We start from the raw sequence: 117889 nt of genomic DNA, 5'->3' as shown, positions 1-117889 counted from the left end.
GAGAAAGGGGATAGAAAAAAGTGACAGAGGATAAATAAGGAGATTTTTCTGCACTGCATTTTGTTTGTTTAGACTCTTTTTTAATGTGTGCAAACTGAGCAGATATTCACACGTTTCTGTGCGACTGGGAAATTCACAGTTACACCCTGCCCTCTACTTATCATTTACACCTGCTGTTTCTTTCTTCCTCTTCCTGTTTTTTAATTTCTCCCCTGTACCTCTCTCTCCTCACCCCCTCTGTCTGCTCCCCCCTCCCCATCTACCTTTTTATCTCCTGCTTTTCCATCTGTCCATATTGCTTTCCATCTTCAATCCCTTACAATTCCTACCTCGATCACATTCACTTTCCATCACCCCCCATTCCTCATTCCCACATCGCTTTCCCTCTGTTTTTCCTTCCCCGCCTTGCTCCCCATACATCTTCACACCCCCGCCGCCACCTCCCACCCTTTCTCCCTCTGTAGTCACTGCAGCGTGTCTAATGGTTCAGCTTCCTCTCAGCAGATACACCGAGCGGAGGCCGGGCAAACAGCAGCCCCGGATAACGCCTCCCAGCCGCTGGCCTTATCAAGACTGACAGCTAGCTCAACCTAAAGCTATCACACACATGTTCACACACATGTTCACACACACACACACACACACATGTTCACACACACACACACACACACACACACACACACACACACACACACACACACACACACACACACACACAGCAAAGATACAGGCCTGCACATGTACAGAGAAAAAAAATGCACACTCAAACACTGAAATGCATGACAGGAAATGTGGATGCACACAAACACGTATAGCTCTAAATTAGGCCTCAAAAGAACACAGTGGGTGTTATACTAGTTATACACATTCAGTAGCAGGCGCACACACACACACACACACACACACACACACACACACACACACACACACACACACACACACACACACACACACACACACACAGGAATGTGGATGTATGCACTCACATAGCTACTTACATATTAAAGGACCCCCATCACCCCAGCAACAATCTGTTCTGTCTGCTGCCGTCTGGCAGACGGTACCGCAGCATCCGGACCAAGACCACCAGACTCAGAGACAGTTTTATACCACAGGCTATAAGACTACTGAACTCCTGAGCTGTGTGAATGTCTACTCACATCTGTTTATAGTACACACATACATATATATATATATTATACACATCTGCCATACATATCTGTTTATAGTACACATATCTATATATTATACATATCTGCCATATACATCTGTTATACATAATATATGCATCTGTCCATACCTCCTCATTCAACAGTGTAAAGTATTTGAATACTCTCAATGTATTCCACATATGTATATATTTCACATCCTCAAATCTGTTTTGTTGATATTGTAAATATTCTTCTCTCTTTTTCACTATTTTATTTATCTTTTGCACCATGTATGTTGAGTTGTTGGAGGAGCACGCGACATAAGATTTTCATTGCCAACATATACGCTGTATCTGCTGTGCATATGACAAATAAAACCTTGAAACCTTGAAACCTTACAATATAGCTCTAAATGTAGCTTGAAAGAAACACACAGTGGCCATTATACTGTTTGTAAATGTGCAAAGGCAGACACACACATGCACACCCACACACACACACACAAACACGCACACACACAAACACACACAGCAAATTGGATTTATGGATACTGACAGTGAGCTGTAGAACAATGTGGATGCCACAACAGAGGAGAGTGCAGATACCAGCCATGTAATCTACTATAGGAGGAGACAGGTGGCACAGGCAGGAAGAGTCTAATCCACGTGTAGAAGAGAAGAGTGAGAGGAGGTGGAGGAGGTATATCCTTGTTCAAATGTATCTTTGTGGTAGTTATATAAATGTCACCTCCCTCAATAGAGAAAAGGAACAAGCGCAAATAACTGCTACCATGTACGCACATGCATCTATACTAAAATTTAGCACATCAATTTAATTGTAATAATTCAAATCACTAAAGTTGGCTCTTACATCCTCACAACTCTTTATTATTTATGTATGCCGATGAAGATAATAAAAAGTATTGCACAGCCGGCCTCTTGTTAATAGGATGTACACTACAATGCCTGCTAACCCTGATTAAAACAAAGAGAAGAAAAATGTGTGATCAATGTAAAGTTTTACCAAACTTAATTTAATCAATCAAGCAAAAATCAATCATAAAACATGCAGTACTTCTCAGCCAATTTATTCTTGTACACACACACAAACGAAAATACATTTTAATAGTCAGACAGTCACACACAAGCAAGCCTACACACATGCAAAAAGTAAATTCCACTAGTTGTTTGGCCTCACTATCACACACAAACGTGCCTGTTTTTATATTCACGGATACTGACACACATACTATAAACAGGAAGCTCTCAATATGGGGGCCAAAAATACATCACAAGCCTTTCATCGCCTTCCTCTTTGGGTGCACACTGTTCGTAAGCTTGGTGGGGGTGGGGCATGCTGCAGATAATGGGCCAATTGTAAGCAATAGAGCTTTTGCCAGCCAATCAGCATGGCTCAGCACTGGACAGCAGCCAATGGCAATATGTTCAGCACGGCTGGGGGGAGTATGTGCTCATTCACACAGGAAAAGACATCTGGTCATGTTATGGTTCTGGTGTTCCGGGGTTGTATAGACTGTACTATTGAATATAATAAAATATACTTTATTTAAAACACAGTTTCTATAAGTAACATACATTAAGATTTCATGTTGAAAATGTTCAGTAGAAATAAGATCTAGATCTAGTTTCTTGGCCCTATTCTGTTCTTATCAATACTCAATCACAAAATCAACTCCCCTCCCAAGCATCCATCTCAGCAACCCCTAACTAATCAATAATGTGCACATAAGAAAAAAGATAAGAAAACCAACCAGGAGAAAATCTCCATGTATGTGCTTTGCATTCCTAAAATGTTGACTACAAAAGGGGGGGTCACCCTTTCTCATTGTTTTTATTTTCATCATTAGTGGAATAAAAAAACATTATACCTGTCATTGATTTTACAATTTTCAGGTAGCTGTTTGAACTATCACCCAGCTTTACCCCAAATGGACAAATTATTCAGGTTTTATTAAAAGTTGCCTAATGATTTATCCCTGCTTTTTTCTGACATCTACAATATATACAGAGATGCAAAAAGAATGTACATAAATATACACAAGTTCTTACTTAACACTAAGTAAAATATATAAAGGTAAGTAGTAAAAGTATAAAAGCTTTTTGTGGTAGTGATAGTTTTTTGTCTTCTACAGCACCACATTGACTGTATGCAAATAACATACTGTCTCTCGTGAATCTATACCTTCTGTTTGAAGCCACTTCAGATAAGAAACTCATCCGAAAAATCTGCGACAAACCTGTTTTACCTGTCTTTACCCTCTGTCTCCCCTCACAATCTATGTGTTCTCTATCTGCAATAAAGGCAAAAATGGCCAACAAATTCATCTTTAAAAAAAACTCCTCCCACACCCTCACGCAGAGTCAATGTTGACACCGTCTCAGCAGATGGCGGTAGTGAGCACCAAGGCCATTCTGAGCCGATAGAAAAAAAACACAAACAACCACAAGAAAAACCACAAAACCAAGATGGCGGTGCAAGAGACAGCATCTCAACTGTCCATGGCTCTCAAAGTCCAAGAATATCCCACCCTCAAGGTAAACAAAAACTAAAACCGTCATAAATTAATAACCTTATTGATCTACTGTGTCCAAAACACAGGATGTGTTAGACGCTGTTTGAAAAATGGGGATTAGTAGTTCCCTTTGATAGCGACCAGGCGAATTTGACAGGGAGGCTAACGTTAGCTGGACTAGCTTAGCTTAGGTAGCAGCGTCCACTAACTACCTGTGTTTAAATAGCGTCAGCAGAAATCAAGCAGTTGGATGAATAACAAAAGCTGGTGGCTAGTTAGCAGGCTGTCTGTTGCCTTAATGACTTCTTATTATTCAACTAAAGTGTGTCGAGGGCCTCGGGAGTTATTAGCCTGACTGTGAGCCTGTTGTTTTTGACAAAATGGTCCTTTGACGTGTGACTTATGACATGTCAGTTGACGACTCTTATATGTTTTCTAACAACAGTTGCTAGCCGTTTGTCAGTTGTGTGTGTGTGTGGGCGAATTTATAGGCCGAGCTAACCTGGCTACTTAATTCAGTTAAAGGATTATATTAACATTATGATAACATGTTAAAACTTGTTTGCTCATCCATTCAGCAACCAGGCATGGCGTTAAAACAACAAATACCTTGAAAGTGTGTTTGGCCTGCTAGCTAGTTTGGTGTGGGGAGGAACCCAGCAGAAACCACATTCCTTTTTGCTAAAGATGAGTAGCCTACCAGATAACGTAACGTTGAGCATGCAAAAAGTAGATGGCTGGAGGAATGGTCGGTTGAATTCACCGTGGGAAGAGCCCTTAAACGCTGCGCTGTCAGGCAGGGAATCAGCCCTGAGAGTTAGCGCAGTGTCATCAGATTGCTGCTGCTGCCTCTATGCACTTCAAAATGGCCAGCCAGAGAAATCACAGCCCGCCGCACACACGCACTGTTCCTCCATTTCCACAACACGTTGCTGCGACACAACTGCTAAAAGACGAGCTGGGAGAAGCTGCTCCTGTGTCCAGCCGCGTCGTCGTTTAAAAGCACGTTTGTGAGTAGCAATGTATTAACAGCGTTTGTGAAGTAACATGTGGCATGATGGTGCCATGATGAATATAACGTGTTGTATAAGTCGTGTCTGTTCAGGAAAGCATGGCTGTGGCGATATGTCTGCCTGTGCTTGGATGCTGCAGTAAAGGGATGATGGGCTCCATTTTAAGACAGGACTGATGCTTTTAATTGCTATCTAATGGGAGTGTACATATGTGTTGAGCTATATTTAGCAGATAATATCACAATGTTGCCTGATAGACATTTAGGAATCAGCTAATCTGAATTACTAATAAAAGAGACCTTGTGTTGGGTATTATGTCATTGTGGATGGTTTTTGATATTTTCACTCAGATTGGTGTAATCAACAACAAATGAAATGGTCCCTCCTAATAAATGTATTGGACAGCCATTGGACCAGGGCTTTGTTATCCTGAATGGTGTGACAATACAGGCCCAATTTTACATTGAGATGACATTGTAATTCTGCTTTGTTTTAAAATAATCAATGTGAGTCAAAATCATTTACACACGCTCAAATTGCCTTAGCCATTAGGTTAAGCCATTTAATGATTGTAGATATTTTCAATTGTGACACATTTTGCCTTATAGACATTTGGGAAGCTGCTCATCTGGATTGGCAATGAAATGTAACCATGTGTTGGATATGATGTCCTTGTTAATGGTTTTGGATATTTTCAGCGAGATTGGTGTATGGTAAAGCAAAGAAAGTGGTAACCTTAGTACACATATTTACCCGTTTAGTGCTTAATTGACCAGCCTTTGGACCAGTGCTTTGTTATCTTGAATGGTGTGACAATACTAGGCCTTTGTTACAGTGAGATGACGTTGTAGTTCTGCATTGGTTAAACATTATTGTGTCTGTATTCAAGGTTAGTCATAATCATTTTTGACATGCTCAAATTGCCTAAGCCATTTAATGATTGTAGATATTCTTAATTATCATAATGTGCACAGCTTGGAGTGGGCTTGTACATGTCTCGCAACAAATTGTGACAGACAGCCAGTCACACACACAGGGTCATAATAGCTGTCTTTGTTAATGTGTTAATGACTGATTTATATGCAGTCTGTCAAGTAATTCAAGGATGTGAAAGATTAAGGACATATAAAAGGCCTAGTGGCCATCCCGGTTTGAAAAAAAAGGAAGATTTGTATGTCTTCAAAAACTAAAGGCCAAACTAACTCTTTTTACTGTATGTTGTAATAACAATTAAATTGATATACTGTTTATAGATGAATGATCCAGGTTTGAATGACTGTTTGGCTTATCCGGTATATTTAATACCTTGCGAATCACATTCTGTGCCAAGCTGTTCTACACTTCCTTTCCTCGTAGAGTCACACGTTAATTACATAGCTATTATTGTACAGAATGTAACAAAAGCAGTTGTTATAATCTCTGCCTTTGGTTCCCCATATAGAGTATCTGCCCTCAGAACATTTAGTCCCTGACCCTCCTCATCATTTGTTGATCTATGGCGAATTGTGTTCCTAAAAATCCATTTTTGCCAGACAAATGCCTACCTGATCAGAATACATTCGCTGTTTCTTTCAACAGGGCACTCAGGAATATGTACTGGGACTTACACAACTACTCTGTGGTAACATCTTAATTATAGGGTTATTTTCTGGGCATTCATTTGGCAAAATTACAGCTGTTATGTTGTTAAAAAAATTCCAACATGGCAGCAAAAGGTCTTAATTGTACCATGTTTTGTGGCATGCTTGCATAGTTTTCCTCTTCAGTGTTGATGACCTGTGAAATGAACTTGGCTCTAACTTGAAAGAAGAAGAAAATCCTCGTAATGCATCACAGCGCTCCTCTTAATTTGTTGCAGTATCTCAGAAAAGAAACACTATGGTCAAATCATTCTGGTGCAGGGGTATCTTAGAAGCCCCTCTTGTACTACAGTAAACAAAGTCATGTTTGCTTTATCATACATCAAGGTATTTTTATTAAATACAGAGTGTGTACAGAATACTTTCTCTGAGACTCACTGGAGCCTGTTTTGTTTGATTAAATATCATAATCAAACATCACCCAGCTTTATTTTTTTCCTAAAAGGAAATGTACAAGTTTTGTTTGAACTGAACTGAATATTACAGAATTCATGTGGGGATGGAATTCTCATAATTGCTAAAAAAGTTAGAGAAAGTTGGGCATGATTTACTGTGGTTTTAGTCAGAAATAATACAGTGCTGTTAGAAAAATAGTTATGGATGTGAAATGTAAATGTTGCTCCGATCGAATGTTCAGCAGTATCAAGGGACGACAGGAAAGATATTTCACAGAGCATCATGCAGCCCACTGCTGGTGACATTTAAAAAAAAAAGTATCTGCCAAACTGTATTAGTATCTCTTGGGTGAAGTGTTGTGGTTTACCCTTTCCTAGTTTGAATGTGAAAGTTGTCCAGTTTTTTTTAGTCCCTAAAAGAAAGGATGTCTATCACATATTTTAATGGAATATCCTTACAACTCAGTATCGGTAAGATTTATTGAAGCTCAGCTATTTAAACGGCCGTCTAGCTTTTTTTGCTAGAACTCATTTTCATACACGAGTTCACTTTATGATGCTTTGTAAAACTGTTCTTGGTTCCATGGTTGCTCTTTGGTGAATTTCCAAAGGTAAATAGCCTGTGTCGTTGTTGTTGCAGGTGCCGTACGAGACGCTGAACAAACGTTTCAGGGCGGCTCAGAAAAACATCGACCGGGAGACGAGTCACGTGACGATGGTGGTTGCCGAGCTGGAGAAGACGCTGAGCAGCTTCCCGGTAGTCGACTCTGTGGTGTCACTGCTGGATGGTGTAGTGGAGAAACTCAGCGCCCTGAAGAGGAAGGTGAGGGATCCAGATGTGTACACACACACACACTTTCACTCAGCAATGTAATCCCTACAGACTTTGAAGAAGAAAGCCAACATATTTAGCTACACAGTCCAAAACCTCAACTGTATGAACCATTACCCACGATCCCCTGTTGCATTTATTTAATTCTGGTCTGCTTAATGCCTTCCTATGTTGGTATGTTTTGTACTGGCGTTGTACTATAAAACCTCTGGAGTGCCAACTATACAAAGTACACAGTGCTTAATCACAGTTGTTTTTTGGCTCTCTATGTCTCTTGCCTGATTGTTTTGTTGGTCTCATTTTTCCCATAATGGTGTTACCTGCTATTATTTCAGATTTAGACCGTTGTTCTTTACAAAAAAAAGTAATGGCACAGATGAGCAGATGCAATAGAAAGTTGTCTTAAAGCAGCAAATTCAGTGATGTTTGGTAACGGTTTATAACAATCAGGTCTTTGTTTCTACCCCGTTGGGTCAACACTTCAAAGCTTTGGAGGTCGTTTTCTAGCCTCGGTTTGGATGGAGATATAACAGGACACCGCCTCCCTTCAGCTAGAGCCAGCTGTTAAAGCCACATTGCTCAACCCCGTTGACAAAAGCACCTTATTGTGGCCACAGTTTCTTTATGTGTATTGTGTTGGTCAGCAGTGGAATGCTGCCTGGGTGGTTCATCTATCAAGCCTTTCTAAAACGACAGAAAGCGAGTGATAAAAACAAACTGCTGCAGTTATTTTTAACTTTGTTCCACTAGGCTGTCCAGTAGCTACAGTACCCATGCTGGTGTACTTGGACCTTGGGAGTCTTTTCCCTCCCAAATATGTGGGATCAAACTAAGTTCAAAGCCTAAAGAGAACCCTTAACAAGAGAATAGAAAGACATATATTTTATTCAAATGGAAGTGTGCCCTTAAAATGGTACTCATAGGGATGCAATCATGTACTGAAAATATAATCACTGATTACTTGACACTGTGTCCTAATATATATCTACCATGCAGCGATGTGAAGGCACAATGTCCCTTTCCATTTATGTGTATGATACCAAACTTGACCTCATCACACAAGATTTTATCTCTAGAACAGGAAGCAGCTGTTCTCAACAATTCCTCCAGAAGAAAAAATGAAATGATGCTACTTATTTTAGGAAATCCAACAATCTAAAGCAGCTTTACACAATGAAGGGAAGGAAAATAGCATGCGTATTGAGAGGCCAATAGTTCAAATTTGTGTTTTAGTTTTTTTTCCTGATGCATATTCAGCTTTTTGTAAATATCCTGCTTCTTTTGTGCTTTTGTGTGTCCTGTAGGCTGCTGAGTCCATCCAGGCGGAAGATGAGAGTGCCAAGCTGTGTAAGCGTCGCATTGAGCACCTGAAGGAGCACAGCAGTGACCAGCCGGCCTCCGTCAACCTGTGGAAGAAGAAACGCATGGACCGGATGATGGTGGAGCATCTGCTGCGCTGCGGCTACTACAACACAGCTGTTAAACTGGCCAGACAGAGCGGGATAGAGGTACCTGTCTGTGTGTGAAGCATATGCTTAGTCTCAAGGTCATTCAGAAGACTCAGGAGTTCTTTGAGTTCAAATTCTGCTTTTGAGAGTATTGGGATAAAATGATAACACAAATTTGACCCTGTTAAACTATCAGTTTATACTAATACACATATATTGTGTCATTTTCTAGTGGGACTTGTCTCGTTCTATATGTTGAGTGTTATTTAGGGATGCCCGGATAGGTCCCCTTCTGATCGTTATCAGCGGATATTCATTCAAATTAGACTCGTAAAAGATGTACATTAATGCTCTCTATATCTGCTGATTTAATACATCATACAGAAACAATTCTGTGTTGAAATTGAAAAGATGATAGGTTTTTAAAGTTAGCTGATAGTGCAGCCGGAGGGCAGTACAGTCCTTCTTAAAAAACAGAGCTAATGTTTAAGGATGTTGCATTGAATTGCATCACGATGTGTAGAAAGCTCTATTATCTATAAAAGGGTATGTTGAAATATCATCTTGTAAAATACATTTATTTGCAATAAACTTGAATTAATACAGTTATTTAAAGGAGATCCTGTCAAACCAATATACAATAGAAATTAAAAAGGAAACAATGTCCTTCTGCGTAGTCCTAAGCTGCTTATAATGCAACCAATACTACTAATGCCAACATTTTGGTTCTTAATCAAAGCAAAATGCAATAATTTATTTCTCAAACATTTGATCTGTGTTTTTTCACGCACCACTATATATAGGTGATTAAAAAACAATTAAAGATTCAACACTAAGAATCATAATGACTGTTGGGCCGTCGTATAGCTCACCTGGTAGAGCTGGCGGCCCATGTATTGGGACCCAGGTTTGAATCTGGCCTGGAAGCATTAACCCTTGGCATCCCCTTTCAACACTAAAGGCTACTCTGGCCCAAAACATTTTGGAACGATTGTATACACTGACCTCTGGATGGTTGTGAAAAAGGTTAGTCAGAATAGCCTTTAATACCAGCAGCTACAACAAAAACACAACGTATCAGCAGATATATCTCCTCATGCATCGGTACCAGTGGCTAAAAGCTCCATCAGGGCATCTCTAGTTAATTCTTTGTTTATGAATCAGTTGTTTGTGTATAACTATTAACACATCCACTCTGCTGTATTTTCAGGATCTGGTCAACATTGAGATGTTCCTCACGGCGAAGGAGGTGGAGGAGTCTCTGGAGAGGCAGGAGACGGCCACCTGCCTAGCCTGGTGCCATGACAACAAGTCCCGGCTCCGCAAGATGAAGGTTAGCTCATTTACAGGAGTCAACTTTACCCAACAAATCCAACTTAGGCCTGACAAATCCTTTAAACCCACGCGCATGACCAACAGTTAGCTGTTGGAGTGTCAACCTTGAACTGCATACTGAGCTGAGGGCGGAATATATATGTGGTTAGTCCAAGTTTGGGATGCTGACGCTAGGGAACTTGACGTGACAGCATTTATGAAATCCGGTCTGGTATTTCCAATTCACTGCCAGGACAGGAAAGTTTAGTTCCAGCAGGTAACCTCTACCAGGAAAAAAAATAGGATCTGTTTCTTTTAAGTTCCCTAAACCCATATTGGTGATTTAAATATTGAAAGGCATCTTGAGATTTGAGTATAAGATTGTTCAGTTTCCTGCCTGCTTTCAAAGTTTATCAATGGCAAAGTGGTTTTAAACTCACCGCCATGTTTGCTCTGTTTCTTTGGCAGAGCTGTCTGGAGTTCAGTCTGAGAATCCAGGAGTTTATCGAGCTCATCAGACAAAACAAACGCATGGATGCAGTCAGGTAATACACACACACACACACACACACACACACACAATGTTTTAACTTGAAAACTAACTCTACATTGTTTTAATGCCACTTAAACACACATATCACCCACTGATCTTCTTCGTGTGTGTCTCTTTGTATCTCAGACATGCAAGGAAGCATTTCAGCCAGGCGGAGGGAGGGCAATTGGATGAGGTCCGGCAGGTGATGGGCATGCTGGCCTTCCCATCTGATACACATATCTCCCCATACAAGGTAAAGCCTTTACTCATTTTAATATGTAAATGTATGACATGTTTCTTGGTTAAACTCATTCCAGACCCAAGATTGTATTGTATTGTATGTTCAACATTATAGTTTACTCATTTAAGATTCACTCGTGGGACTTTTATGTTCTTCTCCAAAGATGCAACGGATAGCTAACCACACCATGTATCAAAAGGGGCCTTCGTCTAAATTGTTAAAGAGGGATAACGGGTTGTTTTGTCAGTGCTTTCATTTTTTATTATCACACTGCAGCCTCTATTCTTGACGAGCACAAAGAGCGTACTCCCTTAATAGCGAATTCATACAAACCAGCTTAAACTAAGGATTTCTCTATGTGCTTTTTACCTTGGTTGGCCACCTACCCTAACATTTCGCAACTTCTCGTTAACTTCGCTGCTGACTCAGGAGGACAGAAGACGACGTGAATTTCTCAAACAGACTGATGTCTGTTCTTCATTCCTTTGAATCAGGAATATGTTTATTTAAATGTTATGTTTTTCTTAGGTATGAATGACTTTATATAATGGCCAGTGCTGCTCTAGAATCAACACTTAGTTCTATTTGAAATCAATTGTAATCATGCTTCTAATTTCATCTTTTTACAATATGTTTTTAAAAGTTCATTATATTTTTAGGGAGAAAAAAAACACAAGCACATAATCTAATAAGGTGGCTCAATAAAAGTAGTAGTAAAACAATCCTGACCAGAGAAGTGGTATGGCTCCAGACAGGCCACTAGAGGGCCTCTGTTCCCTATAATCAAAGCTCCCTCTCTGTCCTCTGCACACATGTTCGTAGAGTTGCAGATTTTCAGCTATGGCATCCTCTCTCATTTACTCAATACCAAACTTATGGTCAGTTATCAATTTGTCTTATGACTTCTCTTTACATTACCTTAAGCGTAAGAAATAAACACATTGGACAAGACCTATTTAAATAATCAAGCTCAGAAGGACAATGCTGCCCCAACGGTTTTAAAGGGGATTTAACTGTAACGAGATTTAGAAAATGCATTTATATTACAATTAGAATGTCTTTAAGTGAAAGCTCTTGCTTCACGGTAAGCTCAGTACAAGTTATTCACATTGTTTAAACAGGTTTTCCAAATCTTCTTACATATTATATTATGTTCAAAACATTTTCGTCTGCATAGCTTTCATCATGATGTTAGATAACATTAAATACACGGTTTCCAGAGGAGTTTAAAATAGGACACCACCCTGATGTTGTTTATCTGGCGGAATTGTGAACCTTTTTTAAGTGCAACACACAGCAGCAGTGTTAGTTAGGGGATTAGAACATCCCGGCTACACTAAGCTGTTTACTTTGCTACTTTTTCTGGTGTTTGATGCTGTTTCCATCGCCCCACTGAAAGCAATTTAGTTACGCAAACGTCATGTTGGAGTTGTGTGATAACTGTCTGCACATAGCTGTATGTGCCTCCTCAGAATAACAAAGCACTGCATCTGAACTCTGCTTTATACAAAACAACTACACCAACTGATAAAGAAACACACAACAAATTTAATTTTTTTTAAAACTCTCCATAAAGAACCAAGAGAAAATATAAAACTCTAACAAAGTAAAGAAGAAATATGGATATAAATTAAAGAATAAAAGTGACAGTGGAGTATAAGATTGTAATCATATTTGATTTAATACCAGGAAGTAAGGAGAAGTCTACGGCATTGATCTAAAAGAACAGAGAGTTTCGGCTGACTTGCAGATTTCCAGGAGTTTGTTTCCGTTATATAATGCATCCATTTGTTAACCCTCTCTGGTGTCTGTCTTGTTTTTCCCCCATCAGGATCTTTTGGATCCTGCCCGCTGGAAAATGCTGATCCAGCAGTTCAGATATGACAACTACAGACTGCACCAGCTGGGAAACAACTCTGTCTTCACCATCACTCTACAGGCCGGTCTGTCCGCCATCAAGACACCGTATCCTGCCATATTTTACGCCAAATAATACGCTCATTATTCCCTTTTTGATTTCATTTTCTAGGACCAACATTCATTCATCTTTTTTTAGTTTTGACAACCATTCAGGTTATAAATGAAGATTCAATGTTATCAATTTAGGTCTTGAACACACATGATGTCTCCCTTTTTCTCTTTGCCTCTACTGTCTATTCAAAGTGAAATTCTAGACACTTTCTACATTCTTTTTGATTATTCTTTCCTCCGAGCCTGTCTGCTGTGAGACCCATGGTAACATTGTGTATTCAGGAATGATTTCACTTATTTCCCTTAATCCATGCGCGTTCCAGTCAGTGCTACAAGGAGGACGGTACCTCTAAGAACCCAGACTGCCCGGTGTGCAGTAAATCCCTTAACAAGCTGGCCCAGCCGCTTCCCATGGCCCACTGTGCCAACTCCAGGCTAGTGTGTAAGATCTCTGGGGAGGTCATGAACGAAAACAACCCTCCGATGATGCTGCCTAATGGATATGTCTATGGCTACAATGTGAGTACATTGTATTAGTAACTACATCTTAAAGTACAGGGATCATGAGATAAAGCTAGTTCTGCCAATTGTAAAGCACATCAATTCCCCCCCAAATAAAAATACCTTGTTTGCCTCTTTCCTGTAATGCTATTCATCAATCTAAATAGTTTTGGGATGAGTAACAGAAATCTGAACTTGAGATGTCTGCCTTCTCTCCATAACAGAACAATATGGCACTCTGCTTGTGGTGCTCAAAAAAAAAAAAAACATTCTTTCCTGAAGTCATGACCTGGTTTCTCAAGCTTATCCACATACCTTGTTGTGCGAAGTTTCATTTAGAACTATTTTCTTTCTATCTAACTACACCCACCAAAATAAGTGCATTTTTTGCCATAAAGTTCCATTATATGAAAGAGCGGAAAGGCTCCAACACATTGATGGCACTACAAGGCACTATAAATTCTGGGTGACTCTTTTAAATGAAAAACTGGGAGCAAAAACCGTAATGAATGTTTGTTGTTCCTTCTCATATATTATCTGTGTGCTTCTTATCTTTTTCAGTCCCTTTTGTCCATCCGCCAAGATGACAAAGTGGTGTGTCCCAGAACCAAAGAAGTCTTCAACTTCTCTCAGGCGGAGAAGGTCTACATCATGTGATCGCTCAGATGAACCCGTCTGAGGATTAACATGATCGCTTATGTCGTTCATCACCTGGCGTACTCAGAGAGCCACCTGTGGAGCTGTGATCCAGTGACCCCCCCCACCCTCCCAGACACATCCGGCATTTCTCACTACTATACTACCCCCCCCCTAAAACATGATCATCTTCAGTGTCTTTCTTCCTCTTAGTTTATCACACAGAAACTGGGATCCTCTCCTTTCAGACTCTGAGAAAGACGTTGATTGATCCGATTCATTGAAGCACATGGACTATCAACATCGTCATCTTCGAAAAGGCCCTCGCTGTGACATTTACAGAAAGGGACTGAGAGGATGAACTCCTAGTTAGATGTTTGATTTTATTACAACAAATATAAACACTTGTTGAGGTTACTTTCACTTCCCACTAGTAGTGATCTTTTGTTACTAAAATAACATGTGACAGGACTGCGGCAGCCCGCCACATTATCCAGATAAACTCATGACTTTTGGGCAGAACAAACATGTCTGCCTCCTGTTCATGTGGTAGCATCTCGTTCTGTGATGCATGCTGTTGACATCCTTTGTCTTCTAGCCATGTTTTTTGGTGGGTTGTTGGGGGGGATATATGCTAAATGCCTCCTCCACTTTTTTTGCATTTCATCCCCCTCGGTTGTGTGACCTGGAGCCTGATTCGGGCTGCAGTATGCACCTTTTCAAATGTAAATATTAGATAGGAATTGATCATCCTCATGTGTAAATTGAGAGGTTTTGCGGACAAGTTACAACAACGAAGATGAACTTTCTACAAAGATTGCTGTGTGAACTGAACAAGTCTTTTTTTGGTGGTGTTTACCTCAAATTGGTTGTTCAGTAAAACTTCTGACTTCTGAGGAAGCTTTCATTATTCAACAAACTTGTAAACATTGATTATGGTGTATTTACTATCATAAGGAAGTTTACGAAATACTCAAACAAGACAACCATCTTTGATGTTTTTTAAATTGAACAAATTGTCTTCCTCTTTAGTGTGTGAGGTTTGCCATTTTTAGTCATTTTCAACAGATGTCACTTATTTCTTCAGCTAACGGAAAGAGTGCATTTCTGTGATTTCACATTTATTTTGTTTAAAGATAAAACCCTAGATTTGTTTAGTAAAGTCCACATTGCCCTAATAGTTGTAATTTCAGAACTATTTTTCCAACAATGAACAAAATAATAAAGAGATGGGACTGCTGATATTTGTTTTTCTATGACTTTTAAAACCCTAATGTAGATGATGGATGGAAATGTGATCGGACCTAGATGTACACAAATTTGGACTCAAGTGACAACTAACGCACAAATAACCTGCAAATTGTGAAGAATTTACCTGTAAACACACTAAGCAATCCAAAAATGCAGTTTTATGTTGTTCAGTCTTTCGGTCAACCATTTCTTCCGTTTTTTCTTTTGTTCAACAAACCAAAAGTTGCCTCATTTGTGTCCATAAATGATTTGGAAGTGTATCTGTAAACGACACAGACTGTCCTGTGTGTTTGTGTTGGTAGAATAGATAAAGGGATTGTTTCATGAGCAACATGCCTCATAAAGATTTCAGTGAACTGTTTTCAGTCTTTCATTATTTGCATGTCTCCTTTGCTCGGTCAGCTCTTAGAGCAGCATTACCATAAGCCCAGGTTGGGTGTGACGAGATTAACGATTAAATGCATTTTTTGTTGACATGGAAATGAAACCAAGTGTTGTGTCTTTCACCTGAAACTACATCTGCATGATATGAAGAGGTCAGCGGTCTGTGTGGGTGTGTTTTGGTCTAGCAGTGAAACCACTCTTACAGATGGTAATTAACTGTAGGGTCGAATCCTTTCTCTGCAACATACATTTCATATAAACACAAACAAGATAAAAGAACTCGGCAACTGTGACAAGATTTGGCAGAACGATTACTCCTTTACATGTTAAAACTAAACCTTGACTTTGGGAGACTAAGAATTATCTTTTTGTCTACCCCATTGCCATGTTTTTTGGGGAGGGGGCAAGCGATTATCAATGATCTTTTCCGTTATTGAACAATCTGAATTAAACAATTGATTGTAAAGTTTAGGAATTTGTGAAAAATGCTCATTTGTGCATAGCTCATTGTTACATCTTAAAACTTTATTTTCCAACCTTCTCAAACCATAACATTTTTGAATTAAAGTGGCCTAAAACAGCTGCTAATCTGATAAACTAGAATCAGTTAATCCAGTGGCTGAACGATTGATTTTCTACTGAACTAGTTTTTTAACTGATCTCCTTTGCTATGATTTGTGATTTAAAATAGACCTGACTGCAAACACCCAAGGATATGGTATCGTGTTTAACTGGCAGATGTTGCTTTTGACTAATTGCTAAAAACCTACTTACATTCAAAGCAAGCCCACTAGTTAGCCTGTTTGGTTTTGACTTTTCACACTAACCAAGCGAATTACTAAAAATTAAGACGTACAAGCATAAAGGTACTGGCTCATATTTTAAACTGTATTCACACAAGATACCACTTTGCATAACATTTTTGGTTACGAATGTGGTTTTGGTTTGAACCTATGTGATAGTATTAAGCCTTAAACGGTTTTAAAAAATGCCATCACCTCATTCTGATGCATTTCACTTACTCGGCTGGGGGAGGGGTTCATGTGTTAGACAAATCAGAAGATATTATGCAACAATAAATACACGAATGTCGCAAAACTAACGGGTATATTTGTATTGTTTGAGGATATAAATAATAAAATTATAAAGTTTAATGATTCAATTTTGAAAACGTGAAGCCGAAAGCGTGCTGCAACGACTGCGCGTGTCATAACGCTCAAACGTAGTGTTTTTTTAACGGCTGTAGTATTTCATAAATATATATTTTCATACTTTTCTATTTCACTTTGCTTTTGTATGGTGGCTTAGACATTTTAGTCTATGTATTTTTTAAATTTATTTTGAACCTAACAGATGCGGTCTTTGTTCCCCACAAAGAAAGAATCGTGAACCGGAAGAGGTGTTGCATGCTGACGTCATACAGCGTCCTGTATAAATTCAGCTGCGTTCTTCCCCCACCACCATCTTGAGATCAGTGTATCGTTACTGAGCAAGCCACGAATCTTAAAATGAATGACCAGCTTTGCAAACTTTTTGTCGGAGGTCTCAACGTGGACACCGACGACGATGGCCTTCGCAAACACTTCGAACAGTACGGTTCTCTCACCGACTGTGTGGTGGTGGTGAACAAGCAGCTGCAGCGGTCCCGTTGTTTCGGCTTTGTGACCTACTCCACACCGGAGGAGGCCGATGCAGCAATGGCGGCCAGGCCTCACACAGTGGATGGCAGTGGCGTGGAGGTGAAGAGGGCCGTGGCGAGAGAAGACGCTAACAAACCAGAGGCCCTCGCCAAGGTGAAGAAAATATTCGTCGGTGGGTTGAAAGACGACATCGAGGAGGAACACCTCACCGAACATTTCTCCCAGTACGGTGAAATCGAGAAGGCCGAAGTCATCTCGGAGAAGGATACCGGGAAGAAGAGGGGCTTCGGCTTTGTTTACTTCAACGACCACGACGCCGCAGACAAAGCTGTGGTGGTGAAATTTCACACCATCAATGGACACAAAGTGGAAGTGAAGAAAGCCCTGACCAAGCAGGAGATGCAGGCGTCCGGCAGGAGCGGGATGCCGCAGAGGGGCAGAGGCCGAGGCATGAGGGGAAATCAAAATGGCTACGGCAGCAGGGACTACAGCGGAAACTACAACTACGGTAATGGCGGAGGCTATGGCGGCGGCGGAGGCTATGGAGGCGGATATGGTGGCGGGCCATATGGGGGTGGTTATGGAGACCAGGGAAGCGGCTACGGAGGTGGAAACGGCTACAACGAATTCGGCAGCGGGTATGGTCAGCATTCTTCTGGTTACGGCCCCATGAAAGGACCACCCTTCGGCGGGCAGAGGAGCGCTGCTCCCTACACCAGAGGAGGTGGCGGAGGAGGTGGTGGATACCCACGAGGGGGCTACGGAGGCGGCGCATACTAATCCAACCACCCCATCGATTCAATTACCTCCAGGATTTGGACACCAAAATGAAATTCGTGAAATGCCGTGAATCCAACAATGGCAGAGATACGGACACAGAGACCCCCTAATCACCAGACCTCCCAACCCCCAACAGGTAGGAAGGTCACTTCCCAGAAAACCTGATAATAACGAGCAGCTGTTGCCGTTCAACTAGGACATGTTAATGAAGAATAAAACAGTGATCCCTTTTTTTATTATGTACCCACGCTAATGCGTGTAGTTGTCGTTTAGAGTTGAATATTATTTTTTATTTGCGATTACTCGTTGTTTTGCAGAATTCGATGTAGGACTGTTTTTCCTGATTATCCTTACATTTGCATTTTAAGCAATTCGACTTTTTTTCTGGAGTAAACTTAGTGTGATTTTTCAATGTACGGGGGGATGAGAAAGCATGTTTTGTGGTTCTGGATTTCATAGTTTTGTCATACTGAAAATAACATCCAACTTGTATGGTTTACTTTGGTCATTCAGCTAAAAGGCGGGAACGTGACACTGCAGGATCCAGTTTTTGTTTCGTCCCACTATATTGTACTCAAAAAACTCTCCTCACGCATAGTAGTAGTTTCAGTCTAAATATTGTTCATTTCATTTACTTGTAGCAATATCTAATGTATATTGTATACTTTCATGTCTGGAGAACAAAACCTACTGTTAAAACACTTTGGTATGCTTATGTATGTTCATTTTAAATAAAACGTTATACCACTTAGCTTAGTTTACTTTACTTATTATTTAACCAGGCTTCCTCAAGTTTATTCACAGGTTGTTAAAGGAACATCATCTTGATCCTTTAGTTACATGGCATCTACTGTAACAGTTTATTCCCTTACTCTCAGGTGGGTAAAATGGTTAAAGAATATGTAGTCTACCCACAGCCAATGCATGTAGGCTCTGTAGGGTTTGACCTTTTTTCTACATTAAATTATGTGTTTTTTACTTAGACCTTGCTAATGACTCTTATTTTTTTACATTACACATTTGACTACATATCGATATGTGGACATGAGGGCTCTGATATTTAATAACTATTCCTACTTCCTATTAGGTGTTCTTACTCGTATTCCAGTATGCTATCCCAGCAATAATAGCCGTAGCAGTTTGTTTGTAGGCTACATCAGGACCCTGTTGATTACCTGGGGTCGATTGTGATAGGAGTCTGAAATATCTCTTTAGGATATCCACATCCAGCAAACTAGGTATGTAAATCAACCTGTCTTCACTCTGTGTTGGTCAACCATGTATGGAATATCAACTATAAGATGGCTCACAAGTGTGCCATTATTAAACAACTTAAGTTACACTTTATTCACAACTCAATGCGGCTTCATATAGCTAATCTTGTATTGGGGGGAAACAAAAAGGGGGGGTACTTAATTTGGTCTTAAATTATCTTTAAGTGGGTGGAAGGGGACCCAAATTTTGTTCCACCATTAAATAAATATTGGAACGAGTAAATTGGTGTCTCTTCCAGAAGACTTTACAAAGCCCAGTATCTCACTCTATTTCTCTCCCATCTTCTCCAGGTTGCTACGGTAACCTGGGCATGAGGCGTCACCCTGAAAAACACTTGGGGTGTGTGTCTCCACGCCGACGGGCAACCGGAGAGCGCTTGTGCCTTTTCCCCCTCAGGTGATGTCAGTTTTCACAAAGGATTCCTCAATGTGGTCTAAATGCATTAGAGTCTGACCCTGGGTTTTTATTCTGAAAGGTTTTATCAACTCTTTGTTCAGAAACATTTGATACCACAGTGCCCCGGTGCAGTGTAAGCGTTATTTCCCAACAAGCAAATGCTTTTTTATCTCAGATTTTAATCTCTTTTATAGGATGTGAAGATTTTAACATGTGCTGCAATAAATAAGTTTCAAAAAAGTTTTTATCTGCTCCATTTATCTTTTCTCTAATCCTTACGACTTCAGATTTATTTTAGGAATGCTTACACAAGAGCTAATGCTCACATGGAAGAGACCATTTGCACTTGGGTACTGTGGATTTCAAAAATAAAACTTGATTGATTTATAGCGTGTGTTGTGTTTTCAATAAGTTAAACAGTTTCTGGTATTATTTTTTATATACCTCTGTGGTAAACTTTAAGTACCACTCTGCCAAAAGTCCAATACAACAAACTACGAAACATAAAATGAGCTGCAGAAAAGCCACGTGCTTAAACTGCACCACATGTCTTGCGTAATCAGGAAGTAGAGGCCATGATGCAAGATACCCATATCTTGGAACTTCAAGTTTGGGCTGTTATTGGACAACTATCATAAACTGGCCCATAGCTCAAACTCATAAGGGTTCAAATTTGTCAATAATTTCATACTTTTGCCCTTTCTGACGGTCTTGTGGCTGAAATGGTATATACCGGAAGAAATAATGAATGATTGCTTATCTGTCTTGTAAAGTTCTCTCTAGAGGATGGTGGATTTTCCTTAATTACACTTCAGCATTTGAAGACAACTCATGTGTTATGGTTGGTAATGTCTGAGTTTGAAATTGTTAAATCTAAAGCATGCTGGTAAGGCATATGTGAAGTGCCCCTTGCAGATGAAGAAAGAAATGGTCGTCAGTCTTAACCATAATCTCTTGAACAAACAATACATCTGACAGAAAGTCTTTGATTTACCTCCAACAGCTGAAGTCGGAACATTAAACTGGCAGTTTAAAACTTAGCTGGATGAAAGAAATTGAACAGACCAAACCTCAACATAAGAGGTAATTACAGAAGTAATTCCTCAGTCAACATTGGAGGAAGGGGCAATCCTTTAATGAAGTCTTGTCTGATGTACTGTGGCGATTCAGGAAGTTCAGTGTGACATAACTTGTTGGTTTAAATGCGTGATTAATCCTATGTTATAGTGGGAATGTACATTTGACTTTTGTTCTTTTATAGGATAATGGTGGTTGAGGATTTCTGATCATCCCATAGGAGAGGAATCATCTGTTATGTCAGCGGTGCTTTTTATGAATCTACAATAAATTATATATTTTTATACACCATGCGACTTGTTATCTTACTTATTTACACCCAGGATAGTTTGGTTGCATGTCCCTGCCTGATACCTGTCAATAAGGGTCCAACTCAGGTTGTGAACTGATCATCCATTTGATTCTGTGCAGCAGATGAGGCGGTGATGCCAACAATCTGGTTGGTGGATTTATACATTTCTGGGTGTCACCTCCGTGTTAGGGCTGTGCAAGAATTTGGCCCTGTGGTGAATCATGATATAGGGGGTTACTTTTTTTAAATCAAATTATAGGTTTAACTTATAGTAATCAATCAGAACAATGGGATCTGCATGTTCCCAGTCCGATAAATCAGATTTCATATAAGACAAATTTCTTTTGCAGCCATGTGCAGACACCTTGGGTAAAGTTCTAAATGAGGAGCTATGTCACATGCAACTTTATAGACTACACTAGAATGGAAGTGTGAAAAACATTTTTAAAAAGACAAACTATAATAATAATAATTCTGTGAAAAATATTTCTTTTATCACTGAAAAGGACCAAGCATGCATTCACCATGAAGTTTGATAGGAACCTTTGATTTGTAAATGTTTGCTTTGGAAAACATCCACATGCTAAACTCGTCACAACTCAACAGGCTGCTTTCACAAATCTGATTCATGTAAGTCTCATTTTACACTTCTTGTACCTGAGAAAATATTTGATATCTTACATAGTACTGGAACATTGATGGACCCTCTAAATCCAGGGAGATGCGTAACTCAGAATTTAGATTCAGTGGCCAACTTCTTCTTCTTCTTCAGGACGACAGCCTTCCCCACTTCGGCACATAGCTCACCATGGTCATGTTGCCACTGAAACCAAATTCTGAGCTATGCATCTCCTCGGTTTGGAGGGTCATGTAATGTTCACATATTATTTACACTTATCTTTCACAAGATATCAAATATTCTCTTAGGTAAAAGAAATGTAAAGTAAGACTTACATTAATCAGATGTGCAAAAGCAGCCTGTTGAGGTGAGGCATGTGAATGCTGTCCACAGTAAACATTTACAAATCAAAGGTTCCTCTCAAATTCCGTAGTGAGTTCATGCTTGGTCCAAATCACTGCTTAAATAATTATTTTTCACAAAACTATTATTTTAGTATGTCTTTTATTTTTAATCACACTTGGCAATAACATAGGAAAATAAAATGGGTCATTTTGGAGCCATGTTGTGCCTTAGAATAATTGTTGTAGTGATACAAAAATGATTTTTATTCAAACAGTAAGAAAGGAAAAATGAAGATAAGAATGTGTGATGATCAACATCAAGTTAATTGAGGAAAACCTGGAATTCCGAATGATTAAAGTAATATATTGCAAAGATATTCACAATTAAAACTAATCCGGGTCACTTTCCACCCATTTTGTGTCTCAAAGGGCTAACAAACAACCTTTCCAAAGCCTATAAGAAGTCAGTCTACACAGAGAACCTTGTAAGTTTGGATAGTTCAAGCTGGGAGTCATACATCAAAGATAAGCAGCTGAGTATAGCTCTAATCAGAGGTGGGAAGTAACTAAGTATATTTACTCAAGTACTGTACTTATTTAGAAATACTTGTACTTTACTAGAGGATATCCATTTTAAGCTAAAGATTTGGATTAATGATGTGAAATATAACCAACACTTAAATAAGGCTTTAGACACCTGGAGTAACATTAAAAAACTACCGTGCAGCATACAAAGTAATTATAGCTGCACCTTCACCACCTTTAATAACACTTAAATGCATCAATAATTATAAAACACACTTATCATATATTCTGAAATGGGCCAATCTGCACAACGAGTACTTCTACTTTTGTTACTTAAAAGTATATTTTGATGCCACTACTTTTGTACTTTTACTTGAGTAACATTTTTAATGCAGGACTTTTACTTGTAACATAGTATTCCTACACTATGGTACTTCTATTTTTACTCAAGTACAAGATCTGAGTACTTCTGTGAAACAAATAAGATAAAAGCATCAGATGCGTTTGTAAATGTTGGAAGTTCTGTTTCAAAAACTGCAGGGAGAGCTTTTATGGCTAGTGCTGAAAACAGGCTTGTTGCAGCATGTTTTAAAGTCCTTTAAATTCTTTTAAATTACTTTGAAGATACAGTTTGACTTTTTCCAGCAGCCTGGGGGGAGGGGTTTGAGTAGTATCACTTACTGGGCAATACTGACTTCAGCTATCCTAAACTACACCAAGGCACAAAAAAACAACAACCAACTTTTATGTGTAATTTTGATCAGTGTGTCGCTGATTCCCTTCATTATGTGTGCTGTTGGTTTTGGACTTGTGGAACCAGTTCTCCCTGTGATAAATAATAAGTGGCAAGAGGAAGTAATGTTAGGGCACTGTGACACCCTTCCCTCCGTGCTCTTTCCAAAGTGTGTTCCTTTTTTCCCGTAAGGTTAAGGTTTGACTGTTCCTTATTAAGGTACAGAGAATGTTGTATTAAGCTGTACAAACTGTAAACCCCCTAATGGAAAGTGTGTGATATTACACTATGTACATTAGATACGCTTGGCTTCCTAAAACTAATTTAACTGTAAGTCAAAGAAAATTACAGCATTTCACTGCTTGAAAGTACATTTCAGAGATGTCAAGCATTGATCAGTGAATTATAATTGAACCCATATATACTAGAAATTTTGTTTGGATACTCTTCAAATACATTTAATTATTAATGACTTTGTGAAATTCTTATTATTTCTTATTTGTTAGATGGTAATTCAAAGAACATAGGGGCTTTACTATGCTAAAACGCACGATCGTTATATCAATGCTATGTAAGGTGTTTTCTATAGTACCAATAACTTATAAGTGAGAGTAAATAATCGGGACATATATTTATTATTGTGCTTTGCAAATGTAGAGAATGAATTACCAGAAAGATTAGATTTATTAATGTGCTTTGCAACTGTAGTGAATGAATTACCAGAAAGGTTGAAATCCCCGCTTCCTTTTCTTCCCAGCTATTCAAACCTAAGACTTCCCACACCACCTGAAGGCAGCAGTGACGCGCTTGGCCATACCAGCCAATGAGAGCGGTGATTTGTTCAAGATGACCAATCAGCGACTGATACGTCTTACGGAGGCGAGTGAGTCGAACGGCCCGCCCCGACGTTGCTTCATTGAAGAAGAAGAGGGACGGTCTTTCACCACACCATCCTCACAAGAGATTCAGTCATGGCGGCTAAACTTACCAAGCTTTTTGTCGGGGGACTGAATCTGCAGACAACGGAGGATGGAGTCCGCACCTATTTCGAGCAGTTTGGCACTTTGAGTGACTGCGTTGTCGTGATGAACCCGCAGCTCGGCCGGTCCCGCTGCTTCGGCTTCATCACATACTCGACACCGGAGGAGGCCGACGCCGCAATGGCGGCTAAGCCACATGTCGTCGAAGGCCATGATGTGGAATTGAAAAGAGCCATAGCCCGAGAGGACGCGAACAACCCGGATATTCTCGCCAACGTTAAGAAAATTTTCGTCGGTGGTGTGAAAGACCACATCGAGGCAGACCACCTAACTGAGTACTTCTCGCAGTTCGGCGTGGTAGAGAAGGCCGAAATCATCTCCGACAAGCAGACCGGCAGGAAGCGGGGATTCGGCTTTGTCTACTTCGAGGACACAGACTCCGCCACCAAAGCAGTGCTGACCAAGTTCCACACCATCAGTGGAAACAAGGTGGAGGTGAAGAAAGCGCTCACCAAGCAGGAGATGTCCACCGGGAGCCGTGGTAGAAGCCGAGGCCGGGGGATGCAGCCCTATGGCGGCGGAAGAGGAGGAGGTGGAGGCTACGGAGGCGGCGGCTACGGCAGCAGTTACGGGGGTGGCTACGGTGGCGGCGGAGGCGGCTATGGTGGGGGTTACAACGGAGGTGGCGGAGGAGGATACGGAGGTTATGGTGGGGGATACGAGGAAGGTGGATACGACCAGCAGATGGGGGGTGGGTACAGCAATGGTGACTTTGGGGATGGCTATGGACAGCAGCACTCCAGTTATGGTGCAGTGAAGGGGGGCAACTATTCCTACAGGAGCGGGGCACCATACAACAGAGGAGGCGGAGGCTACGGTCGGGGTGGTGGTGGTGGTGGTGGAGGAGGAGGAGGTGGTGGTGGATACGCCGGCTATTAAAGCCCCCCACTCAAGTTTTGTGGTCATGGGGAAATTCAGATTACAACGAACTTGAATTTACATGCACACACACAAACACATTACAAATCCCGGGTGAGGGGGGTCTTGTTGAGATCATTTAAGGGAGCAGTGCCCATCACCCCCCACAGGAATGAATGACACTGTCCTCTGGTTCCCCCCACCCGGACCCCATCTGTCCCTCTTATTCCACACATAATGGACTTGAATTGTACTTTTGTTATGTTTTGGGGGAAAGACTTGCTTTGAACCATTTGTAAAGCCGTAATCAATGTCAGTCACTGCTTCTCAACTCAGAATTGAGTTTGTATGTCTTGCAAACCAGCCACACGTGTCTGTTATTTTTGCATCATGAACTCAGGGTTTTAAGTGATGTTGGTGGCAGTGTCAGGCAGCATGGGGACTCCATTGCTTGGGTTTCTTGATCTTAAACAGTCGTGACTACGTATTTTCGGGAGAAAATTTCACAGACTTTTTTTGTTATATGTATAAATTACTTTTTCCACCCGTCCCATTACAGGCTTTTGTTTAGATTAAAACTGTTTTGAAATCCATGTGTTCAGTTCACTCCTATGTTTGATTCTGCTTTTTATTAAAGTTTTTAATGTTTTGAAACTCACCTACTCTTGCAGTCTTAATTGTTTGGGATAAACTTTATAACTCGGCCTTTGTGGGAGCACTCAATGCTTAACTTAAATAAAATATGCTTTTGTAAAGTTATGAATTCACAAGGTGTCCACCGGGGGGCGTACTGCCTGTAAAGTCATGCATTTTCAAATCATCGGCCATTTTATACCGGCACGGATTCAAGAGAAGAGCACTTTGTGCGTCACCCAAAACACTACTTTAACTGATATGTTCCACTGGCAGATTTGTACTGCAACTTTAAAAAAAAAAAAAAAAACGTAGACCATGGAAAACCCTTGGTCCTGTGAAATGTCCTTTCAAATAAACATTTTTTTGTAAATATTGTCCTTCTCTTAACTCTTCTATCCTACTTTTTAAAATGTAATCCATTAGATTAGTAATGATCTTTTGCTTTCTAACTGCAACTCATGAAGTGAGTTTGGAGCTAAGTAAGGTTGACCTCTGTGCCTGTTCCTGCTATCCAACACAATTTTTCTATTTGAGTCCTGTTGAACAATAACTGGAACAAATGTGTGGTGCATAAAAACTGAATGCTGCTTTTCGATGTTTGATTTTGAGTACCGCTGACAGTAAGCACTCCTGTTACAGACGACCTGAGAGATCTGGTAATTCACTATGACGCACAAAGCTTTTTTAACCAACTTTTTTACATTTATTTTTATTCGATACTTAGGCACCAATATACTAATTGTGATCCAATGGTCAGTTCTAACTTAAGATGACAATTCTAGTCAAATTAATACCAACCACATTTTTTAAAATCCATCCAAAATAATCTGTAAATATTGTCTGGAATAAAACCTGAGGATTGATCTCATGCATGACATCTTCATGTGAGAAATATGGTTTTTTTTAACTAAATATAAAGCCTCTCTTCAAGACATGGCCATTAAATTACATAATAATGGAATCTGAAATTGATATGCATAACACTTGAAAATGTCCCAAACTAATTACCATATAGTCATTGAATGAATGCAATGTACATTTGTCTTTTCAGGGCTCCTTTGGATCTCAAGCTTATTGTTGTCCAGCTGGTAATTCAGCCTTGTCAGTGATAGTCACAACATCTACCATTTAAATAAACAGACATAACAGCTAAGGGCAAGGACAGATAAAGCTAAACAGGGAACAGACAGGTCTGTTAGGTGCGCATGTGAAAAGTAGGTTGACCAACAGCATAACTAAAATGTTATATAAAAGTAAATTGTTTCTGCAGTTTGTGAACAATAAAAATATATTTGTTTAAATGGATATGTTGGATATGTTGATATGTTTTGTGTGTCAAATAACAGTATCATTGTATGTTCCTTTAAAGGTCCTTCTTTGGGATTGGACTGTTGGTAGGACTAAATGAGGTTTAAATAAATAATGTTGAGGACTAGGATTCAGGGCTGACATTTTTTTCTATTTTCACACATTTTTTGACCAGATTGATTACTTTAGAAACTAAGAAGCTAAATAATTGATAAATAAAATATTAATTGTCTTTTTTATGTAATATAGCCAGAAAAGGAGGAGAGAAAGGGGACTGCTTGCAGAAAAGGGCTTTTTGCTGAGAACAAATCTGAAGACATTTTCAAAATTGGCCTGAATGTTAGTTGCTGTATTCCCATACTATATTTAGTTTTAGACTGATTTTTCTACATGATTTAATCATGTTTTGGGGGGAAATAAAATAAAACTGGATATGCCAAAAGTCTAAATAAAGTGTATCACAGAAAATAAAAGGAGCATAATCAAGTATTCAGTATCCATTATCTCATTATAGGTTAAATATCAAAGCTGTGCACAAATATTTTTTGGTAGACAATTAAAAGAACCTCAACAATTAAGAGTCTCAAAAATCCTGACTTTGACTTTGAATGATAGTGTAATTATTTATGTGAACAAGCTTTGATGTTAGATAATTGCCCAAAGTATGTCCCTACCCAGAGGTGGGAGAAGTATTCAGTTCTTTTACTCAAGTAAAATAACTTAAGTACACAAGTATTAGCATCAGATTATACTTAAATTACCAAAAGTAAAAGTACTTATTATGCAAATGGTGCGGTGGTGGCAAAGTCCATAGGGGCTTGGCCTGGGAACTGGAAGGTCACCAGTTCAAGTCCCCGAAAGACCAAGTGCCACCGTGGTGTCCCTGAGCAAGACACTGGTTACCTACACTGCTCCCCGGGCGCCGTACATAATGGCAGCCCACTGCTCCTAACACTAGGATGGGTCAAATGCAGAGACCGCATTTCGTTGTCCTAGTACTTGTACTCTGTGCAATGACAATAAAGTTGCATCTTTCATCTTTCATCTTTCTTTCAAATAAGCCAATTTCAGAATAATATATTATATGTTTGATTATAATTATTGATGCATTGAAATGCTTATGACAGCTGGTAAAGGTTCAACAAGTTTTATGTACTTGTTTACTGCAGCTTCCTCCAGGTGTAACTGAAGTCTTATTCAAGTGTTGCCTATATTTCACATAATGTATCCAAATCTGCAAATTGGAGTACAATGACACGATTTAAATCGGATTTGTAGAGAAATTACAAAATTACTCAAGTAAATTGTAAGTCCTTCAAAATTGTACTTAAGTACAGTACTTGAGTATGTACTTGAATTACTTAATACCAATGTCCCTACCAGATGTCAAGATTTAAGACTCTTTGGAATAAAAGTGTCATTTCCCCTTATCATACTAGTCTGTGCAAATATGGCTCATACGGCATGTCCATGTGTTCACAGTGTGCAGTGAATCATCTCGGTTATACAAAATCTTTGTACAGCGGCTCACTCAGCGCTCATGCCCGCTGCTGCTGCTTCTGACTCCGGGAGGATGGACGGTGTGTCGCTGCCGGGGTGAGTTGGCTCAGCGTTAGGGATTATTCTGTAAGGCTGTGATTCACGCTGCTTCTACATCTGTTGGATAACATTTTACCCCGCATGATCCTCCGGACATAAATCCCACAGACAGTCCAACTGCTTTCTGCTAGCAACTTAGGGTGGCCGGAGAGCTTGATGCTGCGCCGGACGAGTATTTGTCCTCCTTCTTGACGAAGGAGGACAAATACTCGCCGGACGCCGGACAGGGCATTGAAAAGCCGGACTGTCCGCCCTAAAGCCGGACGTCTGGCCACCTTACCTGGTCACCCTATAGCAACTCCAACTCAAGCTAGCCTTGTTGACTAGTTAGCTTCACTTAGCTAGCACCATTGGCTGCCCAGATGGTGCAGTTGAGTTGCTAACCAACCTGCTGGTAACATGTAGATAAACTGTCATCTAGAACACACTTATGGACCGAGTGTACACTGTGTCCCAAAATGGCATATTACTACGATGTATAGTAACGATTAATGGCAGGTAACGGTATCAACAGCTTAGCAGTGTAGTTAAATGCAAGGCTAAGAGCTAGCCAGCCTTCCAACTTGACGCTCAAGGAAACTCAAAACAAACATCAATTTCCATCTAACTTTAAAAAAAATATATTTGGATACAAAGTGACAGTACAGTCAGAGTCATCATTGTACAATGATTGTTACTGAGTTGTAGTCTTGTGAATTAACACAATACCCAATGTCTATATGTTTCTGTTGTATATTTCTCTATGCTCTGGATGAATTCAGTATTTTCTTTATATTGTGTATCATTTGGATACTGTAGTGATCCATGGCTTCTCTTCTTCTACAAACAATCTATCTATCTATCTATCTATCTATCTATCTATCTATCTATCTATCTATCTATCTATCTATCTATCTATCTATCTATCTATCTATCTATCTATCATGTAGCTTGTTAGTGCTGCATCATTACTCTTCAAAGTGACTTGTGTGTGGACAAACCACTTTGTGAGAACCCAGTAATGTACATTCGTCTTTTTCCCTATCAACAAGGTGACTCATTAAACCAGGCAAAGGTCCCTTTTTATCATCATCTCATAACCCGAGAGATGAAACATAACCTGTGGTTTGCGATTTATCTCTGCTCATTCTGATACTGCCTCTCATGTCTCGGCAGTCTGGTGGCCGCGCCGGCCTCGCCACGTACAAACTGCAACACGGATTCAGAGGAGGACACGATGAATGGAGGGATGCACACCTTCAACCAGACGCACATGAGGAAGGCTTTCCAGCTCATGAACGAGCTGAGGAGGCAAGTTTCGGACAGTGTTGTCTGTTTATTATAGAAAGAATGAAGCCACCAAAAACATGTCACTTGTCTAACATGTGCCTTTTGCATGTTACGAAAAGTACATACCACTCTTGCCTGATTGTGATTAAAAACTGAAATGCATAAATTCTCCAGGAGTTACTAATTACAACCTGGGAAATGAACACCTCATTTGGCACATTTGCTGGCAGACGTCCTGTCAATACTTGGCTTGCCACTGCCAACAATTTATCCTCTTTCTCACTCTCTGTTTCTCTTTTATACTGCAGTAAAAAGATGCTGTGTGACGTCCAGCTGGTGGCGGGGAGCGTTGAAGTGCCAGCTCACAGGGTGGTCCTGTCGTCCTGTAGCCCCTACTTCTGTGCCATGTTTACAGGTACGCACACACAAACACACTGTTGTTTGATGGCATCATATCTGATTTGTGTCTTCTGGCATTTGCTAACCTCTGTCTGTTTTATAGGTGACATGAGTGAGAGCAAAGCCCATCAGGTAGAGATCAGAGAGGTGGACGGACAGACCCTGAGGAAGCTGGTCGACTACATCTACACCGCTGAAATAGAGGTCACAGAGGACAACGTCCAGGTGACAGAGCCTGCGAGTTTTAATAGAGTGGTGCAGGGAGGTTCATTTTTGTAGGCCAATCCCGAAGTTAGCATCTTCCTGGTTGCCTCCACAAAAAGCCAATAGAATTCACCATTGCAATATTGCAGGAAAAAAGGATTTCAGCGGGATACTTTCCAAATATTTTTTACCACTTTTTAGGATTTTTCCGGTGTAAATGCAATGGTCGGGAGTATAAACAAACATCACAGTTGAATACTTTCAGAACAACAACACTAAGGTAAAGGCAGACTTGTGTTCGCCATGATAACGAATAATAATCTACTCTAGCCCCCGCCGTTTATACTACGCAAAGAAACTTCACAAATGTGGTATTCATTGTCTTATTTCACGTTGTAGAACAAAATGGTAAGCACGGCTGTTGTCCTTTCCTTAGTCATTAAGCTTGAACACAGGACATTTTATTAGAGTTCAGGGAAACAGGTTAGAGTAAGACTTTCAACAGCTGCAAGAGAGAGTTTATGAAGAGGGGTTAGCAAGTAGGAAGGGGAGAGAGTTCAAAAAGTATTTGGTATATACTTCTTCTGTTACGCTGGCTTTTAGATTGTGTGCATCTCTGGTTTTTCTTTTAAAGGTTTGGTTTCGAATATCAGCAGCAGCCAGAAGATTGGAGGGAAATAGAAATCTCATCTCATTGAATATCATCCAATGATTTGTGTGATCAGCATTTCCTCTCCTCTGTTGGTGGGATTAATTTCGAAGAAGCAAATGTGTTTTTGCCTGGGTTCCAGCATTTCTAAACACTAGCTCAATTCATTTTCATCACATTTTCTTTGTATCTTTGCTCAGTTATAAAGCATTTCGCACAGTTACAAAGCTTCCTTGGTTTGGAGGAGGAACCTTGTGTTCTAGCTGCTGTCTGACCTTTTTCTGTGTGCGGTCCTTTGTTTAAACACCAACGTCGGAGCATAACAATATAACACGCTGGTATAACTGCCAAAAATAAGGATTTTCAGGAATATCAAAGAGATTTACATGGATTCTTTGCGCTGTGGAAACAGTTTTTAAACCCTGCTTTGCTCCGACTTTGATTCAGAACACATTTTTAACGTTTTGGTCTAATGTCTTGTTGTGGTAATTGTGAACTATTATAAAAAAAAGACTACAACAAAGGAATACAATCATTTTAAAGTGATCAGAGTTTTTGCTTATCATAACAGAAATCCCTCCTTTAAGAACGGATCGCTTTAACTGTTAGGGATTTTTTTGTGAAATTTCAGACTGGCCAAAATGAACCAGCCTGAGGATTGGTGTTTAAACCAAGAGAAGTGAGAGCTGGTTATGGTTGTGAGTTTTGCTGTGAAGCTCTGGTTTGAGGCCTTGTTTGTGTCGGTGGTCGCTGCAGGGCTATATGAATGCGGCAGGATCGAAACTTCCTCTGATTATTAGCACAGGAAGTGTGCATGGAGAGAGGCAGGAAATCCTCCCACTGTTAGCAGCATGCCTGCCTGATTGGCTCACTTGTGAACATGTTTGTGTTTTGACTACTGGCTCAAATTTGGTCTTTCTTTCTAAAACAATCTGTGTGTGGTTTTATTCTGCCCTCAGTCCTGTGTGGGCAGTGACAGCAGAGCTTCAGTGCCTGATGTTTCCCTTTAGCAGACATGATGCTTCAGGGCAGCTTCAGACAACAGGAGACAGCAACAATACACACTTTGAGGATTAGTGAGTGAGGTGCAGACTCAGGCCCTCTGTCACTGACCTAGTTAAGACTGTGTGTCAGGGTTGAGCTGTGGGTGTTTGTCTGGGAGCATTGTGATTTTAATACTGCACTGATTGCTTTGCTAACTGACAGATTAGGGCTGTTGTAAATGAACCAAGCTGCATGGAACAGATCAAAGCCAAATCAGGCGCTCTGTTTAGGTTGCAAACATACTTTTGATATGTTCTTCCACAGACAACCTGTATATGTATATTAATATTCTGCTTGTTTCTAGACACATTACCCAGGTGATATTCACAGGAGTTATTGGCTGGCTTGTTAAAGTATTGATTACGTTGCACTAAAAATAGTCTTACAAACTATCACATTTAAATACTCGGCAGTCATTTCAAGTCACTTCCGTCCAGTAGAGTTTTAAATTGACCATCTCTGTGTGTCCTGATGGCAGGTTCTGCTGCCGGCAGCCAGCCTGCTGCAGCTGATGGACGTGCGTCAGGTGTGTTGTGAGTTCCTGCAGTCTCAGCTCCACCCCACCAACTGCCTGGGCATCAGAGCCTTCGCTGACCTGCACACATGCACGCAGCTCCTCGACCAGGCCCACGCATACGCCGGTAAGCTTCACACATCAAATCCCTGAGTCATCTTTCCCACTGTGTGTGTATGTATGCGTAGTGTGGTACAACATCCTCTTTGGAAGGAGTGTGTTATGTTCTAAGTGAAACTGTTAAATGCTGCAAATCTCACCAGGCCAATAACAAATCTGAGCTTCAAACACTGCTGGGTTTTGTATTTGAATGTTAGAAAGCTTATCGGATTAAATATTTGATTGTGTAGGGTGTGTAACCCTGCATGTTTGTGTCTCTCAGAGCAGCATTTCACTGAGGTGGTGCAGGGAGAGGAGTTCCTGGGCCTTTCTCTGCAGCAGGTGTGCAGCCTCATCTCCTGCGACAAACTCACCGTGTCCACAGAGGAGAAGGTCAGTGTTATGGCTGAAGTGCAAAAATGTAACCATTACATTACTATTTAGGACGCAAAACCACAATCTGTGTCTGTATTATAAGACGCTGTCCGCATCATCATGACACACATAGACTTCATTTTGACGGAGGAACAGCAGACGGACATGTCGTCCTCTGCAACACGTCAGCTGCTAAGGTGAGCTCATCTGACGGAACCCTGAGGACGACATGTCCGTCTGCTGTAAGTCCGTCACCAGGAGGAGTCTCATCCTGCTGTCAGCAGAGAGAGAGAGAGGGGTTTACACTGACATGCTGCTCTGTGTCAAACTGTCTGAAACAGTTCCCGCTGACTTATCTGTTTCATTTTAGATTCCTGGCCGGATCAATATAACAGTATAGACGTGAAGTCCTCCCCGTCGTTTCTGCTATCATGTGTATAGGAATGTGATAGATTAACTTCCTGTTTGTGTTGACCCAATTCTTTGGCACATTTTGAGGCTGTGAAGCCTCTAAGAACAAGAAAACCCCTTGGAAGCTTTTACAATGCTAGCACTTATAGTCACACCAAGTACATGAAGTACACATCTGCAATTAATATCAACCCTTTCCCAAATCAATTACCTTAAAGAAAAGTCTAAATGTTCCCTTTAAAGAAATAAGCAGTCAATTTATTTTTAAATATCTGTTTTTGAGCTCCAAAGCTTTGAAAAGCATTTGTAAATGAGCATTTTTTTTTGCAGGACCAAATAACTGAAAAATATTTAAAGACCTAGGGGGATAAACTTTAAGAACGGATCGCTTTAACTGTTTGGGATTTTTTTGTGAAATTTCAGACTGGCCAAAATGAACCAGCCTGAGGATTGGTGTTTAAACCAAGAGAAGTGAGAGATGGTTATGGTTGTGAGGATAACATTTTACCCCGCATGATCCTCCGGACATAAATCCCACAGACAGTCCAACTGCTTTCTGCTAGCAACTTAGGGTGGCCGGACAGCTTGATGCTGCGCCGGACGCGTATTTGTCCTCCTTCTTGACGAAGGAGGACAAATACTCGCCGGACGCCGGACAGGGCATTGAAAAGCCGGACTGTCCGGCCTAAAGCCGGACGTCTGGCCACCCTACCTGGTCACCCTATAGCAACTCCAACTCAAGCTAGCCTTGTTGACTAGTTAGCTTCACTCAGCTAGCACCATTGGCTGCCCAGATGGTGCAGTTGAGTTGCTAACCAACCTGCTGGTAACATGTAGATAAACTGTCATCTAGAACACACTTATGGACAGAGTGTACACTGTGTCCCAAAATGCCATATTACTACGATTTATAGTAACGATTAATGGCAGGTAACGGTATCAACAGCTTAGCAGTGTAGTTAAATGCAAAGCTAAGAGCTAGCCAGCCTCATAACTCATCTTCAGTATTCTTGAAATGCATTTTATTTCAATAATTTGATTACTGTTGAACACTGGAACAACTTTTTACACGACTACATTTGCCAAAATACCCTTAGGGTTTCTTGGGTGTTCAGTATCAAATGAGCCAAACACAAATATTCACGGTACTGCTCCTTTTTAATAACCTTAAGTCATTATATGAACAATGATGTGTTTTCTTATTTGGAAATATCAGTTTTGGACGGTGTCATTTTACTTTTATGAAACGTATTGTAGACACAATGTTGGTAGAGAGAGTTTAGTCTTCTAGTTTGAGCCCTGAATCAGAAGGTGTCGGCAGTAGATGAGTAACGGCCCTCTTCCTCAACTACCATCGTTATCTTCCCTTTGTGGTCAACAGGAGGGTCACTCAGTCCCTCGTTCCCCAGGAGATGCTCCACTGAATGTGTGTTAATGAATGAATTTAGAGCAGAGGATTTTGGATAGAAACACATTTAGAACAAAGGCCTGCCACCTCTGCTCTCGGTTGCTCCCAGCATGACGCCAGCATATCAATCGATATGGGTATTTCACAATGAAAGAAAGCAGCTTGAACGACCCAATTGATACAATCAGTGAGTTAAGTGAGTCTGAATGTCTGGAACCGGGCCTTTACAAACATTTTCAATCATGCAATCAGTATGGCGCCTGCATCGCTTACAATAAACCTTGAAAAATAAAATAAACACATTTCAAGGTGAGTTATTTTAATTTGCTTTTTATGAAAGAGCATCCCAGTATGAAATATGTGCGGTGTACAGAGAAAACCACACGGTTAAAGAAAAGCAAACAGGACTTTAGCTTTAGAAATCTGAATCAGTCTCAACAATTCCCCTTCCATCTTAATTTGGTTTCTCTCTCTACTGTCTCCCTCTCCTCCCTCTCTATCCTGCAGGTATTTGAAGCGATGATATCTTGGATAAAGAACGATAAGCCAGCTCGTCTGGAGTACATGCCCAAGCTGATGGAGCACGTCAGACTTCCACTGCTGTCCAGGGATTACCTGGTCCAGGTAAAATGAATTTTCTGCTCTCCTTCCTCGCTTTGTTCTACACTTTTCCTTTGCCCCCTTCGATGCCCTTTTCTGTAATGAATGTGTCGTGGATCCAAGACTTTAAAACTCACAACATTAATCAATAGAAACTCACTAAGACACGGACACAGAGAAATGGATGAGGTTAAATATTATATTGTTACGTAACAAGCATAATACTGTGAAAACACCACGTTGCTCCAGCAGTCAATCGCGTGGGGTCTCCCACATTACAGAGGATTCATGTCGTTTATATAGGAAGCTTCCTTCCTTCAACGCACACACAAATTCAAATCCTCCAGCTTCAGCCTGCTCAGTGAACATATGAATAGACGCGTAGACGTCTGTCTTTTGACCTTGGGAGGCGACAGGTCAATCTTACTGTCCTTTAAGGCCCTACACGTCAAAGATGCTTGAGGAATTGCTGAACAGATGCTGAACATATTTAGACACTTGCTTGGAGAAACTTTGGGAATAACATTAGACTTCTCAATTAATCTCAATCTCAATTACTTCTCAATTATATATATGTCAAAATATACTACACAGTATTCATGTGTTAAAAAGTCCACTTTTCAAATAAATTCAGTCAGTAAAAGTTGAAAACGTGTTCAAACCAATCTTATTTGAGTAAAAGTGCGATCAGTTATTACAAGTGTTTATCAAGCTTGAAATATACCCTCCATATTTCCCCCTATCATAAGCAATCTGACGATTCTGTTTTAAGGAATGATCCAACTAAGTAAATGAAACCCTATGAAAAGCTGTGATGCAGGCAGTTTTTTAAAATATATATTCAACTATCAAGCATCATTTACATACGTTTGATGGATTTTGCTCACTTATAACTTAACTTATGATCAAATACACCTCACTTCTACTGAGTGGCCCAGCCCTTTGTATGTTTTTTCTGTATATCGCCCTCAGGGAAATTGTTTTGGACATTCGTCCTGAAAGGTGCTTCCTGTTTCAGATCGTGGAGGAGGAGGCTTTGATAAAGAACAACAACACCTGTAAAGACTTCCTCATCGAAGCCATGAAGTATCACCTGCTGCCAGCCGACCAGCGGCACCTCATCAAGACAGACCGGACCCGACCCCGAACCCCCATCAGCATCCCAAAAGTACACACACACACACACACACACACACACACACACACACACACACACACACACACACACACACACACACACACACACACACACACACACTCTCTCCTGTATAAAAATGGTTCATACACTCCCTGACTGTGTGTGTGTGTGTGTGTGTGTCTGTGTGTGTGCAGGTGATGATCGTTGTAGGCGGTCAGGCTCCAAAGGCGATCCGCAGCGTGGAATGTTACGACTTCCAGGACGACCGGTGGTACCAGGTAGCCGACCTGCCGTCAAGACGCTGCAGGGCAGGTCAGTGTGTGTGTGTGTGTGTGTGTGTGTGTGTCTTTAGAGTAGTCCTCCAGTTCTCAATCATAAACGGGGTAAACAGGAACATTTTGCAGTCAAATTCAAAAAGTGTCAAGTTGAGGTTTAGTTTAATCAACGTTTCTCAGCCTATAAGGAATTGATTTATATACACAACATTATCCCTTCATCCTGTGTCTGTGTCCAGGTGTGGTGTCCATGGGGGGCCGTGTGTTTGCAGTGGGGGGGTTCAACAGCTCTCTGCGGGAGCGGACGGTGGATGCATACGACGCAGCGAGGGACCAGTGGAGCGCGGTGGCCAGCATGCAGGAGAGACGCAGCACGCTGGGAGCCGCCGTGCTCGGAGACCTACTGTACGCTGTGGGAGGCTTTAACGGCAGCATAGGTACATGCACACACATACACGCACATACAGGCTAAAAGGCTGAGCAATAACAACTAAAGTAGTCATTAGTAGTAAGTATACACTTTTATTTTCTGTACACTTTTTTTGTGGGGTCTGATTTTGAGAGGAAGTGGACAAATTCAGTTCAGAAATGTCTGAAAAAATGACAAGTGAAGGTAAAGAAATGATAGTGATTAAATGACCGTGTCACGTTTTTCTTCATCTTGTTAGGCATCATATTCTGTTTGAACAGATTGTAATTGCTTGCCGTAGCACCGCCTACCATCGTGTGAATAGTAAACCTGGGAGATTTTATCTGTTCTCACGTCTACCAGCTTGAGGCAAAATATTTCACCTACAAAATGATACACACACACACACACACACACACACACACACACACACACACACACACACACACACACACACACACACACACACACACACACACACACACACACACACACACACACACACACACACACACATATCTTTATGTCTCTGTTGTTTTCTCTCCTTCAGGTCTGTCCACAGTAGAAGCCCTGAACTATAAAACCAACGAGTGGTTGTATGTTGCCTCCATGAACACCAGACGCAGCAGTGTGGGTGTGGGAGTGGTCGACGGTAAGACAGTGTGTGTGTGTGTGTGTGTGTGTGTGTGTGTGTGTGTGTGTGTGTGTGTGTGTGTGTGTGTGTGTGTGTGTGTGTGTGTGTGTGTGTGTGTGTGTGTGTGTGTGTGTGTGTGTGTGTGTGTGTGTGTGTGTGTGTGTGTGTGTGTGTGTGTAAACATTTCAATGAAAAGCCCAAATTCTGATGTCACGTGTGTGTGTGTGTGTGTGTGTGTGTGTGTAGGTAAGTTGTATGCAGTGGGAGGTTATGATGGAGCGTCCCGTCAGTGTCTCAGCACAGTGGAGGAGTACGACCCTGTCGCTGATCAGTGGTGCTACGTGGCTGACATGAGTACACGGCGCAGTGGAGCAGGTACACACACACACACACACACACACACACATATACACACACTATTATATTCTATGCATATTTAATACACACAGGGAGCTGCATTATAAAATAGCTATAACATCAACAGGTGGTTCTACAAAAGAGATGCACACACTGGAAATGAATCATTTCAAATCAGAGTTGTGCATTGCTGCAACTGAAAATCAAGATTTGGCAGAAATGGGAAGTCATTAAAAAAGTGGTTAAACTGGTGACGGAAAAGTGAGTTTTTCTTGTCATTCTATTTTTTTATGGGACCACTGTTGTGTTTAATTTATAAAAGATTATATTGTAAAAAAATAAACAGTAGCCTTAAGTGTCCGAGGACTAAATATAGTATGAATACAAAAGAGAAACTACAAGGAGCAAAACACACCTCTTCAGACGGGCTTTAATGTGAATAATGCTGTGTTGTTGTAATATTTCAGTCAACTGTTTATATTTTATTTAATTTCATTTGCTATTTTATACCACTGTAAAGTCTCTTATTATTATTATTATTATTATTATTATTATTATAATAAGTAATCATTATCTCTCTCAACTCGTAACATGTTGAATGTCAAATATATGCACAAATATGTATTGGAAAAAATACATAGAAGAGATTTATTGAACAAAATCTTTCAAACATCTTGACTTTGACCATTGGTAACATTTAGATTTTGCAATGCAAACAAATGCTTTTGTTGAAATGAGTACCTGCTCGAGGTGTGTCCTAACATCCTGTAGTGAATCTGTGGTCCTCCAGTAACAGGATCACGGTCTGTCTGTAGAGAAACAGCTCCCCCCGGTGGTCTGCAACTGTCACCATTTATTACCACCCGGACAACGCCGAGAAACCAGCCACCCTCTTGCTTGTAAAATAAATACACATTAAAATCTAAACTTGGTCATTGTTTGTTTGTGCAGGTGTGGGCGTGCTGAGCGGTCAGCTGTACGCAGCTGGAGGACACGACGGCCCTCTGGTGAGGAAGAGCGTGGAGGTGTACGACCCGCAGACCAACAGCTGGAGACTAGTCTGTGACATGAACATGTGTCGACGAAACGCAGGTACAGGTAACACACACACACACACACACACACACACACACACACACACACACACACACACACACACACACACACACACACACACACACACACACACACACACACACACACACAAACACACACCATCTATCTACCAGTTGCTGCACATGCACTGTTAATATGTAAAGTTTTGTAACCACAAAGACCTGTAGAACAGTTTCTCTGTCCTGAACAACACATGATCACACATCTCTATTTTGTTGCATGCTGCTGTTGCTATTTGATGGATTTACACTTCTATGCCTCTCTTTCTTGAAGGTGTCTGTGCCATTAACGGGCTGCTGTACGTGATTGGAGGAGACGACGGCTCCTGTAACCTCTCCTCCGTCGAGTATTACAACCCGGCCACGGACAAGTGGAGCCTCATTCCCACAAACATGAGTAACGGACGCAGCTACGCAGGTAACATCCACATCACACAGGCTTCACATTTCCCCCGTTTCTTTCACTGTGCTCCTCACTCTCTCATGTTCTCACTCCTACAGGAGTCGCAGTGATTGACAAGCCTTTATGACAGGGGTCCTCCCACAGAGACTGAAGCTGGAAACGCAGATGAGGAAATGGACGGGACGCCGTTAATTGCCTGAATCATGGACGCATCTCGAGAGTTCTTCTGGCGCTAAACCACATCCTGATTTTGTTGCTATGTCCGTTTCCATCCTGACTTTTAAAGGGCTCGGTTGCACTGGATAAGAGACAGCACCCACACAAACTCGCTCATACAAACTTTGTTTTGGCAAGTTTTTTAAAATGCCGAGCACAAACCAAGTGGCTGTATCAGCTGATGTCGGAGGGACTTTAGCCGCCAAACAGAGTTCTTTGGATGTCTAGTGTTGTTCATGTGGTGCATCAGATCCAGCCTGGAACACTTGAATACCAGCTGATCTCAGACCACCGTCAGTGTTAACAGTGTGACATCAGCCTGTGAAGAAGAAGCGTTATCCAAAATCCTGGACGCCTGGACTCGCCACTTTTTAATTATGAACCTTGCCTCAGTTGAAGAGGGGCCTGAACCTAAAGAGCTACAGAACAATGTAAAGAATGTAGAAAACATCTTATATGCAAATCAGCGTTCATATTTAATGTTTGAGATTGTTTTTAAGGAGGTGGAGAACCACTTGCTGAGGCCTGGTGATCTGATTGGACACAGGAGGGCTCTGTCTGTCGTCAAAACACTACTGATGCACTGAGCGTTGCACTGACTGTCCTGCTGTCTTCAGAACTCATGGGAGAATTCAAAGTCACCGCTTAGAGGCCAATAATTTCATCAGAAATTGTAAAAGAAAAAAAGTGCCAGTTTTGCTGATCCGAATCCTGCTGGAGGTTTTTAGGGATAGTGTCAAAATGCACTGAAGAAACAACTGTACAGTTCTAATGTAACAGATGCAGGTTTAAGATTTTCTATTTATTGTTTCAGGACATTTGATCACATAGCATTTATTCCTTCAGAGTGAGGCTCTTTATTTCCTCGTGCTACACTTGTGCTCCGCTCACATTCATGCAGAGGATGGTGGGTGTATTTTTAGACGTAGTTATTTAGATGACTGACTGGTGCCATAGCTTTTGTAGAAAAAGAGATTTAGAGAAGCTGCTTTATGGAAGTTATGTCAAACTTTCTGCCTGCAACCTTCCATAAATCATGGGGCGATCGGCCTTCATCTCAAAGCCCTCGGACAAAAAATGTATAAAATACTGCACCGACCATGCTGTTGTTTTTGTATGATTAGCTAAGCAACTACATAAATCCCACTTCATTTATTACGTTTAATGGGGTTTTTCCATAGTTGCAGGAGTTTACTACAGATAAAGACAGTATAAAACTACTCAATACACTCTTCACATGGACCTATGGAGCTCACTGTTATAATCTACAGCCACATTATGACATGCTTTGTGATGTTTAACTGAGAAAATGTAACTGCTGCAAATTCCCAAGCACCACGATACATTTCAGACTTTTAGCGCTGTGCAGTAATGCAGGGGAAGCCTGGATCGTGTGGTGCGTTCAAGTGTCTGTAGAGGAGTCGGAGATAATGGTCTATAAGACTTAACAGCAGGAAATATGAAGTGATATTAGCTTCTTCTTTTTCAAGCCTATTTTAAAATCTTGTGCCATGTTTGAAAGGACCCTGACATTTTCCTTTAGTAATGTTTCCTACTTAAGAGGCTCATCAGTGACACATATTACATCGATATCTCCAACACGTACTTTATGATTGTCATTAAAGTTGAAATGTTTTTTTTATCGTTCCATTAACACTTATTTTATGTTCCATTGTAGGAGTTTTTGAGGGCGCTGAGTACAGCTCAAATTACACCCTTTCAGAAATTCAAACTTTTAAAATGACAGAAATAAATAAATGCACTTAAGGTGATTTAAAGCACAGCTGCTGCTTCTGGACTCACAAAAGGAAAACCTTTTCGGAACAATCGACACTCTTTTCACTGCATTAGTGCTCTTTAAAATATAAACCCGCTGTTCAATGTTCAGGTCGCTATAACCTGATGAAATGGAAACCAGTGGCAGCCTGGAGTATGCATTGTTTAGCCTAAAAATGCTGTTATACTGTACAATAATCAACAGGAAGTAACTATATGCAACTTAATGTAGACGGGCTAAAACATGCAAACAAATACAGCAGTGGGATCAAGGTTCAAAGTTCGTTGACCATGGATATAAACAATTGTAAGGTTCATTTTGTTTCTGTGCTGGAGCTTTTGACGGTTTCACACTGCTTTCATTCGTAGATTGAAGCTTCTAAAACAATTTAGAGCATATTTTGAGGATTTCTAATCATGTTGACATAAAATATGGGATTTGTCTAATGAGCATTTAGTAAAAAGCTCCAGAACGGAAACTAAATCAGCCTTTGAGTCAGATTTTCTTTGTCAAGAGGTATGGTATGGAAGTTGTCAGATGAAAAATGTTCTTACTCAGTGCAGATGTTATATTTTTAATATCCAAAACTGTGGCTATTGTGAACTAAAAACATTTGATATCGAGTTCATTGATTGTGTGTTGTTTGTGACGGTTGAATATTATGCGCTGACATACAGGTGGTTTGTAAACCTTCTACCTTGAAATAATGTTAACCAATACTAAGCAGGTTTACTTTGTAAAAACGATCCAAACTGACTCGTGCTTCTTTTGTCCACATTTTAAAATGACGCATTTAGCACTTGTGAAGTTTTCTGTCACACAAATATGTACTTGATGTGGAAAAATGAGGCACATCAAGTGACTTAAAAAGTATATACAGTTTTATACAAATGTGAACGTGGATGCAGATGGTTTGAGGCCGACTTTGATTATATTAAGTCAAAAATAAGTTTCTTTGAAAGGGAAATGTAGATTGACAGAGGAGTTTCATTACACAACGTAAAATCCTCTTCAAATAAATTATCTGTCAACTTAACGACAGCACACAAAATAAAAAACAACAACATTGTGATGTTTTTAAAGACAGTGGTAAACTTTATTTCTAAGTAGGTAAAATCATAACCCCACTCCACATCCTGTGATCTAGTTTGTTCTGCTGTTGTCCACTAGAGGGCGCTGATAACAAGTCGCTTTACACTTACATTAATCCGAATGACAGAGAGAATGTGAAGTCAGTGAATATTAAGCAACATTTAAAACCCTAATGGGAAAGAAGTTTAGAGGAGCTAAAATAAAATCAGTAACGCTTATTGAATTCAAAGCCTTTGCTGCAAAGCGTCTTAAAAGTCAAAACATTTTTGACTTAAATCTACTAACACGTTTTTTATCTTATTTTGACATACTTAAATATGTCGTTTTCAACTATCATAAGAAACGACATAGTATATTCTCCTCAAAACACTTGTATTTTAGAATTAATTTCATTTAATACATACGGTTTTCTTATTTATTGAACCTGTATTTCAACAGTGTGGGTCCATCTATAATACACACCCTGTGAACACTTAACTTTATTTGAATCAAGAATCGAGAGAACCGATGTGGCAAGCTTGTAAATTTTATTTTTCACGTGTAAATGTTTTACTGATTGTATTTTTTTCATTGTTTTGTTAATGGAGAAAAAACAGAAAAAAAGCATTCACAAAGTAAGAAAACATTTATAGATACATACGCACATACAATATATCGATGTGATAAAACACAGTATCACATGTAGACCAACTCTCACGTTAAAGCAAATTACAGCAAACTCAGTATCAAAGATGTCAAGAAGTATCCGATTTCGTACTTTCTTGATCACACCTGAAAGCAACACGACGATTTCTCCTTTAAATTTTAAAGATTTAAAGACTCAAAAGTCCCTTTACACACTTGTAAAATATATCTTTTAGCTCGTCTTCTGCCGTTTTGACCAAAAAACTGATCATTTCTTTGACATTTCCTGCAGGACACCTTTGACAGAAACGTCTGCTGTGAGCTCCAGGTGTCTAAAACAAACATGCATGTCAGAGGGGAAAGTGTGTGTGATGAAACTGTACACCGACAGAATACATTTACAGTTCACAACGTGACTATTAGCACTGTGTTGCAGGCACAATGTAAAACAGAGTCGATTTTAAGAAACTGAGGCGCCAAACATATCAACTGCTCGTCTTGTTTGACTCAAAGAAAGTTACAAATTGAAAGAAAAGCCCTTCAGACATCGAAGATGGATTTCTCGTTTTTTAAAATGATGATAAAAACTGGAATGTTTTCTGTCATTCGCTTTTCAATCCCTCTCCATCTTTCAGATTCTTATTTTGGTTTTTCAGCAGCGCCAACATGAACATTATGCTGACAGCAGTGGTAAAAACAAGCTGTATAAGTAGAGTGTGTGACCGTGTGTGTGTGTGTCAGGCTGGAAAAGTGTTGTACCTCAAATATTCACACACTCAAAGTCTATCCCACACATTACCCAGGACCCGATACTGTACAACCTCCACGCAAACTTTTATTATTGCTGATCCTTCATGGCACAAATAATATAAACAATACATCAAGTTATTCATACTATTATGTTCTGTTTGCCATGCAAGCTCAATACAGTACTGCTTCTAGATTAGCTTATTTTACACAGCGACAAAAATAAATCAGGAAACGGAGCATGTTCAGGTCGATCAGCCACACAGTGCCAGACTAACTTCTACAGCTGCTTTACAGTTTCTGAGTAGATACAAAAGGGTTATTATTGTCAATATCACACAAAATGAAGGTTATGATAGTAATAGCAATATTTATAATAATAAAAAACACATTCTCAGGGCATCACAAATATATTGAACCAAAGGGGGCCAAACATAATGTTTGAAATAATTTAAACATTTCTGACATTCATTCCTTCGGGTGTTTTTTATGTACAGTATATATTTATATTTGTATAGAAGTAGTGCTTCATTTTTAGAAATAACAAATGAAAAAACACAAAGGGCTGCATTCTGTGAATGCTGTGCAAATAACATCTTTTTACATCAACCCTACGAACCTCCACGTCCTCACAAACCTCCCTCTTGACGAGCACTCACAAAAACTCCTGTCTCATTCAACACTGTGATTTCAAACCATCACATCTGCCATCCACTGGCAGAAAAAAGACTGCAGTCAACTTTGATTCAGGCAGGTTAAAGTACATCGCAAAAAAGCATTACGTTTTTCTTATTGTCCTTAAACGTCTCACACGTAACAAGCCGAAGAGGTTCTGATAATAGAACTCCACCTGCAGAAACAAACGCTAAAGCCATAAATCAGCGATAGTTGGAAATGTGTCTGTCCCATATTTCAAATCACACTGTGACATCTTGACGTATGTCTGATAGGAGACAGAAACACGAGGACGAGCTCCTCCTCTTCCTCACCTGCCCTCTTTTCACCCGCCAGCAGGCAATGAAACGTCACAGAGACCAGAGAGAACCTCCTTCCCTTCCTCAGCAGGGAGGACATCATGCTAACGTGCTAACTGGCCCTCAGCACTGACTCACAGGTCGTGAAAAAAGATCACACAGTTTCTGCGTTTAAAATCAGTGCTGGCAGTGTTGGCACCTCAAAGATAAAATACAGCTACACACTCTGAGCCCCCAGAGATAAATCAGCTCCTCAGTAAAGGTCACTTCAGCTGCACAGCAACTGCTGACTGATATTCAGGAAACTCCGTCCCACTTCCTGTAGCCAACATGCTTTTGGTTTCAAAGAAACTGCAGCAGCGTGGACCAGATACTGGCTCCTCTCCTCATCACTTATTACCCATAATCCCTCAGGACCTCTATGCAGCAAACTGAACAAGTCAAGAGACAAAATATAAAAACAAACGCAGAATATTCCAAATGATTTCTGTCACATCTACATCTTAAAATCTCTAAATCGTTTCCTCTGAGCATCTTTAGGCCGATGATGCCTTTAAGTGCCGTCAAAAATAACAAACACAAACTTGTTTGAGTTTAAGACGACTTAAAAGCAGAGTCCCCCCTCCCAAGAGGCTCATGGGAAATGGAGTTGTGTACATCTTACTGACAAATATTGCCAAAATAAAACAAAAAGCTGAAGAATAGAAATCAAGGAAAAGGAAATTCAGTCTTTCACGATCAGCTCCAGGGTCTAAGAGTTAGTACAAATCTTTTTCCCATTGGAATACAACATATTTTTTCATCCAAGAAAAGACGTGGACAGCAGTGTCTTACCAACATATATGTATACACTTGTTTTTTTAACAGGAATAAACGCAAACTGTGAATCTGAATCATGGTTTCTAAAATCCGTCAGAAGGTGTGAAGCGTCAAGGATGTGAAATTAATTTTAACCAACGATAAAATAACATCGCCTCGCGCCGAGGAGGCCGCTGATTGTGACTCCCTGACGAGAGGCGAAGGACTTTCAGACAGTGGGACGTCCCAAAGAAAGAACGAGTGTCTTGAGCGAAGAGCGTCTAAAATGCCAGTCCACGAGCTGTCCCATAAAATTCCTCAGCAAGAAGGAAAAAAAAACATGAAGAACAAAAAGAAAGTTCCTGAAAATAAAACGTCAAAATGTTTTTCTCTCAGAAGATGAGTGACGGACATGAAGGGCAACGTCTGCAGACACGTTGGTGATGAAGATTCCTTTTCTTCTGTGTTTCTTTGTGTGTTTCGGATGAAATGCAGTCCGGCGAGGCGTTCAGGTGTGGCTGACGAAGTGATTTTAGGTTGTCCGGTGCTGCATTTGTGTCATAGCAAGAAAATCCTCTTTTAAATGTGGTTGATTAAAGTCAAAGAACCACAATTTGTCCACACTGCTGATGAAATGGTAGTCGCATATATAAATAATGGTATATTTATCAAACTAATATTATCATTTAAGTCATCAAAGGCTTAAAATCTGCTTAAAGATTTTTTAACGCAGTCTCACACTTTTCAGCAAATAGTCCTACTAAACTGTGAGGAGCTTAAAAAAAGAAAAGCAGCTAAAATCACAAACTGGGCCGATAAAGTTTTAAAAACAATTTGAGATTTAGTTTTTTAACATCATGAGACATCACAGTCGTCACGTTCTTCTGATTTCAACTCTTTTTATTTTGCGGCTGCAGTCTAAATGACCGCACAGCTGCTGTCTCTATATTTGATCGTCAGAGTTAGGTCGATTGTTTCCACCCTGGGAAACTCAGGTTTTAAGTCCCTCAAGGTTCCTGAGGTTAAACCCTGGCAAACTGCCACTGAAGTCACTTTAAATCAATTCCCTCCATGACATAAATGCAGCACACTGAGTGGAGGTCGTGAAGTCTGTGTGTCTCTTCCTGGGAAGTCCTGCGATGCGTTTGTGGACCCCCTCCTCCAATGGGATGACTGCAGTGAAAGCTGGTGTCAAGGAGGCGGGACTATATGGATTTGGAGGAGTCCTGTTTGCTGATGAGGACCTCCAGCAGGCGGAGTTTGGCCTTGATCCTCTTGTACTCCCTGTACTCCTCCAGTCGCGGCACCCGGTCCTCCTTCTGCACGTTTCTGCAGCACACAGGGGAGAAAAGGGGGAGAGTTAGTCCATGCTTTCAGCCAGACACCAGCAGATAAGTTGTGTCTGCTCCAAGGCTGTTTCACTGAGCCTTAATCAGCTCTCTCCAGACAGAATCACAGACCAGACAACACGATCGCTGATAATGTGCTGAACAGCAGGAGCCATCAGACGGTGCAATAAGGAGAGACATAATGTCCGCCTTCTCTTGACCTATGAGAAACTGCATGATGCTTTCAACCTCAGTAGACGTCAGAAGTGTGTGTATCTCCCCTCCTGTTAATCACATTTTTAGTGATATAGGTTATGCCTTTGAAGCGTAATCTTTCCTATCAACGGAAGTGAAGATACAGAATCTAATCTCAGATAAGGAGTCTGATGTGTCTGTGTATTCATTAACTCCAGCCTTCCTGGTTAGTAATACCGGATTCCAGGCGACTTTCTCAGACACAGCCTGGTTAAAACCTGACGTCATATTCATTATGGGTTTATTTTGTGCATGTGAGCGGCTGTCTTCCACCTACCTTCCATTATGCTGATAAAATTCTTCCTCAAACTCTCGGATGGTCTTCCTCAGTTTCTTCTTTTCGGCTCGGGCCTTCCACAGCTGTTCCAGCAGCTCTGGCCTACAGGAGGAGGAGAGACAGGAGAGCGGGGTTACTGAGAATGTAAGGGTAAAGTCTTGGTGCTCGCAGACCTCAATTGGTTTTATATGAATTGTTTTTCTCGACTCTACACTGACTGACGCACACACACTGTATATTAAAGACAGGGAGTTCTTTTAACATCGTTTGGATCTTGACCCGTTGATTCAGAGTCCAGGGAGAAAAGGAGCGAGTGCACAGAGCTGTCACCATCATGACCATACAGGAGAGCAAGACGCACCTGAGCTGATGAATAAGATTAAAGGTGCGAGCGGGTGTGTGAGTGTGTGTGTGTGTGTGTGCGTGAGAGAGGGCAATACGCTCTGTGACACAGTAACCAGATTACAGACTTGATTTTCTCCCTCTCATTAGTCCTGCTGGTGTCTTCACAATCAGCCAAGTAGATCATCGGAGCTTTAAATCATTAAGGACTCTTTAGCGTTTGATTTTCCTTGAAACTTTTTCTTCATTGATATTTATATAAAATATTATACTATTAATAATTTTAAATAGCAGGTTTTTGACTTCATGTCATGCTTTTGTCTCTGAGTTGGTTTAGCTTGTGCTCAGTAGAGAATATTAACATAATTGTCTTCAAGAGAAATAAAAACAACTTCAAAATAAGACCAACGGTGGAAAAGTTTCTCCATTATTTGTATCATTTACAAATATTGTACATGATGCAGGTGTTCTCTTTATAGGAGCTATAGGGGATTAACATCAACTGTGTGCGTGTGTGTGTGCGTTGCGTGTGTGTGTGTGTGCACTCACATGGACGAGGCGTTGGAGCTGGACAGCCGCAGGTCGAGCGCCAGCTTCCCCGACCCCTCCTCCATCTTCCCCCCCATGGAGGAGTCGGGCGGGCTGTGGCTCCTCGTCATCGATCCTTCGGACGAGGTCACCAGGTCGACGGCCATGATGACCTCGGAGCTCTGCATCTCCCCACCGCTGCTCTCCCCTTCCTCCTCCTCATCCACCTCCTCTTCCTCGTCCTCCTTCTCCTCCTCCCTCTCCACTTTTTCTCCTCCTCCTTCCTCTTTTTCTTTCTGCTCCTCCTCCTCTTCCTCTTTGATCTCCTCCCAGAAGTGAGCGGTCTCCCCCTCGATGATGGGCTGCAGGGTCTGAGTGCGCCTCTTGCTGGAGGGGGACACCTGGGGGAGGGAGGGGGAGGTTAATGCATGTGAATAAGAATTTAATCTTAACTTTTGAGTGCTGTATTGAGAAGAGGTTCTTTAAGTTATACGCACTTCATAATAATCCAGATATGATAAAAATGTGGCCGTTTATGTTCGTAGTTTGAGGATAAAACATCTACTAAAGATGTAAAAGATACAGATAAGATAGAATAAGATAAGATAATACAATACATATTTTTTAACCCCCATAAGGCATTACAGAGAAGGTCAGAATTTACACCGTTCAAGGATGATAAGGATAAAAAGTAAAGAGTATTAATATAAACAACAACAACAAAGGCTAATTAAAACACTGGGCTGGATTGTGATGTGTGTTTTAATGTGTTTACGTACTGTGATCGGTGTGATGCTGACTCTGGTGAGCATCTGCTTGACTAATCTGTAGCGATCGTAGAGAGGCTTCACCACCATGCGCTCCTCTCTGGTCACCTGAGGGAGAGGAAAGACGGTTAGAACGAGTTCGAGAAGGTGTTTGGATTCACAGGATTCGGGATGTTGGGTGACTCACAGGTCGCCCGTGCAGCCCCTCGTAGTGCAGCAGGTTCTTCTGAAGCACCGTCTTCTCACAGGACAGCTGCTCCTTGGTCATCTTCTGCAGAGACAGGTAGTGAAGGTCATTTTAGTGGGAAAGGGTATATCCATTTACTCTCTGATACGCTTCTTCTGTTCATAGTTGCCGGGCAGAAATGCATCATCACACTTCTGTCCCGATAAAAATATCTGCTGCTAACCTTGATGTCATCAGGCCAGCCGTCCTCCTGCCTCTTCCCTTTGACGCGATGCTGGATCTGCTCCAGTGTTTCCTCTCTGGTGGGATGCTGATCTTTGACCTCGGCGTCGTGAGCGCCTTGGTCCAGCGTGGAGCCGAAGCTCTTGGGTAAAGTGTTGCTGCGAGGACGAGTCAGGGGGCCGAGCTCGCTCTCTGCACGGTGTTTGGCATCTTGGGAAGGACGGATAAAACCATGAGGAAACAAAGGAAGGAGAAAATCAAAACGATGGAGGAGGTAGAGAGAGAGAACAGAATGGGAGACCGGGACAGGAAGGGTCAATACAGGAAGGGAGGATGTGGAGGAGAGGTTCATGGAGAACGTGTTTCACTTTACGGTCAGACATGCTGCGGTGGTTAAAGTCAGCCGCTCACAGAACCAAAACATGCTCCGACAATCACACACAAACACCACGCCCAAAACCCAGACACAAACAAATCCTGAACATTTCTCTATCGGTGCCTGAGAGTTAAAAATAAACGACGCCCCAAAGTGAGTCTGACGGACTTCCTGCTGCCTGCTGGGTAATATTCAGATCACATTGAGTGTTTCAACTTCCCCCGTGCAAAACATTAAATTGTAATTGTTCCTACAGTTTAAAAACATTGCATATACTCGATAACCTTTTTAGGTATATTAAAGATCGACAATAGAAAAAGAAATATCTTTTTGTATTGATGTACCCACAGCCTTAACCTGCCATTATTACATTTCTGCGCACACTCTAAACATTAAAACTACAGTATCTAAAACAATTATTGAATAAAGCAAAATGTCTAACAACAAATAAACAGAAATGATATGGTATACTCCGTTCTGCTGCTTTCAGTATACTGCTAAAATACAACAATTTCCCAACATCTTTTAAATACAATAAATACTGCAAAAAAGGCCTGAGTAAAAAAAAAGAATGATGGCTACATTTTAAAGTGCCGTTCTACTGATACGCTGTAAACTACCTCGAGAAATTCCTCAATCGGAAGCAGTTTCTGTGTTTCAAGTTGACATCGCTATGATGATAAAAACGATGTATTGAACCCTCTTAAACATACATGTATTTATCGATAAACACCCCCACTTCTTCCTCACTGACTTCACACATTAGAGAGATGCCTTTAGTTCAAACGTCTCGTCCCATCATGCAGTTCAACAGGAAATACACCAAAACAACAAAAAGGGCAAGACGCTCGCACAATGCCGCCTCATTGTGACGCAGGTAGTGTTTGCAGAGTCTACTTACTGAGGGGTTGGTACTTACTGAGAAACGGTCTAGAGCTCAGGCCTGAGTAGGGGTGGAGCGGGGGGGTGAGTGTGTGGTGGGGGGGTGAGCAGATAGAGGAGGAAGAGGAGGAGGAGGAAGAGTAGGAAGGGGCGGAGGGAGCATGGTGGCGTCTGTATGAATGGAGCAAAGCCTGGTGCCTCAGCGTGCTTCTGGGTAAAAGGTGGTGCTGGCGTCCTGGTTGGCCCATCAGTCAATCAATCAATCAATCAGTCGGTGGGAGGAGGAGGAGGGAGGAAAGTGGAGAGCGGTTGCTCGCGTTATTGTTGTTTTTCAATTTAGATTTTGAAACAGAGAGATATGTTTTTCGGCCACTGCGATCTCGACAAGGAGAGCCGACACCTCTCGTAGAGAGGGGGGCAGAGTCATGGGGGGTGTTCAGTTTGGTGAAACGATGCACAAGAGGCAAAAAGAAATAGTTCTACACATCAGACATCTCATATTCTAAAAGGAACAGCAGTATATAAGAGGACAAAACTATCTGCAGCTTTAATTCTGATCAAAACGTGGAAGAAAAAAGGACTACACTTTGATATTTACATATTATGCATCAAATCCTGAAGAGCTCTTCTCCATCGTTTCACCTCCCTGACTTCACTCTGAATGTGGGCTCACAAGGACGCACCAGCACACTGGAGGGTGAAGCTACGCATGTGAGAGCCACGTCAACTCCCTGGCACGTGCGTGACTGCGTGTGTGTGTGTGTTAGACCAGCATACATGCGGTGTTGTTACAAAGGTCAAAAGGTCAGGAGTGGGGAGGGTCAAGCTGTCCAGCTTGGAACAGGATGGCACACAGACACTCCAACCCCGACACACACACACACACACACAAATGCACATTCACAGGACAAAGAGCGAGGGGTTGTACCTTTAATCTGCCTGCGGATCTTCGTGAGGTCGGTCATCCACTTCAGGACTTTGGGGTTAGCTGCCTTGTCTCCATGAGAGGGCTGCAGGGAGAAGAGGGCGGGGTTAGCATGTCATGAAACTGATGCAGAGGTAACAACAGTTTTTACAGACAGGAACTGACATCTAACAAAACAAATGTATCTTGCACAGTATTTATTCAGAACGTTTACATAATCAATTAAAGTTCCTATAGTACCAATATAAAGACAGCAGTCAGAGCTTGTTGAAGGGAGAAGAAGAAGGACGATAAAGGAATGAAATGTTGTGAATAGTGATTGATAGCGCGCAGGACCTTTGGTTGGATAGGCCTTTCATTATTTGTTATGGCCTCTGCCAATCATGTTATTCTGTTTTCAGTACAGTTTGTTTCACGGTTATCAACAAAGATAAGAAGAAAACTCCTGGCCTGATTCACATAAAACTCAGTGGAAGCACGGTGTGTGATCCAGAGAAGAACCCATTGGATCCTTATCAAGCAAAGGGGGGATACATGCAGTATGTTGGGGCATTTGTGCTGCATTCATGTGATGTCGGGATGTCATCACATTCCAAGTTGGAGAAAAAAATGGATGCAATCAATGTGTTGTTTAAATACGTAATAAAATACAACACATTTTCTTTGTTGCTTCAAAGTCAGAATGTTTTCAAACTCTGGAAATTGGGACCATTGGAGGAGCTGGGCTGGGCTCATTTCTTTGTATTTGTCTTTTAATAATGCTGGTCATTATGACATGAACTATCAGAATAAAACATTCAGACAGAATTTAGATGTTTACCTTGTAGTTTCTCTCCTTTTCGAATTGCTCTTCAAACTGCTTGATTTTCTTCTTCAGGTGCTGCAGCTTCTTGGTGAGTTGGTGCGTCACAGAGTCTCCTCCTCTCATCGCCTCTTTGGAGCCGAATGACGCTCGACGCGGCCTGGAGAGAGAGAGGATACAGAAAGAAAAAACAAAAAATATCAAACATGATGCACACACCTCTGCTCTAAATCAATATCATGGTAGAAAAACTACAGTCCTTTTTTTATGTACAGAAATGACAGACATCTTTTCATGTATTTATTTATCCTTTTGTTATTTAGGAATATTATGATTAACTTATCTATAGTTGTTTGACAAAAAAAGAGGAAGTGTCCTATCTTAAATGCAATCCAATTATTATTTAAAAAATGTATATCTATAAACATGTGTGTATTTATGTTAAACATATTAATAAAGCTATTGATATTCAAGAATCAAAGCGTACCTCTGTGCTTTGGTCGGTGAGGTGGCATCCGGGTCTTGCTGGAGAAACCTCTGGGCACCATGCGCCCCGAAGTCGAGAAAGCGTCGAGCCAGGAGGGGAGGGTGGGAGCGGGAAGAGGAAGGGGAGGCGTCCTGCCCTCCATCCTCCTCTTCCTCCTCGCCTTCTTCCTCAAGGAGCAGCGAGGGGAGGCGGACCATGCGACCGGCCAGAGGGGAGAGCTGCGCTTCTCCACTCTCGCCGTCGTCCTGCCACGATTTAAAAGCCGGGACGGGGTCTGCAGAGAAGAGGACACAAAGAAAGAGGGTGAGGGCATGATCATAATTCAATACTTCATGTTAATTATACATATTAATACACGCAAGGTAAAAAAAAAAGAAACACACAAAGCTGCCTGGGAGCAGGTTAAGCTGAAACAAGAACAAGTTCATTTCCTCCTTTGATTCCATGACGAGTCACGCTTTGCTAAAGCGCTGAGTCAAGCGGAATAAAGAGGAAGGAGAGGGGGAGGAGGGTCGAAGCGATAACGAGACAGAGGTGAGAAACGGAGAAGCAGAAAAACACTTTTAGAGAAGAAAGAGGTCCTGATCAGTCTGTGAGCCTGCAGCAACAGGGAGGAGCAAAGATACAAGGAGCAGAAAAGTCCACCAGCTTCATTAGCAGACTGTGACATGCAGCGTTTTACAATCACACAAGCATCGCAACACGTGAGGATTCATCATTTTAGTTTCCAGAACTCTAATGCAGCAACAGGAGAGGATGTGAGGCAGGAGAGGTTTGCTGGTGGAAGTGAAACTACTCACCATCGCCTTCTTTTTGCAGGTGCATACATGAGAAGTCTATGGGAGGGAGGTGGAGATGGGAGGGGGGTGACGCTGTGTGGATAGGAGGGTGAGAGAGGAAAAGAAGAAGACGAAGAGTAAGAGAAGTAGACAAAGGAGTAAGAGAACAACAGCAACAACAACAACAACAGGAAGAAGAAGAAGAAGAAGAAGACGAAGAAGACGAAGAAGAAGAAGAAGAAGAAGAAGAAGAAGAAGAAGAAGACGAAGACGAAGAAGAAGAAGAAGAAGAAGAAGAAGAAGAAGAAGAAGAAGAAGAAGAAGAAGAAGAAGAAGAAGAAGAAGAGAGAGACAGCAGAGACGAGATGCAGTGAGGTCAATCATTCATAACAACTCCAACATTCATTCAGTCAAACATACTAACATGTTTAACATCATGATCACAGACATCTTTAACTCTGACAAAAACTGATGAATCAAATCCTATTTTTTATATTAGAACAGTCGGTTTTACTGCTTTGCTTTTCATTTCATTTAAAAATGACTTGACACTCTTTCTCCTACCTTCCCATTGGCTGTCGGGGAACAACTGCAGGTTGGGGTTTTGGCCAGAGTTTGGTTGGCATGGCGACAGGTGGTTCCTGTTGGTGTTGCTGGTGTTGGCGTTTTGATCACAGCGGCATAAGTCCGGGTCCTGAAGGGGGGGGGGAGAGAGAGTAAAGAAACAATTCAGGGACAACAGAATAAAGGGGAACAAACTATTTTAGATAAAAGAACTAAAGAAAGAATTATTTTAAAAAGGAGGAATGTCCCATAGAGAAACAAATATTGCAACATCAACTTAACCTTATATTGTTTCAAATGTTTTTTGGGATCCTCAATGAATCTTTTGTGCTTGTAACTTAGTTCAATTTAAAAGAAACTTTTGGAATTAAAAACACATAACCCTTTTTAGATACAACAAATCTACTTACACAGCTTATGATATCAATCTGAGTTTGCTCCATGTTGTCACAGGGTTGATTGTCCTGCCTGAAAACAAAGATGAGAATCTTAACATCAACAAAATACTCACAATTATACCAAGAAACATTACATTTGAGCTGTTGCATAAGAAATTTCACAGAACCTGTAGAGGACATATATGTATTTAGACATGGAGAAATTGTTAGTGATTGCTTTGAAAATATATTTATAATGCCTGACCAAACACTTACCGTTCAGAGCAAGCAAACACAACTCCTAGAGCTGAGAAATCCTTCGCTTGGAGCAAAAAATAAACCATCTTAAGCCACCTCCAGCCAGAATGACTTAATGAAAATAACCCTTCAACCCTTTTTGTCTTCCTGGGACATTGTATTTGTCTGTGGCAGATCTAAAAAAAACTAAAAGCCTTTCCACATTGTGAAAGTTGTATTGTGGAAAAAATGTAAACTTTTGGAAAATCTCTAATTTGTTAGAACTAAAATCAATGTGCAACTTTTCACCCTTTTTTCGTGAATAGGTGTGAAACAGCATTTAGGCCTTGAATGCACAAACTATTTCTACAATTTGACCGCGGTGCATAAACTGGGATAGTTGACGGTCCCGAGCCAGAGGTGTGATGCAGGATAACGTGTGAAACTGCACGAGTACGCAGCGTGAGCATGTGTGTGTTACGTGTGTGGGACGGAATCAGATAAACGATAAAGGCTGAGGCAGCATGTCCAAGTGATTAGTAAATGTGAAGTGTCAAGTGATCAGAGCAAGACAATATCTCTGCACATGTTGTATGAATGGTCTCTGGGAAAGGGGGAACTCCTATTTATACAACACTTTAAAAATGCATTCACTCTCCATAATGTGCAAAGCTACATGTAGCAGACATATCATCCATCTTTTTCAAATTAAGCCTAAATGTTCCTTGTCCCCTTAAAATGTTGGTTTCCATACCTCTTTTTTTTGCTTGTATATTCTATAAATAAGGTGACAATAAACTTGATGAATGACTATCCCGCCCACCTGGCAGTGTTGATGTTGTTCTCAGCGTCTGTGACAGCCTCTGCATCAAGGTCCATCCCCGAGCTCTCCTCTAGGGTGGCACCAGAGTCCAATGGATCCTGGGAGAAGGCAAAAGGAAACATTTAAGAATAAATTCATTGTTTGTATGAATTTCCATTTGTCCTGCAGACGGGAATGTGCGGTGGATAACAGTAAAAGTGCAACAACTGGACAGAAGTAAGATATATTAAATAAGTAAACTGCAAAAAACTTCAGTTTTGGTGTCAGGTCGACAAAACAGGTCGAGCAAGAGATATGAAAGGGCAACAATAGAAACAATTATGACATAAACAGGTGCATCCCTACTCTGAGAAACACGAAGGTATCCTTTTGTTTCATTGTCAGGATGAAGGAATTCAGGGTTTTTCTGCTTTGTTTTAAAGTGTTGACATCCAGCACAAATTTAAGGGATTTAAAAAGAGCACTCCACACATTGGGCTCAAAAAGAAAACACCACAATAAATAAGAAAACAACAAGGTAACATCTTCATGAAATTAGAGTTTAATTGAAGGGATTATTTCACCATCCCAATTTCTATCTGTTACGACTCCACAGCAACTGGCAGGTTTATTTTAAGAGGCAGAATTAATAACATAGCAATATAGATTATTTAGCGCTTTAAACATCCAGCCCAGTGTGTGTGTGTGTGTGTGTGTGTGTGTGTGAGTGTGTGTGTGTGTGCTTGTCATTATAGGAATCGAAGGAAATACATATATATAGTTCAAAAGGAAGCAGGATGATTACTCAATATATAAATATATACAGTACGTGTCCTGCTTTACATAAAGCAGATGTCACAGTGGTTTTATGACGGTTATGTAAAGAGAGTAAATGGTGTGTGTGCGAGTGTGTTTTGAAGTTTGGCACAAGTGTTGCTGTCATTCTTCGTCTCTTGGCTGACCTATTTGAAGACCTGGATTATTGTTTAAAGAGGTGACAGGTTTCTCACTGACTGCAAGACATCTGTTCCTCCTGCTCCTCCTGCAGTGTGAAGGCTAAAATGGTTCTTGGGAGAAGAGCCACTGAGGCTCAAGGGGAGTTCAAGGAGGGGTAGTGGCATTGAGGGGATTTGATTTCCACTGACACAGGGGTTACTTAAAATGTATTTGACTCCACATGCTAATGAAGTACCAAACACTTCCTAAAGGCAACGACTTGACATTAAGAGACACATTTGGAGGGATTACAGAAGTACTTACGGCACAAATAGGACACATTTCCTGTTTGCATTAATAACAAGCTGTGACACTAATATCAGATGTCGATCCCAATTTAGGTCCTAATTTGAGAATGTTGACACTTAAGCCTACCTTTAACATACTATGATATGGATATAGATATGAAGTGGATATGATTGTAGAGTTTAGAAAGTTACAACAAGTGGACAATGCTTACCCTCACTATTGTTGGGCCTCATGTCTATAAGTAGGTAAGACAGAACCTCTGCCTCTCTGTCACAGCGTCTTTATTAATCTGTTGTGAAGCAGTTCAGTTGTGCCCTCTGCTTGCTACCCTGGCAGAAATCCAGCTATTGTAGCAGAACAAAGATGGACTGTGCAGATAAAATCCAAACATTCAGTCTTGGAATGAACCGCAGACTGCAACAGGAAGGAGGTTAGCTATGGGAAATATGTTGCCAGCCCACACAGCAACTGCTCAGGGTGTGAGTGTTGTCTGTGGACACTTTGAAAGGGAAATCTCCACTGTGCGTGTGTGTCTAATTCTGTGTTGTTTTTCATGTATTAGGGTGCAAGCTAAACTGTTAAGTACATTTGATGATGTTAAACTCATCATTAAATAGCTACATTTTAAACGTTCTCAAAAACTTTTGGAAGAGACAGTTAGTCATGTAGTCAGAAATAATCCTGTGCCTTTTTCTTTTATGGTGCTTTATTGTCATAGTTTGTGCGTTGTATAGTTTTGTTTTTATTTATCTGTTGGAGTCTGATTGAAGCGTTTTAAATGAACCTACCTGTTGCGTTTTTGTCGTTAATTTACTGTATTTAAAAGGTCCAATGTGTGCCTATGTGAATAAACTTCAAATAAAGGTATGTGATGAATTTGTGTGTGTGTGTGTGTGTGTGTGTGTGTGTGTGTGTGTGTGTGTGTGTGTGTGTGTGTGTGTGTTTCCCCACAGGACCTGTGTGTGTGTCTGGCTTTGATGCATGATCTGCTCGGATTCTGACAGTGGGGTCTCCCCCTCTGTGTCACAGGGGCTGTCCTCAGGCTCAGTTTGTTGCTCTTCGGGTCCATGGCAACCCTGATCTGCAGGCTCACTGGGACTCACCCTGAAAAACAAAAATAAAAATCGTATTAACTTAAAACTCCTTAGTGTCTCTATGGAGGTGGTGCATGCAGACATTAAGCGTCCCTTATGTAATGTTAAACCCCGGACATGTTGTTTTGTCTGAGAGGTGACTGACCGCTGAACAGCTGCTCCCCGCCAAACATGTCGAGTTTGCTAATTAACATCACAGCTGTCAACGTGTTTACTGGGAACCTGAACCATACAGCGTGCTGCTGCCTTTGTACATAATGTTCAGTATGGCAAATATGGATCTTTAAAGTCATACGAACACCGAGGAATCTGCGTAATGCACGCCAGCAGCAGGTGCACGGAGGAGGAATCACAGCAGTTTGTTGCTCCAAGTGTAATCAATTTTAATGTCGGTATATTTATTATGTGTGTGTATGGACTCTTACCCTTGGCTGTCATAGTTGCTGAGGTCTTGGTCGATGGAGGTCTTCAGATCGAAGAAGTGCTGCTCCACTGCAGCCCTGATGGTGCGATGGATTATCCTGGGAAAACACAAAGAACACATGGCTCATTTAGATGTGTTTGCACAGTGTTGATTATGCATCAGGTTTGATTTAAAAACAGTGTTTTCCCCACATGATTTCAGATGTTTTGAAGTGTGATACTTATCAATCGTAGTCTTAGTTTAATGAGGGTGTTTTTTTTGACTAATAAATCCCAGCGCAGCTAGCAAAAAAATCCAGGAAAATCCACAAAAGTTAAACCCTCCGCTATAGGGTTTAATAAAAAGAAATAGCATCCATTGTGCTAAGTAATAATGGTCGCTACATGAGATTATTTGTGCTCTTTTCCTCAGTTATACTGAATCCAGCAAGCTTAGTGCATTGAATGAATGGCGTTTGTTTATAGAAAAGGTTTAGCAGTAAAGATGTTAAGGTTAAATCTCCAACTCTGGAAAAAACAAGTGGAAACCTCCTCTTTTTCATCAGCCTCTTCTAATATAAGTAAATAATACCTCTACTTAAAATCTGCTCTTACAGGTTAATTAAAACCAACATTTCCGGAGCCTAAAAGTAACTATATTGGTTTATTTTCAGTCCTTATTAAATCAAAAACCTGGAGCTGTTCTGAAAGGATTAATAAAGCTTTAACTAGAAGCCAGGGAGGAGAGAGGAGAGGACATTACGGACTATAAAAGGTAACGGCAGCAGTCACACTCTGACCTCCTCCACACTGACGTGAGACGGTTGATCCACGGGCTCTCCTGAGATCTTATTTAACTAGCTCAACCACGAGTGTTGTGTGATCATGGAGTCAAAATTAAACATCACTATTAAAATTAGACTGATAATTGATTTACTGATAACTGATCCATTTAAGAAATGATTTATAACATCAATGAAAAACAACCCTGAGTTTCTAGCTTATGAATTGTGATTTTTTTTCTCGTGTGACAGTAAATTAAATATCATTGGGTTTTAGCACACAAGTTGGGAAAAAACAAAGATGTCACATAGAAACAAATATATTACTAGTTTGTGATGTTTCACAGTGATTCAGCCCATAATTAAGACAGTAATCATCATATTATTGATAATATATCTGCTCTTGTCTCTTGTCATTGATGCATTAAATAAGATGACTGAGTTTCAGTGTTCCTGAGGGTTCCCTGTGATCTGAGACATCTGTGCCCTCAGGCCTTCAGTTCTGTACACTCACATAAATGTAAACCAGCGTAGAGAATTATTTTATTCTGCGTCCATGTCACGCAGCGAGCAGGCCTGACAGTCATGTGATTTTGCAGAGTTCATGTCCTTGGGGCACTAAATGCACGTAGTCATGTGAAATGCTTTAGTTTAGCCTCATAATGAAAACACCCGGCTGGTTTTCCTCTTTATCACTTCCTCTTAACCTCCAACTTTTTCTCAAATACTCTCAGCGCTGCTTGCACTTCTTCTTTCTTGACTCCTGTTATTTTATCTCAAACAGAAGCCCTTCAGTTGCACTACAAACATCATCTAACCTGGATGTCTCTCTCTTAGCCATTGTATACATTTTTCTGTCATTCTCTTAAATATTGAGGATTGTTTCCAATTAGTTGCACACAAAATGACTTCCAGTATCTTAGTATGGCTGGAATTTTGGGAGGTTGTGCCTGTAGGTTGCTTCAGTGTGTGTACATACTGAGGTGCCAATGTACATTATGGCGAGTGGTTAATTTTGCTGGTGTGTGTGTGTGTGTGTGTGTGTGTGTGTGTGTGTGTGTGTGTGTGTGTGTGTGTGTGTGTGTGTGTGTGTGTGTGTGTGTGTGTGTGTGTGTGTGTGTGTGTGTACTTACTGAGCAGAGTCAGCAGGGAGGATGGATATGGGGGAGAGGTGGGAGCTGCAGAGAGAGAGAGAGAGAGAGAGAGAGAAAGGACGTCATGGTTAGAACATCACGTCCCAGTCTCCATTCACTTACTGACATGAAATAACCTTGGAGGGTGTCCGGCAGCGGGGAAGTCAAAACAGGGAAGACGAATGATAGCCTTGAACACTAAAACCCAGAGATGGAGCAGTTGGTGTGTAGAGCAGAATAAAGTGTTCAGTCAGCATGATTAGCTCATGTTCTCTTTGCAATTGTCTTCTAATTCTCAAGAAATTGACCAACATACACACAGTCTTTGGTAACTGGCGCCACTCTGGGTGGGCAGATTGTTATTTAGGCTACAGAGCTCTCCGATGCTCCCTTATAACAAAGCGTGTGTGTATGGCATGAACAGGGTGGGGGCTCAACAGCCTCACAAACCCGCACACACACTCTGAAAGCACGCAAGGACGCCAGACTTATATAACACTCAGAACACAAAGACATTTTCTTTGCGTCACTAGTGGATCTGCAAGGGTGCAAGTGTGTGAGACGCGGCTAAAGTCATCTTATTAGAAACCCAGCAACGGAAGTTATGCAACCTTTCTGTGTTTTATAACACACACACACAGAAATATTAATGGCAGATAGGAAACAATAATGCCCTCTAACTGTTTTATGCTCTTTCTCAATTTTTTCTTCTGATCCTTCCTTTTATTCTTTCTTTTCTGCCTTCCTCTCAATATTTTGCACTTTTATGATCTTAAACTTTTCTCCATTGAGTTTTGTTAACTATCTCGACCCTCTCTCGATTCTCTTCCTCTCCTCCCTCAGTCCTCACTGGTTTTGAATCCTACAAGCAGCAACATTCCCCTTTCTGACACTGCAACCTCGACCTTGTAAAATACAAAGAGCAGTGTTATAGTGCTCAACCAGCCCAGAAAAGCAGTGGGTGTGAATGATGTAACATAATGGGAAAAGCTTCTGACTTTGTGTCAAAGCCCACATCTATTTTGTCCATCTCTCTCCAAAATCTGACAAATATTTTGCATCCATAATCATCCGAACTGGGTTTAAATTAGATCCTTTGTCATCGTCTCCTCCTTTTCCTGTTAGTCAACAGAGGAGACTGCCCTTTAAGCAGGAACGCACCCTGCAGGCTCCCTCCTCCAGCGACTGTCCCTTTCTTAGCGCTGATAACATCTGACAGCCCAGGCTCCCCCGCTGTGCTGCACCCTGAGGGGCCTCGCTGGGTGGCTGCATCACTAACAATAGATCCCCGATAGAGTCCTCCAGGACATTACATAATCTCCATGTGCCTTGAGTGGCAGAGATAGTATCTGATCTTACAGCATTCTCCCCCTGAAGACAGGAACTGGAACCCTTTCTGCAGCCTTTGAGGTGTTTCTCACCTTTTGAAGGTTTGCTCAGCAGCAGAAAACATTACTCAATTTATCCCTAAAGGCACATTCAGGTCACCATTTATGAGACCCTTTGCGCTTTTAAACACTGCAAAGGTCACCATAAAGGACAGATAGGTCTCTGATGTAGTAGGAAGTAGTTGTTTAAGTTACTACCAACAATACTTTTGCAAAAAAAATCTGAATCAGAAACTATAATCATACAACATCCGAGTGAAAAACGATAAACTGGTCGTTGTTCTGACATAAATACATGTGTATGGAGGACAGATGCTTCTCTAAAGAGCAACTTAACACCCCCTGAACATCTTGTTTTTGCTAGTAGATCTGTCAGTACACTCTTATAAGTGCAATTACAGACTACCAAATCAGAGAGGGAAGGAAAGCTTTTAACTACCTCTTCATGCTTCATGCAGGGTTAAATACAGTGTCACTTTGATCTGTTTGTTATACTGCAGCTAACATTGTTCACATAAAAACTTGTCAACAGCCAGGCATCTCCAGTTCATTTGAAAACATGTAACTTATTTGTTTCTGTTCTTGTTTTTTGCCTCAAACTGAGGCGAGATAGTACAGTACATAGCACTGGTTAGCGAATCCAGGCTCGTCTTTTTAAATTGCTCCAAGTAGGTTGGATTAGATCAGACCCGGCTGCAGCAGTAGCCAAAGACACAGACAAGACCTTGACAGCATCTTAAAGGGTCACACCTTTCTCTAGCCGTTTGTTGGCGATACTGAGGGACAGACGGTCACCTGCTCTGCTAACGTCAGAGTAAAGAATAAATGGTCTGTTTCAGATTAGAACTGCTTGTGATTACTGAGGGTATCCCCCCCCCCGCTAATATATTGACATTGGTTTGAATTTATTTTAAATTACATTAAAACACTTGAATCAATATTAGTTTACTCTTTACATTTCACTTAATGTTTTATCGACTACACCCCAAGGCATCTGAGGCGAGTGGCGGCGTAAACAAATTCGAACCAGATTCACTCAGATCCCATCTGCCAGCCCTCCAGCATTCACACAGCGGGAAAACTCTCTGTGCTTTCGGCAGACAGCAGGTGTGCATCACCTGAGGGCAGAGCAATGCACCTGCAATTGTATTTTAATAGGAATTATAAAGTAAATATATAACATTAAAGTGTCTATCTATCCATCCAACCTGTTCTGATGCTGATAACGCTCTTAAATTACAGTTATGGTCTTTTTTTATTTCCTGATTTTTATTATCTTGTTTTGAATATGACACCATACACTTTTTATACAAGAGTCTACATCGATTTTAACATGATAGATTATTTCTTTGGTCAATTTACTTTCAAAAGACTCAGGACAAGTCTCTTCACCGGCATGTTGTAACAGGTTATGAAACAACTGAGGATATGTGCAAGTAAGTCTGTAGAATATGAAACCTCACTTCATAATATGGCATTTTATATCTCACTAGGTTTGTCACCTTCATTTATTAGTGACTATTTCATTCATAGAGTAACATGGCTGATTATTTATGACTATTGCAATGTGAATTTGCGACTTCTATGAGACTCAGTATCTACAAAATGCTTGGCTCAGTCCAGCTGACCAAGTCTTTGCTGCATTTCCAGAGAAAGTCCATTTTTGTGTCGTATCACAATTCAGAGCCTGAGTATCAGTTCCAGCGAGGTGTTTACTGCTGAGCTGAAACGCTCTTCTGTTGCATCAGTGGACGCGTCTCGCTGACGAGTGAGCTAACAGCTGAAACATCTCAGAATGAAGGTCTGATACATTACAGTAGCACAGAAAAAGAAAACAAAGGGAACTTTGTGCAGTCAGTGCAGCTGACAACCAGGGAAAGGGCAGATGAAGAGCGTCCTTACATTATTTATGACGAAGGACACAAAGGGAATAAGTGAGTGTGTGTATGTGTGTGTGTGTTTGTGTGTAAGGTGAGTTTGAGGTTAGTTGTGATTCTACAGAGGTGCTGTTGTCAGCAAACCTGACTCCTTCAGACTGCTGCAGTGTGCGCGTCCACCCACGCACGTAGAAATAAATTAATATCACATATACATGTCAAGCATGCACAAGACAATATATTTTACTTTGGCAAGTAACCTGCTTCAAACACACACACACACACACACACACACATACACACACACACACACACACACACACTTCTCACACCTCTTCAAACTTTCCATAACACACATACACCTGTGCATCATCTCATGAACAACGCTTCAGGATGCTTCTGACACACAAAACATTAATAGGGCTTCATATTAGGGCCAAGAAACTCTCAGAGCTTTACTACAGATGTTTGCATTCAAACAACTCAAACCAACATGGAAGATCATTGGATTGTTTTCAGTTTCTGTGCACTTAAGACAATAAATGACCGGCGCAGTGTCCGTCAATCACGTTTCTTTAATTACCCCAAAGACATTTGGCCATCGGATAAAAGATTTATTTTGTTTAGATGACTCAACAAATCCCCCTCAGCTCCTCTCTCTGCTTTCCCAACCCTGGAATTATTCATCCATCCTGCAGAGTCATGAGGAACTGGAGCAACATGGCAGATAGCTTGCAATTCAAATATTTGTTGGCACTGCCTGAGGAAGCAACTTAATGCTTTATATTAATGAACAAAGTTTGTGTAAGTATAAGTTGGTGTTAACAGTTGTAACACTTTCTGGTGCGACATCAAACTCCAGTTTTTGGGTAAAATGAATAAATATTTTCCAGATATTTATCTGTGGATCATTTCTTTGTCCTTCAACTAAATAATGAACATTTCAACAAATTCTGAGACAAAAAGGTGGCTTCCTAACATAAAAATAATCATTAATTGCGACACTAAAAAATCCATACAATTGAGGATATTGCCATTTTAATGATTAATTGGTTAATTAAAGCATTTTGCTAATTATTTCCCATCAATTGACCAACTAACTCAGCAATAGTCCACTTTTAAATGTACATAAAATGTAAAAAATGATTACCGGGAACTTCTTACGGTGATCAATTATGTTAAGTATGTACAAAAATTGCCAACAACGGCAACTTCCTTCAATGAAGAGTGAATCTATTACATGCCTGGGATAATGATAATAACAATGGATACGTGACGGAGAAAATGCTTATTAAAAAAGGAAACCGCTAACATTTTTTCCCCTTTACGTAACAATAAGGCTGACACATTCCTCCCTCCCAGACCCCTTTCTGCTTACTTAATAATAAGATTGCATAACACAATATCAGCTGTTAAATAATGCCATGGGTCCTTTCTCATTATCTGCTCTGTTTCTATTCCTGCACTATCAAAACAATGAGCAGCAAGTTCCCTCCATTCTTCAATTCACAAACACCATTACATGACTTGACGGACTGATTCACCAAGTTAATTCAGTAGTGTAGCTTCACCCTGATCATTAACCTGTCAATCAATCCAAGTCATGTCTCCAATGTCTTCCCTCTCTTTCGCCCTGCAGTGCTCATTCATTCCCTTATCTATCATTCAACCTCATATTTGCTTTCAGCTCCATCAATTCATCCACCCAATGATTTATGCCAGACAAGAGGAGTTACATAACCCCGATGTTTACCTCTGCAGCAGAATGTCACAGGCCATTCTCATTTCCCCAGCTGTGTTTTCTCTCACTGTAGTCTGTCCCTTTTGTTTTGTTACTGATCTGAAGCTTGTTCAGGCTGAAGGCCGTCTCTTCTGTCTGTAGGTTGTTTGTGTCTCCTTCTGCCTTGGCACTGTAGGTTATTAGAGTCCAGTCTGTTTTTCAGACCCAGCAGAGAAGGGGGCTTGACTTTTTAACCAAACTCAGCAGGTTTTCTGTGTACCACTTGACATATCTCCTGCAGGACACCAAGTCCAGCTGTTCAGCTCGCTCTGCCTCAGTCTCTCCTGCAGATCTCTTCTCTGTCAGTATCGGGCCGGCCTTGTATCCAGTGGGTCGGTTATCCCGGTTAGGCACTTTGAAGAGTCAGCGTCAGAACCAGCAGGTCTAGCAGCAGAGCCTGGGTGCATAATGCGGCGTCCTCTAAACCGGTGTGTGTGTGTGTGTGTTTCTGAAGGAGTGTGTGTTTGTGAGGTTGTCTCAGTCTGCACTGTCTGAAAAAGTGCTGCAGTAAACATCCACAGCTCTGCTCAAATATATGAGCTTCTGATGTAACCAGGCAACAACCCCCACGGGAGGACCAATGGGAAGGGAGGGGCTGAAGTTGGGAGCCAATCGTCAAATGGGAAAGTCTTCTGTGAGCCAATCAGGAAGCAGAGAGGGAGGGAGTTTGATTTTTATGGTCCATTCAGCTGTGTAATACCGGAACACACACACCAGGACACAATGTTCATCCTCACAGCGACACACACCTGTGTTATTTCTGTCATAATGTCACTCTGTGAGCGTTTTGAAATAGCAGCTTCTCAGACAAATATAGCCTCCATTAAATGTAACAAATTAACGATCACAAAGGGATGGAAATGAGTCACAGTGATACATAGAGAGCAGAGTGTGAAGGAATACTACGGGACAAATATGAAGAGTGGGGAGGTAAGAAAAAAGTAGAAAAACTAAACAGAAAAAGGAGAGCGAGTTCAAATGAATGCTTTTCTGCTGCAAATATCCACAGAAAGATAATTGGTATTATTTTATAGTATCTATTAATAGTTTATGTGATATTTCAGCTTGTAAAATATGGGCCTTTTACAGCTTTTTATAATAAACTAAATATATTTGAGTTTTGCTGACAAGACATTTACATACATCATATTGGACTGGAGCTGAGATGTACCTTTGCTCTATTTTCTGTAGTTGTTCTCTCATACACCAACGATTATAAGGTAAGTCTAGGAAATTACTGGCAAGTTTTAGATAATGTCAGTCCTAAAGAAACTAGCTTAGCTCTTTTTTGTCCTCATGATATTTCTGTGAGTGAAATGTTTCCAATTACACAAGCTTCTACCACGCACCAGAAAGAGATGTCTAGCAAAAAGGGCTTTGATAAAATACTCATTCAAAGCTATATCAAAAAGTGGGAACACAATGGTTCTGGCTCCCAGGAGGAATTCGTGGTAATGTTTCAGCAAAATATTCCAAGCAACACTACACTTCCTGGTACTTCTATTGGTTTCGTTAATTGTTATCTTAAATGTTGAGTTAATCTCCTGTGATTTACACAGAGAACTTCGAGTGGCAACGTGTTGATACAGGAAGGCTTCAGCAGCAGTGTGCAGGCTGATAATCAAAACAGAAGCCTTTTGTTGTGACAATTTAAAGATTTGAGAGCCTCCAAGTAACTCAGATAGTACAGCTGTAACAGAACTGTCGGTGAGAACTGATAGCACACTGGTGAGTGGCGCTATCTGGGTCAGTTAGTTATCGTGTTACACATTGTGCCCAGGCCTCCACACAATCGGGAAGTGAAGGCTGAGGGAGGCAGGAAAAGGAGGGCATGACGTGAGACAAACTGAAGGACTGACAAGGAGGATTATTTCTTTATACAAATAATATATATAGTAAAAAAGTGGAACATTTGAGTTTTAAATGGACCATAAAGTGATGGATGAGTTTGTTTTCTGTACTGAATACATCATAAAGGAGTTTTGATACAGCATATATTATAAAGTCCTCATGGACTATCTAAAAAAACCTCTCCCAGCCTTCAGGAACACCTGATGAGTCTATAACACAAGGATCAACAAAAATCCCACTTTCCTTTCAGTCACTGCTGTGGGGCTAAAGCTGACTTGCTTGAGTTTCTTAATTATTGTATATTTTTATCCAAAATAGGCCAATTAAATGTATAGGATATTTAAGTAAAACATTTCAAAAATGTGCAACTTTAACATCGTTTGCACAATATTTAGGTCACAACACATACAGTATACAGCTCTGGGAAAAAATGAAGAGACCACTCCACATTTGCTTACATCTTTATCTCTACATGTATGGCAGCCATTCCAGTGTCTGTTGAATTCCAACACAGAGAAATGTTGTCAGTAGTTTATAGAGTACAATATATTAAAATCATTTAACTCAAAGACATGTCTATAAGTAATAAAACAAGAGAAAATGATAATGCTGAAGTGGTCTCAATTTTTTTCGTGGCTGTATATAAATATATACACACACACCTGTTCATGTGTCAGTCAGCTCAAAAAGGTCTATGACTGTAGGTCAAAACACCAAAAGCACACAGCTGATGTTCCTGTACTGCGCTGACTTACATAATATGTTTACGTCTATGTATAGGCAGACGGATTATATTTGACATACGTATGAACTGTACACACGTACAGCATGAAAGGGCACGGCTCAGCTGCAGACAAATCACAACTCTAAAGTAAAACCAAAACAGAATGGCGTCAACACTGAGATATGTACAGCAATATGAATCGATTCAACCCAACTTTCACCAAGTACCAAGAAAGCACTAGAACTCTTAGCAAAGACTATTAGTGAAATATCCATTAAGTCCACTTTAAGAAAAAGGTAGGCAAGAAGACAAGTAAGAATGCCACAACAAGATTTAGATGCACAAAAAAAGCCCCTGCTTTTCATTCACAATCTGAGAGGCCTTAAATTATTATCGTGCATTCAGACACAGATCTTGTGACCTTCAAAAAATGTAAATGATCATCTTGTCGCGCAACCTTTAAGCGAGTTTCCAAACATGCAGGGTGCCTGAGTGTGCATGAACAGTCAGGTGATCCCTATGGAAAAACAAGCAAATGCACTTGACCTAGAAGGAGGTGTTTACGTATATATTTGTCTGTGTTTGTTTTGTGTACACATTGTTGCCACAAATACAAAGAGCTCTCCAGCACTGCGTAGTGGCACAGCGGGACATAAATCATTTCTATAGCCACATAAAAACAACAATGTGAGGGGGGTTTACCGCGAGGGAAGTACAGGACTGGATATCTGAAACTCGAGACGCTGCGTGTGTCATGTCAGGATGGTGCTTGTGACAGTGAGAAATTACTAGCAGGAATGAAGTGGTTCATAATAAGTTTAACTGCTATCTACTGTTGACCTTCTCCTTCCAGAGGTGTGACATTGTGTTTCACTCAGACGGAAAATCAATAAATAGTTCCCAAGTGGGGGCGCTTCACTATCCTCACACCCTCTCCCTGCCCCCTCGTGGCCTTTCGCTGCCCTCTGACTCTCCTTCCCTTCATTAATCCATCCCTCCTGCTCCTCCTCACAACAGCCAGGAGCGCATCTCAAGAGTCCTCTTCCTCAACCTTTCAGTGGCCTCATAAAAAATACTTTCCAAGGAGAGAGGATACACGCAGAGCGGAGGAGGAGGGAAGTAGTAACAGGGGAAGCAGAGGGATCAGAACAGAAATACCAGGGATTTTATATATAGATCTGAAATGAGCGGAGGCTGTCAGCAAGTACTTCACTGTCTGTCAAGAGCAGGACAAACAACTCCAGCCCAAGTAAGTGTTGAGTCACAAGACAAGTATCAGTTGTGTGTCAAATAATACCTGACACATGAAACAGAGCTTTTCTCAAAACTGTCAAAGAGTTCTGAGGAGAAAAAGCAGATATACACTGACTCACAAAAACTTCATGACAGTTCTCAAGAGTATACGTAGTTCTGCAACGCTGTAGATTTTGTAAATTCGTATCTCTACTGAAAGGAAGACAATAACTGAAGGATAACGAAGTTTGCCATGAAAAGTGCTTTGTTTTTAAAACTGTCAATCACACTTTCTTAAAACTTTGGGTTTGGAAAATGTTTCAAAGGATATGAAATGTTCCCACTCAGAGACTAAAATATTTTCAAATAGATTTTAGACACGATTTTTCGAGGTTTCTGAGGTTTGTTTGTGGCGCTAACCTAAAACGTATAAGTTTCATCGTCAAAAAGCAAACACAGTGTTTCATCTAAGGTTGGATGAGATTAAATCCTTCAAGAGTAAGCAATATTTGTTTTTGCAATTCAAACTGATTTGTTCTTTAGGTTCTGGGGATGCATTATTTAAATGGCTTTGTGGTGAAAGCTCCGGGGTCTGCCGTCACAGCAATAATCCCCTGGACCAGACACTGAGGTTAGAGGTCACAGGGAGGATCCTAACTGCAACAATCACATTAGACTTACAGAAAAAAACAGGCTAGCGAGCGTCAATTGATTTGAATAATTTGCTGCACGTAAACCCCGCTACATCAGCAGTAATTCAAACGGTCCTCATGCACAACAGCTGCCAGCTAAAGCTTCCTTACAGTAAAAACACACCTTTAAATGCAATCTTACATTCTATTTTATATCATTATACATATTTGTTTCCCTTTTCCTGCATTTTATATTGCACCATAACGTTTCTGCACCTAATCATTTCTTTACACGCTGATTTTTATGTAGCTTCACTGTTTGTCGCAGGAGGACCCTGGGAATGAAGCCTTGTACCCTTTGATGGGGTCTTATTTTATGTTGCCCCACAAACAAGGAATTAACTACTTAACCACATAGATAATACACAACGCAGACGCACGAGCACACGTGACGCAAATAGTGTAGAAGACTGCATTGTTTTGTAAGCCATAACTTAACGCTTCGTAATGCAGGTTGGCTTGTCCTTCCTCTCAGAAGTAAAGTGAAAGATCTGAATTACAGTATGTAGTGTTTGGTCATGTGAGCAAGAATGTGTATAGTGAAAGAAACTGAGTTGATGTGTGTGGGTTGGATTATGGATTACAGTCTATAATCATCTTAAAGGCTAGTAGGACAAGACTAGCAGCCTGACCCACACAAACACACACATACACACACCCTTACAGAGGCAGAGCCCGGTGAAGGTTGTAAAAATGTCACAGCAGGCTGATTTAATGTATTTTACTCCTTTACAGCTTTGCCTTTATCTAGCAGGTAGCGAGCTACTGAGCCAACAGGTCAACACAGTGCACACACTGCGGGTTATTACAAAAAATGTGCTTTTAACGGCAACAAGTCAGGATTCTAAACTATTTGAGGCCTCCAGATAGAGACAGATATTTGTTTGTGGATCAAGAGAAAAAATCTAACACCTGAGAATAAAATGTTTGAAACAATAAAAGGTCAACGGGACGGGACTCATGGGACTGCAGTCCGACTCACTCTGTGTATTTGGACACATAAAACAGCCACTAGTCAGGAAGCAACAGCAATAATGTCATAATAAAGTGCAGCAGGAGGGACATAAAACAGAACATTAACCACTGTGGAGTCTGGACAAAGACAGCCATGCTAATTTAAAAACAAAATGAACATTTCATATAGAGGTTAAACAGTAAGGCTGGTTTATGTATTGTTAAGACAGTGACATTTAAATGGGAAAATCTCAAAACTGAGTAATATTCCCTTTCATTGATGTTTGACACAGCAGAGCGTGATTGATATTCCTTGGTAAATGCTTTAATTATGAAAGACTTTTGTGTTTTGTAAATAATCTTTACCTACTCGCTTCATGTGTGCTCTGACTTTAGTTTATCTGCACATCACAGCTCTGGCTTACACAAAATACAGCGTGGTTCTGAGCTCTGAACTGAAGACACAACAAAGCAATAGTTGTGACTCAAACAGGAATAAAACACACAGCAGCGGGAGGACTAAAGCTCTGCGTCCTGAACAAGAGTTTGAGTTTGTCTACCAAAGATTAAATCCAACTAAAAAAATGTGTGTGATCTTTCTCCTTAGCATTATCCTCTGTGCATATATGTATATGTAATGATAGACCCTGACTGTTCCCTTTAGATATGCGCTAAAGATTAAAAGTACAGGCGGTTAATTGGTTGGTGTCTATATACAGGAGTCTGGGTGTAATGAACTTAGAGGAGATCAGAAGAACTTGAGAAGATCCCTATGTTCCTGCAGAGGGACTGAACTGATGTACGTGTGAGTTCAAAATGCAAGCTCAGCATCCTTTGGGGAATGCTGTGGCCGAGAACACTTGGGATGATTTTAATCTAATTATTTTCGTCCACCGACTATACATTTAATGACTGATCCAAATGCGGAGACCCCTTTCTACATCGAACTCCTATTTGTGTATAAATTGCATCAAAATGTTGACAAATTCCAGGATATGACTGCACTTTCACAATCGTTATTACCACATTATTTTTTTATTTTGAGCGACGGAAATCATAGGGCCTGATATTTTTCTTTTATCTGCCTGCAAATCACAAAAAAGGACCAACGATGATCCTCAATATTTATGTTATGTTGCTTTGTTAACTTGAGTAAGATACACTTTCAAGAAAAATATGCACGGAGCTTGAATACTGAAAAATAATGAATCAAATATACTCTAAATGTACCCCTTCAAGGTTAGATGAATATCACAAGGGAGTGATGATATGTTATCAGAGGTTGTTCATGATATATCAAAGAAAACATCATTCTGAGAAGACCCAAGGAATAGAAATCTGAAAAACCATCTCATCCAGTATTAAAACCAGAGACGTACCTGTCTGTGGGGCTGTCATCAGTGTTTGTGTGTTGGGGTGAGTCAGAGGAGACAGGACCCTCCTCTCCGTCCTGAGGCAGCTCTTCACATTCAGCCTCGCACTTCTCATCGTCCAACAGCTCTGTGATCTGAAGACAGAAGACACACAATGGTTAGATGGACCATCTAGAACAGGAATAAGTAAAAACCTATATCAGGTTAGAAATCAGAAATTGTTTTAGTAATCTGTTGATCTGCATACTTTTGGAGCAGACATTTGGAGAATTTTTGCAAGAACTGCCTTATTAAGGAGTAAATCGGCTGACGGTGATAAGAGGGTTAACTTTTAAAAGATTAATGAAGAAGGCGATGTTACAAACATCATATTCAGAAAGAGCTTCAGTGGAATCTTCTCCAGCCTGCTGACAGACTGTCTGCTGTCTGCCTACTTAATTAAATACTCTCTTAATGCCTGCCTTATTTGTTTCCAGGTCCGTTAATGTTAGCAGATTTATGAATCAGGTTGTGTCCTATTACTCTGCCTCTGCCAACTTGTTCAAGTGCTTCTGGAGCCGAGCCATGTTGAGAGGCCACAGTGAGTCGCCATGTCACAATATAAAATATGCAATAAGGCAGAATAGGCCCACCATGATGCTATATCTACCAATTGGTACCAATTGACTCCATAAAATGAAACTGTAAAAGATATTGCATTCGTTTTCATGACTAATTTAACCTGACTTACGTTTGTGTCGGTTACAAGTGTTTGAACTCTATCTAGTGTCTTAAGAGGATTGAATACGTTTTGTTGGAGTACTTTAAAAAGATGGTGTAAAACAAAGACAGAAGCTTTATTTATAACTAAAGCTGGACGTTACAATGTTCATATAAATTTAGATGTCACTTTAACTCATACATACATCACACAATATTGTGTTTGCCCGTGTTAAAAGGCAGAGGTCAATGCAATAAATAAAGGAAGTGAAGAAGTATGAAGACATGCAGAGTGTACCAAAGGATGTGATGAATGTGATGGTTAATGAGATAGGGAGGATGCGAAGAAGGGGGAGGAGATGTTTGGGGGGGGGGGGGGGGGGGTGGCAGTAAAGAGTAGACCGAAATAACTCATGCTGACAGCAAGTGAAGACCTAAACCTAAAGCCTTGAGCAGCTGTTAACTCACGTTTTGTGTTGAGTAGTATGTTTATTTTTTAAATACATGTTGCATTTCTTGATGCTATAAGCACAAACCATCGTCACAGAAGCTATTCAATTGCTTTTTCATGCAGCAATGTCACTTTAAAAATTAACTGGGGGAAACCCCGGAGGCAAGATGGGTTAAAAGGTCATGGAACATATACGTCAGTGAGACGCTTTCTTCTCCTCCACATCGCTCTGATTTTCCTCGTCTTTTCTTTTTCCTCCCCTCTCCTCTCTGCAGCATCTCCATCTGCTGCTGTCACTATGCCGTTGCTACGGAAACACCCCTTTTCCAAGAGCTCTGATTGGCTGACGTGGAATTCTTGCATCGTCACATGTGCGGCTTACAGACGATGACTCACAAGGCTCCTCCAAGTGCGTGTGTGTGTGTGATAAACTAAAGCAATCCTACTCTGAGACAAGACAACTTCATGCTCATGTTTTGTTGTGTATTTACTCATGTCTTAAGACCAGAACACCCAAAAGTTTCATCTGTAAAAGACAATACAGACTCAGAAATAATGCGTCTTAATTATCACTAGAAGTGTGTGTGGTGGTGTCTGTATCTGCGCGACCTCTGCATTTTCTCTGTATTTTCTTATTCTACTGTAGTCAGGACGTTTCAGGAAGTCAACCTCTATAACAACAAACACACAGGTGCAAGATAGATATCACAGAACCAAGAGCAAACTTTGAAAATGGCAGAGACAGTGGCAAAAAAACACAAATAAATCTACTAGCGTTATTGAGCCGTTGAGAAAAGGCCAACTTTTACTGTTCTATTCTCAAACCGCAACCAACAAATCGTACTTATTCTGCCTTTAACTGAATGAATAAATGCTACAAAAAGCTATGAAATAATGATTTATCACCACACCATATCACTTCAGCCCACAGTGCTTTGCCAGTGTGCAGTGTGTTCATATGATGTAGTTGTTAGTTCATCAAAAACACTCAGATCTACATCATGATATTAAACTCATTCAAAGCCATTCACCACTAACTTGGATTGAACACCATCTACCAAGAACATACTGGGCCACTGATGTGTGACATTGAGAAAAGGAGTCTGGATATCCCCTTAAATGTAAGAGTCCCCCATGTGTATGCCTATTTAAATGCAGGAGATGACCAGATGAACAGTGCAATTTTAACGTCTAACTGTCCCCTGAGCTACAGAATATGATTGATGCCCCGCTGAGTGAGTTATCAGAGAGTCTTTGAGGTGATGCAACTACATTAGAGGATAACGGTTGTTAAAACCCCTGTCAGGATATCCTGGAATGGTAATTGTTTTTCCTCAAAGAGAGCATCTTTGTATGGAGAGCGTGTTTGCGTGCCCGAGTGCCCGAGTGGGTGAAAAGACGGAGCAGAGAGCGCTCTGGAACAAAAGGTCCCGGCCTCAGCTTTGATTTAGAGGTCCAGAGTTTGGGGATGGAAAACAGAGAAAAACAACAAGCCTTACTGACATCATTTATTCTTTGCCAAGAACAAAGAACAATCACAATTGACCGGGACTGACATTACAAGTCCCGAACTGAGGCGGATTTCCAATTGGGATGTAAGACTGGTAAACATTCATTCAGTCAATGCATCGCTATACTAAATGAGCTAGTTACTTAGGTTTGACTTTGTTTCAAGTACAAGGAAGACAAACAGCTTTTAATTATTTGCAAAATGTTAAGTTGTAAGGCTTTCAGATATTTTCAGTTGGGAGAGCAGACTTTATTCTAGGTAACATAATTAGGCTTACATTTACAAAAACATCTCTCGATTTTCTACCTTAATTTTAATGCTATTGCTACTAGTTTCTTTCTTGTTGAGGTTATTTTCAGTGATTCTATTTGTAAAAAAACATTCAGTAAATTAAATGTTCATAAGTAAGCAAGATAATACATTGCTTATATTGGCTTGTCTCATACCTAAGATTGAAGGTAGATACAACAGGGAAACCTCCCAAATGAGAGTGTTAAAGCCCTGAAAAAAAGCTCTTAGTACAAAGTTCCTAACTCTTATATTTCTTCTCCTCTTGGTGCATTCTCGCTCGTTCTTGTGTGACGGCACTGCTCACTTCCAGCAGAGCCTCGGTAGAAAAGCTCTCTGGCCTTACGTTCCTGCAGTGAGTGGGAAGTGTGATCTACAAATGTGTTAGAAACCGATTTACAGATGTCTATATCCTCTCCGACCACGCATTAAATGCATAGAGTAAACACATCATCATTGAAGCTGTATATCTCCAAACACTTGATGTAAAGAAAAAAACAGTGTGTAGGTGTGTGTGTTCATATCACAGGTCTCTGTACAGACATTACACATCTCCCTTACTGTCCAGCGAGGCCATCACCTCCTCTTTAAATAACTACATGTTCCAACTCAAATAGGTTACTGCTCCACAGCTTATCACTGGGTCACAGGAAGGGTTTCAACCTATATGTGCTGCTCCCTGTAGCTGAGAATTATGCAACCTCTGGCTCTGGTGTTGTAAAAAAATACTCCCTCACACAATTCACTCACAATTAATATGTATAATCTTGTATGTTCACTGTGGCCTCTCAACATGGGTCGGCTCCAGAAGCACTTGAATAAGTTGGATGAGGCAGAGTAATAGGACACAACCTGATTCATAAAACTGCTATCACTTCCTGACCTGGAAAAATAGCGGGTATTAAGAGAGTATTTAATTAAGTAGACAGACAGCAGACAGTCTGTCAGCAGGCTGGAGAAGATTCCCCTGAAGCTGTTTTTGAATATGATGCTTGTAATATCAACTGCCTCATTAATCCGTTAAAGTTAACCCTCTGAGACCCACAGAATCTCATCAGCCGGAGCTCCATTTCTTTAAAAAAAATGCAAAAATCACAAAATTTCAACCGTTTTTTGTTAACAAATCATGGCATTATTTTTTCTATGGTGTTCTTGGTGACTAAATGGGGTGATTTTTGAGAATATTCATCAGTTCAAGTTAACAAAAATGTTTAAACGAAGCATCAAATCAGTGTTACAAATTCTATTGAACCAAGAATTGCTGCAAAAACGTATTTTCCCTATACTGAAGGACACGGACATCTCGGTGGAACCTTTAGTCCAGCAGTGGCTCAGTAAGTAGGGGCTTGGACTGGGAATCGTAGGGTCGCCAGTTCAAGTCCCCAAACATACTTGAAAATATGGAAAGTGGACTGCTACTTGGAGAGGTCCCAGTTCACCTCCTAGGCCCTGTGGTGCCCTTGAGCAAGGCACCGGACACCTCCAATCCCCCCTCCCCATTGCTCCCTGGGCGCTGCACAATAGCTGCCCACTGCTCCTAGTACTAGGATGGGTTAAATGCAGAGGACCAATTTCACTGTGTGTGCTCTGCTGTGTGCATGTATGTGACAAATAAAGAGGGTTTCATCCTCCGATTCTATCTATGGAAGTAGTCATGTTCTAAGCCCTTAAACACTAAGCTTTTGATTAACCAAAACATTGATTACAGATTTATGACAACCAAAATGGCATCTTTAATTGAATCATGAGGTTTCCAGCTTGAAGATGATGTACACCACAATGTAACATATATTTTTTTTATCTATCTCCCCCCTCAAGATCAGTGCGCCACCTAAAGAAATAGAATCGATAGCCTCTAGGGGTAAATGCTCCTTGCTATGCAATCTTTCCCTCGATCCGCACTAGTTAGTAAGTATTAGCGTTGTGACGTTCATCTCAAAGTGACCAAATAAATCAAGTCTACAGTCTATATTTTCTCAACAGCAAAGCCAACAGCAGCCTGAAAAAAGAGTCTAGCTTATTGAGTTGGGACAGTCTGCTTACATTTCACATCTCACTGTAGCTCAACATCCTAGAGCTGTGATTCCAAACAGAACATGCTGCTTTCTAACGCCACAGGGTGCAATCTGGTTGTGGTTTGATAAAAAATACCTTTTCTGCCTTGTGTGCAAGGAAACATGTGCTGAAGAATAACAACTGACTATCAACAGTCCAGCCGTTGTCCAAGCCTGGCAGAAAAACGCCACAGGCAATCTCAGTACTGAATGCACCGATATAACATTTCATATTTTTATATAAAAACAAACAAGTTGCTGAGTTCTCATTTTAGTCCATATACCCTGACACAACTACCAACATCAATTCAAAACAAACGCACCCACTGGTATCATAATAGCAACAGCAAGCCTCAGCGCAGCCTCGCTCTAACCAAAACAAGAATTCAACGCCCAATTTTGCCAACAAAACAAACCAAAATCAAGTTTCACATTCCTCGTTCTTAGCTCCATGCCAGACTCATTGAAGGTCAAAGTGACGCCTTAACATCTTTCTCCCTCACTCCATGTCTCATATGCTCCTTCCCCCTTCTATTGTATCTTCTACAAATATGCATTGTTCTTTCTGTCTTCAGGCTCGTTCTACCTCTGAAAGACATTTTTTACTTCCTCTTACCAATGTGATCATTTGAGACGCCGTTGTGAAAAAAAAAAAATTCCCTTCATGAGGGTTTGTGTGCTCAGAGAGCCGTCCCCGGTGTAGCGCAGGGGCTGGAGGTGTGAGTTTCAAGGTTACATCATCGACAGCTCCTTACCATCCCCTCCCTCGCCATCCCTCCCTCCCTTTATTTCTGTTTTCATCTTCTCTCTCTGCACTCTGGTAATTTCTCCCCCATCTTCCTGGCTGCGTTTTTCTCCCTCTTCCTCTATAAACCACCCACTTTTTTTGCCCTCTCTCTTACATAAGACCCAGGGATCACTGCACAGATGATTTATATTTACACATTTTTCCCACTGTGCCTGCTGCTCCCTTTCTGCTGCTCTTTCTCTCAGTCTGTCTATGTTGAATTTGTATGTCTCATTCAGCTGATACACCATGCAGTAAAACACAACTTGCCACATTATATTTAAGATTTAGGTACCAATTTAAAATAAGACTACCCTTATAAAGTGTTTACGAATAGTTTGTAATGAATTTATTAATTAGGTTGTGAACACTTTATAAATCATTATAAGCTTTTATAAGACAAGAGATAAACAGGGCAACAGTGACCGGTTGTTTGCCAAATAGTGAGCCCAAATGTACTGGTAAGCCTTGTATTGGCTACTTAACGAAAGATATGCCAAGAAACATCAAGATGGATCGGGGGAGAATCCACCTTGTTGTTAACAGATCCTTGGTATCTGTTAACAACAGATACCAAGGATGTTGGCTGATGAAGAATACGAGGTAGCCAATATAGGGCTTAGTCATCTTGCCAAATAGTGAGCCTGTGTTGACGATGAAAACTATGATAGAACTGGTTTATAAATGGTTCTTAATGATTAATAAAGTGTTTACAACCTAATAAATAACCTCATTATAAACCCTTTATGAATCCTTTATAAGTGTACTCTTATTGTAAAGTGGTACCGAGATTTGTAAATTGAGAAAGAGGAGGGTATGATGTCTAATGACAATAAAAACTCAAGATAACAAGGCAAGCAAAATTCGGGCCAAGCTTCCTTCAGCAGAGAAACATGGATTAAAAAAGGAGGGAATCAGCTTGGGCGGATAAATGTAACTGAACAGGTGACCTACTGTTGATACTGGTGTTGCCGTTCCTCTAAATGCCAGACTTTTACAATGACTGCGTGTCGCCTTTAACATTTAAGCATGATATTTACCGTGTCCCCGCTGTGACAGAGAATGAAGTATTAAATGTGACAGGAAATCCAGCAGGAGGGCAGCATCGGATATGGATCGGGGGTTATTATTGTGCTTGAGTGTATGTTATCATACAATAACACCATGTAATCAGTCCAGTGTACAATTAAATGTTAACTCTGTGCTGATGGTCCAGTAGAGACGCTGTGTTGCTGGGCAACTGGGGAAAAGCCTTTGAGTTTGTTTAGTCTGCCGGTCACGTACTGTGTGTTTAATGTTGTTTTAAGGCAGCACACGGTACATATAGTCAAACACAGTCACACAGCTGAGAAGAAACTGTTGGGTATATGCCCATCGAGCCACATGCACACTCTGATCTGAACACACCTCAGAGTTTAATCAGTGCCCTGTGGACAGTGTGTGTTGATGTGTGTTTGGGTGGGGCTCTTCCAGATACTTCTGTAAAGTGTTATGTACACAGAAGAACTTTTTGTTCAGTTATACTATGTCATGTACAACAATAGAGGACGTGAGTACTAACATTCCTAGGCAGCACAAGTTCTGTCTGCAGCTAATTAATACGTATCCGCCTGGATGGATTAACCGTGGTTTGCTTTACAGGAAGAGATGCGAGTTTCAAGGTAGAATGTAATCATTTAATGCCAATGTTTTTCCCAGCGTAACCTGGTCGAGTATGATTTACCAAAGTACCATTCCTTGTTAATACTTTAAAAAAACAGAGCAGATCTTTTTTTATCAAGATCTGTCCTCTTAATTCAGACACAATTCTTAGTAATAAAGAGAAGCAGGCCATTATGTGTATTGACTCATATTTTTATGAAAGCCAGATTATCAGAGTCTTGTTTTTTCAGGTGTTATCTTGCTGACAGTTTCATGGCTTTCATATTTCTTAGAAAGATTTCCCATTTTTTTCCTCAAAATTTCATCCCTAACACTGGCAGAGATAAAAGCCACATTGTGCTGTGTGAGTGCCTTAAAAAGGAAGTAGGAGGAGGAAGAGGAGGAAGAAAGAACAAGAGGAGGAGACAAAGAGCAGGATTTTGACAGGTTTTGTAATCGAACAATAATTACAGGAATGTTGACAGTGAATTCATGTAATTATAACTATTTATACGCTAAGAGACTTTGTGTAGAATATGCTTTGTTCTCTTATGTACTGTATTTTGTTCTATAATAGCTAAATGTAAGCTATTATATCACCAGATTCTAGGCATGAATCATGCAAAACCCTAGATCTAAACACGGACTATACCGCGGGAAAAGAACAAATACAAAGACCTCTTTGGGTAGAAGGCGGAAGGAGCAGAAATAGATGAAATATACTTTATTTATTCCTGAGGGGAGACCAGTACAGCAGGAGGGGAGATGTGTAGGCTCGAGACTAAAGGCTCAAAGAAGGAATATGCTAAACAAATGAATAACTGAAGTTTGTCTCCTTCGGCTAAAACAAGATCCATACCTTCTTTTCCATTTAGATACTGACTCATTTGGAGATATCTATAGTTATTCAAAATCCTTAGTATGCCATTACCACTTTTAGTAGAGGATACTGACAGACTGAGAAAGAGAAGGAGTAAATGAGTGACAGGAGTTGGAAACAGAAGTGATTAGCGGTACCTGTTCATTGATGGAGCTGTAGTCGTTGGTGGTGGAGACGTCATCTTCCTCCGAGTCAAACAGGCCCTCTTGGTTGTCTAACAGCTCGGCTAAAACTCTGCTGACAGACTCCTGGTCTCGGAGGTCCTCTCCTTCTGTTGACAGACTGCAAACAGGACAGAGAACAAGAGAGTGTTGTTAGTACAATGTTTGCCTGAAAGCAAATCATAATCAGTAAATGAGACTTTCCAAAAATCTGAAATGTGCTTTAGCCAAATAAATAAATCAGTACATCTCTGTTGCAAAGGGACACCGATTGTGATTATTAACCACTAAACAGCCTTAAAGAGGCATCTTACTGGAAGATGTCAGGTCCGAAGACAGCGGCCAGCGTCCCGATGTTCCAGCTCTCCTGCTGAAGGGAAGCGACGCTGGTGAGGAAGCGGCAGAGGAAGCGCAGCAGGCCGTAGTTGAGGAGCGGGAGCTGCTGCAGCAGGTACTTCAGGTTTCTAAACAGCTCCTCCTCATTACTGTAATCTGGGGATTAAAAGTAAAATATATTTACATCTTTATTGCCGTCAACATAACTCACTCTCTGTATTTCATCTTAATAATTGTTAATAATTGCTACAATGCCCCTTCTCATTTCTGTATTTGTACGTATACTGAACAGTAACTAATGTGATATCAAGTCCTATGTGTTTCTCACAGTTGACCTTGAAGAAAAACATTATGCAGAGATAAAGATTAATGTATAGTCCCCTGGGAGAGGTGCAATGGGTTGAAACAAGAAATGGCATAAGGGAGGAAGATTTAGTCATCTTTTATAAAATAGAAGAGAATAAAAAATGAGTGACACGACACGGAGAATCCCTGCACACTCCCCCACTGCTGTTATCTGCGGGATAGCGATAGAGACAGCCATGACAAGAGGATTAGAAAAGATTATCTCTGACAGAAACAGAGGCAGAAGAGGACGAGACAAAGAGGAGGGACAGAAGCAACACAATAGCAAATGTGGAAATTAATTTGAATAATTATTGAGAAGAAATTAAAATGACAATGCTTCTTTCCCAGCTTTACTAAAACCACGAGAGCAATATCATCACAACATTTTCCATTAAAGGCTAGGGTTACAATTTTTAGGTGTGTTTCCATTCAATCCTTGCAAGCCCATATATGTTCATATGCACAAGAGGTCCATTTGTCCGTTAGGTTTTAATACTGACGGATAACACCATGTAGGTCCTTGCAATAAAGTTAGCCTCCTATTGCATGGTGAAGCTCAGATACCTAAAGTCTACATGGCCATGGTCATTACACTTTAACGGGGGGTTAAAGCGGTCAGTGTCACACACCTTGGTGGAGCTGCAGGATGTGTCCCTGTATTGCGGTTGGGATGACGGGCTCAGGAAGCTCCTGCAGGAAGAGCCGCAGCAAACTGACCGCTGACGCCAGGTCCGCCTCCTTCTCCAGCTCCACCTCCTCCCCGCTGTCGTAACGCTGCCGCAGCCAATCCACACGCTCGGCGTTGCCATTAACAAGGAAGAGCCCCTCCAGGTCCAGGTGACCTGAGGAGACAACAATAATTACTAACCTTTAAGACATACTTTGTATCATCACATCATTTAAATTAGTTTAATATTTTCTGGGCTTGGTGTGGTTTACAGTGAACGTCATATTCTTTTAATCCACCTAAACTCCAGTACCAAGACAATTATTTACCGCCTGCAATGTCTGTTTCATTTGTGTAGTTTTGGTAATAATTAGGACCAGTTACTACCTGGTAAATACAGAGTTGTCATGTGATATTTCTGAGCTTTGGACTCAATGTAAAACTCGTCTGGACTCTGAAATAAATGACTGACTGATGTTTCGGTATTATGGCAAACTGGGGGGTGCAAAGATTCAACTGGTAACTTATTTGTTCAAGACATGCTTACTTGATTATTAAAACAAAACTTGTGTGTGTGTGTGTGTGTGTGTGTGTGTGTGTGTGTGTGTGTGTGTGTGTGTGTGTGTGTGTGTGTGTGTGTGTGTGTGTGTGTGTGAGTATGTGTGTGTGTGTGTGTGTATCTTGTCAATATTTAAAAAAGAGGCCTGACCCCACTGAATGTTTCCTGTGTGACAACATCGCTGAATGTTGAGTGTTTGTGATTTCAGAGACAAACTGATAGCATCAGTGAATTATATCAGGGCTTGAATCAGTTCTTTAACATGTTTTCAATGTTGTGGTTATCTACCTTAAGATAATAACCATCTGTTCTTCTTGTATGATGTCATGTTTATATGAGGTACTCTGTAACATGAATCTCCTGCTACAAATACTGCTGCTGGTTGCTAATATAACAACTACTGGTCCGATTTGCATAAATTAAAATCATGTTGATGTTCCATTTACTCTCCAAGCTGTTTTTGGATTGATTTAGTCCTTACGATTCCTCATGTCAACATATGCTTCAGTGTGAAGTAAAAACTGTTTCTGTGTGTTTTCCAATCAAGTATTAATGAGTTCAGTAAGCTTCAAACCAACTATGAACGTAGAGCTGACTGAGCATGTCTAAAGTGTTGATGCCCAGTTTGAACCACCACACTCGAAAGTTGGGCATAAAGAGCCTGCCAAAAGAGACAGGGGCGAGATGCGATGAAGGGTACAAATGGGGATAACGAAGCACAGTGTCGGACAGTGTTCCCTGAAAGGAATTCACGCTGTTGGACTTGTGAAAAAGGATAGCTTGAAGAAGAAGTTTGTAGTCTGCATACTTTCTCTCCTCCGAACACCTGCAGGTCGCTGCATGGAGGAGGCACGCTCGTCAGATCCAGGAAGTTACAATCATTGCCAGAGAAACAGCTTTTTGACAATCCAACAAGCACTTAGTTTGACGCATAAAGCAGCCTAAGCGGGCCCCAAGTGATCATTTCCTCTCCATTTCCACCCAGTGCTGTTATTTTTCTACTAATCTTCGCGCATATCAAGTCATTATCTGTCATGATGGCTATCGCCGGAGTCCCACCCAAAGGAGGCTTACAGACAATGCTTCAAGATGTTTAAGTGCTAATGTTGTGGCTTTTCAGATTATAATATCTGACTGCAGGCAACAAAATGTCCTGTTGGACCTATTTCCATTTTACAACTCACTAAGACCAGTGACCACAGTCCAGTCATAATAACAGCAGCTAAATATATCCAATATAAAAAACGTTTTACGAAACAAGTTTGAATGAAAACATTGCAGCTCTTCTTAACACTCTTGAATATCACCCAAAGCAGTCGTTCTCTGTTTAAAATTGTGTAGACAATTTAATGCCACATATTCGGTTGACACACCTTCTATTTCCAATCTCTGTCTGACATCAGATTGCCTTTTCAGTTCATATTTTCAACACCCTGCTCTTTCTAAAACCTCCGACATCACACACAAACCAAATAAGAGGGATTAAGGCCTTTTCACTGGCTGAATAACTTCTGGACTGGCAGCACCACTCTAATTAAATGCCAGCAGAGGCTCGGGGAGGATTAAAGACTTATTACATAACCTCATATGATCGAGCGGCCCCCGGGGCACACCAACCATCGACCTGCTTCACTGGTCAGTCGTGGTTGCTTCATTAAAAACATATCCACTGACTTGACTTGTTTAACACGATCATTTGATTCTGACAGGATCAAAAAATATTCAAAACGAGAAAGGAAATGAGAAAAGGAAACTTATACTTTTGCTTAGCCCAACTTTAACTGGTTATGTTGGCAGATATGTTTTTGAAAGGTTTTCTTTAAATTCTGATTAAGACTCACAACCCTCAGGTCTTATTGAAAAGCTTATCCAACACACTTGTACTACTTTAAATATATCTAGCATCCCTTAATCTTGAATCCTCAATTTGAACATACTGATTCTCAGGTTACCTGCCTTTAGTCAGTAAATAGTAGGCATTTTTACAGCCATCTAATTGCCACCTAATCCATTCAACAAATCGTTGTCTATATACATTTTCAACTAGGCAAAATCCCGTACTGAGATTTAGCGAAACAAGTTAAACTAATTCAAACAACTTCATTTATTCAGGGTCGGCACCAACAATGGGTCCTAAGCACCAAGAGGATTGACTGGTTTGGTGTCTGTCTGGTGGCTATGTGGGTTATGTAACACAGCACTGGTATTGATGGTGTTATGTAGCCAGTATCAATGCCAGCCAAATGATTAATTCTAGCTGAGACGGGTTAGTTTGGAAATTTCAATTTGGCTCCAAAAGTGGCCGTTTGTTTATCCATCTAACCCTCCAGAGCAAGACGTCTGAACTGCCAACCTGCTGGTATAGAGACAGTGACATAAGACTGAAGTTCCTGCTCCGCCAGGCTTGAAGGGAAATGTCCAGGGGGAGATGTGGGAACGGCTCGGAGCCAGGACTATGATAGGTTCCTCTCGTCACTGTTCAGCTCGTTTGTATTCACTAGTGGAACTGCAGTTGACAGAAGTGTTATGTAATGGAGAAGGAAGCGGACCGTGGATCTGTGTGCCGGTGCATTCAGAGTTCAGCTTATCGCAGAAACGGGATCTTCCCTAACGACATATTTGGTTTATCGTAAAGCAAGCGCAATCAACGGCAGCAGGGCGTGCTTAGGATACCGGAACATTTCAGAAGGCAATCAGATGTAACTGAGCGATTAGAAGTATGTACTTCAAGTCATAAGTGGGACACGAATTAAGGAATTCAAGTGGGCTGAAGCTCAGTCTTATTCTGTGTTGTGAAATGTCATTATGGTTCAGCTTTTTTAGTGAAACCAAAGCGCTGTCTAACTATACTGAACATAAGAAGGTAAAGAATAAATGCAACGCTTTGTTCTTCACTAAAAAATTACATGTTCGCTTGATGCTTAGATGAATGAATCATAATCGAGTGTTGCCAGTTGAGTTAACCCAGGGTGATTATTCACAATGTAAGCTCTTTCTTTTCCTGCGTGGTGACTTGGGTGCACGTTACCACAGTTCAATACAAGCAAATTAAAATCTTAAAGATTTGCTTTGGACACATGCAAAGTCAGATTTATGCTGGTTTAGGGAAGCATTTCCAATTCTTTTGCCACCAACTTTTTTCAGTTTTTGTAGTACTTTGATCTATGTCATTGGTAAGAAAAGGTTAAGGCCTAAGTACATTTTGTATATGTCACATGTTGAGTATCAAAATGAAGATATTTCAAATAAAATGGTGTTTAATCTAGTATTGGGTAAATGACTGTGTATAAGTTTGATGCCTTTTGCCTGAGTTTTCAGAAGAATATTATGTTACAGAGGATACTTTGGTTATATTAAGTAAAGGAAAGGAAGAAGATATAACAATCAAATGTCTGAAAACAAATGCATCACCACAAACGTGGGAGAGTACGAGTCATTTAGATATATAGCATCAATGATTTGATTGGTTTATCAGGCATTTACATTTACTGAAGTTGTTGCACTGGCGTCATCAGCTATGTTTCTGTTCTTATTTTAGGTTGGTGAATAATGCTTTGTGGGAAATAACTCCAAAATGAATCACATGTTTGATATTAATTATGTGAAACCTAATCTAATACCCAAAAGTATAAATAAAAACATCTACATTTACCCGAGGTTGAATAAATGACAGCAACAAAATGGCTTGAATGTTTGGTTTGAGTATCACTCTGTGTGTTACATGTGTGTGTTACATGTGTGTGTTACATGTGTGTGTCTGTTTGTATGTCAGTCACTCACCATGCTCCTCAATGTAGTCGACGATGTGTTTCACCAGTGCAGGAACCTCGTGGCCGCTGATGGTGTGCGTGCGCGTCACATCCTCCAGATGAACGCCAAAAACACGCGAGGTGCTCGCTGAGCTCCCGCCCTCGTTGCCTGGCAACGGAGACACGCTCTTCCTCATGGCCTCCTCCTCCTCACCACGACCCCGCCAAGACCTCACGTCTTCAGGAAAAAACAACGAGGGTTATTAGAAAGTGCAGTGGGGTGAAAAAAATCATCTTCAGTCATTCGCAAAGAATAGCAGAAGACAAACCTCCAGATAACATACCAGTTGCTATTCACATCAAAAATAATTAGCACAGCATCGCCAAAAATGTGGGATTGGCAGGTTTTACACACAGTAACATGTGTGTGAACCTACCTTTCTCACACTTAAACAGGGAAGAATAGGAGGAGGGAAAAGAGGAAATAGAAAGCAGCAACAAAAGAAGGAAGAACAGGTGGAGGAGGAGGAGGAGGAGGAGGGCAAAACTAAGTTAATCAAGTGTCTGGGAATCGGGGAGTCAATGAATCTTAAGAGAAATAAAAACATTCTAAAACAGTAAAGTTACACAAGAAGTGTTTTAGCACACCCTAATAATATTACTGTATTCAAAGGCCCAGTGTTTGGGTGGAAAGATTCATTCTAGAGACTAAAGGTTCTTTTTAGTGCTGCATTTTGGCAGCTATAGCAGGAAGAGAAGGAGACAGAATTGGGTAGAGGGGTGGTGTTGCTGTCAGTCAGGAATCATGAAGCAGGTGTCCTGTCTATATCTTTGGTCTTGTTTTCAATTACCACTATTTATCTAATTTATTTTTGTATACTTTTACACTTGACTATTGAGGCGTGTTTTTTACTAGATTGTTTTATTAACATTTTACCACTTTAATTATCCTAATTAGTTTTAAGGGTGCTGTCTGATTGATATGCTATGTCGCTAAAGTTGCACACACTCATATCCCTCTGGACAAAGTAGTATTATATCATTGTCTTACAACTGTTTGCTCTCAAAGTGAACGTTTTAAATAACATAAACATAAATCAGTGTGGGTGAAAGTCAGTTTTTATATAATCAGCATTTGAAAGCCATTACTTTAATGGAAGTCTTATCCCTACAGTATTTGTCACGTCCTCTGTCATCATCACTCCTTAGTAACCATGCAAAGGCGATGCTGTGAAACCCTGAGTCAGAGAATGGGATGTAAATCAATGCAAAGCGAGGAAGAATTGGCAACATGAGTTTCTGTTTTTAGTTTGACTTTGATGATGGTCGCACAGTGAGTAGCCAGAAAGCAAACAGTGGCAGATGGAGTCCATGAGGAATATTACCAAAAGTTTATCAGAAAATACTATCTGGTTTCGTTTAAATGGAATTAAGGTTACACAACATCTCAAAGATTGTGGATCTTTCAAAGACTTTAAACATAGCACAAAAACAATACACACATGTTTTCCTATTTTTAGCATCAAATGTAAAGGATTTTTTGTTTCAATTTTGAAAAGAAAAATAACTGAACTGGCCCTGGAATCAAAAATGCCCAAAACATTTACAAAGAATATATTTATCACATGCAGGATAATCAGCACACACACTGAGTATATTGGGGAGATAAGAACTAAGGTTTAACTTCTTAAAAAGAGGACAGCTGGGGCTACCCCTCTCACTCTTCTGCAAACCACTTTAAAACCAGTTTGCTGTTGAATTCACGGCCAGCTTGTTGTATAAAATGAAATGAAGAGCTTTCTACTTACAAGAACCAAAGCGCTAAATTAGATGGTCTTTTGTGGCCCAATTTAGTTAATAGGCCTTGAATATATCTGATGTAGAGCTCACAATTTTTATCATTTCACATTTAAACAAACACAGGATCAATTTTAAAAGCAAGAGTTGCAAAATGTTGACTATAGCCTCCATCAATACAAACACAAAATGTGTATGCTTTAAAAAAGGGGAACATTTCACAAATACAACTCCCGGACATTTCGTTTACAAAAGTTTATTATTTTTAGTTACTAAACACACATTCTGAAAGCTGCATTTCAGAATGGTGCATTTTTTCCTCAAGCAAACTGTGTGTGTGTGTGTGTGTGTGTGTGTGTGTGTGTGTGTGTGTGTGTGTGTGTGTGTGTGTGTGTGTGTGTGTGTGTGTGTGAACTCACCGTGTAGCAGTGAAAGTGTGTCCTATGCTCTCCTCCTCTAGCCAGTGAACCACCAAACCATCTATGGCTGCTTCAGGTTGTGGCAGAAGATGAGCCGGTAGTTCCTCATTGACGGACCGCTAATCCCTCTTGCAGGATTCCCTAATATCTGCACTGAGGAGAGACAGAGGGGGACAAGAAAGGGGAGGGGGAACCAAAGAAAAGGAGATAATAGCAGAGGAAAAAGAAAGGAAAGGCAGGGTGGGGAGGGTGGATAGAGGTGGAGAAAAAGAGGACATATGTTAAGTAACAATCCCTGGTACATTTACATCTGCTTAGTGAGTACTTCCTATTGTAATATAATGCAGTATTAAAGATGTTCCATATCTATAGCTTATTTATGTTCTGTTCTCAACGCCTTTTGTCAAGTGCTTGCTATAAAACAAATAATATGGAAGATGAACACAGCAATGAAAAATGATCACAGAATGAGCGTAGACATTTTCATTTTAACATAAAGCAGTTATAAAATAATTAAGATCGAACATTGACTAAGCCATTAGCACCTTCCTGTCTTTTCCGTTCTCTTCTCCTCTCCTTCTGATCTACTCTTGTCCTCCTACTTCGAGGAACGATATATCATGTCATCTGAATTCAGTGTCAGCTTGAGGCAAACACCGAAATAAAAATAACCACAAAAAGTGTCAATGTGTGTGTGAGTGTGTGTGTGTGTGTTGGGGCTGTGTGTTCTGCATTTCATGGGCATGTCCGTACATGCCCTTGTGAATGTGAGGACAACTGTCACATTGAATCTGTGTATGTTAGGTGTGTTCTTTCATAGGGTAGTGGTATACCTGTGAATGTGTTTGATTGATAAGGCAAAGGTGTGTGTTGTAAAAGAGTATAATATACCAGATAAGATTAAAGGGTGTCCCAGTGTTCATGAACAGAAAAACAGTCCCTGTCTGTGTGAAGGGTGGCTATAATATGGTAAAACATTAAAGACAGAGACAGTTCTTCTTCTAAGAGTCAGAAACACAGTGATTTAGAAATGTGATAATAGAGGAAGAGGAAGTTGTAAAAATTAATTTGCTTAAGATATAAAATCATATTGATTTAGTATTTAAATATTAAGGCTTAAAATAGTTGAAATCAAACAATTACTAATCACGTAAAAAGTACATTTTCATGCAAAAGTGGCAGGAAATGCTGTTTTCATCCAACCAAATATGGTATATTTGATTTAATATTTAACTGGATATCAGGGTTTTTTCTAGAAAGATATAGTATGAGGGCAATACTGTGGCACTGATTTTGTATACAGGATACAGTACATCGATTCTTGCAAGAACATGACGCCTGTATACAAGATGGTGCAGTAAACAACAGCACGACGCAGGACCTCCGTAAAAACAAAGCGGTCTCTGCCGCCCGACGCTCTATTTGACACATTTTCATATTTTAGGTGTAATTATTCTGTTTTTGACCAAGATATATTCTGTTTTCTGGCATTACTTTAACATTTTACAGGGAAAATCTGCATTTTGGTCTGAGGGCGCATGCCGAAAGTAAGAAAGCGCAGTGCTATTAACCGGTTTAGACAAAATCCTGGAATATCTTTGACATTTTTTAGATATTTACTGTAAATACTGTAAAACTCGGAATAGAGAAAATGTTAACTATATCTTTTCTTCCATTATTTCATTAGTCTAGAAAAGACTTGGCTGATTGATGGATAAGAAATGTTTAGAATATCAGCCCTAATTGGGACCAGATATTGCTTGGCACGGTGTGTTATACATGAACTTAACCTGAGCAGCATTTAAATCACTTCCCACCAAAAGGGGAAATTTTCCATCTCTTGAATAATATTTCCTTTTTCTTATATTCCCATTTCGTGGACTTACATGGTGAATCCTTTCAGTGAATACCTGAGAAGTGTTGTAATTGATATGGCCTCTTACTGAACTCTGAGAAATGAAGAAGGGGTATACAAACATTTTATTTTTAGCTGGCTGAAGAACTGAACTTAATTGTCAGGAGTTCTTAATGCCAAAGCTTATTAAACGGGGGTTTAATAAGGACTTGTGATTCCTGTAAAGCCATTCTTCAGCCTCTGTTCTTTCCAAAACCAACTGAACTGGCACTGCCGGGTCCTGATTGTCTTTAAAAGCTAAAGAAAATCCCACTGTTGGAACGGAAATTCTTGAATTGGTGAAGGCCCTTACAATCGAAACCAAAATAGGTGCCACAAAACAGATAGCATTGTTCTCAGCTAACTGAATAAATAAGAAAACAATAACTTCTACTGTTCTTCAAACTGTTCATACTGTTGATTATAAAAGCCAACACAAGCACAGTATCATCGTGCACACTTCTTTTAAGCGAGGGTGGCCTTTTTACTATAAAGCTCGACACACTTCAGCTGTAACAGACAGATGAGGACAATGACACTCAAGAGATTAAGGAACTCAATGTTCCCAAAACCAGCAGCTCGTCTGCCGTGAAAACTGACCCTGAAAGGCCTCTGTAGTGAGGATTTAGTCAGTGGTGGAACAGTCTACAATAGCTGTCTGTGTTTCCTTCTGTCTGTCTGTGTGTCTTAATCCCTGATATCATGCTTGACGACCTCCCGCTTAACAATGAGGCACATTGTTAGAAGGGAAACAGAGAAGAGGGTGCACTCAGAGTGAGAAGGATGAAGTAAGTGAGAAAGAGAAAACTTAAACACTGAAGAGCAACTAGTCGATGGGGAATTTGAGAATACAGAGAAAAGTTATAAGGGGAGACAACTAAAGAGTGTTCAGACACAAATCAGCACTGTGTGAAAGAGGGTCAGTAAACCTCATTAAATGACTCTGTAACAGGAAAAAGGATTATTCTACAGCTTACATAGCAATCGTCAAAACTAAATAAACTGCCACATGACATCTTGAGTTGAAAAAAAAAATCTGCAGAGTTTTATAAAAGCTATGCTGTGTTTTGGCATCTGATAAGCCTTCAAAGTCCTGGATGAACTACTCAAATCTTTTTTTGTCTCACTGGAACTAAAGCAATACGCCTACACTCGATTTTTTTCTCAACGAGTTGCTGATATTGGCCTGAACACTCAGTAGGACGACATTCCTGATCCATAAAGTGTCTAACTTCTGATTCTCTACCCCTAACAAAAGACACCACAGGTTAGTGCAAACTTGTCTGGAGTTAAATGCTTTGTTTCATCCTGTAACAGTCTACGACGAAAAAGCCAAAGCATGAGAACGATATGTCTTTGAGCCTCTAAGAAGACGAAGGACAGGGAAGAATCCATTGACCAAAGAAAACACAGCGTCTGGTATGGAAGCGTACCTGTTTGGAAACCTCTATCTTGATTGTTTTTGTTGAATCGCTCGAAAAGTTTCCAACAACGGCTCGACCACAGTAGCTGGGCAGTACATTTAAATGAGCCAACTCAATATCAGATTTCAGTTTGTTTCTAAAAGCGGCACCTGCACATATCCAGAGATGAAGCACTCTGCAGGGGGGCAGCATTTAACGCAAATGTGCTTTAACAGAAATGTTAAATTCCTACAATACACTTTGAACCTGTGAGGTATGCTTAAGAAAGACTTAATATTAAACATACAGCAATAAAAAAAGCTGATTTAGATTAGATCTCCAAACTCCTCTCCCAAACTAGTGCGAGAATGTCAACAAAAACAAACCCTGGTGTCCTCGATAATTTTGGTTTACTGAGAGATCCCGTTCCAGATACACTTAATATTAATAATTGGGAGGAAAAACAAAACATTGCAGAAGTAAGCAATAACATGTGGATCAACAAAGAAAAAAGTCTTTCATGACAGATTTATGAGAATAAAGTCAAAGAGTCAAATACAAACCCTGCTGTGATTAATCTGGGATCTGCCGAATAGCCTCAGTGCTATCAAAACAAAGTGCAAGACGGAAAAATGTAATATTCACCAGAGGTAATAAATAAATCATCAAATTTCCTCTGAGTTGCATCATGTGATGAAATCCCAAAAATAAAAAGATCAAAGCAGTTCAACTCTTCATCGTTTATCATCAGAGGGCGGACTGTCATGGTCAAATTGAATCAGAGAAGTGTAAAGTCAAAGAGAGAAAGGTCGGACAGCAGGAGTTATCTTCAGAAGCCAACATCGATCAGATCCCTGCTTCAAAGAGGGCGATCCCCAAAGGGTAAAAAATATATAGCTAAAAAGGATTATTAAAAGTGTATTACGGTGGAACAAAAGAGAAACTCACAAACAGATCTATAGAGAAGTGAGTGAAGTGTGTTTACTTAAATCTTTGAACGAGCGGAACAACAGCTTTGAGCAAGAGACACAAACTCACTGACCTTTGGCCGTAAATTCCACTCAACAGGCAGGGCGAATGTATTTCTGTATTTGTCTACGGTGTTGGTTTATTAGGAGGAGTCATCACACACACAACCATTGACTCAGGCTGAAAATAACTTCCTTGTTCTCTCTGGTATGACTGGTCAATGACACACCTTTAAAACCCACAGTGTGTAAAAGTGGGAGTGTGATTAGTATACGAATGAACAAAAGGACAAAGAGCCAAAAGGATAACAATAATATTTGTATGCTGAATATTGATCCTACACACTGGCTCATACAGCAAGTGTATCATGATTGGTTGTTTGTAGACTTGTTGTTGCTATATAAAATATTATAAGATAAAGTTACAATTGACAATAAGAAGGAAAAGGACAAGAAAATTATTATAAAAATAACTAACGGGTGTATTTAAGTCCATGGTGCGTCTTTAGAGTTAGTCAACATATCTAATCGTGATTTGTAAGATATAGTTAAAAATAAATGTGGGGATTTCATGTAATGCTAGTGCACAGGAAATAAGGTAATAAAAAGCGGGGACTTTGGTGCCTACATGCATCTGCAGACAACAACGTCTCATCTTTCAAGCAGCCAATAACCATAATGGAGGAGCTCAAGAAGAATAATCTGAAAAAAGTTAACTAATGATGCAAAAATATTTTGACTTTTTCTAAGGTGCCTAAAAGAAAAGATTCTGTGTTAATGGAAAAAAAACATGTTTCAAAGATGTGAACTCTACTTAAACTAAGAGTATCTCTTAAGAGGGATTCTTTCTTAAAAAAAAAAAAAAGGGTTGACATACAAAAGGGGCAATACATGAAACCATAATGCCATTTTAAGAACAGAATGTGTGCTCAAAATAATGTAATTTACATTAAAACTTCCCATTCACTCAAACGTTGGCTACAACACGTCATAAAGAGTCATAACCTGATGCAAACATTAGTCGGTTAGTCATTTAGGATGTTAAACTGCTTAACTGCAAGGAGCTGAGTTACAGGAAATCTATTAATAACATGCTTAAGATGAAATTAGTGTTTAATGTCGCAGTGCGAGTGTGAATCAACAGTACACACAGCTCTCAGTGGACTAAGCGCTTATAGTGAGGTGTTCAAAGAAGGAAATGTTTGCAAATGAAAGACTGCGGAAGTTCAACATGGACTCCAGGATACTCTGCAACTTCTACAGGTGCACCATCGAGAGTATCCTGACTGGCTGCATCACCGCCTGGTATGGCAGTTGCACCGCCCTCAACCGTAAGACTCTACAGAGGGTGGTGAAAACTGCTCAGCACATCACCAGGACGGAGCTGCCATCCATGGAGGACCTCTACACCCAGCGGTGTAGGAAGAAGGCCGGTAGGATATTAAAGGACCCCCATCACCCCAGCAACAATCTGTTCTGTCTGCTGCCGTCTGGCAGACGGTACCGCAGCATCCGGACCAAGACCACCAGACTCAGAGACAGTTTTATACCACAGGCTATAAGACTACTGAACTCCTGAGCTCTGTGAATGTCTACTCACATCTGTTTATAGTACACACATATATATATATACTGTATATTATACACATCTGCCATACATATCTGTTTATAGTACACATATCTATATATTGTACATATCTGCCATATACATCTGCTATACATAATATATGCATCTGTCCATACCTCCTCATTCAACAGTGTAAAGTATTTAAATACTTTCAATGTATTCCACATATGTATATATTTCACATCCTCAAATCTTTATTGTTGTTATTGTAAATATTCTTCTCTCTTTTTGCACTACTTTATTTATCTTTTGCACCATGCATGTTGAGTTGTTGGAGGAGCACGCGACATAAGATTTTCATTGCCAACATATACGCTGTATCTGCTGTGCATATGACAAATAAAAACCTTGAAACCTTGAAACCTAAAGCGAGAAAATACAAAGCGGAAACTGACCTCGTATTAAAACCCACAAACACACCTAACACGCCCTGAAGTCGACCTAAAACCTGCTGGTGCACATTTTTAGCTGTAAGCGATTAGCATTGTGCTCGAAGCAGTAAGAGTAAATACACAATATAGAGTCAAAAAAATAACAGATTAAGTTTAAATGGTCTTTTAAGAAAGTGGCCAATAATTACAACATCATTTCGACATTGAAATCCTAACATGTAGCATTAACTTATGTTTATAACTCACTACAAATGTACTTATCCTATTTGAAATGTTTCTCTTACTAAGGTTTTGACTGTGTTTAATGGTTATTAATCATATCTTTTGATACTCATGCATAATGCAGATTCTTCTGCTAGAATATGCAGGTCAGCGTTCAGACGACATCCAGTCATGCAGTAAAGCTTTTGCTTGGCCACTTTCTGACACATGCATTTTTTTTATGGCTAAACGTTTCTGGGGAGTGCTTCAACCCAACATTTCATTTCAAAAAAGCGCTGGAAATGATGTTGTATGAAAGGAAAGCATCACACCCTCGCTTTTTCGCTACTATCCATTTATTTGGCATTGCTTTTCAATAGCTTTTCGATCAAGGAGGAAGATACCTAGCAGGTATCAGCAACACTCAATGTTTACTTGGTCGATATGCTCCCACACGGGGGGTTTCTGACTCAGTCATCATAGTACATATATCAGGAAAGAAAGACACGGCCAAAGCATGACTCCACTCCTTTAAAGGGTTTTCCACTAAAAGTGCTTGAACAGCCACACAAAAAATATTGACACTTGTCCTAATTCAATAACATAGCAAAGTCAAATTAAGGGATAAGGTGATCGATTGACATACAGCTACACACACAGTAACAACAACTGTTTATTACTTTATTATTTCAGATCAATAATTCAGCAATATTAAAACTAAATGAACATTAAGTCAGCAATTTAGTTATTTGAGGTCAGTAATTGGTAAATTAAATGAAGCTACCAATAAGTAATCAATAAATTATTGATTTGCTTGCACACATTCATTTTACATTAGATACCCCTGACGTGGCGGGTCATTATTGCTTACACATTTAAAACCTTGGTTGTATCTTAAAGGCATATAACAGTAACAGCATGTCAAGACAGGCTGGGGGGGCGTGGATGCAGATGGAAGAAAGGAAAAATGGGTAAAAGGAAAGGCAGCGTTACTGAGAATACAAGAGCATCAGAAAGATAATGGCAGAGGAGGATTAGATGATAGGAAGCAGCGGGGAGAAAGGAAGAGGCAGGAGAACAGGAGTATATGAGGTGAAGAGAGGGGGAACAAAATATGGTGGTAGTAAAGCCAGTGTTTGCCCTTGAATCAGTAGCAGCAGCTCACTGCCACAGCCTAGTTCAGTTCCTTTCCAGGCAAGCGCTGTCAGTGATAAATTAATAAGCACATGTCTTCGGGGGACATGCATAGGCTTTTTCAGGCCTTGTTATCTCCTACTCCGACCAAACTACCAGGGTATTCCCATTATTCACTTTCAAAGATGAAGGGGCCGTCAAACAAAAATAATGATCCTTTTTAAAGACTTGTTTTTTAATTTTATACTGTGATATGGTAAACGGACTGCACCTTTAAAGCTCTTTATATTTCTTTCACTGAATTGTCTTTGAAGTCTGGGTATCTGATCAATATGCCCGAGGAAAGGAACAGAGCTGAAGCTTGTTTTATGGATAATCCAGTCGAACATATTTTATGTACCATTAAGATTAAGATTTACAGAAAAAATAATCATCCATCATTAAAATAATGAATAAATGATTATGTATGAATGCAAAACTCTCAAAACAGTCTCTGTTTCCTTATTTTTTTTACACATTGAAAATCTTCCATCTTTTGGCAAGTCAGACATAGAAACAGCAAACTAAAGAACTAAATCTAGTGTTTGTTCGATTGTAATGGACATTTTTGTATGATTTCCTTAAATTTCAGACCAAGAAAATAATCTTCAGACACTTCAAACCACACACTTCCAGCACACTGGTTAGTTTCACCCCATGCAACCACCAGCTTGTGGTTAATTGCGACTCAGCGTTTCCCACGGCCGGGTTCAGAGCCGTGTTTAATAGCATCGGCTGAAGAAGGAGGCCGTTTCTCCGAACTGGTGATCAAAAAGTCCGTCCCTGCTTCGGTGCACTCAGGGTTATCATAGTTTCACGTCACTCTCCACCTCCTTTCACAGAAGTGCTGTCATTCCACACAAGTGCTCCAAAGGGCAGACGGTAAAATAAGATCAAGTTTGAACGCTTACAGTGGAAACAAGTTCGGCTCTGTGTTTGGCAAATGTGAGAGTGGAGCGTTTTGCTTCGGACAGTTGCAGGGAAGTTTGATTGGTTGCCATCTGGGTGAACAGGCACATAGGTTCTTGTTTTCTTGTGTTTTTCTATTTACTCAAAAGAAAAAAATGTCTATTGCTTGTATAAAACTGCTTTTAAAATATCCGTTTTTCCTATTTGTTTTGTTCTTAAAGTAATCGTCTTTGTGTGAATACAATGTGCAACATAATAAACAAATGTATAATTATTTCTGTTGGCTCGTCAGAGGTCACGCTCTTCTACAAAACAGCGTCCCTAGTATTGCAAGCTTACGAGCTTCACTAATAAACTTCAAACTATAAAGTTGTGTCCATTTTGGGGGTTTCAGACAACTCAAAAAAGATAAAGAATGGCAAATAAATACTATGATTAAAGGCTTGATGCACCTACGTAAGTGTCGTTTCATCTCTTTGTTGCAACACTGTTGCTGTTGACACTCGGGTTGCGATTACACTGAATATGTTAACATGAATTATCTGTCCATAAATTAGTGTTTGGTTTACAGCCAAAGCCTTTGCATCATTTACTTACTTGTTTTGAATTATTCTGATATAGTACATTTTCTTTGAACGCACGTCATCACAAGGATGCAAAAGTCGTTTCTAGTTTAATATCACCGTAAAGTTATACTTCACATTCATTTGCAACATTACCCACATTGATCCTATCCAAAACAGGATGTTTAAAGAAACAGTTACAGCAGGATTAACGGTTTTGTAAGATCTCTGTATATATTATCATATCGCAAACATCACCTTTAATGTATTAATGACAAACGCTCTATTTTTTTCTGGACCCAAATTCAATTTCTGGCTACTTTTTGGGCATTTTGTAATAGCTTTGCAATGTTTCTGTCAATAAAACATCTCCCCAATATATAATTTGATAATTACCTATTAAAAAATGTGTGAATTTAGCTGTAAGAATGTAAAATAAGGGTCAACTGAGGATCTACGGTCATGATACTCTGAAGTTTAAAAAATGACAGTAAATCTTTATTCCTCCCTGGCCATAAAATGTGCACAAAGTGTTTAGCTGTGATTTACAACACAGAGCTGAGCAGAGCTTGCCGGCCTCATCTGAGAAATGACATTGAGCCTTATTGATTTAGTATTGATCTATATCACCTACATCTCTTGCTACCTCTCATACTGATGGAAATTTCCAGACTCCTGCTCACTAAAACACCAGGCAGTATGCTTCTGCTTTTGCTGCATTAAGAAAAGATCCCTCTCCATCTGTTGTCTTTATGTTCTGACAGCTCTGTGTAAACCGTGACGGTGCAATAAGGAAGTAAGACTACAGAGATTGAATGAGGAAATCCCGAGCCTCTGGTTGAACATTGTTAAATCAACTGTGTTTGCTCTATTATGCGAGGATTGAATGAGGCTCAATTAACACGGGAACAAAACGCTCACACAGGATAGTACTAGTCTTGTCATTTCCATCTGTGTCTGTGTTTAAACAATAAATCAAAACACTGTAAGCACGCTGCCAAATGAGACAGAAACAGAAGAGCATCAAAACAGTGACAAAGCAGACTGACAGAGGATTGTCTCACACAGCATACCAGAAATGACAGGTTGTGTTAGTTTTTCTGGGCTTGCTTTAATATATGGGTTGTTTCAAAATGTCTTTATATTGTAAAGCTTGTTTACTATCAATGCAGATGTTTTTATAAATGTATGTTTGATTATAAGCCTGTAGGTCATACACAGAGAGATGTGTTAGGCCTAGGTATCTGGGCTGTACTGGGTTCATGCAGAGACACTATTCTTAAATGATGTGGAGCTGTAGTCTCATTTTTGTAACGAGTTTCACACATTTGTAAAATATTTGAAGCTTTATGGTCATGCGACTGTCATATATAAGCTATAATGTCAATATTTCTACATATATATGATCAGTCACATCAAATGTATAGATATGAAGCACCTTAGTATCAAATATGGTTTTTACTCAACAGCTACAGCTGATCAATTGTTTTTACAGTCAGAATAAGCTCTTCTAATAAATGCATTGAATCCAGCAAATAAAAACATCTTCAGTATATTAAATTGCACTGAACTTGTGGTTTTATAACAATTCTCCAGCTGGTTTTATGGAAACAACTTGGTTTGTCTCGTTAACATCCCTGGATATTGTAGCTCCTGTATTCCTCTGTGTACTATGACACGGCTATAAGAGCAGTGTTTGGAGCGCTACATGAGAGACCATTGGGTAATTCTCAAGTAATGACCGCAAACATTGACTTCTTGGGGGCAGTCCTATGTCGGAGGATATCTAAAAGGCTCCAGAGAAGTGTTAGCAGCTTCTTCTTTTTTTTTTAAATCACTCGATGCTGCCAGAAAACAGACTTTATAACTCTTCTCTTCAACTCAAGCCAAACAGCGCTATACTGACAAATCCAAGGAAGCCAGGGAAGCTCAGCTCTGAGGACAAGGTCGAAATAATCCATCAGCTCATGCATTTGCGGAGCATCAGTCTTACTAACAAGGTGAGCACAGATCACTAAGTACATGATCTGTGACTGGCATGGTAGATTGTTCCTACGGAATTGAGCTTGTTTTTCCTTGAGGTTAGAAGTCATTAAAGGAGAAGATCAAACGAGCTGAATTAATGAGATCTCTGTGTTGTTGTCCTTTCTTTTCTTTACTGAACCAGAAAATTTAAACTTTTACCATTAACTTCAGCTCATCTGTCAGTGAGAGTATTGGCAAGGGCCTTAATCAATGGACAGGATATTAACCAAGGACTATTTGGTTATATAACACATTACTAATAAACTGTTTATCAACTGAAAAACTTTGTGGTCTTTTGTTTTAGGTCACTGTAAGCAATTTTGTTAGATTTATTTATTAGTAATTTATAAAACCATTTAAAAGATATTGTATACTAAACACAAAACAGATTAAAATAACTGGCCGATCTTCAAAAACACACATTAACTCTGGTACTTTTGAGTGGGAATTTGCCATTTAAAGGTACAGAAAACTATGTTTGAAGACATTATTTAGTGCTTGGGAATTTTCATTAACCTTTAACCTATAAACCACAGATTTTTTTCTAATGCATAAATCTACCAACCAGGGGAAAATGGCGGCAAAGGTTACAGATGAAGGCTGTGACAGTTTGTCATACTGTATTTCCAGTCGTGTGACTTCCATCGCTGTGCGAACACTCCTGTGGCCTGACACATTCAGCTGATGTTGTACGGTTAGAGTGCTGCCTTTGACCTACTGAGGACATGTTCTCCCCCCATTATTTCAACCCAACAAACACTCAGCACAGCACCAGCTGTTCCGTTCTGTAAGACTTAACACAACATTGCAGGCATTATAAAGATGTGCTTCTGTTTGATATCTACAGCTAAATTAAGAGACGTCTCCCCAAATCCCCCGTCATTACACAGTGACATCCTTCTGGCAATGGGTTTTAATTGGAAAGCAATTTAGGGATACAATAAACAGATGGCATTGTCAGTTTTGCCAATGAATTAAATAACGGGAAAAAAATCAAGGAATTTCCTGAAATGTATGCCAACAAAATGTAGGCAAGTAAGCAAAAATGTACCAGACCAACAAGACATATTTTTATTATGGAGACTTACCAATTTTTTCATCAATTACCTGATGTGTTTCAGAAAATAGTTCTCAACATGGCCATCACAATTTCCAAAAGCACGAGTTGCTATGTTCAAAGTGCATGTTCTGCACGATTATTATTCAAAGATACTCAATTAATATTCAATATAACAACATAACAGACAAGAAAAACCTAAAAATATTTGCATTTGTGAAGCTGGAACCGGCAGATGATTGCTATTTTTGCTTGAAAATCTAAACATGACTGAACTGATGGCTTGATTATCCCGAGTGATTAACGTAATCGACTAACCTAGTGACTTTCAAGTTCTACTCCCATAAATCACTATTGGATAGATACAATTATACATGAACCTTTTGTATATTTCTACTTATGGCATTTTCATCTAAATGCCTTTGTGAGCCCCTGATATTCGTGAGGAAAGATAACAACACATGAATAAAAAAATATTTGTCTGTAGAAGCTGTTGTTATTTCAGCTGCCTAACGGACAATCTCCATTTACACAATCTTTGGGCCGGGTCAGCGCCACACTGCGGGAAACAGCCTTGGGCCGATTTTGGCTTCATGTGCACCAGAAGACACGGAGGTATTCTCTTTTTTGTTGTCTGCATTGTTGTATTTCTGTACAATTGCACTGCTTGACTACATTTGAAATGACTGCCTGCTCATTATTTTGTTTAGTGCATCATACGCTGCAAATGAGCAACAGTTTAATGCTTAATCATAACAAGTTATATTAACCAATAAAAAAGTAGGTTACAAAACATATTTTCATACAGGTGTGAGCACATTCAGACGTATCAAATCTGGTGAATTTCTCGCGTTGAGGGTCCAGCTTCAGAGAGATTTGGACCATGTTTGGTTTAGCTTGGCCCCGGTCCACTGAATCTATAACAACCGCTCACTGACCTGGCAACAACAATCCCACACTGCAGGCAGCTGTGTGCTTATGACACTGCTGCGACCGCTGTGTGTGTGCGCGTGTTTTCTCGCCATATAAAAACGATGGGTCTTCTTACGTACACGGTCTTATCTCACACAGCAGGAGGCTGGAGAGTTTTGACACCGCTGGTATGTGCATACATGAGATCCTTCACATAAAAGGCTGCAGGTTCAGCTGAGGTACATCTAATGAGAATGGATCATAGTGAGCTTGCCTCACTGCATTGCAATGTTTTAGTAATGTCACTGAGATAAATCGATTGAATATATTATTGAGATGGGGATTAAATAAATGTAAATGCATCTGTATCTGTTGGGTTGTTATTCTAAATAGTCTGGGAAGTAAAGAAAGTCAATTAAAAACACAAGTCAGTTAATTAGCCACACACAAAAAGTGGAAGATATTTTCATAATATACTTCACAGAAAATGATCAATTGAAACAATATGTCTGCAGATTTCTCTTTTGCCATCTATGTCTTTCGGACAGGGCAGATAAGAGTTGGAATCAAACGAGGATGTAGAGGTTATGTGGTACACTACAGTCTCCCAAAACTAGCCAATCAATAATAAACAAATAGTTGAAGCTAGTCGCTAAGCAATGCAGTTACATACCACAGCCCTGCAGTTAAATCCTATATGTATGGACAATTTTATATAAGAATGCATTCATTTAACCAAGTGTAATCCATTATTTCAAGCAGCTGACTCAACAACAGTTTTCTAACATTTTTCCAAAATCAACATCACTGCAAAGTTGACCTTTAACTTAAGTCTGTCTATAGACATATCTGTGTTCTCTTACACAACAACCCAGTTGTTTTGCTAACAGGTTCAATTTTGCTGAGCTATAGGACAGGTTTTGCACAAGCCCCTCAGATAAGACCACAGAACAAGTGTAATCCACAAAACAACGAAGCTGCAGGTTAAATTCTGATTGTGTTGGTTGTTGCTGCGAAACTAAAGTCAGGAAACCAAAAAGTCCAAAAGAGACTGGTCAGCACAGTGAGCACTTTCACCTTTGAATCATTAGTACACCCTGGCAGCTGCAGCAGAAGTCCTTTTAATTAAGATAATAAAGGTTTCCTCCTCTTTGAATTGTTTTGTTTACTCTTTCTTTAGACAGGAAGGTCTCATTGTAATACAACATCCAATCTTCCTGGGAGATCCATAGAGTACATTAGTATATTGTTAAATGCATTATCTAATAGGCACGTAGTGCAGAAGTGCTAGAGGCTGTAACAGGACAATCCGGCCAGGACAGTTATTTATAGGACATTAATAACTTCCTTTACGTCAATGTTGGACGTACTTTTCTCAGAAGGGCTTTTACTTAAACTCAGTAACAATACTGGCTTGGTTTCACTTTCCCTGCATACTTCATCATACAACATATGATATTATTTCTGGATTGCATTTCATGTTTCATTCATATTTTTGAAAAACTGATATTATCGTTAGATGTATTGATATTGGCAATGGTGTAGGACTGCAATGAACAACCATTTTGTATTAAGCATTGAAGTGCCAATTGTTATTCCAAAAATAGGATTAATTGTTCCGTCCACAAAAGGTCTAAAAATAGGCCTTTTATAGCTTTTCTTTTAAGTTAACAGTCCATATTTCGCAAATCATATCGTATATAAAGCAGGACATATTTTTTACTTGAAAAATTAGAACAGTATTTTTTTTTACTAGAAATAACTCAACAATTGATCGACCAATAATATAATGCTTCAGATCCAAAATGCTGTAAAACCACCTTCCAATATTTCTTCCAATGAATTAGTGACAGTGACAGCATTGTTATGCTATAAAACGTCAGTATGTACATAATACAAACGTTTGCATACATGTAAAAATGTACAATCATATACGAGGGCAGCATATTTGCAATACACACTTCCGCCTAATGAAACACCATATGAAGCACAATCCGTCCTAATTCAGAGCAATGGCCGGATACGATTATTCAATGAGCAGAAGATTGCAGATCACCCAGAAACGAAAGTCAGCCTGTCAAATTCTTTTAAACGACGTGTCTGGCACAATGATTACACAGAACATATATTCACCAGCAAAAAGCACAGACAGAATAGATTAATGGCAAACACTATTAGCCAGAAAACACCAGAACATTCCTTCACAGACAGTTTAATATAACCGAGCTGTTGGAGCATCTGTGCAAATGATGAAGCTTTCCAGAAACAGTATGCACCGAAAACGAAACTACCGGCGACAGTTCAAAAGCCTTACCGAGAGAAGTGTGTATTTTTACACGGTTTCGAATAACCAAAAAACCCTCTTTTTACAGTGTGTCCTACATTCTTGATGGAAAGGCAAAGATAAATACTTGTATTCGCCAACCATTTTAAATGTTTGCAAAACTGAAAACAAGTGGCATTATTCAGTTTTGCTTGTCGAACTTATAATATCCATAAATATTGAATTATTCAAGACAGCTTTCCATTTTTCTGTCTCCGAGTTACCTCACTGTGTGGAGGAGCCACAGATGTGATGGAACTGCCTCCGTAGCTAGCCGTTAGCTGCTAGCCCCCAATGAACACAAATAAACTAATTAACCTTTAAAAACAACGACTGTACACTTCAATGTTAGCCTCTAAATCAAGAGATCAATATAGCACATAAATTCAAAAACAACACGTAGGAAATATTTGGTCGTAAAAGACAACACAGAGCGTCAGACACAGTTAGCTTTAGCATGCTAGCAGCTAGCTTCTGAGATGCTGTGAGTGAACCAGAGGAAGCGCTGTTAGCAAAGGAAAGCTAATCAGTCAGTATCTTACCAGGTCAAAACAAACAGCACCGCGCAGCAAGATGCATTAATTTCTTGTTTGTTTTCTGTAGCCGATGTCTGGAGAGACGGCGACTTCGATGAGATCAATAAAAACGGTGAAGAATTATCGTCGGGAACATTGCAAAGACACTCGATAATAATGTGGTTCCTGTTTTTTTTTAGCTCCGATGCCCGTTTGCAGCTCGTTGCTTAGCGAGTTGGTCTACACACCCTCAAGGGACGAACCTGCCAAATACTGACCCCGCCTCTCCCACTAGGAACACAGCGGGGAACGGCTGCCAAATACTGACCCCGCCTTGCAGACGGCAGTAATGCAGACTGATGGCAGTTAACACAAACAAGAAATGATAATTAAGCATGCATTTCACATTATCGCAGTATTTTATTCCTGCATAGCAATTTCATTTCACATGATGTTTTTAGCTCATCTTAGTCTATTTTACAAGTATATACCTGTGCATTGGTGATGTGCAACATTATCTTGCACTATTTTATTTTTACTCTGTTTCTTCTTGCACTATTTTTTATTAATGTATTTGTTATGTCTTACATATATTGCATTGTTAAAGGAGCCTGGGACTCATTGCCATAACAACACTGTAGCTAATGTGCATATGACAACCAAACCTTTGAATCTCAAAAATAATTGTTTCATGAATTATCTGTGATTTGTGTTGTCTTTATTGAATGCAGTTTAAACAACTCAATTTCTACTTTTCAATTTATGTAGAGTAGGCTACCTACATTTTTTTTTACCCAAGACCCCTTGTGATGATAAATGGTACTGCCATTATTTTTGATGAATTCAACATGTTCATAATGTTATACATTCATTAAAATAATTATCACGCCAAAAGGAAAAGCTTTTTATGGCAACAATTTTATAGGTAATGTTAGTGCAGTTCTATATTGTATGTTTGTAATTAAAGGATCAGTGTTTTTCCTCCTCTGTTTATACCTTTATAACATCACTACCTGATGAGATTTATAAAGTCTGAATGCAGTCAACATACATCAACGAAGTCATATAAAAGTGACCTAAATTCAATCTGAAACACACTTTGTATGGCTTAGTTTTAGTTTAACTGAAATGTGTGATATTGGCATGAACATATTTTTCGCATTTGTATAAATCTTGTTTATATTATTTATGAATTATTATATGAAACCACTGACATATGTGTACCTTTCTATGATTCAAGATATGGCAAATGCACTTTGGAATAAGTTGTTATTAGATGTACAAATATCATCCCTAGGTTTATGATATAGACTTTGGAAACTGTGATATTTGTTTTCCACCAATATGTAAATGTCTGTCTCTCTTTGTATGGCAATTGACGTTAGAAATTGTGAGTATGTTAATATGTAAAATCATTCATTTTAAAATCCTGATAGCTGAAATGTTTACAGGTAAACTATCCATGCATTGTTTGCTGTAAACATCCATAATAATACTGTTGCCTGCTTTTCGCCTGACAAATAGTAGTTGGTATTTGCTGCCACCAGGTGGACTGCTTGTCTCACAGCACCTTATTTTAAACATCTTCCTCGTCACACATCTGAAACAGCATTTTTTGATGGCAAAAGTGATTTCAATAAATAAATGAAAGCAGGAGCTACTCTATAGACACTTTATTCCTCTGTTTATTGTTTTACACTCAATATTTTCCCTTGGACCAGACCAAACACTCCCTCTCCCAATTTATGTTACCAAACCAAGATTTAAATAGCAAAAACATAACTAATAATGCAGTAATACAATATACACGACACTATAAAGTCTTAAGGTGAATTCATTCTCACTAACATATAGGCTATACTGGTCCATTTACAAAATGCTTCTTTATATATTTTTCATATAAGATATAAAACAAGAGAAATGCACATTCTTCAAAAGGTAAATAAAATGTAGTTTCTGTATATATGTAGATATATATTTGTGTGTGAATTCAGTTCCATGGCAACAAATCAACACCTGGCAGTCGTTATAATAACCAAGTATATCAACAGTTTACAGAATAATAACATGTTTGTATTGTTCAGGAAATATAACAAAAGAAAAATATGACTCTAAACGAGTATAAACAGCAACATAGGGTAAAGACAGTGGATTTATATTTCGTGATTTTTAAGAACAAATAAAATGTCTTAAATGTATATAGACGGGTATTTCAGGTGCCTTAAAATGCTTATTTTCGTACCAGATTGACAAAATGTATAGCTAATTTTGAAGGATGAGTTTGAAAAAGTTCTGTATAGGTCTTGTTGTTGTCTAATCCCGAGAAAAAAACAAACAATGGATCAATAGTACGAAGTTTTGACTGTGTATCCTCGGCCAGATATAGTTTATTTCTCTGACTTACTTTCTCCGTGTATTTAATTATATTACACATTTTTTTTAAATCAACTCCAACCCACAGAATGTACTGTACAATGCAATGGCACACATGGCCTATGTGATATTTGTATTTTATATGTACAGATCTGCTCTATCTGACTGAACATTAGAAACTTTTGTATTATATGTAACTCTACACTCACTGTCGCTCCTCTGCGAATACAGAGAATCACATTGAGAAACGTTATGGCTACATTTTGACTAAAACTTAAAAGCCAGATCCTAAATGTTGGCAATATACAGATGTCCTACCGGTCATACTGAGTACAGAGGAGTGAAAAGCTCAACAATTTAAACACCCGCACTTTTTAAAGGAAGGTTTGCCTGTTTCTTCAGAATTACATATTTTTCACTTTGTAAGAAACCTAAAATCAAATCCCTTTAAGTAACAACTGATAACAGATGGTGGAGTCTCGTCCACTTTTGGACAAGTTTAACTATAAGAGACAGGTGTGGTGAGTGACTGTAACTACAGTGATGACCGACTAGAACGAGCCCACCACCACATATACATTTATAAGAACTAAGGATATCTCTTAATGTGCTTGACAGGTCTCAGGCAGAAGAGGAAAGAAGTACAGTTTGATTGTAGATTACATCCTGTACTCTGCAAAAACAGTCCTGGTGGTACTGTCGTCTTTTCTTATCACTTGATCCACGTGTGCTGGATGGCAGAGGGTTTAGGCTTCATACACCCTGAGGAAGAAACAAAAACAGTCAGTTTTCAAACTCTTGATAAGTGTTTTATTTAGCTTCGTTCTAGCGCACTCAAATGAGGTGTTTTTCTTTGGTCTCATTTCCTTGTTCTTATTTTCTTGTGGATGTAGGTGGAAGGACATACATTTAATCAGTTTGTATCTAACAGAGTCCCTGTCAAAATGTTATTTGTACTCAATAAAATACTGCTGACCCTGACATCTGACCTCCCTGTGGTTGAGGAAAGGTGAGAGGAGATGGCAATTACAGAAAAACGACAGGCCTGATTTATATGAAACTTGGTTAAAGGTGCACAGGGGGTAGATAAACACATAATGCTTCCCTTACGGAAACAGCCTTGGTGGTGTCTGCTATTTTGCAAGCTGCAGTACATGCTGACTAGAGCTGACTACAACAGCCGGAAAGAAAAATCAACATGACATAATTATAGGATGTAAGCTAAAAATGCCAGGAATTAAAACTCAAGCATAAAAAAACATTTAATCTAGCTTTTCATGAATTATAGTATTACCTGTGCTTGTCCTTCCAGATGCGGAACCATTTGACCAGATTCTTGGTGCTCTGAAGTTTGGGATGAAGACAATACTCCTGCCCTTTGAACCGAGCCACGTTCTCCATCGTCACACTGAGAGGAGAAACAAAGAGGAAGAGAACAACCCAGAGATGTCAATCTGATGCAGTCCCAGAGTAGTTCAATTTACATTTGCAAGGTATATTTCCTATTGTTTCATGTAATCTTTCTTCAAGGGAAGTTTTACATCTCACAAAATAACACGATAATATATCAATATTCTACACAGTACATTTCACATTATATCTCATTTAATGTGGCCCTTCAATAGTGTTTTATTTGTCAGATAGTCAATATACTATGATATATTTATAGTCACTTCAACTTTCACATTCTTCGCACTCTTTTAGTTTTGTTTCATCTTCAATTTTGAGATGTTTATATTGTATAATTGTTTATTTTCTACTCTTTATTATTTGTAATTATGTGCAATACTTTGTTTTACAAACATTTTCTCCCAATTTGGGATTAATAAAGAATATCTTATTTACAAATAACAGGATAGCAGGCCAGAATGTCAAATTCAACTGTGACAGTTATTGTATGCTTTCTGCTGTAATAACATAACATAATCCTTTATTTAATGTCTTTAATTTAATGTGCAGTCAATGCAACAATCAAAGGAATAACAAAAGTATAATACATAAGTAAACCGCTAAAAACAAAATATATCGCATTGTTTTAACATAACATGAATATTTTCACATATGATGGAATTGCACAGGATATGACATAGTAAGTCACATGTTTAAGAGAACAAAATGTATAGATTAAATAATACAAACGTGACATTAAGTCCCTCAGTGAAATCGTTTGGGTATACAGTTATATCAGGCTGCACAATATGTTTCTTAAACAGTTTGAGGCCAGCTACAGGAAAATAGTTTTTTGTATGACTTTCAAAAGAACCAAATCAAGTAGAAATACAGATTCAAGAGGGTATTTAAACCATCTGACAGGTAATCTGAGTTATTTTGAATAGAAGCTATCAAAACGTAGCACATTTGACATGTTTTGCAGCAAACTTTAGCTTTAATTCTAAACCGCCCTGAATAACACCTCTGCTGTTAAAAGCCCTCTCATTGAAAAGCACAAGGTCGACAGCTACTTGGCAAAGCAGTAATATTATGGAGCTGCCACTTAAAAATGTGACATACAAGCTCATTGAATCAATTGCTCTGCTTAAGGCAACGGTAGAGACAGTCTGCCCGCATGTGGCATATTCAGGCCAAACAAGGCAAATGTGGGAAAAACACCCAGCATGCCGTGGGGCCTCTCCATCCAGTGACACACTCAAAGGCTCGCCAAACCATGAATGCTAAATAAGTTGACTGGGAGAGAAAAGACTTGTCTCTAAATAAAAACACAGCATTCAGTATTCATAAAGGTTTTAAGTTAAAGAGTTTTCCATTTTTTTTCCTGCTCATTCACTCACTTTGTGTGGGTATTCAGGGGCAGCTGTACGTGCTTTGTTACTGAAGCAATGAGCTTTGAGTGCATGAGAACATGAAAGTACTTTAGCATGCATGCATGCAATGGACTCATATCTGCAAGGCTGCGATAATAAACACACCCAGGATGTTTATCCATAGAGAGGGGAAATGTTATCCTCATTTCTGTTTTAGTTCCTCCTCATTGTCATTCACCTGGGGCAGCTGAATGAAGACACTGGCTCTAAAGTGATCCATAAATTGTTTCATAAGATGGTGGTCTACTTCACTACATTTGAAGGTGAAATACTCAATTTGTTTTAAATGTAATGTACTTTATTGCTGCAATTTAATTTGCTGTTTAACATGTAACAAACAAGCTTCACCTTCATAGCAACAAAATCAAAAAGGTATATTGTATGTACGATAATATAATATGACATTCTAAATGAGCTGTTCTTCATAACTTTTAATCGATAAATTAAGTGAATTTTGCTGATAATACTTTCACTTCTCTAGAGATTGAAAGGCTTGTCATTTTAATGGACTATTTTTACAGTGCTATTATCCGGAAGCTTTAATGTGAATGATAGAGGCATTGTTACAGAGGCAGATACAAAAGCCAAGGGCACAATAACAACAAATGTGTGGTATAAGAAAGAAAAGATGGTGAACACGGTTATCAAAGAGATATGGTTTATAAAAGTCTCATTGGAAAAGAGAAGGACAGAAAAAGGGAGAAAACAGGGACACTTTGTTGCTCTGAGCTTGTGTGCAGTTTGAGGAGAGGGCGCTCTGAATGCCAAACTGAGCGCCGAAAGCCAAACGGCCACAGCAGAGGCCAGAGGGGGACTAACTTGCTCGTTTCTCTCCCGCTCTCTTTCTTTCTGGAGCTTTCCGGAGCCCGCTGAGGCTCGTTTTTCACTGGGCACCAGCGGCTGGTGGCCCCCATCTCATGCTAATAGAGAAGCCTTACATACAGGCTGTGTGGTGGGGAACACACACACACACACACACACACACACACACACACACACACACACACACACACACACACACACACACACACACACACACACACACACACACACACACACACACACACACACACACACACACACACACACACACACACACACCAACACACACAAAATCCAAACACAAGGATTTCACACACAGATTTCCATCTCTCATGGGGTGATGGTGTTGACTTACATCCTTTCCTTGGACACTCATTTAAACTCTATAATCCACTTTAATAAATTCCCCTAACCAAGTCTTCACTTTAACATTAAATGATGCACTGACTTTCATTTTTGTCCCTCAAAGAAACAAAACATGATATATGTCACATTCTCAGAATAGGTGTCCCAATGCTGTTGCCAACATTGTGATTTCGTAGCTTGCCAGCAGGGAGCAGCAGAGTTTTTTAAAATGTAAAAACATAAAACGGTCTCCAGGGAGGCTGACATAACGTCCCATCTGCTGTCCCTTCAAGACGCTTTGACATAGACTTCAAATGAGTTCGACACGGAAATCCTGGCTCACAGTTCTAGCTTTGTTAGAGACTCCATCCGCCAGAGGATCCAAAAATGATATACTATATGTTTGACTTTATTTTATTTAGTTTATTTTTTCAAAGAGTGCCAGAGGGGGCTTTGAGTTTGAACCCCTCTGGAGGAAGAGACCTAACAATCATGCTGCTTTCCACAATGTTAAAATGTTACGTAATAGCTGTCTGTCTGCTACAGCTCTGATTTTATGGGTCAAAGGTCAGACAGCAGAGCGAGAGTACAGGTGTATGGATCAAACTGTATTTCAACAAATATGCTTAAACTGCTGACTGACCCTGCCATTGAGGTTTATAATTCCCCTAAAAAAGTAGGGGGGAAGATAAGTGAACAAATCAAAGGTTTTGGTCTTTATTTTATACTAGATAGTGCACCAAATACTCTGTTTCACCTAATGCTATTGTTGTTTTTTAAATTTATATGGCTACTTAGATTTCCATTATTATATCTATAATAATGATTCATGTAAACTCTTACCTGTCCTATCCTGGCGTTTTACTCTTACAGGGATGTGTACATTGAACACAACATACGAGTAGTAGGATATAAACTGTTTGATATTCTATCATTAAATGCCTGGAGATTTAACTAAAGCCCTAATTAGATTGTCGTATTTGACAAAGTTGTTTCTTTTCTCCCCATAATTTCAAGTTATAAATACCTTCATGCTCCTGACAGCACGTGTATGTCTAAATCACCAGTTAGTCATCACACTGTTAATCCTCCTAAGTGCTTTATGCGCAGCCGACAGAGTGTTTTGATAATGCCTGTACGGATGCCAAATAGTTGTATGGCCATTGCACAGTCACGGTTGTATACCTGGGAGTCAAACAGGTTCAAATACTGTGACTTGTATCGCATGCCAGCACAGAGAGGAAGATTTGGAAGAGAACAAGTGGGAGGGGAATAGAGAAAAACACACACAGAAAGGATGGGTAGAAACAGGTCATGATCTTGGTAAAAAAACATATAAAGGACAAGAAGGACAAATAAGAGAAATAAAAGGAAATGATGAGAGGAAGAAGAGGCAGAGTTTTTCAGAAAAGAGGAATGAGAGAGTGAAAGAGATTAAAGGTCCCACTCACAATATCATCTTCTCCTGGCAGAACGGGTGTTTGGGTTTGATCTCCAGCTTCTGCACATCCTTGTATCTGATCTTTGGCCCTTTTCTGGTGCACCTGCACTTGTAGGCTGCAGAGAAATCAAACACACGTCATACTGACTTAAGTTACACAATGAACTTGTAATACTGGGGTTTAAAACATAATTGAAACTGATCTTTTGTGTGTCAGATTAATGAAGTTAAGCTAAAAATTACCTCTACAGACAGGAGGTAGGTGGGATTTGACATCAAGTTCAAGAGGAACTGACACGCGGAGATTAACAGAGCCAATATTTAATCATCACATTCTTTAAAAAAACTGCTTCTTAAACTGAACTCCTTAGTTCATGTACAAAAGAGTACAATAGGTCACAAAGAAATATATTCAAAGTTTGAATTAATACATAATTTAAGGCTGAATGAGAATTAGTACATTTCTATTAACATTTGCATTTAAAACTTTTGCAAATGTTGCTTTTCTATCACTCCAACCATACAGGAGAGTCATGCATGGACAGCTTAATTAAGGGTTTTAAGTTACTGTGACTTTACGCTGCAGAATAAAGGCAGAGGAAATGAGTTTTTCCTGGTTGTATATCTGTGATGGTGGGTGATGACCTGGATAGTCCAAGGTTTCCTTCATCCATCACCTGCTAACTGTCCTCACCCCGACCACTAAATCTGTCGGCATTCGCACAGACACTCCCGGACAACACAAACTCGTAATACTGAGGGTTATATGTCCATCCTGTGGTATGGGGTTTCAAACTGTCTTCAACACCTCACACATAGGAAAAGAGAGGGTCTTATTCTAAAAGACTTGTACCTGTTTACTGTATGTCTTACCACCTAGGTCATGACAATATATTAAGTTAAGAGTATTCAAGTTATTGGTTTGCAATTCATTAGTTTTCCCCTCTTTTTGTCTAAAATGATGTTGCTATATGAGCACATTTAGGCAATATGTGCTTTCAAAACAACTGACAATAGTTAAACCCCTGTGACATACATGCACATATTTGTCTTATAAGTTATTGTCTTCCAGTATGCATATATAAAACAATAACATTTGCAAGATGTGTTCCTCTTTACATCTACAGAAACAACAGCATTTCAGACCATCATTCCCCAAACCCCCATCCACATGGCCCCTATGAAAACTGGCTTTAAGTTGTTTCAGCTACATATGGTGAGCTTCTCTTGTCCTGCCAGAAACACAGAGTCCCAGAGAGATGTTCAGGATGTGAAAAGGCTTGCTGGGGCCAACATAAGGCTCATTTTGAGACCAGATTCTGATACCATAGTTCTCAAAGTATGATAATATGATGTAACCGGTGATATGGCATTCATAATTAATGTTATATGTGTATGGTAAAATTAGGCTGTTAAAAGTGCTGAATTATATTTTGTGTAATCAGATTAAAGTGTGCATGCAGCAGGTGGCATATTGTCAACATAAAGTATTTTGTGAGCATAAGCATGCAATTGAACTCAGCACTGAGACACTTAAGCTAAGCTAAGCTGTTGTTTTCCAAAACTTAGGGGACCTTTTGCATCAACTTTACTCTTGTTTCAAACAAACTCTGGATGGGAAGACTACTTTTAAATCTCGCTTCATGCACACAACAACAAAGCTAATAAGGCGTCAAAACACATCTGCCTCCACCCAATCTTTGTTGTTCAGTTAACGCACCACAACTTCCATGCAAAACATATCAACTTCCACTAAAATGGAACAAAAGAAACTTACCTTCTGCGCTAAAGACGTATACGGCCACCACTAACAAAACGAGCACCGCTGTGCACCGATGCATATCTTCAAAGGTCAAAAACAAATTCAAATGTTTTTTAAAAACAAACTCCTTAAACTCCGATTCCTCGAAAACACACGGGTGGAAAAAAAAAATCAATCAACAAAAGTCTGTCGAGGTGCAAATAGGATCCACTTGCAGTATCTGCTTGGATTGCAGGAGTGAATGAGCTGCTGAGGGTTTCTGCTTTTTTTCAGTCTCTTTGGAGCGCTGATTGTGCAACTCCTTCAGTGCGTCCTGAGCGCCTGGATGAACCTACTGTCTCTGCTTTAGGTCTCTCTCTCTTGCTCTCTCTCTGTCACGCTTGCTGTGGGGAGGCAGGCAGCAGCTCTTTTAAAAAGCAACCCGCTGTCCCCTCCTCATTAATATGCACGGCCAGACAGCGAATCAAACACTTGTGGCCGGCAAGGGAGAAGTGGAGAACATGGAAGGGAGGTAGGAGGGAAAAATGCGCACATTGTTCCCCAAAACGAGGGTGGATTGACGTCTGCTGTGGTTGACCAGTTTATGTTGAGATCCCTCTGTAACAGATCCGCTTCTGTCCTGATTAAAACAGACGGCAAACCTTACCGGGCAGTGGAGTAACAGCATAATTAGTCCCCATTGGCTAGATCATAAGTCTTACATTATGTCTTTGATAAAACCAATTTTGTTGTGTTCATCAGCACTTTGCTGGGTTGCCATAGCCACGTAGAATAGTCGTTTCTGATTGGCTAGAAGATCTCAAACGTAATTATGTAACATCCAAGTTTCAGCCCAATTTCCTGAATGAATACTTCCCTAAAGTTCTTAAATATGTAAGGCGATAATGTGCAGTGAGGCGATCATGGAACCCAACTGAAGCCTGTTCACATTTTCTGTTCCACTAACCAAGCAGCCCATACTGTGTTTGTGTTGTTGTTTACTTCCTGTCTGCCTTCTTCTGTTGGTTTATCTGACTTCCAACTTTTAACCTTTTTCCTTCTCTCCCTTGATCCTATAGCAACGAGGATGTTATGCATAGCAGTGGTGTGTTACCTATAAATAACCTCTGAAATATAAAAATTGACCAATCAGAATCGAGTATTCAACTAAGCTGTGTAATAAACCTTAATAACATTTAGTTCCCAAAGATTGAGAATGAGTGTAATTTCTCAAACTTAAAGCATGAATTCAATTAAAAAATAGGTGCTAGCAAAAAACACTTAACTACATGTCACAAAGTAGGTCTATACAAACTATTACGCTTTAAATAAAACGTTTTTCTTTCTTTATCTATGTACAGGATAATTCTCGGCCTAAACTAAAACAGTAACTAAAAAGACTAAAAAATAACTTTTAAGGAAAGGAGCTACAGGTAAACATTTGTCATTTAGCTTCTAGTGAGAGACAATTGTACTTTTTTACAGGAACCAAAGAAATGTGTTTTAACACAAGCAAATTAAAAATCAACATATAAATACTCTGCAGATGTTGACATATACATCACAAGTATTGTAAAAATGTACAAAATAGGTTTGATGTCATGATTACATCACACAAAAAGTGGGGACATATCAATTTAAAGTTAAAGAATCCAACTTCCTTAAACATTTACAATCTCATTTAAATGACAAATCATATACTCAATATTGCATTTCTTCAGTACAGCATCACTGTATTGTGTGGAAATGAATAGAAGCCACCATTGTACCTGAGGATGCCATCAGGCTGAAACAGTGGCCTGTAAGAGATAGCCCTGAGAAGAAGGTCTGACCCCACCCACCAGGGACACTCTGACCACAGGATTAAACAGGATTCATCAAAGTCCTGCGACGTGTCGTGTGTGTGTGTGTGTGTGTGTGTGTGTGTGTGTGTGTGTGTGTGTGTGTGTGTGTGTGTGTGTGTGTGTGTGTGTGTGTGTGTGTGTGTGTGTGTGTATTCACCTTCCTGCCCTGAACTCTGATGCATCAGCTGCTGTCATTACTCAAACCAGTGGCCATGAAATGTCTGTCTGTATCATGAACTGTGTGTGTGTGTGTGTGTTTGTACATGTGTATACAGTTTGTTCATGCCCTATATATTCATATTTGTGTGTGTATGCACGTGAGTATGAGCATATTTGTAAAATACTGATGCCTGAAAAGCGAGCGATCAAATGCAAATCTGTCTTGAATCCAGTGCCTGGCTTTCCTTCCTTTGGTCAAACAGCAAATGTCAGTAAGACATTTACAGAAAGCTGTGACAGATTAAGATGTGACTGCTGCAGGACGTGGATGCTGCGTGAATCCATCTCAACTCATTTTTTTTTTAAGATAAAAGACATCGGCGAGCTGTCTGTTCCAGTCTTCAGCTGCAGGAACTGATAATCAGTCTGACGTCTGTTGTCTCCATCCATTAGATCACCTCAGCTTCACTGAATACTGAAGAAAGGACAGACATTGATGTTGAATTAATACAGAGGATTGCATCCTGAAGGAATCAGTCTTGAAATGATAATGAAAATGACGCCACTTTCTTTATTTGTAATCATTCAAAGATGGTGCTGGTTCAGAAAAAGGTTTTGAAATGTCTTGAATATATGTTTGTTAAACATGATACTTTAAGCATGATATATTGCTGGCTGTTCCTGGCAAGGAGTCATAATATATAAAAAATATAGAACATGTTAATGTTAAATCCATCAGCAAAATACAAAAAAATGATTGTTGTCGTTTTGCCAATAAACACTTCATGTTCTGACACGATGCAGAATAAAAATATCTTCCCTTCACTTCATCAAGTGAGACAGCTGTTTTCTGAAAGTGGCTGTCGGAGTA

At 40.0% G+C, this 117889-nt stretch overlaps 6 protein-coding genes across 12 annotated transcripts; 4 read left to right on the top strand and 2 right to left on the bottom strand.

The window, feature by feature from the left end:
- The first annotated feature begins 3622 nt into the window (after positions 1–3622).
- Positions 3623–15822, top strand: maea (macrophage erythroblast attacher, E3 ubiquitin ligase). Of its 2 annotated transcripts, none has more exons than XM_063876034.1 (9): positions 3623–3706; positions 7373–7555; positions 8869–9072; positions 10223–10345; positions 10795–10871; positions 11006–11114; positions 12934–13067; positions 13397–13592; positions 14136–15822. In XM_063876034.1, exons 1-9 carry the CDS (start codon positions 3638–3640, stop codon positions 14229–14231), a joined length of 1191 nt encoding a protein of 396 aa, XP_063732104.1. In that variant the 5' UTR covers positions 3623–3637; the 3' UTR covers positions 14232–15822. The 2 variants fall into 2 exon arrangements, with proteins under 2 accessions (XP_063732104.1, XP_063732103.1); XM_063876033.1 differs by lacking the exon at positions 3623–3706 and adding an exon at positions 4566–4694.
- A 1473-nt stretch (positions 15823–17295) lies between these two features.
- On the top strand, positions 17296–21304 carry LOC134859520 (heterogeneous nuclear ribonucleoprotein A0-like). Of its 2 annotated transcripts, XM_063876038.1 has the most exons (3): positions 17296–18401; positions 19831–19936; positions 21198–21304. In XM_063876038.1, the coding sequence occupies exon 1, from the start codon at positions 17354–17356 to the stop codon at positions 18263–18265; it is 912 nt and encodes a 303-aa protein (XP_063732108.1). In that variant the 5' UTR covers positions 17296–17353; the 3' UTR covers positions 18266–18401; positions 19831–19936; positions 21198–21304. The 2 variants fall into 2 exon arrangements, with proteins under 2 accessions (XP_063732108.1, XP_063732107.1); XM_063876037.1 differs by having other exon boundaries at positions 19831–21304.
- Positions 18275–26082, top strand: LOC134859519 (heterogeneous nuclear ribonucleoprotein A0-like). The gene is made up of 3 exons (XM_063876036.1): positions 18275–18401; positions 19831–19936; positions 24284–26082. Exon 3 carries the CDS (start codon positions 24498–24500, stop codon positions 25443–25445), a length of 948 nt encoding a protein of 315 aa, XP_063732106.1. The 5' UTR covers positions 18275–18401; positions 19831–19936; positions 24284–24497; the 3' UTR covers positions 25446–26082.
- Positions 26083–28844: 2762 nt separating this feature from the next.
- On the top strand, positions 28845–43009 carry klhl3 (kelch-like family member 3). Of its 2 annotated transcripts, XM_063877031.1 has the most exons (15): positions 28845–28964; positions 30123–30257; positions 30545–30651; positions 30739–30860; positions 33011–33173; positions 33429–33538; positions 35847–35963; positions 36958–37107; positions 37272–37389; positions 37592–37789; positions 38312–38413; positions 38642–38770; positions 39704–39844; positions 40142–40285; positions 40369–43009. In XM_063877031.1, the coding sequence occupies exons 1-15, from the start codon at positions 28909–28911 to the stop codon at positions 40395–40397; spliced, it is 1821 nt and encodes a 606-aa protein (XP_063733101.1). In that variant the 5' UTR covers positions 28845–28908; the 3' UTR covers positions 40398–43009. The 2 variants fall into 2 exon arrangements, with proteins under 2 accessions (XP_063733101.1, XP_063733100.1); XM_063877030.1 differs by having other exon boundaries at positions 30545–30860.
- An 854-nt stretch (positions 43010–43863) lies between these two features.
- fam13b (family with sequence similarity 13 member B) lies at positions 43864–105731 on the bottom strand. Of its 4 annotated transcripts, none has more exons than XM_063875858.1 (24): positions 105499–105731; positions 89510–89657; positions 87325–87531; positions 82948–83160; positions 81949–82126; positions 81611–81755; positions 73170–73297; positions 61292–61336; positions 59400–59495; positions 58837–58984; positions 56657–56754; positions 55630–55687; positions 55220–55349; positions 54677–54748; positions 53877–54150; positions 53408–53549; positions 52591–52672; positions 51700–51897; positions 50406–50614; positions 50183–50266; positions 50008–50103; positions 49250–49629; positions 48359–48460; positions 43864–47827 (listed from the first exon to the last, which is right to left on the bottom strand). In XM_063875858.1, the coding sequence occupies exons 3-24, from the start codon at positions 87488–87490 to the stop codon at positions 47704–47706; spliced, it is 3168 nt and encodes a 1055-aa protein (XP_063731928.1). In that variant the 5' UTR covers positions 87491–87531; positions 89510–89657; positions 105499–105731; the 3' UTR covers positions 43864–47703. The 4 variants fall into 4 exon arrangements, with proteins under 4 accessions (XP_063731928.1, XP_063731927.1, XP_063731931.1 ...); XM_063875857.1 differs by having other exon boundaries at positions 89510–89662; positions 105499–105724; XM_063875861.1 differs by lacking the exon at positions 51700–51897 and having other exon boundaries at positions 89510–89662; positions 105499–105724.
- A 1407-nt stretch (positions 105732–107138) lies between these two features.
- Positions 107139–115432, bottom strand: cxcl14 (chemokine (C-X-C motif) ligand 14). Its single transcript, XM_063876501.1, has 4 exons — positions 115052–115432; positions 113285–113390; positions 109139–109252; positions 107139–108606 (listed from the first exon to the last, which is right to left on the bottom strand). Exons 1-4 carry the CDS (start codon positions 115113–115115, stop codon positions 108591–108593), a joined length of 300 nt encoding a protein of 99 aa, XP_063732571.1. The 5' UTR covers positions 115116–115432; the 3' UTR covers positions 107139–108590.
- Between the last annotated feature and the right edge of the window lie 2457 nt (positions 115433–117889).

The sequence above is a fragment of the Eleginops maclovinus genome, chromosome 23, assembly GCF_036324505.1.
Source record: "Eleginops maclovinus isolate JMC-PN-2008 ecotype Puerto Natales chromosome 23, JC_Emac_rtc_rv5, whole genome shotgun sequence".
Lineage (NCBI taxonomy): Eukaryota > Metazoa > Chordata > Actinopteri > Perciformes > Eleginopidae > Eleginops > Eleginops maclovinus.
The sequence above is the reverse complement of the archived record's forward strand: the minus strand, read 5'-3'. Positions and strand labels throughout refer to the sequence as shown.

What these genes read in the sequence shown, in the direction of transcription:
- maea (XM_063876034.1), top strand. Translation starts at nt 3,638, where the DNA reads ATGGCGGTGCAAGAGACAGCATCTCAACTGTCCATGGCTCTCAAAGTC. An exon ending in CCAGACAGAGCGGGATAGAG is followed by an intron (nt 9,073 to 10,222) that starts GTACCTGTCTGT and finishes CTGTATTTTCAG; the next exon opens with GATCTGGTCAACATTGAGAT. An exon ending in CTGTCCGCCATCAAGACACC is followed by an intron (nt 13,068 to 13,396) that starts GTATCCTGCCAT and finishes TGCGCGTTCCAG; the next exon opens with TCAGTGCTACAAGGAGGACG.
- LOC134859520 (XM_063876038.1), top strand. Translation starts at nt 17,354, where the DNA reads ATGAATGACCAGCTTTGCAAACTTTTTGTCGGAGGTCTCAACGTGGAC.
- LOC134859519 (XM_063876036.1), top strand. Translation starts at nt 24,498, where the DNA reads ATGGCGGCTAAACTTACCAAGCTTTTTGTCGGGGGACTGAATCTGCAG.
- klhl3 (XM_063877030.1), top strand. Translation starts at nt 28,909, where the DNA reads ATGCCCGCTGCTGCTGCTTCTGACTCCGGGAGGATGGACGGTGTGTCG. An exon ending in CCCCCATCAGCATCCCAAAA is followed by an intron (nt 37,108 to 37,271) that starts GTACACACACAC and finishes GTGTGTGTGCAG; the next exon opens with GTGATGATCGTTGTAGGCGG. An exon ending in GTCAAGACGCTGCAGGGCAG is followed by an intron (nt 37,390 to 37,591) that starts GTCAGTGTGTGT and finishes GTCTGTGTCCAG; the next exon opens with GTGTGGTGTCCATGGGGGGC.
- fam13b (XM_063875858.1), bottom strand. Translation starts at nt 87,490, where the DNA reads ATGAGGAAGAGCGTGTCTCCGTTGCCAGGCAACGAGGGCGGGAGCTCA. An exon ending in CCTGCAAAAAGAAGGCGATG is followed by an intron (nt 54,151 to 54,676) that starts GTGAGTAGTTTC and finishes TCTTCTCTGCAG; the next exon opens with ACCCCGTCCCGGCTTTTAAA. An exon ending in AGGGGCTGCACGGGCGACCT is followed by an intron (nt 50,104 to 50,182) that starts GTGAGTCACCCA and finishes CCTCTCCCTCAG; the next exon opens with GTGACCAGAGAGGAGCGCAT.
- cxcl14 (XM_063876501.1), bottom strand. Translation starts at nt 115,115, where the DNA reads ATGCATCGGTGCACAGCGGTGCTCGTTTTGTTAGTGGTGGCCGTATAC. An exon ending in ATACGTCTTTAGCGCAGAAG is followed by an intron (nt 113,391 to 115,051) that starts GTAAGTTTCTTT and finishes ATTTCTCTGCAG; the next exon opens with CCTACAAGTGCAGGTGCACC. An exon ending in TGCCAGGAGAAGATGATATT is followed by an intron (nt 109,253 to 113,284) that starts GTGAGTGGGACC and finishes TTCTCCTCTCAG; the next exon opens with TGTGACGATGGAGAACGTGG.